General features: G+C 46.8%; 1 protein-coding gene across 3 annotated transcripts; it reads left to right on the top strand.

The window, feature by feature from the left end:
* The first annotated feature begins 29,602 nt into the window (after positions 1 to 29,602).
* fhip1b (FHF complex subunit HOOK interacting protein 1B) lies at positions 29,603 to 136,317 on the top strand. 3 transcript variants are annotated; one of them, XR_010975178.1, is made up of 13 exons: positions 29,767 to 29,987; positions 43,911 to 44,510; positions 52,345 to 52,503; positions 61,388 to 61,474; positions 63,476 to 63,643; positions 67,494 to 67,573; positions 70,853 to 71,022; positions 77,819 to 79,120; positions 81,666 to 81,844; positions 92,344 to 92,506; positions 123,908 to 124,669; positions 126,214 to 126,420; positions 136,141 to 136,317. XR_010975178.1 is itself a non-coding variant. In XM_068032984.1 (11 exons), the coding sequence occupies exons 1-11, from the start codon at positions 29,859 to 29,861 to the stop codon at positions 124,201 to 124,203; spliced, it is 3,333 nt and encodes a 1,110-aa protein (XP_067889085.1). In that variant the 5' UTR covers positions 29,603 to 29,858; the 3' UTR covers positions 124,204 to 125,285. The 3 variants fall into 3 exon arrangements, 2 of the variants coding, with proteins under 2 accessions (XP_067889085.1, XP_067889086.1); XM_068032984.1 differs by lacking the exons at positions 126,214 to 126,420; positions 136,141 to 136,317 and having other exon boundaries at positions 29,603 to 29,987; positions 123,908 to 125,285; XM_068032985.1 differs by lacking the exons at positions 81,666 to 81,844; positions 123,908 to 124,669; positions 126,214 to 126,420; positions 136,141 to 136,317 and having other exon boundaries at positions 92,344 to 92,466.
* The last annotated feature ends 6,582 nt before the right edge of the window (positions 136,318 to 142,899 follow it).

Genomic DNA, 142,899 nt, shown 5'->3' with positions numbered 1-142,899 from the left:
TGGGTGCAGGTCTTTCACTGTGTAACTGGGGTACAGTACTGGTGGGTACAGGTCTGTCACTGTGTAACTGGGGTACAGTACTGGTGGGTGCAGGTCTTTCACTGTGTAACTGGGGTACAGTACTGGTGGGTACAGGTCTGTCACTGTGTAACTGGGGTACAGTACTGGTGGGTGCAGGTCTGTCACTGTAACTGGGGTACATTACTGGTGGGTGCAGTTCTGTCACTGTGTAACTGGGGTACAGTACTGGTGGGTGCAGTTCTGTCACTGTGTAACTGGGGTACAGTACTGGTGGGTACAGGTCTGTCACTGTGTAACTGGGGTACAGTACTGGTGGGTGCAGGTCTTTCACTGTAACTGGGGTACAGTACTGGTGGGTGCAGGTCTTTCACTGTGTAACTGGGGTACAGTACTGGTGGGTACAGGTCTGTCACTGTGTAACTGGGGTACAGTACTGGTGGGTGCAGGTCTTTCACTGTGTAACTGGGGTACAGTACTGGTGGGTACAGGTCTGTCACTGTGTGACTGGGGTGCAGTACAGGTGGGTGCAGGTCTGTCACTGTGTGACTGGGGTACAGTACTGGTGGGTGCAGTTCTGTCACTGTGTAACTGGGGTACAGTACTGGTGGGTGCAGGTCTGTCACTGTGTAACTGGGGTACAGTACTGGTGGGTGCAGGTCTTTCACTGTGTAACTGGGGTACAGTACTGGTGGGTGCAGGTCTTTCACTGTGTAACTGGGGTACAGTACCTGTGGGTACAGGTCTGTCACTGTGTAACTGGGGTACAGTACTGGTGGGTGCAGCTCTTTCACTGTGTAACTGGGGTACAGTACTGGTGGGTACAGGTCTGTCACTGTGTAACTGGGGTACAGTACTGGTGGGTGCAGGTCTGTCACTGTAACTGGGGTACATTACTGGTGGGTGCAGTTCTGTCACTGTGTAACTGGGGTACAGTACTGGTGGGTGCAGTTCTGTCACTGTGTAACTGGGGTACAGTACTGGTGGGTACAGGTCTGTCACTGTGTAACTGGGGTACAGTACTGGTGGGTGCAGGTCTTTCACTGTAACTGGGGTACAGTACTGGTGGGTGCAGGTCTTTCACTGTGTAACTGGGGTGCAGTACTGGTGGATACAGGTCTGTCACTGTGTAACTGGGGTACAGTACTGGTGGGTACAGGTCTGTCACTGTGTGACTGGGGTGCAGTACAGGTGGGTGCAGGTCTGTCACTGTGTAACTGGGGTACAGTACTGGTGGGTGCAGGTCTGTCACTGTGTAACTGGGGTACAGTACTGGTGGGTACAGGTCTGTCACTGTGTAACTGGGGTACAGTACTGGTGGGTGCAGGTCTGTCACTGTGTAACTGGGGTACAGTACTGGTGGGTGCAGTTCTGTCACTGTGTAACTGGGGTACAGTACTGGTGGGTGCAGGTCTGTCACTGTGTAACTGGGGTACAGTACTGGTGGGTGCAGGTCTTTCACTGTGTAACTGGGGTACAGTACTGGTGGGTGCAGGTCTTTCACTGTGTAACTGGGGTACAGTACTGGTGGGTACAGGTCTGTCACTGTGTAACTGGGGTACAGTACTGGTGGGTGCAGGTCTTTCACTGTGTAACTGGGGTACAGTACTGGTGGGTACAGGTCTGTCACTGTGTAACTGGGGTACAGTACTGGTGGGTGCAGGTCTGTCACTGTAACTGGGGTACATTACTGGTGGGTGCAGTTCTGTCACTGTGTAACTGGGGTACAGTACTGGTGGGTGCAGTTCTGTCACTGTGTAACTGGGGTACAGTACTGGTGGGTACAGGTCTGTCACTGTGTAACTGGGGTACAGTACTGGTGGGTGCAGGTCTTTCACTGTAACTGGGGTACAGTACTGGTGGGTGCAGGTCTTTCACTGTGTAACTGGGGTACAGTACTGGTGGGTACAGGTCTTTGTGTAACTGGGGTACATTCCTGGTGGGTACAGGTCTTTCACTGTGTAACTGGGGTACAGTACTGGTGGGTGCAGGTCTTTCACTGTGTAACTGGGGTACAGTACTGGTGGGTGCAGGTCTGTCACTGTGTAACTGGGGTACAGTACTAGTGGGTGCAGGTCTGTCACTGTGTAACTGGGGTACAGTACTGGTGGGTGCAGGTCTGTCACTGTGTAACTGGGGTACAGTACTGGTGGGTGCAGGTCTGTCACTGTGTAACTGGGGTACAGTACTGGTGGGTGCAGGTCTGTCACTGTGTAACTGGGGTACATTACTGGTGGGTGCAGGTCTGTCACTGTGTAACTGGGGTACAGTACTGGTGGGTGCAGGTCTGTCACTGTGTAACTGGGGTACAGTACTGGTGGGTACAGGTCTGTCACTGTGTTACTGGGGTACAGTACTGGTGGGTGCAGGTCTGTCACTGTGTAACTGGGGTACAGTACTGGTGGGTGCAGGTCTGTCACTGTGTAACTGGGGTACAGTACTGGTGGGTACAGGTCTGTCACTGTGTAACTGGGGTACAGTACTGGTGGGTGCAGGACTTTCACTGTGTAACTGGGGTACAGTACTGGTGGGTACAGGTCTGTCACTGTGTAACTGGGGTACAGTACTGGTGGGTACAGGTCTGTCACTGTGTAACTGGGGTACAGTACTGGTGGGTGCAGGACTTTCACTGTGTAACTGGGGTACAGTACTGGTGGGTACAGGTCTGTCACTGTGTAACTGGGGTACAGTACTGGTGGGTACAGGTCTGTCACTGTGTAACTGGGGTACAGTACTGGTGGGTACAGGTCTGTCACTGTGTAACTGGGGTACAGTACTGGTGGGTACAGGTCTGTCACTGTGTAACTGGGGTACAGTACTGGTGGGTACAGGTCTGTCACCGGTTGGCGAGTATTTTGTGGGGATGAATTGCAGCATGTTTTTTTATTGAGTTGTGCAGCTTTGATCAGGGTGTCACATAGGAATGATTTCGCTCATGCGGTGTTGGGGATTGGTGTACCGTTTTATGAGTGTGCCTGCCGATGATTTGCTCACTTTGATAGCGGTGTTGTTAAACCGAGACCCCGTTTGCTCCCCTGAGTGGATTATTTTGAAGAGCAAGGGCGTTATCCCTGGTGTCTTGGTCAGTATTTATCACCCATCACTAAAAACAGATTATCTGGTTATGATGACATTGTGAGAGCTTGCTATGTGCCAACTGGCTGCTGTATTTCCTACATTACAGAACTTCAAAAGGATCTTTTGACCTCAGTGCGGAACTGACCCTTTCCCAGTTTGTCCTGTGCCTCTTGTTCTGCAGTCATGGTTTAATAGGAAATAGTGAGTAAGGGTTAACCCTTTCTATTTCACTCAGTACCTTATGGAGGCAAATAGGGTACCAAGTTGATTCGAAATAAGGCTGAAAGGATGTTCGGGTAGACGAAAGCAGTTTGTTTTCAGTTGAGGATCTAGAATGAGGAGCCTCGGATACCAGATTAAATGTAAGAGATTTTGAACAGAGAGCAGGAGAAACCTGTTCACACGTAGGGCTGTGAGGCTGTGGGAGTCACCTCCAAGGTTAGTGGTTGAGGCAGAAACTGCGTTAACATTCAAGTGTAATTATGATCAGGATGTTGTCTCATGGAGGTTAAAGGCCAACACAGACTGTTTGGGCCGAATTGCTGGTTTCTGTTTTGTAACCTCTGTGTTTTTCTGCATGCATCAGTTGCTGTTGCTTCTGGTACTGATCAGCTGAAGGATTTCAATTGAGAGGCTCTAATTCAGGCGTTGACTTTGCTAACAAAGACAGGCCTAGACTCCGAATGGAATAATGAAGAGGAATAGGAAGATTGTGAATCCTGTCGAGACAAGTTGGGCTGCTGGTCACATCTGGCATGCAGCAATGTGTTTAACTAAATCCATCAAGCCATCTCCCATTTGGTGTCAATTTGTAACCAGATGTTTGAAGTTTGCTAGGCGTTGGTTTGATAGGGTTCCAAGGAGAGGGAACCTGCTTTGACGAGCTTGTTTCAGGCGGATATTGAACATGCTTTTGAAAAAGAGAAAGAAATTCTCCCGGCACCTAAGGCAACAGTGGCGCAGTGGTTAGCACCGCAGCCTCACAGCTCCAGTGACCCAGGTTCTATTCTGCTTACTGCCTGTGCGGAGTTTGCAAGTTCTCCCTGTGACCGCGTGGGTTTCCGCCGGGTGCTCCGGTTTCCTCCCACAGCCAAAGACTTGCAGGTTGGTAGGTAAATTGGCCATAAATTTCCCCTAGTATAGGTGGGTGGTAAGGGAATTGAGGGAAGGTGGGGATGTGGTAGGAATATGGGATTAATGTAGGATTAGTATAAATGGGTGGTTGATGGTCGGCACGGACTCGGTGGGCCGAAGGGCCTGTTTCAGTGCCGTATCTCTAAATAACTAAATAAATAACATTCGACTCCTCCATACACAGATTGTCACTGCTGTTTGTGGAATCTTGCTGTGCACAAAATGGCTGCTGCATTTACCTTTGTAACTTTTTTTTATTTTTTTATGGGATGTGGGCATTGCTGGCAAGGCCAGCATTTGTTGCCCATCCCTAATTGCCCTTGAACTGAGTGGCTCGTTAAGCCATTTCAGAGGGCAGCTAAGAGTCAACCATATTGCTGTGGATCTGGAGTCACATGCAGGCCAGACCAGGTAAGGATGGCAGATTTCCTTCCCTAAAGCAAATTAGTGAACCAGATGGGTTTTTATGACAATCGATGATAGTTTCATTGGAACATAGGAGGAGGAGTAGGCCATTCAGCCCATCGAGCCTGCTCTACCATTCAGTATGATCATCTGCTTCAATGCCTTTTTCCCCCACTATCCTCATATCCCTTTTTGTAATTGGTATTTAGAAATATGTCAATCTCCGCTTTTAACATACTCAATGACTGAGCTCCCACAGCCCTCTGGGGTAGAGAATTCCAAAGATTCACAACCCTCTGAGTAAAGAAATTTCTCCTCATCTCTGTCCTTAGTGGCTTCCCCCTTATTTTGAAATTGTGACCCCTGGTTCCAGACTCCCCAACCAGGGGAAACATCTTAGCTGCATCTACCCTGTCTATCCCTTTAAGTATTTTGTAGGTTTTAATGAGATCACCTCTCATTCTTCGAAACTCTAGAGAATACAGGCCCAGTTTCCCCAATCTCTCTTCATGACACCATTACTGAGACTAGCTTTCAATTAATTGAATTTATTAATTAATTGTGTTTAAATTCCACCAGCTGCCACGGTGGGATTTTGAACCCATGTTCCAGGGCATTAGCCTAGGTCTCTGGATTACTAGGTCAGTGACGTTCACTACGCCACAGAGGTGGGGGAAGTGGGATGTCGATTGGTGACTCACAGTTTTAATGTGGGGGGTAGGATGGGGGGAGAGGGGTTGAATGGTGACCTGGGGTTTTAATTTGGAGCTGGGGCAGCCACTCTTCCTTATGGCCCCACAATATACTAAGTACAAACTTTTCAAACTTACAGCTTCCAGCAGCTCCTGTCCAAGAACACCGAACACAGCACAAACTGCCCATCCTGCGGGCAGTGCCAATGGCTGGTACATGAAACCAGCATTAGGGCCCCGTTCCTCACCATGGGACTAATATAGGTTTCAAGTGGGTGGCAAGTGACTCACTTCCATCATCTTAGTGGGTCCTGCAGTACCTGGTCACATCTCTCAAACATCTCAAACTACTTGATGTATAAAAAATTACAGTTCCAAGTACATACACCCCCTCCCCACCCCCACCGCCATCCCCGCCTCCCCACTTCTGGGGGAAAACAGAATTTGGGGCCATAAATATAACATAGTCACTAATAATCCCAATAGGGAATTCAGGAGAAACTTCTTTAGCTGGAGAGTGGTGAGAATGTGGAGCATTAGCATTGGTAAAGGCCATTTGGGATGAATGGCCTGTTTCATTGCTGTAAACTTGATAAAATCTGCCCTCATGATTTACCCCTTTGGTGAATCTTCACTTCACCCACTTCAAGGTCAGTATCTCCTCCCTGAGATGCGGTGCCCAGAACTGAACATAGTGCTGCAGTTGGGGTCTGCCCAAAGCTCAGTAGATCTGATTCATGGTGGACACTATCATAACCAGGCAGTTCCGATGCAGAACAGAGTGAAGCCTTTTCATTCAGACAAAGGTGTCTCCTGAGATTGAAGGCTTGAATTCCCTGTGATATTGTGATTGTATCTTACCAGAGGAAATGTCAATTGGTGACACGTGCCTCTGTGTTTAATTTCAGGTTTGTCAGTGGATGTTCCACTTATTGGAGTGCTCTGAATGACTCTGCAATGCGCTGAGTTTGGAGCTTGATTTACTGGTAATTCATTTACTACACACCTATCCTGCTGAGTGTGTGGGAGGATGGGTGCATCTTGCTCTTAAGTGTATTTCAGTGGGTACGTGTAATGGATTAGAATGCGTGTACAGACTGCTGATTATACAGAGGACATTGAGGAGAATTGGATGACTGCATTAAAGATCTAACCCCGTGCCCCCATCTATGGAATTCCAGATGAGCCCACAGAGCCTTGTTCTGACTTAACTTCAGTCTGCTGGGAACGTGCTGGGAGGCAGGAGGGGGGGGTGGTGGGGTGAGGGCGAGGATCGGGGGAGGGGGTTTGCCTGATATCTTCCGCATTCTGCTATATTGCCAGTAGTGGGAAAGGTGGCAACTCAGACGCCCGTCGGGAGTCCAATTGACCACTTAAGTGGCCAATTAAGGGCCACTTCCCACCTGCGCGGGTATTTTGCCCACATCGGGAGGGCCCATCACCATGTGGGAAGACTGCTGGGTTAAACTTGCGGGCTCCGGAGTGGAAGTGGACCCCGACTTAATGGGAGCTCCACGGTCCACGGAGGGACCCCCAGCTGCAGTGGCCGCCCACATGGCAAAGGCACCACTGGCATTCAATGACAAGGCAGGAAAGTGGAGTTAAGGCCACAATCAGATCACCATGATCTTACTTAACGGTAGAGCAGGCTTGAGGGGCCGAATGGCCTACTCCTATTTCTTATGTTCTTGTGACTACTACTTCCACCCCACCCACCGATCATTGGGGCCTACCTGGCCCCAGGGTCCCGCAACCCCACCAATGAGGTACCCTCTTCCTGCAGCTGCAGCCTCAGCACTGGGCACCTCTGATTAGGCAGCAGCTCTTGGGGGCTGCTGGCAAAATGCTGCTCCGGGTCTGCCTGCCTGCCAAAGAGGAGCTCCCTCCCACTTTCGTCCCCGGGACTTCAGCTGTCTTCATAAAATTCGGCCTCTAGATTCAGGTTAAAGTTTCCCGCTTGCCCTCCTTTGCTGAAGGAGCTGGGGTACGGGGCCCACACACTCCAGTTCCCCTCCTTTCCTGCTGGGGTACCGGCTACACACACTCCAGTTCCCCTCCTTTCCTGCTGGGGTACGGGGCCCACAAACTCCAGTTCCCCTCCTTTCCTGCTGGGGTACGGGGCCCACACACTCCATTTCCCCTCCTTTCCTGCTGGGGTACGGGGCCGACACACTCCATTTTCCCTCCTCTCCTTCTGGGGTATGGGGCCCACACATACCATTTCCCCTCCAGTATCAAGGGGCTACTACCACATGGTTCCACAAATTCAAGTTGGTTACACAGAAATTCAGGGCTATCTGTCACCTCAGGCTGTTTTTTATTCTCTGTCTCTCCACCCCACCCTCCCTCCAAAAACTTCTCGTGCTCTGATGGCTTTGATGCCCTTTGACACTCTAAGACTCCAGTTCCGACTGCAGGTTGAGAGCTGAGCCATCTCTCTCTCCCCGGGCAGCAAGAATCCCCTTAGGTGTTTCTCCTGAACTGTGGGAGAAGCCTGTACATCCAGCCTGGTGAAGGAATCTTCCTCGAATGGTGGCATTCTTTCACCCACTTTATTGTTGGATAGACAAAAACAACTTGCATTTATATAGCACATTCAACATAGTAAAACAACAACACGATTATGCACAGGAAAAGCTTCAAGGTGCTTCGGAGGAGGGTTAGCAGACAAAATTTGACACTGAGCCACATAAGGAGATATCAGGACAGGTGACCAAAGCTTGGTCAAAGAGGATGGTCTTAAGGAGCATCTTAAAGAAGGAGAGAGAGAGGCAGAGAAGTTGAGGGAGGGAATTCCAGAGCTGAGGGCCCAGGCAGCTGAAGACAAGGCCACCAATGGTAGAGCAATGAAAATCAGGGATGTGCAACAGACTAGCGTTGTAGGAGAGATCTTGGTGAGTTGTAGGGCTAGAGGAGTTTACAGTGATAGAGTTGAGGCCATGGAGGATATGAAAATTAGGTTGAGAATTTTTTAATTGAGGGGTTGCCAGACTGAGCGCTAATGTAGGTCAGAGAGCACTGGGGTGATGAGTAACCGGGACTTGTGAGCTGGGATATGAGCAGCACTGTTTTGGATGAGCTGCAGTTTATGGAGGGTGCAAGATGGGAATCTCGACAGGAGAGCATTGGTTTAGTCAAGTCTGGAGGTAACAGAAGCATGGATAAGGGTTTTGGCGGAGAGAGGATATGCTACAGAGATGGGTGTTGACAGTCTTGGTGATGGAACATATATGGAGTCATAAGATCATAAGAACTAGGAGCAGGAGTAGGCCGTCCGGCCCCTCGAGCCTGCTCCGCCATTCAATAAGATCATGGCTGATCTTTTCGTGGACTCAGATCCACTTACCCGCGTTCTCATCTCATCTCATGGTCAAATGTGACACCAAGGTTGTGAACAGTCTGGTTCAGCTTCAGACAGTGGCCAGGGAGGGGGCTGGAGTCAGTGGCTATGGAACAGAGTTTGTGGTAGGGACAGAAGACAATGGCTTCAGACTTCCCAATATTAAATGAGAGGAAATTTCTGCTCATCTGGAACTGTATGGTTGGACAAGCAGTGTGACAAATCAGGTACAGTGGAGGGGTTGAGATGGGTATGACAAGGTAGAGCTGCTGGGTGTCATCAGCGTACCTGTGGAACCTGACGTATTTTCAGATGATGTCGTCGGGGGGCAGCATGTGATGAAAAATAGGAGGGGGCCAAGGAGAGATCCTTGGGGGATACGAGAGGTAATGGTATAGGAGTGGGAAGAGAAGCCATTGCAGGTCATTTTCTGGCTACGATTGACAGTATAGGAATGGAACCAGGCAAAGGCAATTCCACTCAGCTGGACAACAGAGGAGAGGTGTTGGAGGAGGGTGCTGTGGTCAACTGTTTCAACAGCTGCAGAAAGGCTGAGAAGGACGATAAAGAATACCACAGCAGTCACGTAGGATGTTAGTTGCGATTTTGATGAGGACAGTTTCAGCTCCGTGGCAGGACTGGAGGGGTTTAAACATGAGTTGTGGGGAAAATGGGCACAGATTTTGGAGGTGACAACACATATAAAGAACCTCTAGATTTCCCATAGCAAAAGAAAGACCTGAAGCACTTGCATTTCTATAGCACCTTTCACGACCTCAGGATGTCCCAAAGTACTTTACAACCAATGAAATGCCAATGAAGTATAGTCACTTATAATGTAGCTCCTGCACATGTATTTGGAGAGGTAGCTGTGACAATGCAGATCAAGGCTATACAAATTCACAGCAAGGGAACTGGGTGGTACAGGGGGCAAAAGCTGTTTTATTACCTGTTGAACCTGAGTGTTTGATGGGGACAGTGTAGAGGGAGCTTTACTCTGTCAAAAAAAAGGGGTTAGATACAGAGTAAAGCTCCCTCTACACTGTCAAAAAAAAGGGGTTAGATACAGTGTAGTGGGAGCTTTACTCTGTATCTAACCCAGTGCTGTACCTGCCCTGGAAATCTCTAAATAAAAAAAATAAAAAATAAATGTTTAATGCTGACACTTGAGCCGTTAAGTGGAAAGTGTTCCCTCCCCTACCTCAGTGAGCAAAGTCTTGTGATCAGAGGGAGTGGACTTTTACACCAATCGGTGTGCTATCTGATGAAGGAAGTGCTATAAATTACTGACAATTTGCTAGGTAATTGCACAGGTCAGGCATGTATGAGCTTCCTAATTAACCACCACAATGCATAAAGAATTTGCTGAAGCACCATGTTGCTTATCACTAGTGCTGGGACTGTTTTCAAGGTCAGTCTGTTTCTGTTCCATATAGAGACTGCACTGTGTTACAGGAGGTACGCACAGAATTTAGTGAAATAGTTAGCAGGACCATAAACATTTGAAGACAGCCTGTTTCACTGAGCCGTGATATGTTCCCAGTATTCGTTAATATCTCTAGAGCTCCGTTTTTTGGGACTTCACAGCCAGAATCCAGATTGCAGCTCCCTGCTTGTGTTTTCGGTTTAATCTGTGTAACCAGAGCTGTGTGACATTCAGAATAAACCCAGTTGGGACATGGGGTTCTTCACTTTGACCCTGTGTTCTGCTGCTCTCACTGCCACCTTCAATTCCCTTAACACTTCCTCATCCTTGTAGCTTCCGTTATAGTCTGCAACTCACTCTGGCACTGTGTTCTGTCTCTGTGTCTTTATTTCCCTCGCTGTCCCCTCTCATTTTTCCCTCATCTATTTTTCCCTCCCTCTCTATCTTCTCCGTCTCTTGGACTACTTTATTTTTCTCTTTCTGTATCTTGCTATCCCTTCACCAACAACTCCAATTTAAAATTCTCATCCTGGTATACAAATCCCTCCGTGGCCTCGCCCTTCCCGATCTCTGTAATCTCCTCCACCCCTGGAACCCTCTGAGATCTCGGTGTTCCTCCAATTCTGGCCTCTTGCACATCTACGATTTTAATTGCTCCACCATTGGCGGCTGTGTCTTCAGCTGTCAAGTCCCTAAGCTCTGGAATTCCCTCCCTAAACCTTCTGCCTCTCTCTCCTACTTTAAGACACTCCTTAAAACCTACCTCTTTGACCAAGCTTTTGGTCACCTGTCCTATTTGCTGTCCATTTTTGTCCAATTGCACCTCTGTAAAGTGCCTTGGAACTATTTTTATACATTCAAGGTGCTACATGAATACAACTTCTTGTCGCTCTCAAAACAGGCTGTTTGCTGGAATATTCCAGAACCTGTCCGATGATTGCTGTTCTCTGAGCTGTACACTCTGTTTTGTGCTGTGCTACACTGGATCATACTACCTGCACTAGCTGTCTACCTGAACCAGTATTCTGTAGAGCGTTTGCACCATATACAGCCCTCAAAGCACTAGCCCATGCTGCAGGCTACAATGTCCTGTAGCGGGTTGAGAAGCTGCTGCTGGATTTCTTGGTGATTATCTTACATTGATGTCCTCTAGTATTGTTCTTTGCCACAACTGGAAACAATCTTTGTGTATTCAAGACCTCTACCTGGTCACGCCTCAGCTTTCTCTTTTCAAGAGAAAACAGATCCAGCCTGTTCAATCTTTTGTGATAAGTTATAAACTCTAAGTTTTGGTATCATCCTTGTGAGTCTTTTTTGCACCTTCTCCAGTGCCTCCCAATCCTTTTTATAATATGGAGAGCAGAACTGTACAGATTTCTCCAGCTGTGATCCATGCAAGTTGAACAATTTTCTGCTTTTCATAACATAAGCAATAGGAGCAGGAGTAGACCATCCGGCCCATCGAGTCTGCTCCGCCATTCAATACGATCATGGCTGATCTTTGGCCTCAACTCCACATTCCTGCCCACTCCCCATATCCCCTGATTCCATCAGAGACCAAAAATCTGTCTATCTCTGCCTTAAATATATTCAATGATGGAGCATCCACTACCCGCTGAGGTAGAGAATTCCAAAGATTCACAACCCTCTGAGTGAAGAAATTTCTCCTCATCTCTGTCCTAAATGATCGTTCCCTTATCCTGAGACTGTTCTAGATATCAATGGTTTGGTTGAGTGGGTGGAAATGTGGCAAATAGAATTCAATCCAGAGAAGTGTGAGGTAATACACTTGGAGAGGGCAAATAAAACCAGGGAATACATAATAGTGCCCTATTTACACTGCATGGTTGCAGTTCAGTTAGTACCATATATACACTGCATGGTGCCAATCTGATTAACATTTTTTCCTCCATCTCCTGACTGAGACAGCCAAATTGAGAAGCCTTTGGCACCAGGCCACAGGAGCGGTGGGAGGGATCCAAGACTGGTGCAGGAGGTTGAGATTATAGGCTTGCAGAATTGGAGGTGGGGGGAAGATGATGGATGATGGGGCGGTATGGGCTGGGAGGAGTGGTTGAAGGCCTTAGCTCGGGAGACATGGGACAGAGGCTGGGGGAATGGGTGATTGCAGGCCTTGGAGGGTCGGTCGAAGGCCTCGGGGGTAAGATCAGGGGAGATTGGAAGGGTCGGGAGGGGTTAATGAGGCAGCTGCGCTGGACTCAGCAGCTCTGGAAGGGCACATACAAGTATACAAATTAGGAGCAGACGTAGACCATTCGGCCCCTCGAATTTGCTCTGCCATTCAATAAGATCATGGCTGATCTTTCTGTGTCTCGAATTCCACACTCCCATCTACCCCTGATAATCTTTGATTCCCTTGTCTAACAAGAATCTTTCGACCTCCGCCTTAAAATTATACAATGACTCCACCTCCACCACCTTCTGAGGCAGAGAGTTCCAAAGTTGCACAACCCTCAGAGAAAAAATTTCTCCTCATCTCTGTCCTCAAAGCGTGACCCCTAATTTTAAAACAGTGTCTCCTAGTTCTAGACTCACCCACAAGAGGAAACATCCTTTCCACATCCACCTTGTCAAGACCATTCAGGATCTTCTAAACTTCAATCAAGTCTCCCCTCACTCTTCTTAACTCCAGTGAAAATAAGCCCAGTCTGTCCAACCTTTCCTCATAAGACAGCCTGCTCATTCCAGGTATCATTCCAGTAAATCTCTTCGTGGTAGGAGGCAGAGGGTGATGATCAAGGGTTGTTTTTGCGAGTGGAAGCCCGTGACCAGTGGTGTATGCAGGGATCGGTGCTGGGACCCTTGCTGTTTGTAGTGTACATTAATGGTTTAGATGTGAATATAGGAGGTATGATCAGTAAGTTCGCAGATGACATGAAAACTGGTGGTGTCGTAAATAGCAAGGAGGAAAGCCTTAGATTACGGGAAGAATTAGATGGGCTGGTAAGATGGGCAGAGCAGTGGCAAATGGAATTTAATCCTGAGAAGTGTGAGGTGATGCATTTTGGGAGAACTAACAAGGCAAGGGAATATACAATGGATGGTAGGACCCTAGGGAGTACAGAGGGTCAGAGGGACCTTGGTGTACTTGTCCATAGATCACTGAAGGCAGTAGCACAGGTAGATAATGTGATTAGGAAGGCATATGGGATACTTGCCTTTATTAGCTGAGGCACAGAATGTATGAGCAGGGAGGTTATGATGGAGCTGTATAAAACTCTAGTTAGGCTGGTGTACTGTGTACAGTTCTGGGCACCACTCTATAGGAAGGATGTGACTGCACTGGAGAGGGTGCAGAGGAGATTCACCAGGATGTTGCCTGGGCTGGAGCATTTCAGCTATGAAGAGAGACTGAAAGGGCTAGGGTTGTTTTCCTTGGAGCAGAGTAGGCTGAGGGGGGACCTGATTGAGGTATACAAAATTAGAAGGGGTATTGATAGGTTAGATAGGAAAAACTTTTTCCCTTAGTTGAGGGGGTCAATAACCAGAGGGCATAGATTCCGGGTAGGGGGCAGGATGTTTAGAGGGATTTGAGGAAAAAAAATTTCATTCGGAGGGTGGTTGGAATCTGGAACATACTGCCTGAAGAGATGGTAGAGGCAGGAACCCTCACCACATTTAAGAAATATTTAGATGAGCACTTGAAACGCCATAGCCTACAAGGCTACAGGCCAAATGCTGGAAAATGGGATTAGAATAGTTAGGTGCTTGATGGCTGGCACAGACACGATGGGCCAAAGGGCCTGTTTCTGTGCTGTATAACTCTATGACACCTCTGAACTGCCTCCAATGCATTTACATCCTTCCTTAAATAAGGAGACCAAAACTGCACACAGTATTCGAGATGCGGTCTCACCAAGGCCCTGTATAACTGAAGCATTTATTTTCAGTTCCTCTCGTAATAAAGGATGGCATTCCATTAGTCACCTTTATGACTTGCTGTACCTGTTTTCTAACTTTTGTGACTCATGCACTGGAACACCTAGATCCCTCTGCACCTTGGAATTCTGCAGTCGTTCTCTGTTTAAGTAATACCCTGCCTTTTTTTCATCCTGCCAATGTAAACAACTTCACAATTTCCCACTCAACCTATCTATATCGGTCTGCAAGTTCCATATGTCCTCTTCACAACATACTTTCCTACCTATCTACCAAAATTGTCATCTGCAAATTTAGCTGCCATGCCATCACTCCCCTCATCTAAGTCTTGATATTAATTGTAAAAAGTTGAGGCCCCAACACAGACCCCTGCGGGACTCCACTTCACATCCTGCCAATCTGAAAAGGACCCATTTATGCATACTGTCTGTTTAAAGGGATAGACAAGGTAGATGCAGCTAAGATGTTTCCCCTGGTTGGGGAGTCTAGAACGAGGGGTCACAATTTCAAAATAAGGGGGAAGCCACTTAGGATAGAGATGAGGCGAAATTTCTTTACTCAGAGGGTTGTGAATCTTTGGAATTCTCTACCCCAGAGGGCTGTGGAAGCTCAGTCATTGAGTATGTTTAAAGCAGAGATTGACAGATTTCTAAATACAAATGACATAAAGGGATATGAGGATAGTGTGGGGAAAAAGGCATTGAAGTGGATGATCAGCCATAATCATACTGAATGGCAGGGCAGGCTCGATGGGCTGAATGGCCCACTCCTGCTCCTATGTTCCTACATTCTCTGGCAGTCAGCCAATCTTCTATGCATGCTAATATGTTACCCCCTACACCATGAGCTCCTTACCAGCAGAATCCAGCAGTCCTTGCCTTCCATTAGCTGCTGGGTTTCCGGTCTGGGGTGGGGAGAGGGGGGGATGCCAGCCAGTCAGAGTTAAATTTGAAATAGATCAGTATGAGGCAAAGAGCCTCATTATATTTAAATTGCCAGCCTGCCTCCTGCAAGTGGGTTGGGTGTCTGACCCCCTCCTGCCTCTGTTAGAATATGAAATGAGCGGGTTGCAGTCGTGATTCAGATTTTTAACACTTTAACCTTCCACCTCGGGTCATAGGAAGTAGGAACAGGAGAAGGCCATTCGGCCCATCGAGTCAGCTCCACCATTCAAATACAAACCTGTTTGTTTTTGGAGTTAAAATTCCCACTGTGTGCTTTATCTAATGCAGTCTTAGAATCAGCATAGAAAGGAGCCCTTCAGCCAATCATTCCATCCTAGCTCTTTGAAAAAGCTATCCAATTAGAATCATAGAAACTTATAGCACAGAAGGAGGCCATTCGGTCCGTTGTGTCTGTGCTGGCTCTTTGAAACTGCAGTTGTACTTAGACCAACACCCCTGTTTGTTGTCTCTAACTTTTGTCGTCAAGTACCTGTCCAGCTGCCTTTTAAAATTATTGATGGAATCAGCAACCACCGCCTTTTAAATCTATGGCCTCTGGTTATTGACCCACTGGCCAGAGGCAATAGTTTTTCTCTGTTCTATTCAAACCTCTCATCGCGCCTCTAACCTCCTCTATTCCGAGTAGAACAGTCTTATCTTTACCAACCTTTCCTCATAACTGAAGTCTCTGATCCCTGGAAATATTCTCATATAAACCTCCTCTGGACCCTTTCGAAGGCCTTTCCATCTTAATGGAGTGTGGAGCCCAGAATTGTCCACAATATTGCAGCTCAGGCTGAACCAGTGATTTATACAGTTCCAGCCGGATCTCTTTGCTGTTCCAATCTGTGCCCAAGTAACCCATATATTTTTCTTTAACCATCTTACAAGGTTTATGTAAATGTACACCAAAGTTTCTCTATTCATCTACACATTTCAAAATTAATCCCACTCCCCTGTTCTTTCCCCATAGCCCTGCAATTATTTTCTTTACAAGTATGCATCCAATATCCTTTTGATAATTAGGTAGAATTATACAACACAGAAACAGGTCATTTGGCCTTACAGGTCTATGTATGCTCCACAAGGACCTCCTCCCACTCTACTTCATCTAACCCTTTCTACATATCTTAGGACCACCCTTGCAGGCATTGCAATCCAGATTGTAGCAAACTTGTGCAGTCACTGCTGTTCTGTACACAGCCATTTTGTGTACAGCAAGAGCCCAAAAGTCAGAATGAGACGAATGCCTTTTGAGGGAGGAGTGTTGGCCAGGGCACCAGGAGAACTTTTATGATATTTTACGGACATGCAGGATCTCAGTTGAACACCTCGTAGAATCATAGAGTTTTTTTAAAATTCATAGTCATAGAGAGATACCCAGATCTGGAAGTTTACCACCTCAAGGATAATTAGGGATGGGCAACAAGCATTGGACTAGTCACCGATGCTCCCATCCCATAAACGAATTTTTAAAAAAAGTCAACACCTCTGACACTGCAACACTCCCTCAGAAATGCCCTGGGAGAGATAGCCTGTATCATGAGCTTGAGTCCTGGAATCAGCAGTAATGAATCCTATGCAGCAACTTTTTTTTTATTATTCATTCATGGGATGTAGGAGTCGCTGGCTAGGTCAACATTTATTGCCCAACCCTAATTGCTCTTGAGAAGGTGGTGGTGAGCTGCCTTCTTGAACTGCTGCAGTCCATGTGAGATAGGTACACCCACAGTGCTGTTAGGAAGGGAGTTCCAGGATTTTGACCTAGCGACAGTAAAGGAACTGCGGTATAGTTCCTAGTCAGGATGGTGTGTGGCTTGGAGGGGAATTTGCAGATGGTGGTGGCCCCATGCATCTGCTGCCCTTGTCCTTCTAGTTGATAGGGGTCGCGGGTTTGGAAGGTGCAGTAGAAGATGCCTTGTTGAGTTGCTGCAGTGCATCTTGTAAATGGTACACACTGCTGCCACTGTGCGTCGGTGGTGAGGGAGTGAATGTTTAAGGTGGTGAATGGGATACTGATCAAGTGGGCTGCTTTGTCCTGGATGGTTTGGTGCTTCTTGAGTGTTGTTGGAGCTGCACCCATCCAGGCAAGTGGAGAGTATTCCATCACGCTCCTGATTTGTTCTTTGTAGATGGTAGACAGGCTTTGGGGAGTCAGGAGGTGAGCTACTCGCTGCAGATTTCCCAGCCTTTGACCTGCTGTTGTAGCCACAGTATTTATATGGCTACTCCAGTCTCAGTTTCTGGTCAATGGTAACCCCAGGATGTTGATAGTGGGGGATTCAGCGATGCTAATGTGATTAAATGTCATGGGGAGATGGTTAGATTCTCTGTGTTGGAGATTGTCACTGCCTGGCACTTGTGTGGCGCGAATGTCACTTGTCACTTATCAGCCCAAACCTGGATATTGTCCTGATCTTGCTGCATGTGGGTATAGACTGTTTCATTATCTGAGGAGTTGCGAATGGGACTGAACATTGTGCAATCAGCAGTGAACATCCCCACTTCTGACCTTATGTTGGAGGGTAGGTCATTTATGAAGTAGCTGAAGATGGTTGGGCCAAGGACACTATCCTGAGGAACTCCTGCAGTGATGTCCTGGGGTTGAGATGATTGACCTCCAACATCCACAACCATCTTCCTTTGTGTTAGGCATGACTCCAACCAGCGGAGACCTTTCCCCGATTCCCATTGACTCCAGTTTTGCTAGGGTTCCTTGATGCCACAGTTGGTCAAATTAGGGTTTGATCCCTGGTCTCTGCTGATGGTGTTCGGGAAGCTGGGACATCACAGTAAACCTGAGGGACCCTGAGAGAGAAACGTTTATCCTGGATTATTGTTCCTGAGCGCCAACCAATGGGGATATGTATGGATGTCAGAGTTGGGATGTTTTGTGACCTCTCTTCCATGGTTAAATATTCACAAATCACTAAAGATAGTGACAGAGGTTAATAAGGCTATTTTAAAAAAAAAACAAGCACTGTGGTTTATTTCCAGAGGCATAGAATTGAAAAGCAGTGAAGTTATGTTAAACTTCTATAGAACCTTGGTTAGACCACCTGGTGCACTGTGCACAGACCTGGTCTCTATAGCATAAAATGGATATAGAGACCCTGGAGGGAGTGTAAAAAAATTCACCAGGATGATATCAGAACTGAGGAATTACACTTATTAGTAAAGATTGAACAGGCTGGGTCTCTTTTCTCTTGAAAAGAAAGGCTGAGGGGAGGATCTGAGAGAGGCCTTTAAAATTATGAAAAGGTTCGCTTGGGTGGACATGGAGAAAAAGTTTTCAATGGCAGGGGAGATCAGATCTAGGGGCTGTAAATATAAGATAGTCACTAATAAATCCAATAGGGAGTTCAGGAGAAGCTTCTTCACCCAGAAAGTGGTAAGAATCCACAGGAGTAGTTGAGGTGAACAGTATAGATACATTTAAGAGGAAGCTTGATCAAGCGGGGGAGTGGAATTGACTGGATAGTTCAGTGGAGAGTCGGCATGGACTTGATGGGTTGAATACCCTTCTCCTGTGCTGGAAATGACACTATGACTCTATGACTCGCTCATAGGGTGAGATGAAGAGGGGGTGGGAGGAGGATCAAGTGGAGCATTAAACTGGCGCGGGCCAGTTGTGCCGAATGACCTGTTACTGTGCTGTAGATTTGATGTAATTCTATGTCAGTCACCCTTGGAACCCCAGCAAGATTCATAGAGTCAGAGTTTTACAGCACAGAAACAGGCCCTTCGGCCCAACGAGCCTATGCCAACCATCAAGCAGTTGTCCTAACTAATCCCATTTCCCCGCACTTGGCCCGTAGCCTTGTAAGTTATGGCATTTCAAGTGCTCATCTAAATATTTCTTGAATGTCGTAAGTGTTCCTGCCTCTACCACCTCTTCAGGCAGTGTGTTCCAGATTCCAACCACCCTCTGGGTGAAAAAATTCCTCCTCAACTCCCCTCTAAACCTCCTGCCCCTTTCCTTAAATCTATGCCCCCTAGTTATTGACCTCTCCGCTAAGGGGAAAAGTTTCTTCCAATCTATCCTATCAATGCCCCTCATAATTTTGTACACCTCAATCAAATCCCCCCTCAGCCTTCTCCGCTCCAAGGAAAACAACCCCAGTCTATCTAGTCGGTCTTCATAGCTGAAATGCTCCAGCCCAGGCAACATCCTGGTAAATATCCTCTGCACCCTCTCCATTGCAATTACATCCTTCCTATAGTGTGGTGCCCAGAACTGTACACAGTACTCCAACTGTGGCCTAACCAGCGTTTTATACAGCTCCATCATAACCTCCCTGCTCTTATATTCTATGCCTCGGTTAATAAAGGCAAGTATCCCATAAGCCTTCCTAACCACTTTATCTACCTGTGCTGCTGCCTTCAGTGATCTATGGACAAGCACCCCAAGGTCCCTCTGACCCTCTGTACTTCCTTAGGTCCTACCATCCATTGTATAATCCATTGCTTTGTTAGACCTTCCAAAGTGCATCACCTCACACTTCTCAGGATTAAATTCCATTTGTCACTGCTCCGCCCATCTATATCGTCCTGTAGTCTAAGGCTTTCCTCCTCACTATTTACGACACCACCAATTTTCGTGTCATCTGCGAACTTACTGATCATACCTCCTATATTCATGTCTAAATCATTAATGTACACTACAAACAGTAAGGGTCCCAGCACTGATCCCTGCGGTACACCACTGGTCACAGGCTCTCACTCGCAGAAACAACCCTCTACCATCACCCTCTGCCTCCTGCCACTAAGCCAATTTTGAATCCAATTTGCCAAATTACCCTGGATCCCATGGGCCTTTACTTTCTTAACCAGTCTCCCATGCGGGACCTTATCAAAAGCCTGACTGAAGTCCATGTAGACTTGTACATCAACTGCTTTACCCTCATCTACACCTCTAGTCACCTCCTCGCAAAATTCAATCAAATTTGTTAGACACGATCTCCCCCTGACAAAGCCATGCTGACTATCTCTGATTAATCCCTGCCTCTCCAAGTGGAGATTAATCCTGTCTCTCAGAATTTTTTCCAATAATTTCCCTACCACTGATGTTAGACTCATCGGCCTGTAATTACCTGTTTTTTCCCTGCTACCCTTCTTAAATAATGGTACCACATTCGCTGTCCTCCAATCCTCTGGTACCTCTCCTGTGGCCAGAGAGAATCTGAAAATTTGTGTCAGAGCCCCCAATATCTCCTCCCTTGCCTCACATAACCTGGGATACATCTCATCTGGGTCTGGGGATTTATCCCCCTTCAAGCCCATTAAAACAGCTAATACTTCCTCCTTTTCAATGCTAATTTGATCAAGTATATCACAATCCCTTTCCCTGATCTCTACACCTACATCGTTCCTCTCCATAGTGAACACAGATGAAAAGTAATCATTCTAAACCTCCCCTATGTCCTCCGGCTCCACACACACATTGCCTCTTTGATCCCTAATGGGCCCCACTTTTTCCCTGGTTATCCCCTTGCCCTTAACATACTTATAAAACGCCTTGAGATTTTCCTTTATCTTGTCTGCCAGTGATTTTTCATGCCCCCTCTTCGCTCTCCTAATTACTTTTGTAAGTACTCCCCTACACTTTCTATACTCCTCTCGGGCCTCTGCTGTTTTCAGCACTCTGAATCTGCCATACGCCACCTTTTTTTTTCCTTCTCCAATCCTCTGTATCCCTTGACATCCAGGATTCCCTAGACCTGTTGGTCCTGCTCTTCACCTTTACTGGAACATGCTGCACCTGAACCCTCACAATTTCCCTTCTAAATGACTCCCACTGATCTGATGTAGGCTTTCCTGTAAGAAGCTGCTCCCAGTTCACTTTGGCCAGATCCTGTTTTATCACTAAATTAAAAGTAAAATACTTCAGATGCTGGAAATCTGAAATAAAAACAAGAAATGCTGGAAATATTCAGGTCTGGCAGCATCTGTGGAGAGAGAAGCAGAGTTAACGTTTCAGGTCAATGACGGGTCACTGACCTGAAACATTAACTCTGCTTCTCTCTCCACAGTTGCTGCCAGACCTGCTGAGTATTTCCAGCATTTCTTGTTTTTATTCCTGTTTTATCATTATTGAAATCTGCCTTGCCCCAATTCAGTACTCTTATTTTCGGTCCCTCTTTGTCCTTTTCCATAACAATCTTAAATCTTACAGAGTTATGATCACTATCGCCGAAATGATCCCCCACTGCCATTTCTACCACTTGTCCGGCTTCATTCCCTAGGATTAAGTCCAGTAACGCCCCTCCTCTTGTAGGACTCTACGTACTGGCTCAAAAAGCTCTCCTGAATACACTTGAAGAATTCCACCCACTTTAATCTTTTTGCACTCATACTATCCCCTCTAATATAGGGGAAGTTGAAATCCCTTACTATTATTACCCAATTATTATTGCACCTCTCTGAGATTTGCCTACATATCTGCTTCTCTATCTCTCCCTGACTGTTTGGAGGTCTGTAGTACACTCCCAGCCAAGTGATTGCCCCCTTTTTGTTTTTAAGTTCTCCCCATATGGCCTCATTAGAGGAACCTTCTAGGATATCATCCCTCCTTACTGCAGTAATTGTCTCTTTAATCAACAGTGCAATGCCACCTCCTCTTGTACCCCCTCCCCTATCACGTCTGAAGATTCTATACCCTGGAATATTGAGCTGCCAGTCCTGCCCCTCCCTCAACCATGTCTCAGTGATAGCAATAATATCGTATTCCCATGTGTTAATCAACGCCCTCAATTCATCTGCCTTACTAGTAAGACTCCTTGCATTAAAATAGATACAATCCAGCCTTGCATTATCTGCCTGAGCCTTATCAGGTCTATATTTACTCTGTCCTTTGGACTGACTTAGCTTCACATTAATATTTGATTGTACATCACCCCCTACTGTGCATCCACTCTGTATCCCATCCCCTGCCAAATTAGTTTAAACCCCCCCCCCCAACAGCACTAGCAAACCTCCCAGCAAGGATGCTGGTCCCGTTCTGGTTCAGGTGCAATCTTATACAGGTCCCACCTTCGCCAGAAACAGACACAGTGATCCAAGAATCTAAAGCCCTCCCTCCTGCACCATCTCCCCAACCATGCATTCATCTGCTTTAACCTCCTATTCATATACTCAGTAGCCTGTGGCACCGGAAGAAACCCAGAGATTACAAATTTTGAGGTCCTACTTTTTAATCTGCTGCCTCGCTCCCTAAATTCTTTTTGCAGGACCTCATCCCTCTTTCTACCTATGTCATTGAACGTGGACCATGACCTCTGGCTGTGCACCCTCACCCTCCAGAATACTTTGTAGCCGCTCAGTGATATCCAAGACCCTTGCACCAGGGAGGCAACATACCATCCTGGAATCACATCTGTGACCACAGAAACCCCTAACTGTTCCTCTAACCATAGAATCCCCTACCACTATTGCCCTCTTGTCCCTTTTTTTCTAACCCAGCACAGCCGAGTCAGCCATGACATTCCAGTCATGATTCTCAGCGCAGTCTCCAGAGGAACTCTCTCTCCCATCGATAGTCAGAACTGAATACTAGTTAGAAAGTGGGATGTCCTCTGGGGACTCCTGCACTACCTGCCCTGACTTCTTTGTCCGTCCGGCAGCCACCCAGTCATTCCCTGACTGTGCTCACCAAGGCACTGGCTTGACTACCTCCTGAAACGTGCCATCCACGTAGTCCTCCACCTCGCGGATGCACCACAGTGACTCCAGCCACCGCTTGAGCTCCGAAACCCGAAGCTCAAACTTCTGCAACCGGAGACACTTTCTGCAGACATGTTCGCCAAGGTTACATGGCACATCCACGACTTCCCACATTGCACAGGAGGTACATTCTGCTTGGCCAAGCTGCCCTGTCATTACTAACTTAACTTACCAGCTATTTACAATCAACTTTTATCCCCTGTACCTTTGAGGCTGGGATAGAAAAAGACCAAAGAGCACCTTCCATTGCCCCCAGCCAACGAAAATACCCACACTTAACTTACAGCCTCGCTTCATGAAAACAGCTCTAGTATAGCCAGTAAATACCAAAAATTTACAAATAGCTATCCTAGGGCTTTAATTTAAAAGGAACCTTTTTTTTAACCCCAATCAATCACAGTTTTAACAGCTGCCGCCCACCGACCAATCAGTGTACAAAATCACAGTGATGTCACTGTTTGTTTCTTTTTACTAAATCCAAATAGAGCGCGCGCGCAGAAACAGTCAGAGAGCCTGCTGCCAACGTCCCCGACTTCAGGTTAGTGAAGGGCCTCGAGCCCCGCTCTTTCTTTTAAAGGTTTGACTTCACACCCCACTCCTTTCAGGTCCACCGCCGACATCCCTGACCACAGGTTAGTGAAGGGCCTCGAGCCCCGCTCTTTTATCGGTTTGACATCACACTCCACTCCTTTCAGGTCCACCGCCGACGTCCCTGACCACAGGTTAGTGAAGGGCCTCGAGCCCCGCTCTTTCTTCAGCAATACAAAACATGGGGAAATGCCTAGTGTCCCAAGTGGGGTGGCACTGTGCCCAGTGGGTGAGGTCAAAGCTTTACCCGAGAATGAGGCCATTCCTTCACACAATATGGCCCAGTGCCTGCCCTCCAACACCTTCAATCGTCATGGTGCTTACACTGTAGCCCCACAGTGGGCCCTTTGCCATTGTACCTCAACCTCTGTCCCGCTGCAGAGTCCCCACTTAGCCCACAAACCACAGGGCCCGATTGTGTCTCAGGGTTTCCGATGTGACATTGTTACAGTTCCTGACTTGCTCCGCCCTTTATTCCAGCCGAACTCTTACTGCTGTTGAGCTCAGAACGGTCTGCAAGATAGGCCAGCGATCCCAGTCACTTCCTTTCTATCTGCAGAAGCAGACAGATCCTGAACACTTGCACGGGTTCCCTGGGACAGACTTGCGTCATCACACAATATATACTACTGCTATATTTGCTGTTCAGCCTTTACCCTGTGAATTAAATAGTAATAGTTACACAGTGAGTGACCCTTACCCTGAATAAACGGCGATTCTGTACAGTTACACAGAGAGTAATACTCAACTTGTTGAAGCAATGCCCGTGGAACCCGTACCCCAGTGAGAGTCAGTGTGTGTGGGACCCGTACCCCAGTGAGAGTCAGTGTGTGTGGGACCCGTACCCCAGTGAGAGTCAGTGTGTGTGGGACCCCTACCCCAGTGAGAGTCAGTGTGTGTGGGACCCGTACCCCAATGAGAGTCAGTGTGTGTGGGACCCCTACCCCAGTGAGAGTCAGTGTGTGTGGGACCCATACCCCAGTGAGAGTCAGTGTGTGTGGGACCCGTACCCCAGTGAGAGTCAGTGTGTGTGGGACCCGTACCCCAGTGAGAGTCAGTGTGTGTGGGACCCGTACCCCAGTGAGAGTCAGTGTGTGTGGGACCCGTACCCCAGTGAGAGTCAGTGTGTGTGGGACCCGTACCCCAGTGAGAGTCAGTGTGTGTGGGACCCGTACCCCAGTGAGAGTCAGTGTGTGTGGGACCCGTACCCCAGTGAGAGTCAGTGTGTGTGGGACCCGTACCCCAGTGAGAGTCAGTGTGTGTGGGACCCGTACCCCAGTGAGAGTCAGTGTGTGTGGGACCCGTACCCCAGTGAGAGTCGGTGTGTGTGGGACCCATTCCCCAGTGAGAGTCAGTGTGTGTGGGACCAGTACCCCAGTGAGAGTCAGTGTGAGTGGACCCGTACCCCAGTGAGAGTCAGTGTGTGTGGGATCCGTACTCAGTGTGTGTGGAACCCGTACTCCAGTGAGAATCAGTGTTTGTGGGACCCGTACCCCAGTGAGAGTCAGTGTGTGAGGACCCGTACCCCAGTGAGAGTCAGTGTGTGTGGGATCCGTACCCCAGTGAGAGTCAGTGTGTGAGGACCCGTACCCCAGTGAGAGAGAGGAGGGAGCGGCGATTGGTAGCACTCTGGGACGTGATCTGCCTTTTCTTTGACCATTGAAGTGGTACTCAGTGTGTGGAGCCCATCATGTGGGGAGTCTAAAGCCAGCAGTTATGAATGCAAGATGGCCACTAATAAACCCAATAGTAAATACTGGAGAAACTTCATCACCCAGAGAGTGGTGAGAATATGGAACCTCCCACAGTAGTTGCGGCAAATAGTATAGATGTATTTAAGTGGAAGCTAAATAAGCATATGTGGGACAGAGCAATAGAAGGATATGATGATGGGGTCAGATGTGGGTGTGGAGCATAAACGCTGGCGATGACTGGTTGGGCCAAATGGCCTGTTTCTGTGCTGTAAATTTTATGTAATTCCATGTAAAATAAAAATCATTGCAGTAGAAAATGAGCTTCAAAGATCTGGCCCTCCATGCACTCTCTATTCAGGAATTCCTGACAAGAAACATATGATTTATTTTGCATGCCCTTCACCATAAGTGTGTCAGTGATTTGGAAGATTCGGGAGAGAAATAACCGTGTGTTACACATCAAGACACACCCTGAATGGAATGGAATTAAATCTTTCATTTGGGTATGACTCTTACAAACACCCTTAAAAATGTATACCTTGAGAAAAAGGTTATATTTAAGAAATGCTGTCGCACATTGGGAACTTATTTATTGAAGCCAGGTTCTGCTTTGCATTAGAAAGAGGTTATCTGCCAATTTTCTATAGTGTGCGGAATGCCTGGAACCGACTGTGATCCCAGGGTCGCTGATTGGCACCAGTAGTGAGAAGAAGAGGAAGGTGGGATAATTCCTGCTGTAATCTCTGGAGGAAATTATTGAGCTGTTTATGGAGAGAGAGAGCGCAGACTGGAGAGGGAGTGCAGTGAGTGTGCACTCTCAGTTCTGGCAAAGGAAAAAGAAGTGTGGTGATTAATACAGCCGCCTGCCTCACCATTCAGGATGTCTGGCAGTGATGGTGCTGTTCGCTGCTCCTGGTAATTCCCCTTGGCTGTCGTGCATTCCTGCTGTTGCTGATTGTGCTCTTCATTTTGCCGAGTGGTCTTACAGCAGCAAAGGGTGCATTGTGTAGAGTGGGCCATGAGATGCCGTGCTTCCTGTCAGGGTGACATTATGCTGCTGTGAATGGAATCTGATCTTTTTTGAAACAACTCTTCAGCAGTGCCTGGGGCCTGTATTCACACTGAGACGTGAGTGTTCGCAGCAAAGCTGCCAGGGTACAGGTGAGGGTGTGTCTGCTTGTGTGTGCGTGTGTTGGTTTGTGTGTCCATGCAAGTTGGTGTGTTTTTGCGTGCATGTGTGTCTGTCAGTATGTGTTTGCCTTTGTGTGTGTGTGTCTGTGCCTGTTGGGGCTCGGGTGGGTTGTGTTTGTGTCTGTATGTCTCTCTCTATCTCTCTGTGTCTATTGTGGGTAAATGCATTATCCGAGTGCTGTTACTGATACAAGGGCGAGGTTCCTGGGTAATAGCTGCTGGAACGGCAGCTAAGTATCAACTGTCAGCTTTCCCCCGTTAACCCTAATTTATAACCTAACCTCCAGGCAGTGGGGGCAAGCCAGGCAGGCTGGAGAAAGTGCAGTTCTTTATTTCAGAGTGTGTCATTATTTACAGGGAGACCCTGGAAGTGTGTCAGTATTTACAGGGGGTCCCACGGAGTGTGTCAGTATTTACAGGGGGTCCCTGGGAGTGTCAGTATTTACAGGGTGTCCCCAGAGTGTGTCATTTAAAAAAATTAATTCATGGGATGTGGGCGTCGCTGGCTAGGCCAGCATTTATTGCCCAACCCTAGTTGGCCTTGAAAAGGTGGTGGTGAGCTGCCTTCTTGAACCGCTGCAGTCCATTTGGGGGTAGGTACACCCACAGTGCTGTTAGGAAGGGAGTTCCAGATTTTGACCCAGCAACAGCGAAGGAACGGTGATATAGTTCCAAGTCAGGGTAGTGTGTGACTTGGAGAGGAACGTGCAGATGGTGGTGTTCCCATGTATTTGCTGCCCTTGTCCTAGTTGGTAGAGGTCGCGTGTTTGGAAGGTGCTGTTTAAGGAGCCTTGGTGCGTTGCTGCAGTGCATCTTGTAGATGGTACACACTGCTGCCACTGTGCGTTGGTGGTGGATTTAGTGAATGTTTGTGGATGGGGTGCTAATCAAGCGGGCTGCTTTGTCCTGAATGGTGTCGAGCTTCTTGAGTGGTGTTGGAGCTGCACCCATCCAGGCAAGTGGAGAGTATTCCATCACACTCCTGACTTGTGCCTTGTAGATGGTGGACAGGCATTGGGGACTCAGCAGATGAGTTACTTGTTGCAGGATTCCAACCCTCTGACCTGCTCTTGTAGCCACGGTATTTATATGGCTACTCCAGTTCAGTTTCTGGTCAATGGTAGCCCCTAGGATGTTGATAGTGGGGGATTCAGCGATGGTAATGCCATTGAATGTCAAGGGGGAGATGGTTAGATTCTCTCTCGTTAGAAATGGTCATTTCCCGCCACTGTGTGACGCGAATGTTACTTGCCACTTATCAGCCCAAGCCTGGATATTGTCCAGGTCTTGATGCATTTCTACACGGACTGCTTCAGTATCTGAGGAGTCATGAGTGGTGCTGAACTTTGCGCAGTCATCAGCGAACATCCCTACTTGTGACCTTGTGATTGAAGGAAGGTCATTGATGAAGTAGTTGAAGATGGTTGGGCCTAGGACACTATCCTGAGGAACTCCTGCAGTGATGTCCTGGAGCTCAGATGATTGACCTCCAACAACTGCAGACATCTTCCTTTGCGTTAGGTATGACTCCAACCAGTGGAGGGTTTCCCCCCTGATTCCCATTGACTTCAGTTTTGCTAGGGCTCCTTGATGCCATACTCGGTCAAATGCTGCCTTGATGTCAAGGGCAGTCACTCTCACCTCACCTCTGGAGTTCAGCTCTTTTGTCCATGTTTGTACCAAGGCTGTAATGAAGTCAGGAGCTGAGTGGCCCTGGCGTAACTCAAACTGAGCGTCACTGAGCAGGTTATTGCTAAGCAAGTGCTGCTTGATAGCACTGTTGATGACACCTTCCATCACTTTACTGATGATTGAGAGTAGACTGATGGGGCGGTAATTGGCCAGGTTGGACTTGTCCTGCTTTTTGTGTACAGGACATACCTGGGCAATTTTCCGCATTGCCGGGTAGATGCCAGTGTTGTAGCTGTACTGGAACAGCTTGGCTAGGGGTGCATGCTGCTTACACAGTTTGTCACGCAAGTAGCCCTGTGTTGTAGCTTCACCAGGTTGACACCTCATTTTGAGGTATGCCTGGTGCTGCTCCTGGCATGCCCTCCTGCACTCTTCATTGAACCAGGGTTGGTCTCCTGGCTTTATGGTAATGGCAGAGTGGGGCATATGCAGGGTCATGAGGTTACAAATTGTGGTTGAGTAAGTTCTGCTGCTGCTGATGGCCCACTGCGCCTTAGTGATTCCCAGTTTTGCATTGCTAGATCTGTTCGAAATCTATCCCATTTAGCACGGTGGTAGTGCCACACAACACGATGGAGGGTATCCTCAATGTGACGGCGGGACTTCGTCTCCAAAAGGACTGTGTGGTGGTCACTCCTACCAGTACTGTCATGGACAGATGCATCTGCGGCAGGCAGATTGGTGAGGACGAGGTCAAGTATGTTTTTCCCTCTTGGTTCCCTCACCACATGCCACCGACCCAGTCTAGCAGCCGTGTCCTTTAGAACTCGGCCAGCCCGGTCGGTAGTGGTGCTACCGAGCCAATCTTTGTGATGGACATTGCAGTCCTCCACCAAGAGTACATTCTGTGCCCTTGCCACCTTCAGTGCTTCCTCCAAGTGGTGTTCCACATGGAGGGGTACTGATTCATCAGCTGAAAGAGGGCGGTAAATTGTGATCAGCAGGAGGTTTTCTTGCCCATGTTTGACCTGATGCCATGAGACTTCATGGGGTCAGGAGTCGATGTTGAGGACTCCCAGGGCTGCTCCCTCCCGACTGTATACCACTGTGCCGCCACCTCTGCTGGGTCTGTCCTGCAGGTGGGTCAGAACATACCCAGGGATGGTGATGGCAGTATCTGGGACATAGCCGGTAAGGTATAATTCCGTGAGTATGACTATGTCGGGTTGTTGCTTGACTAGTCTGTGGGACAGCTCTCCCAACTTTGGCACATGCCCCCATATGTTAATAAGGAGGACATTGCAGGGTCGACAGGGCTGGGTTTGCCGTTGTCGATGCCGGGTTGTCCGTCCAGTTTCATTCCTTTTTATTGACTTCGTAGTGGTTCGATACAACTGAGTGGCTTGCTAGGCCATTTCAGAGGGCTTGTAAGAGTCTGCCACATTGCTGTGGGTCTGGAGTCACGTGAAGGCCAGACCAGGTAAGGACGGCAGATTTCCTTCCCTAAAGGACGTTAGCGAACCAGAACAGTCAACAATGATTTCATGGCCATCATTAGACTAGCTTTTAATTCCCGATTTATTAATTGAATTCAAATTCCACCTTCTGCTGTGGTGTGATTCGAACCCATGTACAAATAATCAATTGAAATCTCAGTGGGCTGATTCGATCTGACCTCCATATCTAGATTTACTGGGGTAATGCTAGTTGATGTTGGCATAACTATTTAAGAGAGGTAGTAGATGGACCGTACAGAGATGCTTGGGGAATTTGTCTGTTTACAGAATGTCTAACCTCCTCTGAAGTAAAGATTTCACTTCTGCTTTTTTTCAGTAAAGCACCGTGATTGAGACAGTATGGAGGAGAAGCACCTCCAGACAGGATGATAGTGGCTGCCAGGAAAATACTGACTGGATAGTGTTGACACGTACTGCCCCGGAAAGAGTTACACCCCACTGTCCATTGCTGTTGCCAACCCGTAATCCCCTCCCACCCCTCCCCCACCCACCCTACCCCACCCTTCATACCTGCTTCACACCCATCCTCTTCCTACCTCTCCTGCCCAGCACTCAACCTCCAAAGGCTGTGGAAAGGATGAGCTGGCTGAGTAAGCTGAATCCCAGAGGAGCTGGCAATAGGGCGAACCGGGCCACAAGCCCTCTGACCCCAGTTACAGCCGACCCTGAAACCTGTTTCATGGTATTTAAAAATCACTGGGCACAGGTAAGGACAAAACAACACCTGTGCAAGTATGTGAAAGGCTGCATGTTTCTGTTAGATTGGGTTGATACAGTATGTCCTGCGGAGATTGGGTTGGTGTAGTGTCTGCTTGGTTAATTGGGTTGGTATAGTGTGACTCATGGAGATTGTGTTGGTGTAGCATGACCCAGGGAGATTGTGTTGGTGTAGCATGACCCAGGGAGATTGTGTTTGTTTTAGTGTGACCCAGGGAGATTGTGTTTGTTTTAGATTAGATTAGAATTAGAATGATTAGAATATTACAGCGCAGTACAGGCCCTTCGGCCCTCGATGTTGCGCCGAGCTGTGAAACCATCTGACCTACACTATTCCATTTTCATCCATGTGTCTATCCAATGTCCACTTAAATGCCCTTAAAGTTGGCGAATCTACTACTGCTGCAGGCAGGGCATTCCACGCCCTTACTACTCTCTGAGTAAAGAAACTACCTCTCACATCTATCCTATATCTATCACCCCTCAACTTGAAGCTATGTCCCCTCGTGTTTGCCATCACCATCCGAGGAAAAAGACGCTCACTATCCACCCTATCTAACCCTCTGATTATCTTATATGTCTCTATTAAGTCACCTCTCCTCCTCCTTCTCTCCAACGAAAACAACCTCAAGTCCCTCAGCCTTTCCTCGTAAGACCTTCCCTCCAAACCAGGCAACATCCTAGTAAATCTCCTCTGCACCCTTTCCATAGCTTCCACATCCTTTCTATAATGCGGTGACCAGAACTGCACGCAATACTCCAGGTGCGGTCTCACCAGAGTTTTGTACAGCTGCAGCATGACCTCGTGGCTCCGAAACTCGACCCCCCGACTAATAAAAGCTAACACACCATATGCCTTCTTAACAGCCCTATTAACCTGGGTAGCAACTTTCAGGGATTTATGTACCTGGACACCAAGATCTCTCTGCTCATCTACACTACCAAGAATCTTCCCATTAGCCCAGTACTCTGCATTGCTGTTACTCCTTCCAAAGTGAATCACCTCACACTTCTCCGCATTAAACTCCATTTGCCATCTCACAGCCCAGCTCTGCAGCCTATCTATGTCCCTCTGTACCCTACAACATCCTTCGACACTATCCACAACTCCACCGACCTTCGTGTCATCCGCAAATTTACTAACCCACCCTTCTACACCCTCATCCAGGTCATTTATAAAAATGACAAACAGCAGTGGCCCCAAAACAGAACCTTGCGGTACACCACTAGTAACTAAACTCCAGGATGAACATTTGCCATCAACCACCACCCTCTGTCTTCTTTCAGCTAGCCAATTTCTGATCCAAAGCTCTAAATCACCTTCAACCCCATACTTCCGTATTTTCTGCAATAGCCTACCATGGGGAACCTTATCAAACGCCTTACTGAAATCCATATACACCACATCCACGGCTTTACCCTCATCCACCTGTTTGGTCACCTTCTCGAAAAACTCAATAAGGTTTGTGAGGCACGACCTACCTTTCACAAAACCGTGCTGACTATCGCAAATGAACTTATTCTTTTCACGATGATTATAAATCCTATCTCTTATAACCCTTTCCAACATTTTACCCACAACCGAAGTAAGGCTCACAGGTCTATAATTACCAGGGCTGTCTCTACTCCCCTTCTTGAACAAGGGGACAACATTTGCTATCCTCCAGTCCTCCGGCACTACTCCTGTCGACAATGACGACATAAAGATCAACAACAACGGCTCTGCAATCTCCTCCCTGGCTTCCCAGAGAATCCTAGGATAAATCCCATCTGGCCCAGGGGACTTATCTATTTTCACTCTTTCCAAAATTGCTAACACCTCCTCCTTGTGAATCTCAATCCCATCTCGCCTAGTAGGCTGTATCTCAGTAATCTCCTCGGCAACATTTTCTTTCTCTACTGTAAATACTGACGAAAAATATTCATTTAACGCTTCCCCTATCTCCTCTGATTCCGCACACAACTTCCCACTACTATCCTTGATTGGCCCTGTTCTAACTCTTATCATTCTTTTATTCCTGATATACCTATAGAAAGCCTTAGGGTTTTCTTTGATCCTATCCGCCAATGACTTCTCGTGTCCTCTCCTTGCTCTTCTTAGCCCTCCCTTTAGATCCTTCCTGGCTAGCTTGTAACTCTCAAGCGCCCTAACTGAGCCTTCACGTCTCATCCTAACATAAGCCGCCCTCTTCCTCTTGACAAGCGCTTCAACTTCTTGAGTAAACCACGGCTCCCTCGCTCGACAACTTCCTCCCTGCCTGACAGGTACATACTTATCAAGGACACGCATTAGCTGCTCCTTGAATAAGCTCCACATTTCGTTTGTGCCCATCCCCTGCAGTTTCCTTCCCCATCCTACACATCCTAAATCTTGCCTAATCGCGTCATAATTTCCTTTCCCCCAGCTATAATTCTTGCCCTGCGGTATATACCTGTCCCTGCCCATCGCTAAGGTAAACCTAACCGAATTGTGATCACTATCGCCAAAGTGCTCACCTACATCTAAATCGAACACCTGGCCGGGTTCATTACCCAGTACCAAATCCAATGTGGCATCGCCCCTGGTTGGCCTGTCCACATACTGTGTCAGAAAACCCTCCTGCACACACTGGACAAAAACAGACCCATCTAAAGTACTCGAACTATAGTATTTCCAGTCAATATTTGGAAAGTTAAAGTCCCCCATAACCACTACCCTGTTACTCTCGCTCCTGTCGAGAATCATCTTTGCTATCCTTTCCTCTACATCTCTGGAACTATTCGGAGGTCTATAGAAAACTCCCAACAGGGTGACCTCTCCTCTCCTGTTTCTAACCTCGGCCCATACTACCTCAGTAGACGAATCCTCAAACGTCCTTTCTGCCGCTGTAATACTTTCCTTGATTAACAGTGCCACACCCCCCCCTCTTTTACCCTCTTCTCTGTTCTTACTGAAACATCTAAATCCCGGAACCTGCAACATCCATTCCTGCCCCTGCTCTACCCATGTCTCTGAAATGGCCACAACATCAGGATCCCAGGTACCAACCCATGCTGCAAGCTCACCCACCTTATTCCGGATGCTCCTGCCGTTGAAGTAGACACACTTTAAACCAAGTTCTTGCTTGCCAGTGCCCTCTTGCGTCCCTGTAACCTTGTCCCCTACCTCACTACTCTCAACAGCCTGTACACTGGAACTACAATTTAGGTTCCCATTCCCCTGCTGACCCGGGGAGATCGTGTCGGTGTCGTGTGACCCGGGGAGATTGTGTTGGTGTCGTGTGACCCGGGGAGATTGTGTTGGTGTAGTGTGACCCGGGGAGATTGTGTTGGTGTAGTGTGACGCGGGGAGATTGTGTTGGTGTAGTGTGACCGGGGGAGATTGTGTTGGTGTAGTGTGACCCAGGGAGATTGTGTCAGTGTAGTGTGACCCGGGGAGATTGGGTTGGTGCAGTGTGAGCTGGGGAGATCGTGTCGGTGTAGTGTGACCCGGGGAGATCGTGTCGGTGTAGTGTGACCCGGGGAGATCGTGTCGGTGTAGTGTGACCCGGGGAGATCGTGTCGGTGTAGTGTGACCCGGGGAGATCGTGTCGGTGTAGTGTGACCCGGGGAGATCGTGTCGGTGTAGTGTGACCCGGGGAGATCGTGTCGGTGTAGTGTGACCCGGGGAGATCGTGTCGGTGTAGTGTGACCCGGGGAGATCGTGTCGGTGTAGTGTGACCCGGGGAGATCGTGTCGGTGTAGTGTGACCCGGGGAGATCGTGTCGGTGTAGTGTGACCCGGGGAGATCGTGTCGGTGTAGTGTGACCCGGGGAGATCGGGTCGGTGTAGTGTGACCCGGGGAGATCGGGTCGGTGTAGTGTGACCCGGGGAGATCGTGTCGGTGTAGTGTGACCCGGGGAGATCGTGTCGGTGTAGTGTGTCCCGGGGAGATCGTGTCGGTGTAGTGTGACCCGGGGAGATCGTGTCGGTGTAGTGTGACCCGGGGAGATCGTGTCGGTGTAGTGTGACCCGGGGAGATCGTGTCGGTGTAGTGTGACCCGGGGAGATCGTGTCGGTGTAGTGTGACCCGGGGAGATCGTGTCGGTGTAGTGTGACCCGGGGAGATCGTGTCGGTGTAGTGTGACCCGGGGAGATCGTGTCGGTGTAGTGTGACCCGGGGAGATCGTGTCGGTGTAGTGTGACCCGGGGAGATCGTGTCGGTGTAGTGTGACCCGGGGAGATCGTGTCGGTGTAGTGTGACCCGGGGAGATCGTGTCGGTGTAGTGTGACCCGGGGAGATCGGGTCGGTGTAGTGTGACCCGGGGAGATCGGGTCGGTGTAGTGTGACCCGGGGAGATCGGGTCGGTGTAGTGTGACCCGGGGAGATCGGGTCGGTGTAGTGTGACCCGGGGAGATCGGGTCGGTGTAGTGTGACCCGGGGAGATCGGGTCGGTGTAGTGTGACCCGGGGAGATCGGGTCGGTGTAGTGTGACCCGGGGAGATCGGGTCGGTGTAGTGTGACCCGGGGAGATCGGGTCGGTGTAGTGTGACCCGGGGAGATCGGGTCGGTGTAGTGTGACCCGGGGAGATTGGGTCGGTGTAGTGTGGCCCGGGGAGATCGTGTCGGTATAGTGTGACCCGGGGAGTTTGTGTCGGTGTAGTGTGACCCGGGGAGTTTGTGTCGGTGTAGTGTGACCCGGGGAGTTTGTGTCGGTGTAGTGTGACCCGGGGAGATTGTGTCGGTGTAGTGTGACCCGGGGAGATTGTGTCGGTGTAGTGTGACCCGGGGAGATTGTGTCAGTGCAGTGTGACCCGGGGAGATTGTGTCAGTGTAGTGTCCATGGTTAATTGGGTTTGTGTAGTGTGAAGCAATTAGAGTGGATTAGATTAGTGCAGTGTGTCACAGTTAGTGCATTGTGTCCCAGTTTGGAGTGTTTGAATTCTTTTACGCTCTTGACATCTCCGTTGTGGTTGCGATTTGCACCCCTCCAGGTTGTAAATCTGTTGATTCATGAATCTTTGCTCGTCAGTGATCCCCTTTACAGTTGATCTATTTTTTATTAGAAATGGTCTTGATCTTTTCTGGTCTGAAAATCGTTCAGAAGTCTCACCTGTGAAATGGGATTCTATAGCACATAGAGTTCCTGTGACTCAGCATTCATTGAGCAATCCCTAATAGCAGGGCCCAGCCACAGCTAGTTTGGATAATGGGAATAGCGTGTGTCTGATATCCGGATGAATGTATGCAGTCGGAGTAATGTGTGGTGTGGGAGTTTTGCATTCTCTCTAATCTCTACAGCTATCAGCGTCCGATAAGCAATGTCAGTTTACCACGTTTCATTCATACAATCCTGAGCCAGTGATTCCCACTGTTGCTTTCACTGGCCCTATTTTAAATAAACTCTTGGTGCTTCACTAAAGACTGCTGCCATTGTAACTGCTGCTGACACAGGAAACTCCTCGCTGCCATAGACTTTGGGACTGGGTGGGTGCGATGAGGTAGTTGTGTCTCATTGGTGGAACCTGGGTTCTCATCAAGCCCAGGGTATCTGGAGGAAAATCTCCTGACTGCAGGACTCTCCATGTGAAATGACTTTGGGGAGTCTCAACGCAGTAGGCCCGTGGCAGACACCAATTGGTGATTTCACTGGTAGAATAAGGGGTGCTGATCTAAGACCTATCAGTGGCGCAGTGTGGAGGGAGCCTTACTTTCTCTCCAACCCATGCTATCCTATCATGCACTCTACCCACTCAATTAATCTCCTTCTACAGTGCCTGTACACTCTCCCTTATCCTTTATCTCCCTTATCATGGACTCTACTCACGCGACATGAAATCGTGTGACATTGATCACAAGTCGTGGGAGTCAGTTGCCAGCATTCGCCAGAGCTGGCGGGCAGCCATAAAGACAGGGCTAAATTGTGGCGAGTCGAAGAGACTTAGTAGTTGGCAGGAAAAAAGACAGAGGCGCAAGGGGAGAGCCAACTGTGCAACAGCCCCAACAAACAAATTTCTCTGCAGCACCTGTGGAAGAGCCTGTCACTCCAGAATTGGCCTTTATAGCCACTCCAGGCGCTGCTTCACAAACCACTGACCACCTCCTGGCGCGTATCCATTGTCTCTCGAGATAAGGAGGCCCAAAAGAAGAAACTCACCTAGTCCTGAGGGAAGGTTTTTATCAACGACTTGCTCTCTCTGCTCTTTCCCAATATCTGCAGTCTTCTGCTGTTCAAGTATTTATCCAATTCCCTTTTGAAAGTTATTATTGAATCTTCTCCCACCGCCCTTTCAGGCAGCGCGTTGCAGATCACAACAACTCACTGCGTTAAAAAAAATTCATCTTACCTCTGGTTCTTTTGTCAGTTACATTAAATCTGTGTCCTCTGGCTTCTGACCCTCCTGCCAGTGAAAGCAATTTCTCCTCATTTACTCCTCATAATTTTGAATACTTCTATCAATCTCTAAGGAGAACAACTCCAGCTTCTCCTGTCTTTCCACATTAACTGAAGTCCCTCATTTATCTACTAGTGTGGTGCCACAAGGATCAGTGCTTGGCCCACAGCTGTTCACAATCAATATCAATGATTTGGATGTGGATACCAAATGTAATATTTCCAAATTTGCTGACACAAAACTAGGTGGGAATGTAAGTTGTGAGGGGGATGCAAGGAGGCTTCAGGAGGACTTGGACAGGCTAAGTGAATGGGCAAGAACATGGCAAATGGAATATGATTAGATTTTTAGATTTTAGATTAGAGATACAGCACTGAAACAGGCCCTTCGGCCCACCGAGTCTGTGCCGAACATCAACCACCCATTTATACTAATCCTACACTAATCCCATATTCCTACCAAACACCCCCACCTGTCCCTATATTTCCCTACCACCTACCTATACTAGTGACAATTTTTTTTATAATGGCCAATTTACCTATCAACCTGCAAGTCTTTTGGCTTGTGGGAGGAAACCGGAGCACCCGGAGAAAACCCACGCAGACACAGGGAGAACTTGCAAACTCCACACAGGCAGTACCCGGAATTGAACCCGGGTCCCTGGAGCTGTGAGGCTGCGGTGCTAACCACTGCGCCACTGTGCCGCCCTATAATGTGAATAAGTGTGAGGTGATCCACTTTCGTAGAAAAAACAGAAATGCAGAGTATTTCTTAAATGGTGAGAGGTTGGGAAGTGTTGATGTCCAAAGGGACTTGGGTGTCCTTGTTCATGAGTCACTAAAAGCTAGTATGTTGGTGCAGCAAACAATTTGGAAGGCAAATGGTGTGTTGACCTTCATTGCAAGGGGATTTGAGTACAGGAGTAATGATGTATTGCTGCAATTGTATAAAGCCTTGGTGAGAGTTTTGGTCTCCTTATCTAAGGAAGGATATACTTGCCATAGAGGGATTGCAGCAGAGGTTCACCAGACTAATCCCTGGGATAGGAGGATTGTCTTAGGAGAGATTGAGAAAACTGGCCTGAATTCTCTAGTTTCGAAGAATGAGAGGTGATCTATTTGCAACTCTCAAAATTCGTACAGGGCATGACAGGGTGGATGTGGATAGGATGTTTCCTCTGGCTGGTGAGTCTAGAACCAGGGGACACAGTCTCAGAATAAGGGGTAAGCTATTTAAGACTGAGATGAGGAGAAATTTGTTCACCCAGAGGGTGGTCAATCTTTGGAATTCTGTACCCTGGAGGGCATTGGAAGCTCAATCATTGAGCATGTTCAAGACAGAAATCGATAGATTTCTGGATACTAATGACATCAAGGGATATGGGGATGGTGAGAAAAAATGGCGTAGAGATAGATGATCAGCCATGGTCTGTTTGAGTGACAGAGCAGGCTCAATGGGCCGAATGGCCTATTCCTATTTCCTATGTTCCCATCCCTGGCACCATTCTAGTAAATCTGCTCTGCACCCTCTCAAAGGCATTGATATCCTTCCTAAAGTGTGGTGCCCAAAATTGGGCAGAATATTTTGTAAATGATGAAAAACTAGCAATTATGGAGTGGGAGAGAGATTTAGGGGTCCATGTACTGAAAACACTAAAAACTAATGGACAGGTGTAAAAACAAACGTATGGAACGTTAGCCTTTATAAGATCATAAGAAGTAGGAGTAGGCCGTCCGGCCCCTCGAGCCTGCTCCACCATTCAATAAGATCATGGCTGATCTTTTCGTGGACTCAGATCCACTTACCCCGCGCTCTCACCGTATCCCTTAATTCCTTTATTGTTCAAAAAGATATCTACCTTAGCTTTAAAAACGTTTACTGAAGAAGCGTCAACTACTTCACTGGGCAAGGAATTCCATAGATTAACAACCCTCTGGGTGAAGAAGTTCCTTCTTAATTCAGTCCTAAATCTGCTCCCTCTAATCTTGAGGCTATGCCCTCTTGTCCTAGCTTCACCTGCCAGTGGAAACATCCTCTCTACTTGTATCTTATCTATTCCCTTCATAATTTTATATGTTTCTATAAGATCCCCCCTCATTCTTCTGAATTCCAATGAATATAATCCCAATCTACTCAGTCTCTCCTCATAAGCCAACCCCCTCAACTCCGGAATCAACCTAGTGAACCTCCTCTGCACCCTCTCCAGTGCCAGTACATCCTTTCTCAAGTAAGGAGACCAAAACTGCACACAGTACTCCAGGTGCGGCCTCACCAGTACCTTATACAGCTGCAACATAACCTCTCTGCTTTTAAACTCAATCCCTTTAGCAATGAAGGACAAAATTCCATTTGCCTTCCTAATTACTTGCTGTACCTGCAGACCAACCTTCTGCGATTCATGCACAAGGACACCCAGGTCCCTCTGCATAGCAGCATGCTGCAACTTTTTACCATTCAAGTAATAATCCTTTTTACTTTTACTCCTACCGAAATGAATGACTTCACATTTATTAACATTGTATTCCATCTGCCAGACCTTTGCCCACTCACTCAATGTATCTATGTTACTCTGCAAAGTTTCACAGTCATCTGCACACTTTGCTCTGCCACTCATCTCAGTGTCATCTGCAAACTTTGACACCCTACACGTGGTCCCCAACTCCAAATCATCTATATAAATTGTAAATAATTGCGGTCCCAACACCGATCCCTGAGGCACACCACTAGTGACTGATTGCCAACCAGAATAGCACTCATTTATCCCCACTCTCTGCTTCCTGTTAGTCAACCAATCCTCTATCCATGCTAATACTTTACCCCTAACGCCATGCATCCTTATCTTATGCAGCAGCCTCTTGTGCGGCACCTTGTCGAAGGCCTTCTGGAAATCTAGGTACACCACATCCACTGGGTCCCCATTGTCCACCTTGCTCGTAATGTCATCATAGAATTCCAAAAGATTTGTCAAGCATGACCTGCCCTTCATGAACCCATGCTGCGTCTGCCCAACGGGACAATTTCTATCGAGATGCCCTGCTATTTCTTCCTTGATAATAGACTCAAGCATCTTCCCCACTACAGAGGTTAAGCTAACCAGTCTATAATTCCCCATCTTTTGTCTACCTCCCTTTTTAAACAGTGGCGTCACATCTGCTGTTTTCTAATCTGCTGGGACTACCCCAGAGTCCAGTGAATTTTGGAAAATTACCGCCAGTGCACCTGCTATTTCTCCCGCCATCTCTTTTAGTACCCTGGGATGCATTCCATCAGGGCCAGGAGACTTATCAATCCTTAGCTCCATTAGCTTGCCCAACACTACCTCTTCCGTAATAATGATTGTTTCCAGGTCCTCACCTACGTTCGTATCTTTGTCAATTACTGGCATGTTATTAATGTCCTCCACTGTGAAGACCGATACAAAATACCTGTTCAATGCCTCGGCCATTTCATCATATCTCATAACTAAATTCCCCTTCTCATCCTCTAAAGGACCAACGTTTACTTTAGCCACTCTTTTTCGTTTTATATATTTATAGAAACTTTTTCTATCTGTCTTTATATTCTGTGCTAGTTTTTTCTCATGTTCTATCTTACTTTTCTTTATAGCTCTTTTTGTGGCTTTCTGTTGACCTTTAAAGTTTTCCCAATCTTCTAGTTTCATACTGTTTTTGGCCACTTTGTATGCCTTCTCTTTCAATTTGATAGCCTCCCTTATTTCCTTAGACACCCATGGCAGATTACCCCTTTTCTTCCAGTCCTTCCTTTTCACTGGAATATACTTTTGCTGAGCACTTTGAAAAATTGCTTTGAAAGTCCTCCACTGCTCGTCAACTGTCCCACCATAAAATCTTTGTTTCCAGTCTACTTTAGCCAAGTCCTCCCTCATTCTATTGTAGTCTCCCTTGTTCAAGCGCAGGACCCTGGTATTGGATTTTATCTTCACACTCTCCATCTGTATTCTAAATTCAACCATACTGTGATCACTCCTTCCAAGAGGATCCCTAACTATGAGGTCATTAATTATTCCTGTCTCATTACACAGGACTAGATCTAGGATAGCTTGCTCCCTCGTCGGTTCCATTACATACTGTTCAAGAAAACTATCACGGATACACTCAACGAGCTCCTCCTCAAGGCTACCCTGACTGAGCTGGTTCGACCAATCTACATGTAGATTAAAATCCCCCATGATAATTGCCGTACCATTTTTACAGGCATTAGTTATTTCTTTGTTTATTGCCCGCCCCAATGTGATGTTATTATTTGGTGGCCTATAGACTACGCCTATCAATGACTTTTTCTTCTTAGAGTTGCTAATTTCCACCCAAATGGATTCAACCTCATTCTCCATAGAACCTATATCATCTCTCAGCACCGCCCTGATGTCATCCTTGAATATCAGAGCTACACCACCTCCCTTACCTTCCTGTCTGTCCTTCCGAATAGTCTGGTACCCCTGGATATTTAACTCCCAGTCGTGACCAACCTGGAACCATGTCTCCGTAATGGCTATCAAATCATATTTATTCGCGATGATTTGTGCCGTTAACTCATCAACCTTGTTACGAATGCTACGAGCATTCAGGTAAAGTGCCTTTATGCTAGCTTTCTTACCCTCATGATTTCCAACATCTCTAATAATAACTCCTGAGTTATCCTTCCTTTCTGCTTCTTTCATAGTCTGCCTTGAACTTAAACCCTCCTGCACACATGTTAACCTGCTGCTTATCTTTTTATTTACCATCATACTCCCTGTCGTTTTCCCTTTCCCTTCCCTCAAGGGTGCTAGGTACACAAGGGGTGGAAGTTAGGTGACAGTTGCATAAAGCTCTGGTTAGACCCCATCTGGAGTAAGTGCATTCAGTTCTGGGTGCTGCAACTCAGGAAGGATATATTGGTCTTGGAGGGGGCGGAGCACAAATTCACGAGAATGATACCGGAGCTAAAACGGTTAAATTATGAGGATGGATTGTGTAGACTAGGCTTTTATTCCCTTGAGTATAGAAGATTAAGAGTGATCTAATTCAGGTGTTTAAAATATTTGATCAGATAGATAGAAACTATTTCCACTGGTGGGAGGAGTCCAGAACAAGAGGGCAGAACCTTCAAATTCGAGCCAGGCCGTTCAGGGCTGATGTCAGGAAGCACTTCTTCACATAAATGGGAGTGGAAATCTGGAACTCTCTCCCCCAAAACCTGGGGAAACTGGGGGTCAATTTGAAAATTTCAAAACTGAGATTGATATTTATTTGTTGGATAAGGGTATTAAAGGTTACAGAACCAAGAAGGGTAGATGAAGCTATGATAGAGATCCGCCATGTTCTAATTACATAGAAACAGAAAATAGGAGCAGGAGTAGGCCATTCGGCCCTTCGAGCCTGCTCCGCCATTCATTATGATCATGGCTGATCATCCAACTCAGTAGCCTGTTCCCGCTTTCGCCCCATACCCTTTGATCCCTTTAGACCCAAGGGCTATATCTAATGCTTTCTTGAAAACATACAATGTTTTGGCCTCAACTGCTTTCCGTGCTAGTGAATTCCACAGGCTCACCACTCTCTGGGTGAAGAAATTTCTCCTCATCTCAGTCCCGAAAGGTTTGCCCGGTATCCTGAGACTATGACCCCTGGCTCTGGACTCCCCCACCATCGGGAACTACCTTCCTGCATCTAACCTGTCAAGTCCTGTTAGAATTTTATAGGTTTCTGTGGAAGCCCCCCTCACTCTTCTGAACTCCAGCGAATATAATCCTAACCGACTCAATCTCTCCTCATACGTCAGTCCTGCCATCCCAGGAATCAGTCTGGTAAACCTTTGCTGCATTCCCTCTATAGTAAGAACATCCTTCCTCAGATAAGGAGACCAAAACTGCACACAATATTCCAGGTATGGCCTCACCAAGGCCCTATATAATTGCAGCAAGTCATCCCTGCTCCTGTACTCAAATCCTCTCGCTGTGAAGGCCAAAGTACCATTTGCCTTTTTTACCGCCTGTTGCACCTGCATGCTTACCTTCAGCGACTGGTGTATGAGAACACCCAGGTCTCGCTGCATATTCCCCTCTCTCAGTTTATAACCGTTGAGATAATAATCTGCCTTCCTGTTTTTGTAACCAAAGTGGATAACCTCACATTTATCCACATTATACTGCATCTGCCATGCATTTGCCCACTCATTCAACTTGTCCAAATCACCCTGAAGCCTCTCTGCATCCCCCTCACAACTCACCCTCCCACCCAGTTTTGTGTCATCTGCAAATTTGGATATATTACATTTAGTTCCCTCATCTAAATCATTAATATATATTGTGAATAGATGGGGTCCTAGCACCGATCCCTGCAGTACCCCACTAGTCACTGCCTGCCATTCGGAAAAAGACCCATTTATCCCTACTCTTTGTTTCCTGTCTGCCAACCAATTTTCTATCTGTCGCAATACACTACTCCCAATCCCATTCGCTTTAATTTTACATGCTAATCTCTTATGTGGGACTTTGTCGAAAGCCTTCTGAAAGTCCAAATAAACCACATCCACTGGCTCCCCCTCATCGACTCTACTAGTTACATCCTTGAATAATTCTAGTAGATTTGTCGAGCATGATTTCCCTTTCGTAAATCCATGCTGACTCTGCCCGATTCTACCACTGTTCTCCAAGTGCTCTGCTATAAAATCTTTGATAATGGACTCTAGAATTTTCCCCACTACTGACGTCAGGCTGACTGGTCTATAATTCCCTGCTTTCTCTCTATCTCTCTTTTTAAATAGTGGGGTTACATTAGCTACCCTCCAATCTGTAGGAACTGTTCCAGAGTCTATAGAATCTTGGAAGATGACCACCAATGCATCCACTATTTATAGGGCCACTTCCTTAAGTACTCTAGGATGCATACCATCAGGCCCTGGGGATTTAACGGCCTTCAATCCCATCAATTTCCCCAACTCTATTTCTCTACTAATACTGATTTCCTTCGGTTTCCCTCTCACTAAGCCCTGTGTTCCCCAACATTGCTGGCATGATATTTGTGTCCTCCTTTGTGAAGACAGAACCAAAGTATGCATTTAGTTGGTCAGCCATTTCTTTATTCCCCATAATAAATTCCCCTGTTTCTGACTGCAAGGAACCTACATTTGTCTTCACCAATCATTTTCTCTTCACATACCTATAGAAACTTTTACAGTCAGTTTTTCTGTTCCCCACAAGCTTGCTCTCGTACTCTATTTTCCCCTTCTTCATCAATCCCTTGGTCCTCCTTTGCTGAATTCTCAACTGCTCCCAATCCTCAGGTGTGTTGTGTTTTTCTGGCAACTTTATGTGTCTCTTCCTTGGATCTAATGCTATCTCTAATTTCCCTTCTAAGCTGTGGTTTGGCTACCTTTCCTGTTTTACTTTTGCGCCAGACAGGGATAAACAATTGTTGCAGTTCATCCATGCGCTCTTTAAATGTTTGCCATTTACTATCCACCATCATCCCTTTAAGTAATGTTTCCCAATAATTGAATGACCTCCTCCTACCCTAGCTGAGGCTGAAGCAGTGATTTGTATTGTGTTGTGTTACAGGTGAGTCGGATTCTGGAGCGGCAGGACTCGTGCACAGTAGATGAAGCAAGCGCAGTGCGCAATTACTCCGATCAAATGATGTACCTGTTAGCGGAGGAGAGGCCGCAGGAGGACATGGGGATCGGTCCCATCCTGGAGCTGGTGATCCTGGATGGCATTCTGGATAGGCTGCTGAACTGGAACCTGCGCTGGCAATTCAACGATGACAAGAAAATCGAGCAGCTGAAGCTGTACGACCTGCTGGTCAGTCAGTCCCATCAGCCCCTGCTGCGTCACAAGCCAATCCTGAGGCCATTGATGAGGTTACTGAGCGCATGCGTTGAACCCCGTTCCCCAGTGGTGGAAAACAACCTGGTGCTTCTGCTGAACCAGATCTCTGTGTCACTGGCCAAGGAGCCCTCCATCCTGGAACTCTTCTTTCACACCCAGACCAACCAGGGCCCAGCGAACCACCTCATCTTCTCCATTCTCGTCCCCTTTATTCATCGCGAGGGTCTGATTGGACAGCAGGCGCGAGATGCACTTCTACTCATCATGGCCATATCCGCAGAGAACGACACTGTGGGGAGGTATATCGCGGAGAACTCCTACTTTTGCCCGGTGAGTGCACGCCTGTGGCAAAGGAAGCAGTTGGGGCCACGGTGGTCACTACTCTCTGGCTCAGATTCTGGACTGCTCCCCTCCCCCCCACAGGGGCTGCTGACTCTTCACTGTGCCCTGCTTATTCCATTTCTGCTGGCTTGCGCAATTGGCCCAACTGGTGAGCTCTTCATGTATGGGTAGGCTGTTGGGCCTTGCAGTCCAGCCCAGTCTGTCCTTGCTCATTGTACAAGCACATACTTTTCAACTGTTTACTGGCACCCTGGCTCATGCCCCTTCCCCCCCCCCGCCCCCCCACCCCGTCCAGCATCCTGAACCCAGGGTCATCGAGGCCCTGATTGAGATCAGTTAAAACAGAACAGATGTGGAATCCGACCTGGGACCTTTCCTGACCTCTCAAACCCCGATTGGTGCTTTATTGGGAGGGTGCATATTTATTTACTTGTTAAGCTAACAAGCCTGCTCCTCAGTACAGTCTTTACTGAATTGACCCCATTGTTGATGAGGGCAGATCTGAGCCCTGGTTGCCTTTAGCCCAATACTGACTAATGAAACAGCCTTGTGTCTGATCACAGGCACTGCTTAGCGCAGTGCTGACCAGAACACTGGCTTGAAGTGTTGGGAGTGGAGTGGGTTGGAATGTTTGGAATGTCCTGGGCGGTTACTGCAATAGGCTAACAGGGCGTGTTCCCTTAGCTCTCGGGAGATAGACACAACCACTTCCGATAGCAGAGCTTGTTCCTGCCCACATCGGAACTTGGTGGAGACTTTACTGAGTCTGCTTTTACATTGGATTTCACAGGGTGCCGGTGCCCCTCATTGCACAACACTCCAGAATCTCACCCATTCCCCTCTGCCCATGGCAGGGATTATCCCAAGTGCCCTAGCTGATATTTATCCCTCAACCAACATCACTCAAACAGATTTTTTATTATTATCACATTGCTGTTTGTGAGATCTTGTTGTGCACAAATTGGCGTTTCTCACGTTACAACAGTGACGACACTGCAGAAGTATTTCACGAACTGTAAAACACTTTTGCACGTTCTGAGGTTCTGACAGACACTGTAGAAATGCAAATCTTTTTCATAGTTGTCCCCTCTCCCCCTTTTTAAAGCAGGCAGTTTACTCTGAGCTGAACGTCAGCTCATTCCACAGATGTGTCTGAAGACATAATTCTTAATACAGACAATGTCCCAGACACTGCCATCACCATCCCCGGGTATGTCCTGTCCCACCGACAGGACAGACCCACCAGAGGTGGTGGGACAGTGGTATACAGTAGGGAGGGAGTTGCCCTGGGAGTCCTCAACATCGACTCCGGACCCCATGAAGTCTCATGGCATCAGGTCAAACATGGGCAAGGTAACCTCCTACTGATTACCACCTACCTACCGCCCTCCCTCAGCTGATGACTCAGTACTCCACCATGTTGAACACCACTTGGAGGAAGCACTGAGGGTGGCAAGGGCACAAAATGTACTCTGGGTGGGGGACTTCAATGTCCATCACCAAGAGTGGCTCGGTAGCACCACTACTGACCGAGCTGGCCGAGTCCTAAAGGACAAGGCTGCTAGACTGGGTCTGCAGCAGGTGCTGGGGGAACCAACACGAGGGAAAAACATACTTGACCTCGTCCTCACCAATCTGCCTGCCGCAGATGCTTCTGTCCATGACTGTATTGGTAGGAGTGACCACCGCACAGTCCTTGTGAAGACGAAGTCCCGCCTTCACATTGAGGATACCGTCCGTCGTGTTGTGTGGCACTATCACCGTGCTAAATGGGATAGATTTCGAACAGATCTAGCAGTGCAAAACTGGGCATCCATGAGGCGCTGTGGGCCATCAGCAGCAGCAGAATTGTACTCAACCACAATTTGTAACCTCATGGCCCGGCATATCCCCCGCTCTACAATTATCATCAAGCCAGGAGACCAACCCTGGTTCAATAAAGAGTGCAGGAGGGCATGCCAGGAGCAGCACCAGGCATACCTCAAGATGAGGTGTCAACCTGGTGAAGCTACAACACAGGGCTATCTGCGTGCCAAACTGCATAAGCAGCATGCAATAGACAGAGCTAAGCGATCCCATAACCAACGGATCAGATCGAAGCTCTGCAGTCCTGCCACATCTAGCCGTGAATGGTGGTGGACAATTAAACAACTAACTGGAGGAGGTGGCTCCACAAGTATCCCCATCCTCAATGATGGGGGAGCCCAGCACATCAGTGCGAAAGATAAGTCTGAAGCATTTGCAACAATCTTCAGCCAGAAGTGCCGAGTTGATGATCTATCTCGGCCTCCTCCGAAAGTCCCTAGCATCACAAATGCCAGACTTCAGCCAATTCGATTCACTCTGCGTGATATCAAGAAACGACTGAAGGCACTGGATACTGCAAAAGCTATGGGCCCTGACAATATTCCGGCAATAGTACTGAAGACCTGTGCTCCAGAACTTGCCACACCCCTAGCCAAGCTGTTCCAGTACAGCTACAATACTGGCATCTACCCTGCAATGTGGAAAATTGCCCAGGTCTGTCCTGTACACAAAAAGCAGGACAAGTCCAACCCGGCCAATTACCGCCGCATCAGCCTACTCTCAATCATCAGTAAAGTGATGGAAGGTGTCATCAAAAGTGCCATCAAGCGGCACTTGCTTAGCAATAACCTGCTCAGTGACGCTCAGTTTGGGTTCTGCCAGGGCCACTCAGCTCCTGACCTCATTACAGCCTTGCTTCAAACATGGACAGAAGAGCTGAACTGAAGAGGTGAGGTGAGAGTTGGCTGCCCTTGACATCAAGGCAGCATTTGACAGAGTATGGCATCAAGGAGCCCTAGCAAAACTGAGGTCAATGGGAATCAGGGGGAAAACCCTCCGCTGGCTGGAGTCATACCTAGCACAAAGGAAGATGGTTGTGGTTGTTGGAGGTCAATCATCTGAGCTCCAAGACATCACTGCAGGAGTTCCTCAGGGTAGCGTCCTGGGCCCAACCATCTTCAGCTGCTTCATCAATGACCTTCCTTCAATCATAAGGTCAGAATTGGGGATGTTCGCTGATGATTGCACAATGTTCAGCACCATTCGTGACTCCTCAGATACTGAAGCAGTCCGTGTAGAAATGCATCAAGACCTGGACAATATCCAGGCTTGGGCTGATAAGTGGCAAGTGACATTCGCGCCACACAAGTGCCAGGCAATGACCATCTCCAACAAGGGAGAATCTAACCATCTCCCCTTGACATTCAACAGCATTACCATTGCTGAATCCCCAACTATCAACATCCTAGGGGCTACCATTGACCAAAAACTGAACTAGAGTCGCCATATAAATACCGTGGCTACAAGAGCAGGTCAGAGGCGAGGAATCCTGAGGCGAGTAACTCACCTCCTGACTCCCCAAAGCCTGTCCACCATCTACAAGACACAAGTCAGGAGTGTGATGGAATACTCTCCACTTGCCTGGATGGGTGCAGCTCCAACAACACTCAAGAAGCTCGACACCATTCAGCACAAAGCAGCCCGCTTGATTGGCACCCCATCTACAAACATTCACTCCCTCCACCACTGACGCACAGTGGCAGCAGTGTGTACCATTTACAAGATGCACTGCAGCAATGCACCAAGGCTGCTTGGACAGCACCTTCCAAACCCGCGACCTCTACCAACTAGAAGGACGAGGGCAGCAAATACATGGGAACACCACCACCTGCAAGTTCCCCTCCAAGTCACACACTATCCTGACTTGGAACTATATTGCCGTTCCTTTACTGTCACTGGGTCAAAATCCTGGAACACCCTTCCGAACAGAACTGTGGGTATACCTACCCCAAATGGACTGCAGCGGTTCAAGAAGGCAGCTCACCACCACCTTCTCAAGGGCAATTAGGGATGGGCAATAAATGCTGGCCTGGCCAGCGATGCCCACATCCCATGAATGAATAAAAAAAAGCCTTTGCCGTGAAGGAGCAAAGAGATTTTCGTGTCCAGGTACACTGGAACATAGAACAGTTCAGCACAGTACAGGCCCTTCGGCCCACGATGTTGTCCCGAACCTTTAACCTACTCTAAGATCAAATTAACTACCTACCCCTTCATTCTATTATCATCCATGTACCTATCCAAGAGTCGACTAAATGCCCCTAATGTATCTGCTTCTACTACCACCGCTGGCAGCGCATTCCACGCACCCACCACTCTCTGTGTAAAGAACCTACCTCTGACATCTCCCCTAAACCTTCCTCCAATCACCTTAAAATTATGCCCCCTGGTGATAGCCCTTTCCACCCTGGGAAAAAGTCTCAGGCTATCCACTCTATCTATGCCTCTCATCATCTTGTACCCCTCTATCAAGTCACCTCTCATCCTTCTTTGCTCCAATGAGAAAAGCCCTAGCTCCCTCAACCTTTCTTCGTAAGACATGCCCTCCAGTCCAGGCAGCATCCTGGTAAATTTCCTCTGCACCCTCTCTAAAGCTTCCACTTCCTTCCTATAATGAGGCGACCAGAACTGAACACAATATTCCAAGTGTGGTCAAACCAGGGCCTTATAGAGCTGCAGCATAACCTCGCGGCTCTTAAACTCATCCCCCTGTTAATGAAAGCCAACACACCATACGCCTTCTTTTTCATGTCCCCTTCTAGCTCTCCTAAGTCCATTCTTCAATTCCTTCCTGGCTACCTTGTCACCCTCTAAAGCCCTGTCTGATCCTTGCTTCCTCAACCTTAAGTAAGCTTCCTTCTTCCTCTTGACTAGCTGTTCCACATCTCTTGTCATCCAAGGTTCCTTCACCCTACCATCCCTTCCCTGCCTCATCGGGACAAACCTATCCAGCAGTCGCAGCAAGTGCTCCCTAAACAACCCCCACATTTCTGTCGTGCATTTCCCTGAGAACATCTGTTCCCAATTTATGCTCCCCAGTTCCTGCCTAATAGCATTGTAATTCCCCCTCCCCCAATTAAATATTTTCCCATCCCGTCTGCTCCTGTCCCTCTCCATGACTATAGTAAAGGTCAGGGCGTTGTCATCAGTATCACCGAAATGCTCTCCCACCGAGAGATCTGCCACCTGGCCTGGTTCGTTGCCAAGCACCAAATCCAACATAGCCTCCCCTCTTGTCGGCCTATCTACATATTGAGTCAGGAAACCTTCCTGGACACACCTGACGAAAACTAATCATTAAGAGCTAGCGCACAACAACAACCTGTATTTATATGGCACCTTGAACATAGTACAATATCCGAGGGTGCACCACAGGCGGTGATTATCAAACAAAACATGACACTCAGCCACATAAGATATTAGGACAGATGACCAATATCTTGCTCAAAGAGTTACACTTTAAGGAGCATCTTGAAAAGGAGAAGAATGAGGTAGAGGGGTTTAGGGAGGAAATTCCTGAGCTTAGGGTCTAGGCAGCTGAAGGCACGGCCTCCGGTGGTGGAGCGATTAAAATCAGGGATGCTCAAGAGGTCAGAATTAGAGGAGTGCAGAGACCTCGGAGGGATGTGGGGCTGGAGATAGGGAGGGATGAGGTCATGGAGGGATTTGAAAACAAGATGAGAATTTTAAGCGCACAGGTACAAAAAGTAATCCAAGTGGGCTGAAACTTGTTTTTATCTGTAGTAAAATGTGTCAAGGCACTTCACTGGAGCATTATGAAACAAAATTAGATGCTGAATCACGTAGGAGATATTAGAACCAATGAAAGACGCAAGTTTTAAGGAGTGTCTTAAAGGAGGAAAGAGAAGAAGAAAGGGGGCCTAACCTCAAAATTAGGGCTATGCCATTCAGGGGTGATGTCAGGAAGTACTTTTTCACACAAAGGGTAGTGGAAATATGGAACTCTGTCCCACAAAAGGCTGTGAATGCTGGGTGTCAATTGGAACATTGAAGACTGAGATTGATGGATTTTTAGTTGGGTAAGAGTCACAAAGTCATTTAAGGCATAGAAGGAAGCTATTCGACCCATCAAGTACATGCCAGCTCTCCACGGAGCAATCCAGTCAATCCCATTCCCCCACTCGATCCCTGTAGCCCTGCAAGCTTATTCCTTTCAAGTGCCCATCCAATTTCCTTTTGAATCATTGATTGTCTCCACTTCCACCACCCTCGTGGGCAGTGAGTTCCAGGTCATTACCACCAGCTGTGTAACAAAGTTCTTTCTCACATTCCCCCTGCATCTCTTGCCCAAAACCTTTAATCTGTGTCCCCTAGTTCTTCTACCATCAGTTAATGGGAACAGTTTTTCCTTGTCTGACTTATCTAAGCCAGTCATAATCTTGCACATTTCTAGTAAAATCTCCCCTCAATCTCCTTTTCTCCAGGGAGAACACCCCAGCTTCTCTGTAACTAAAATTTCCCATCCCTGGAACCATTCTGGTAAATCTCTTTTTTTATTCTTTCATGGGATGTGGGTGTCACTGGCTAGGCCAGCATTTATTGCCCATCCCTAATTGCCCTTGAGAAGGTGGTGGTGAGCTGCCTTCTTGAACCGCTGCAGTCCACGTTGGGTAGCTACACCCACAGTGCGGTTCGGAAGGGAGTTCCAGGATTTTGACCCAGCAACAGTGAAGGAACGGCGGCGATATAGTTCCAAGTCAGGATGGTTTGTGGCTTGAAGGGGAACTTGCAGGTGGTGGTGTTCCCATGCATCTGCTGCACTTGTCCTTCTAGTTGGTAGAGGTCGTGGGTTTGGAAGGTGCTGTCAAAGGATCCTTGGTGCGTTGCTGCCGTGCATCTTGTAGATGGTACACACTGCTGCCACTGTGTGTTGGTGGTGGAGGGAGTGAATGTTTAAGATGGTGTTTGGGGTGCCAAACATGTGGACTGCTTTGTCCTGAATGGTGTTGAGCTTCTTGAGTGTTGTTGGAGCTGCACCCATCCAGGCAAGTGGAGAGTATTACATCACACTCCTGACTCGTGCCTTGTAGATGGTGGAGAGACTTTGGGGAGTCAGGAGGTGAGTTACTCGCCGCAGAGTTCCCAGCCTCTGACCTGCTCTTGTAGCCACAGTATATGGCTGGTCAGTGGTAACCCCCAGGATGTTGATAGTGGGGGATTCTCATTGTCTGGCACTTGTGTGGTGCCACTTATCAGCCCAAGCCTGAATGTTGTCCAGGTCCTGCTGCCTATGGACACAGGCTGCTTCAGTATCTGAGGAGTCGTGAATGGTGCTGAACATCATACAATCATCAGCGAACATCCCCAATTCTGGCCTTATGGAGGGAAGGTCATTGATGAAGCACCCTCTCAAGGACCCCACACATTCTTCCTGTAATGTGGTGACCAGAACTGAATGCAATACTCTAATTGCGGCCTAACCAGATTGTTATAAAGGTTCAGGATAGCTTTCCTGCTTTTGTACTCTGTCTCTATTTATGAAGCCCCTGATCCCATATGGTTTACTAACCACTCTGTCAATATGTCCTGCCAAGTTCAAAGATCTATACACATGCACCTCCCGGTCCGTCTGTTCCGATACACTCTTTAGAACTGTGCCATTAAGTCTATATTGTCTCACTCTATCCTTTCTGTCAAAATATATCACCTCACACTTGTCTGCCCATTCTGCTAACCTAGCTATGTTCTGCTGCCGCCAATATTAAGGGATATAGAGCAAAGGCAGGTAGATGTCCCGTCCGCTGTGACTGTGTCTGTAATATAACCCAGGTATAAGTGTACTTTCCCCCCAGACCTGTCCTGCATGACTGCATTCCCGCTCCTGCTGTACTGTTGGCGGTTTGAGCGGTGGGTGAATGGGAAGCTTATGGTTCTCTTCTATGTCTTGTTTGTTGTTGCTTGCTGCCCCTCTGACCTTTGATCTTTGTTCCTACAGGTGCTGGCCACGGGACTTAGTGCACTTTACTCCTCTTTACCTCGTAAGATCGAAGTGCGTGGGGATGATTGGCATGCACTGCGGCGCGAGGACTGGATGGGGGTCTCCTCACTCACCATGTTCATGAACTCCCTGGAATTCTGTAATGCTGTCATTCAGGTACAAACAGTCCACAACACCGCTTCCAAAGCCAGGCCATTAACAACATCAACATTCCAGCATCAGTTACAGACTACAGTCTGATTAAGGGGTTCAGGGTGGTTTATATATGGAATAATGGACACCCGAAAGTGAGTTGCAGGCTGGAATCTAATCAAGGGATTCAATGTTTGCGAGTGGGGGAGGGGCAGGCGGAGTGGGTAGGGGTCAGCTTTTATATTGCTCAAGGGCAGTTAGGGATGGGCAACAAATGCTGGCCTCGCCAGCGACACCCACATCCCATGAAATGAATTTTTTTAAAAAACAGGCTCTGAGTAGGGAAGGGGGCACAAGCTCTTCAGTCATCGAAGCGGCAATTAGAGGCTCTGCTGGCAGGAATTGTAGTTACCTATTGAGACTTGAATTAGATGGGTCGAATGGCCTTCCTGTTTTTTTTTGTTTAAAAATTATCTCGTCATTTATCCCAGTCACTGTTTCTGGGTCACACTCCACAGCAAGTGCACAAGACAGTCCTGATTGACCGTGAGCTACACAAGCTTGGTGTCGGTATTGCTGCTCTACAAGAAACCAGATTAGCTGACACAGGCTCTATTCGAGAGGCTAATTGCACCTTCTACTGGCATGGAAAGAGTGCTGAAGATCGCTGTGAGCGTGGTGTAGGCTTCACAGTGAGTAACCGGCTGACACGGTCAATTGAGCCACCAGTAGCAACCTCAGGGTGCCTCATCTCCCTGCAGTTATCATCCAATGGAGGCACAGTCAATATCACATGTGTCTATGTACCAACTCTCTATGCCAGCATCTCGATAAAGATATGATTCCCTCGGTGGCGTTCTGAGGAACATTCCAAATGATGAGAGGCTATTCAACCTGGCTGACTTCAACGCATGTATTGTGGCAGACAGTGATTCATGGCCTTGGTTGTCATGGGGTGGGTAAGATCTCCGATAATGGACAACAACTTCTTGAGCTTTTTGCCCTGAATGAGCTCTGCATCACCAACACCTTCTTCCAGGGCAGACATTGCCACAAGGTATCACGGTGTCACCCAAGGTCTGGTCATTGGCATCAACTAGACAATCTGTCCAGTGTTCTTCACACCCACACCTATCATAGCACAGATTGCGACACCGACCACACTCTTATCAGCAGCAGAGTAAAGGTACACCCCGAAAGTGCCACAGCTCCAAACACGACGGCCCGCCACACATCAACATCCCTTGTATAAGCAATGATGCCAAATACCTGCACTTCGCCCTGTCGCTGGAATGCTTGCTACCCTCCAAATCCTTAACAGGAAGCACCGATGCCGGCATCAATGAAGCTTGAAAGTCACTAAGCTCAATCATCTATGAAGCAGCAGACGCATCATTTGGTAAAGGCGGAACCTGCAAAAAGGGCTGGTTTCAGACCTACTCAGCTCAGATGTTATCTGTCATTGATGCAAAAAACAAAGCCGACATGATGCACAACATAAACCCAACAGCTAAGGCACTGCATGACTTGAAAGCAGCCAAGACAGCCATGCAAAGGAGATGGAGATACTGCGCAAACAAACACTGGATCAGCTCATGTCAAGAAGTTCTGAAGAAGGGTCACTGACCTGAAACGTTAACTCTGCTTCTCTCTCCACAGATGCTGCCAGACCTGCTGAGTATTTCCAGCATTTCTTGTTTTTATTTCAGATTTCCAGCATCTGCAGTATTTTGCTTTTAGTCAAGAAATCAAAACTGCATTCGACAAAGGAAATCCATGAACTATGTACAAAGGGATCAAGAGGGCACTTGGCCCTGCCATCAGCAAAGTTGTTCCACTGAAGTTGGCAGATGGTGAAGTACTCACCAACAGAAGTAAACAGATATCCCGCTGAACACGACTGTGAACCGGACATCTCTGCGCTCAATGCTTTCCCACAGCTTCCTGTCATGGATGAGTTAGATGGAGAACCTTCATCACTGGAGCTCAAGAAGGCCATAAGCTGCCGAGCAAACAGAAGGGCACCAGGCAAGGACGGAATCCCAGCCGAGCTGCTCAAGCACGGAAAGTCCCATCTATTGCTACACCTTTATGACCCTCTCCTTCTCTGCTGGAAAGTAGGCTGGGTTCCACAGGAGATGCGTGATGCCAAAATCATCACACTATACAAAAACAAAGACAACAGAGGAGACTGCAACAACAACAGGAGCATCTCACTCCTTAGTGTCACAGGGATGGCCTTTGCCATGGTCGTACTTAAAAGTTTCCATTTACTTGCAAACTGAGTGTACCCGTAAGCACAGTGCAGTTTCCGTACCGGCAGATCTACTGTGAATATGATGATCTTCATATGCCAGCTACGAGAGAAGTGTAGGAAACAGAGTATACCCCTTTACCTTACTTTTGTAAATCTCAATTAGACATTAGACACCGTCAGCAAAGCAAGGCTCTACAAGATTTTGGGGAAAATTGGCTGTCCGCTGAAGCTCCTCAGTCTCATCCACTCCTTCCATGACAACATGCACTGCACTGTACAGTTTGAGAGCTCCACTTCCGACAGTTTCAGAGTGAGGAATGGAGTGAAGCAGGGTTGTGTCCTGGAATGTAGAACAGTACAGCACAGTACAGGCCCTTCGGCCCATGATGTTGTGCCGACCCTTTAACCTACTCTAAGATCAAACTACCTACATACCCTTCATTCTACTATCATCCATGTACCTATGCAAGAGTCGCTTAAATGTCCCTAATGTATCTGCTTCTATTACCACCGCTGGCAGTGCATTCCACGCACCCATCACTCTCTGTGTAAAGAACCTACCTCTGACATCTCCCCTAAACCTTCCTCCAATCACCTTAAAATTATGCCCCCTGGTGATAGCCCTTTCCATCCTGGGAAAAAGTCTCTGGCTATCCACTCTATCTATGCCTCTCATCATCTTGCACCCCCCTATCAAGTCACCTCTCATCCTTCTTTGCTCCAATGAGAAAAGCCTGAGCTCCCTCAATCTTTCTTCGTAAGACATGCCCTCCAGTCCAGGCAGCATCCTGGTAAATCTCCTCTGCACCCTCTCTAAAGCTTCCACATCCTTCCTATAATGAGGCGACCAGAACTGAACACAATATTCCAAGTGTGGTCAAACCAGGGCCTTATAGAGCTGCAGCATAACCTCGCGGCTCTTAAACTCAATCCCCCTGTTAATGAAAGCCAACACACCATCCGTCTTAACAACCCTATCAACTTGGGTGGCAACTTTGAGGGATCTATGGACGTGGACCCCAAGATCCGTCTGCTCCTCCACACTGCCAAGAATCCTGTCTTTAAGCCTGTATTCTGCATTCAAATTCGACCTTTGAAAATGAATCACTTCACACTTTTCCAGGTTGAACTCCATCTGCCACTTCTCAGCCCAGCTCTGCATCCTGTCAATGGCCCGTTGCAACCTACAACAGCCTTCCACACTATCCACAACTCCAGCAACCTTTGTGTCTTCGGCAAACTTACTAACCCAGCCTTCCACTTCCTCATCCAAGTCATTTATAAAAATCACAAAGAGCAGAGGTCCCAGAACAGATCCCTGCGGAACACCACTGGTCACTGAGCCCCAGGCTGAATACTTTCCATCTACTACCTCTGTCTTCTATGTGCCAGCCAATTCTGTATCCAGACAGCCAACTTCCCCTGTATCCCATGCCTCCTCACTTTCTGAATGAGCCTACCATGGGGAACCTTATCAAACGCCTTGCTAAAATCCATATACACCACATCCACTGCTCTTCCTTCATCAATGTGTTTTGTCACATCCTCAAAGAATTCAATAAGGCTTGTGAGGCATGACCTGCCCCTCACAAAGCCATGCTGACTATCTCTAATCAAACTATGCTTTTCCAAATAATCATAAATCCTGTCTCTCAGAATCCTCTCCAATAATTTGCCCACCACCGACGTAAGACTGACTGGTCTGTAATTCCCAGGGTTATCCCTATTCCCTGTCTTGAACAAGGGAATAACATTTGCCACCCTCCAACCATCTGGTACTACTCCAGTGGACAGTGAGGACGCAAAGATCATCGCCAAAGGCGCGGAAATCTCTTACCTCGCTTCCCGTAATATCCTTGGGTATAAGGGCGGCACAGTGGCGCAGTGGTTAGCACCGCAGCCTCACAGCTCCAGGGGACCCGGGTTCGATTCCGGGTACTGCCTGTGTGGAGTTTGCAAGTTCTCCCTGTGTCTGCGTGGGTTTTCTCCGGGTGCTCCGGTTTCCTCCCACAAGCCAAAAGACTTGCAGGTTGATAGGTAAATTGGCCATTATAAATTGTCACTAGTATAGATAGGTGGTAAGGAAATATAGGGACAGGTGGGGATGTTTGGTAGGAATATGGGATTAGTGTAGGATTAGTATAAATGGGTGGTTGATGTTCGGCACAGACTCGGTGGGCCGAAGGGCCTGTTTCAGTGCTGTATCTCTAATCTAATCTAATCTAATCCCGTCTGGCCCCGGGGACTTATCTATCCTCATGTCTTTCAAAATTTCCAGCACATCCTCCTCCTTAACATCAACCTGTTCGAGCATATCAGCCTGTTTCACGCTGTCCTCACAAACGACAAGGTCCCTCTCACTAGTGAATACTGAAGCAAAGTATTCATTAAGGACCTACCCTACCTCCTCCGACTCCAGGCACAAGTTCCCTCCACTATCCCTGATCGGCCCTACCCTCACTCTGGCCATCCTCTTGTTCCTCACATAAGTGTAGAACGCCTTGGGATTTTCCTTCATCCTACCCGCCAAGACTTTTTCATGTCCCCTTCTAGCTCTCCTAGGTCCATTCTTCAGTTCCTTCCTGGCTACCTTGTAAACCCTCTAGAGACCTGTCTAATCCTTGCTTCCTCTACCTTAAGTAAGCTTCCTTCTTCCTCTTGACTAGCTGTTCCACATCTCTTGTCATCCAAGGTTCCTTCACCCTACCATCCCTTCCTTGCCTCATCGGGACAAACCTATCCAGCAGTTGCAGCAAGTGCTCCCTAAACAACCTCCACATTTCTGTCGTGCATTTCCCTGAGAACATCTGTTACCAATTTAAGCTCCCCAGTTCCTGCCTAATAGCATTGTAATTCCCCCTCCCCCAATTAAATATTTTCCCATCCCGTCTGCTCCTGTCCCTCTTCATGACTATAGTAAAGGTCAGGGAGTTGTGATCACTATCACCGAAATGCTCTCCCACCGAGAGATCTGCCACCTGGCCTGGTTCGTTGCCAAGCACCAAATCCAACATAGCCTCCCCTCTAGTCAGCCTATCAACATATTGAGTCAGGAAACCTTCCTGGACACACCTGACAAAATCTGCTCCATCCAAACTATTTGTACTAAGGAGGTTCCAATCAATATTAGGGAAGTTGAAGTCACCCATGACAACAACCCTGTTACTTCTGCACCTTTCCAAAATCTGCTTCCCAATCTGTTCCTCCATGTCTTTGTTGCTATTGGGGGGTCTATAGAAAACTCCCAATAAAGTGACTGCTCCTTTCCTGTTTCTGACTTCCACCCATACTGACTCAGTAGACAAACCCTCCTCGACGACCTCCCTTTTTGCAGCTGTGATACTATCCCTGATTAGCAATGCCACTCCCCCACCTCTTTTACCTCCCTCCCTATTCCTTTTGAAACATCTAAACCCCGGAACATCCAACATCCATTCCTGCCCCTGTGATATCCAAGTCTCCGTAATGGCCACAACATCGTAGCTCCAAGTACTGATCCATGCTCTAAGTTCATCACCCTTATTCCTGACACTTCTTGCGTTAAAATAGACACACTTCAACCCATCATACTGGCTGCAACTTTGCCCTGTCAACTGACTAACCTTCCTCACAGACTCTCTGCCCTCTGTATCTGCCTGTTCAACAGCTACCCCATCCACTGATCCGTAGCTCCGGTTCCCATCCCCCTGCCAAACTAGTTTAAACCCTCCCTAAGAGCTCTTGCAAACCTCCCGCCCAGGATATTGGTGCCCCTCCAGTTCAGATGCAACCCGTCCCTCTTGTACAGGTCCCACCTTACCCAGAAGGTATCCCAATGATCCACATATCTGAAGCCCTCCCTCCTACACCAGCTCTGTAGCCACATGTTCAGCTGCACTCGCTCTCTGTTTCTAGCCTCACTAGCACGTGGCACCGGTATCAATCTTGAGATTACTATTCTGCTCGTCCTGCCTTTTAGCTTACAACCTAACTCCCTATATTCGCTTTTCAGGACCTCATCCCTTTTCCGAGCTATGTCATTGGTACCGATGTGTACCACGACTTCTGGCTGCTCCCCCTAGCCCCTAGCCCCTGTGTCCTAGCCCCTCGACTCTGCTCACACGGAAACTCAACTCCAAAGACTCATGGACAGTCTCTCCTGTGCCAGTAACTTGTTCTCCTTGACAGTGAGCGTCAAGAAAGCCGTGGTCATGGGACTAGGTGTTGCATCTCCGCCCCTGATCAGACTAAATAATACCCCACTGGAAGTGGTTAGAAAATTCTGCTCCCTTGGGTCCACGGTGACAGATAATCTGACCCTTGATGCAGTGCTCAATATACACATAGGGAAAGCAGCTACCACCTTTGGCCAACGAGCAAAAACCTGCATGGGATAACACCAAGCTGACCCTTAAGACCAAGCTCATGGCTTATAAGGCCTGCGTTCTCAGCACCTTGCTGTATTGCTGTGAAACATGGACGACTTAAAGCTACCAGGATAAGAATCACAGAATCATTACGGTGCAGAAGGAGGCTGTTCGCCCCATCGTGTCCGCACCGGCTCTCTGAAAGAGCAATTCCCTCAGTTCTATTGCGCGCCTTCTTCCCGTAACACTGCACATTCTTCCTTTTCATGTAACAGTCTGATTCCCTTTTAAATGCTTCATTTGAACCTGCCTCCACCATGTTTTCAGGCAGTGCGTTCCAGACCTTAACCACTCGCTGTGAGAAAAAGTTTTTCCTCATGTCGCTTCTGCTTCTCTTACCAATTACTTTAAATCTGTGCCCTCTCGTTCTCAATCCTTTCACGAGTGGGAACAGTTTCTCTCTATCTACTCTGTCCAGACCCCTCATGATTTTGAATACCTCTATCAAATCACCTCTTGAGCCTTCGCTTCTCCAAGGAAAACAGTCCCAGCTTCTCCAGTCTATCTTCATAACTGAAGTTCCTCATCCCTGGAACCTTTCTCGTGAATCTTTTCTGTCCTCTCTCCAATGCCCTCACGTCTTTCCTCAAGTGCGGTGCTCAGAACTGGACACAATACTCCAGCTGAGGCCGAACTACTTTCTTATACAAGTGCAACATAACTTCCTTGCTCTTGTACTCTATCCCCCTATAAGCCCATGGTACTTTATGCTTTATTAACTGCACTCTCCACCTGTCCTGCCACCTTCAATGACTTATGCACATATACACCCAGGTCCCTCTGCTCCTGCACCCTCTTTACAATTATACCCTTTATTCTATATTATCTCTCCATGTTCTTCCTACCAAAATGAATCACTTCACATTTCTCTGCATTGAACTTCATCTGTCATCTGTCTGCCCATTCCACCAACTTGTCTATGTTCTTTTGAAGTTCTGCACAATCCTCATCACAGTTCAAAATGCTTCCAAGTTTCGTATCATCTGCAAACTTTGAAATTGTGCCCTGTACACCAAGGTCAAGGTCATTAATATATATCAGGAAAAGCAAGAGTCGCAGCACTGATCCCTGGGGCACTCCACTACAATTCTTCCTCCAGCCCGAAAAACATCCATTAACCACTACTCTTTGTTTCCTGTCACTCAGCCAATTTCGTATCCATGTTGCTACTGTCCCTTTTATTCCATGAGCTACAAGTTTGCTCACAAGTCTGTTGTGTTGCACTGTATCAAATGTCTTTTGAAAGTCCATGTACACCACATCAACAACATTGCCCTCATCAATCCTCTCTGTTATCTCCTCAAAAAACCCTTGCAAGTTAGTTAAACATGAAGCTCAATAATTTCCATCTTCGCAGCGCATTATGGGTATATCCTGGCAGGACAAAATTACAAATGCGGCAGTCCCAAGTGTGTTGGGACTAATCAAACAGCGGCGACTTCGGTGGATCAAACATGTCCGCAGGATGGAAGTCGGTCGCATACCCAAGGATCTTCTGTATGGTGAGGTAGCCAAGACCAGACAACCAGTGAGGCACCCAAAGCTTCGCTTCAAGGATGTGTGCAAGAGTAACATGAAGGCTCTAAATATTGATGAGCACACTTGGGAGTCACGAGCTTTCGAAAGAGGGAAATGGCGACACATCCTATGAACTGGTGTGCACGACCACAATGACCAGTTGCTACAGCAGCTTAGCAACAGGCGCCAATGTCACAAACAACAACTTACTGTGTCACTTGGCAGCTTCACGTGCAGCAATTGTGGCAGAACCTGTGTCTCAAGGATTGGCCTTCACAGCCATCAGCAAAGAGACGACACCGCACCTAAATGGATTGTTTGCTGTGTGCCCATCATCTTTTGTAGATGGAAGTTTGCCAACCAGTTTCTAGAATCTTGCTTTGCTCAATATTGGCAGCTGTGTCTCCAGCATCACTTCAAAATACTTTCTGATGAAAGGTAATCGACCTGAAGCGTTAGCTGTGGAGATAGAAACAGAATTGCCAGACCTGCTGAGTATTTGCGGCATTTTCTGTTCTTATTTCAGATTTCCAGCATCCAAAACATTTTGCTTTTATGTTCAGAAGCACTTTCTTGGCTATTTTAGGATGTGTTGAGTTTGTCAGAGGCATGGTTTAAATGTAATCCTTTAAGTGTCTTTGATTGAAGGGAAGAGCCTCGTGGATTATACCCAGACCCTACTCTGCAATTATCTTGTTTATTAAACATTTGTTTCTGCTTTTTGCAGGTAGCCCATCCTCTTGTCCAGAACCAGCTGGTGGATTATGTTCATAATGGGTTCTTGGTGCCAGTCATGGGGCCCGCACTGCACAAGGTTAGCCTGAGAACTGCCTCCTGACCGATGTCCAGTCCTGCTTGCCCAACAATCCTGCCCTTGCCCATCTGCACTGCCTCACTGTATCCAAGCGAACACTCCCAGTACCGGTACTGAGTGAGTTCTGCACTGTGGGAGGGTCAGTACTGAGGAAGCACTGCACTGTCGGGGGGTCAGTACTGAGGGAGTTCTGCACTGTCGGAAGGTCAGTACTGAGGGAGTTCTGCACTGTCGGAAGGTCAGTACTGAGGGAGTGCGGCACTGTTGGACACCGCCTTTCAGGGGAGACATTAAACCGAGGCCCCGTCTGCCCTCTAAGGTGGATGTAAAAGATCCCATGTCACTATTTGGAAGAAGAGCAGGGGAGTTCTCCTTGATGTTCAGGCCAATATTTATCGCTCAATCAACATCACAAAAACAAATTATCTGGTCATTATCACATTGCTGTTTTGGGATCTCGCTGTCTGCAAATTGGCTGCTGTGTTTCCTACATTGCATCTGTTACACATAGAGAATAGTTCATTGGCTGTAAAACACTCTGGGACGTCCTGAGGACGTGAAAGGCACTATAGAAATACAAGGCTTTCTTTCTTAAGAGAGACTGGTGGACTAATATTGCATGGCCACTGCATCTGAATCAATGTGACAAAACACATTGGTGAAGGAAGAGCAGTGGATGTGGTGTATATGGATTTTAGCAAGGCGTTTGATAAGGTTCCCCATGGTAGGCTCATTCAGAAAGTGAGGAGGCATGGGATACAGGGGAAGTTGGCTGTCTGGATACAGAATTGGCTGGCACATAGAAGACAGAGGGTGGTATTAGATGGAAAGTATTCAGCATGGAGCTCGGTGACCAGTGGTGTTCCGCAGGGATCTGTTCTGGGACCTCTGCTCTTTGTGATTTTTATAAATGACTTGGATGAGGAAGTGGAAGGCTAGGTTAGCAAGTTTGCCGATGACACAAAGGTTGCTGGAGTTGTGGATAGTGTGGGAGGCTGTTGTAGGTTGCAACGGGACATTGACAGGATGCAGAGCTGGGCTGAGAAGTGGCAGATGGAGTTCAACCTGGAAAAGTGTGAAGTGATTCATTTTCGAAGGTCGAATTTGAATGCAGAATACAGGCTTAAAGACAGGATTCTTGGTAGTGTGGAGGAACAGAGGGATCTTGGGGTCCATGTCCATAGATCGCTCAAAGTTGCCACCCAAGTTGATAGGGTTGTTAAGACGGATGGTGTGTTGGCTTTCATTAACAGGGGGATTGAGTTTAAGAGCCGCGAGGTTATGCTGCAGCTCTATAAGGCCCTGGTTTGACCACACTTGGAATATTGTGTTCAGTTCTGGTCGCCTCATTATAGGAAGGATGTGGAAGCTTTAGAGAGCGTGCAGAGGAGATTTACCAGGATGCTGCCTGGACTGGAGGGCATGTCTTACGAAGAAAGATTGAGGGAGCTCGGGCTTTTCTCATTGGAGCAAAGAAGGATGAGAGGTGACTTGATAGAGGGGTGCAAGATGATGAGAGGCATAGATAGAGTGGATAGTCAGAGACTTTTTCCCAGGGTGGAAAGGGCTATCACCAGGGGGCATAATTTTAAGGTGATTGGAGGAAGTTTTCGGGGAGATGTCAGAGGTAGGTTCTTTACACAGAGAGTGGTGGGTGCGTGGAATGCGCTGCCAGCGGTGGTAGTAGAAGCAGATACATTAGGGACATTTAAGCGACTCTTGGATAGGTACATGGATGATAGTAGAATGAAGGGTAGGTAGTTAGTTTGATCTTAGAGTAGGTTAAAGGTTCGGCACAACATCGTGGGCCGAAGGGCCTGTACTGTTCTTTGTTCTATGTTCTATTCGGGCACCATCCCACATCCAGGGCACTGAATCTGATGCATCCTATGTCACAGAGTCTGTTTCAATATATTTGTACCGGGTCGAGTAGGCATAGTAAGTTTTTAGTTGCCAAAAGTCTTTCTGGGCTGACTGTGTGTTCTCTCTGATCTCTGCAAGACTTCCATTGAGGAGATGATAGCCAGCACGGCATACCTGGACCTCTTCCTGCGCAGCATCACAGAGGTGGCACTTCTCAAAACCTTCCTGCGTTTCATCGTACTGCGTAGGCACGAAAACATCACGATCCTCGACACTTTGATCAGCCGAATCAGCAGCAACTCTAGGGTGAGTCTCCAGTTGGTCGCATTTGCGCAGTTTAGTATCTCCTCGCCTGCAAGGAGTGTGCATGTCGCCCCTCGCTGCCAACACCCATGACCAAGTCTGAGCAAAGAGATTGAGTGATTATGGTAAGGAAGGAGACCATTCGGCCCATCGAGTTCATGCCGGCTCTCTGCAGTGCAGTCCAGTCAGTCCCACTCCCCAGTTTTATCCCTGTAGCCCTGCATATTTATTTCCTTCATGTCCATCCAATTTCCTTTTGAAATCATTCATTGTCTCCACTTCCACCACCCTTGTAGGCAGCAGGTTCCAGGTCATTACCATTCACTGTGTTAAAAGTTCTTCCTCACATTCCCCCTGCATCTCTTGCCCAAAACCTTCAATCTGAATCATCTAGTCCTAGTAACATCAACTAATGGCAACAGCTTTTCTTTGTCTAACTTATCCAAACCTTTCATAATCTTGTACATCTCTATCAAATCCTCCCTCAATCTCCTTTGCTCCAGGGAAAACAATCCCAGCTTCTACAGCCTAACCTTGTAGCTAAAATCCCCCATCCCTGGAACCATTCTGGTAAATCTCCTCTGCACCTTCTCAAGGGCCGTCACATCCTTCCTAAAGTGTGTTGACCAGGACTGGGTGCAAGACTCTAATTGTGGCCGGACCAGAGCTTTATAAAGGTACAGCATAACTTTCCTGCTTTTATCTCAATGCCTCTATTTCTGAAGCCCAAATCCCATATTCTTTGCTAACTACTCTCTCAATATGTCCTGCCACCTTCAAGGATCTGTGCACACGAACCCCAGGTCCCACTATCTCTGTACACTCTTTAGAACTGTGCCATTAAGTATATATTGCCTCCCCTTCTGCCACAATGCAACATCTCACAATTGTTGATAAATTCCAACTGCCACTTGTCTGCCCTTTCTGTGAGCCTATCTATGGCCTGTTGCAGTTGATTGGTATCATCCTCACTGTTTGTCGGATCTGCGAGTATGAGCATCAGCGCTCTTGCCTGTTCAGTCAGGAGGCTGTGGGTTCAAGTCCCACTCCAGAGACTTGAACACAAAATCTGGCACTCCCAGTGCAGTACTGAGGGAGTGCTGCACTGTCGGAGGGTCAGTACTGAGGGAGTGCTGCACTGTCGGAGGGTCAGTACTGAGGGAGTGCTGCACTGTCGGAGGGTCAGTACTGAGGGAGTGCTGCACTGTCGGAGGGTCAGTACTGAGGGAGTGCTGCACTGTCGGAGGGTCAGTACTGAGGGAGTGCTGCACTGTCGGAGGGTCAATACTGAGGGAATGCTGCACTTTCATGGGTGCAATCTATCAGTTGAGACATGAAACCATGGCCCCATCTGTCCTCTCAGGTGGATGTGAAGGATCCCATGGGCACTATTGGAAGACAAGCAGGGGAGCTCTCTCCAGAATCCTGATTAATAACCAACGTCATTGAAACAGATTATCTGGTCATTATCACATTGTTGTTCTTGGGAGCTTACTGTGCACAGATTGGTTGCCATTTCCAAATATTGCATAGTGACTACACTTCAGAAATAATTCATTGGCTGTTAAGCTGTTTGGAGCATCTTGAGGTTGTGAAATTTGCTATAGCAAGTCTTTCTATTCACCTTGGGAAAATATTTTGGACAAGTTTGAATCTGTCCTCATCCTGTTTCCTGTGTCACATCTTTTTGATTAAATTGTAGTTTTGACAGGGACATCGTTTTTAAAAAAAATAGAAACAGTGTCTGCTGTTAGCAATAAGATTTCCTTTTCTTGTTTTAAAAGCCTGCTGTTGGAGTAAATATTCGAATCTCCCAGAGGTAGAGCATGTTAATGACACAGAAATTCCCACTGGTTTCTACCACATCTGCTGACATGTTCCAGCTTGCTAGATAATGAAGGTGGCCTACCAGACCTGGATTCCAATAGACTCCCAGGTCAACTCCTTCACACAGCTCTTTCTCTTTCCGTTCACCCAGTTGTTGGAGATAATTTGCTGCTTTTCATCAGACTGTTGAGAAAGAGTTTGGCGTTTTCTGTAAAGGCGCCTGCCTGTTGTGACAGGTCTGCCTTTTGGCGTCAAGCCCTCAGAAGATAATTAGCCTGTGTTACATCTGTGGTAGTCTCTCATTATGTCATTGGTTCACTTAGCTGAACTGTAGTTCTGTTTACAGAGGTAAGCTAGAACATCAAATTGACATTCGCAGCTCCCATCTTACAGTCAACTCACCCTGGGTGAAAGAACTCTTAACACTTTTAACGCTTATTATTTTGGTTATAGAAAGTGATTGCAAATGGCAGTGATAATTATTGCAATTCTTCTCATCTGCTGATAGTGTGCTTCTGTGCAAATCTGCACATTGCATTAAATGCCATTTACAACTGAGCCTATATTGGGAGGCTCGGTTGGATTTTGGATGTCGGGGTCCAAATGGATGTTGGGTGTTAGAGGTAGGGTTGAATTGGATGTAATTGCATCTGGGTTGGGTGTGAGAGGGACTGAGCTGGATGTTGGGTGTAAGTGGGTCTGAGTTGGGTGTTGAGAGGAGAGGGGTTACGTTTGTGATGGGATGGATGTGAGTAAAGTTGGCTTGGGTTGGTTGTGAGAGGATTTGGGTTACGGGGTGAGCGGAGTTGGATTGGGTTGTGGGAGGACAGGTGTTGGGTTAGGTGTGAGCAGGGTCGGGTCGAGTGTGAGTGGGCTTGGGTCGGATGTTAGAAGGAGTGAGATACAGCTCTTGGGTCTAAAGGGATCAAAGGATATGAGGCGAAAGCGGGAAAGGGCTACTGAGTTGGATGATCAGCCATGATCATAATAAATGGCGGAGCAGGCTCGAAGGGCCGAATAGCCTACTCCTGCTCCTATTTTCTGTGTTATCTCTATGTCTATGTTATGGGTTGGGTGAGGCGTGCGCGGGCTTAGGTTAGGTGTGAGCAAGAGGGGTTGGGTTGGGTGTGAGCGAGAGGGATTAGGTTGGGTTGGGTGAGCGAGAGGGATTAGGTTGGCTTGGGTGTGAGCGAGAGGGATTGCGTTGGCTTGGGTGTGAGCGAGAGGGATTGGGTTGGGTGTGAGCGAGAGGGGTTGGGTTGGGTGTGAGCGTGAGGGGTTGGGTTGGGTGTGAGCGAGAGGGATTGGGTTGGGTGTGAGCGAGAGGGATTGGGTTGGGTGTGAGCGAGAGGGGTTGGGTTGGGTGTGAGCGAGAGGGATTGGGATGGGTGTGAGCGAGAGGGATTGGGTTGAGTGTGAGCGAGAGGGATTGGGTTGAGTGTGAGCGAGAGGGATTGGGTTGAGTGTGAGCGAGAGGGATTGGGTTGAGTGTGAGCGAGAGGGATTGGGTTGAGTGTGAGCGAGAGGGATTGGGTTGGGTTGGGTGTGAGCGAGGGGTTGGGTTGGGCGTGAGCGAGGGGTTGGGTTGGGCGTGAGCGAGGGGTTGGGTTGGGCGTGAGCGAGAGGGGTTGGGTTGGGCGTGAGCGAGAGGGGTTGGGTTGGGTGTGAACGAGTGGTATTGGGTTGGGTGTGAGCGAGAGGGGTTGGGTTGGGTGTGAGCGAGAGGGGTTGGGTTGGGTGTGAGCGAGCGGGATTGGGTTGGGTTGGGTGTGAGCGAGAGGGGTTGGGTTGGGTGTGAGCGAGAGGGGTTGGGTTGGGTTGAGTGTGAGCGAGAGGGGTTGGGTTGGGTTGGGTGTGAGCGAGAGGGGTTGGGTTGGATGTGAGCGGGCTTGGGTCAGGTGTGAGCGAGAGGGGTCGGGTCGGGCATGAGCGGGCTCTGTGTGTGGGGGGGTTGTATTTTGAGGTTTCTGTTTCCTTCTTGCTGTTTTCTCTCATGTGTGTATCTGTGCCCTTGGTCTTTTCCCAGCTTTGTATGGTATCCCTCAGTCTTTTCAGGACCCTGCTGACCCTCAGCTGTGAGGACATCATGCTTCAACTCGTTCTCAGGTAACTGGCAGTATGCGATCACAGGGCACAGGAGGTGAGTAGGACACTGACCTCACCTCAGGGATACCTCCGGAAGGGTGGAGAGAGTTTAGTGCAGAATCACGAGAACGATACCGGGGCTTAAACTGTCGCTATATGAGGACAGGCTGAATAAACTATTCCCTTGAATATGGAAGGTTGAGGGGTGACCTTATTGGGTATTAAAAATGATAAATTGATTTGTAAGTTTAGATACAGAGAAACTATTTGCCCTGTTTATTTACTGCATTGTATCTGTCTCCCTTTTTGAAAATGAATCCTACATTGTTTGCTCTGCAGTTCTCTGACACACATCCAAATGCAACAAGTCTGAACTGTTATTTCTCAACATTGATGACCCATTTCTGTGCCATAAACCTTCTATGATTCTGTGATTTCCTGCCTCGCTTTGCTCAGGATTCTAGGGTATATCTCATTGGGCCCAGGCATTTTTCCATATTTCAGTTTTACTAACTCCTTTAAAAATGTTCCTTTTAGTCATCACAATATCGCTCATCTCACTCTGAACCACTTCAGGATTTAACATCCTCTCTCCAATATCCTCTTAAACACCAAAACAAAGTGAACACTTATTAAATATCTCCACCATTTATTGATCATCAACAGATTAACCATCCTCACCCCTCAGGTTCCACCTTAATTAACAATCCTTTGTTTAATGATATATTTGCAAAATACATTATCATTCAGTTTAATGCGTCATAGAGTAGAGTCATTAGGGCACAGAAGGAGGACATTCAGCCCATCGAGTCCATGCCAGCTCTCTGTAGAGCAATGCAATAAGTTCCATTCCCCCAGCTCTATCCCCGTAGCCCTGCAAGCTTATTTCCCTCAAGTGCCCATCTAATTTCCTTTTGAAATTACTCATCGTCATCTCTTCCACCCCCTTCATTGCCAGCGAGTTCCAGGTCATTACCCACTCACTGTGTGGAAAAAAAAAGTTGTTCTTCGCACCCCCCGCATCTCTTGCCCATAACCTTAAATCTAGCCCCTTGTTTTATGAATTTTTGTCCACCCACACACTCTCGGTTTCCATATCCTGCTCTTATATTCTTCTTGAGTTTTAACATTATTCTTCCTAAAGTTGTGCATAATCACTGGTTCTGACTTGGTGACCGAATTTCTGTACTGTAAATTCTAGTATTCTGACCTCTTTAGTTATCCGTGGTAACCTAAAGTTCCCAGTAGTTTCCTTCTGTTTTATTGCAATCTACTAATTCTCTACCATTGCAATCTCTTTAATACCGTCCCATTGTTGACCTACAGTCCAGTGCCAGTGTCTCTTTCAACCTCACCCCAGCCAATTCTGTCCTATTCTTTCTAAACTCTGCCATAATCCGATCTGCTCTTCTAATTTTTTTTACTTTTTTCCTTTCTAGTTAGTTCTTAATCCTTATATTGTGCTTACTCCTCCCAAGATGTTCACCCACATTAAGCTCATCCATGTGATTGATTCTCATATTCAGATCCAACAACACCTCTGCCCTTGTGGGCTTGAGGGAGAAATCCCCATACACATTGTAGAAATTTTATTTCCTTTACTCCCTCTCTGTCCCAATCAGTAAGTGAATAATTACAATCTCCTAGAGCACTAATTATGTTTATTCTATTCATCGCTCTAATCTGACTGCAGATTTCCTCTTCCATTTACTCCTCACAATTTAATAGAATGGTACCAGGGACAAGGGACTTCAGTTACATGGAGAGACAGGAGAAGCTGGGGTTGTCCTAGAAGCTTTTGGAAACAATAAATCGGGAGAAAATTAACGGCCACTTGGGCAAGCATGGGGTAATAATGGAGAGGCAGCACAGATTTGTTCGGGGAAATTGTGTTTGACTAACTGGATTGAGTTTTTGGATGAGCTAAGAGGGTGGATGAGGGCAGTGTGGTTGATGTGTATATGGACTTTCAAAAGGCGTTTGTTAAAATATCACATAATAGACACAGGAAAATTGAAGCTCACGGGATAAATGAGGCAGCAGCAGCCTGGATACAGAATTGGCTAAAGAATAGAAAACAGAGTTGTGGTGAATGACTGTTACTCGGACTGGAGGGAGGTACACGGTGGAGTTCCCCAATTATCAGCACTGCTGTTTTTGATATACATTAATGAACTTGGTACAGGGCATAATTTCAAAATTTGCAGATGAGACAAAACTCGGAAGAGTGGTAAACAGTGAGGAAAATAGTAACAGACTTCAAAAGAACAAAGAGAGGCTGGTGGAATGAGCAGACACATGGCAGATGATTTTCAACAGAGAAAAGTGTAAGATGATACATTTTAGTGGGAATAATGCTAACTGCTACAAGATGGGTGCAAGAATGGAGACCTGGAAGTGTTGTGTGAAAATTTTGAAGATGACAGCACAGGTTAACGAAGCAGTTAATAAATCATATGGGATACTGCACTTTATAAATAGAGGATGGAGGATCAAAACTAGGAAGTTACAGTGAATCTTTGTAAAACACTGGTTAAGCCCCAGTTGGAGTATTGTGTCCAATTCTGGGCACCGCACGTTTGGAAGGATGTTAAGGCTTTGGAGAGAGTGCAGAAGAGATTTACTAGAATGGTCACAGGGATGAGGAACTTCAGTTATGAGCATAGTTTGGAGAAGCTGGATTGTTTTCCTTGGAGCAGAGAAGGCTAAGAGGAAATTTGATAGAGGTGTTTAAAATTATGGGTTTTGATAGAGTAAATAAAGAGAAACTGTTTCCGCTGGCTGCAGGGTCAATAACCAGAGGGCGTAGATTTAAGGTGATTGGCAAAAGAATCTGAGGTGACGTTAGGAAAATCTTTACGCAGCAAGTGGTTAGGATTTAGAATGCACTGCCTGAGTGTGTGGTGGAGGCAGATTCAATAGTAACTTTTGGTAGAGAATTGGATGAACCAGAGGGGAAAAAAATTGCAGGTATATGGGAAAAGAGCAGAGGGGGTGGGACAAACTGGATAATTGGATAGCTCCATCACAGGAACAAGGGGCTGAATGGCCGCCATCAATGCTGTATAATTTTAATTCAGAGGACTAATACACGTGACTAATGTGACAAGCACTCTGTTGAGTTTTGCAAACTCAGTCGGGTGCTGGTCTCGCACACTGGGGCTGTGCCAGAGTTGTTGAGATGTGGGTGGTATTGGGATGATGTCAATGGCCGCACGACACTGTGATGGACTCTGTAGGACTGAGGACCCTTTTGTTAATCTGGCACCTACCCTCCCGCCCTCCCCACGACCCTCTCAGGTATCTGATTCCGTGCAATCACGTGATGCTGAGCCAGCGGCGCGCCGTCAAGGATCAGGATTTCTATGGAAAGACGGCAGACAAGTTCCTATCCCTGATCCCGGAATGCTGTAAGTCGGAGAACTTGGGTTGTGTGGAGCGAGAGGAGGAGCATGCCGTCTGGTCCAAAGGTGAGCTTCCATCCCGGTAGGTGAAACGGAGCATGGTGTTGAGGTGGTGGGATGGTGATTGGGTAAGACCTCCTTATGTACAAGCAAAGGAACCAAGGGGGTCGAGAGAGGGGGAGAAAGATTATGACTGTGACATGGAGCACAGAGAGAGGATAAGAAAGGGCGAAGGAGTCATTGATGGCACAGAAGGAAGCCATTCGGCCCATTGAATCCATGCCAGCTCCACATGGAGCTATGCAGTCAGTCCCACTCCTCGGCTCGAACCCCTTAGCCCGATAAGTCTGTTTCTCTCGGTGACTATCCAGCTTCCTCTTCAAGTCAGTGATCGTCTCCGCTTCCACCACCCTTGTGAGCAGCGAGTTCCAGGTCATTATCACCCACTGTGTAAAAAAAAAAAAAAAAGGGCCTCTGCATATTACCCCTGCATCTTTTTGCTAAAACGTTCAATCTGTGTCCCCTAGTCCTTGTACCATTTATTAATGGAAACAGTTTTTCATTGTCTAACTTATCTCAGTGTGTCGTAATCTTGTACACTTCTATTAAATCTCCCCTCAATCTCCTCTTTTCTAAGAAGAACCAACCCAGCTTTTCCAATAATAAGTTTCAAAAGAGAATTTGGATGAGTACTTGTACACCTTAACAGGATCTTGCAGGTAGATTTGCTAGTGCTATTGGGGAGGGTTTAAACTAGCTTGTCAGGGGGATGGGAACCTGAGGGGTAGCTCAAATTGGAAGGAAGTAAGACTGGTAAAAGGAGGTAGAAAAGTAGCAAGTGACATTGGAAGACAGGCGAAACAAAGGCGAGCATCAACTTGGCTTAGAATGCAAGGTTAAGGGCACGCTACCTGTATGCACGCAGCATTTGCAACAAGGTAGATTATTTAAAGGCCCAAATAGTGGTAAATGGGTGTGATCTTGCCTTCATCGGTCGGGGCATAGAGTATAAAAATTGGCAAGTCATGTTGCAGCTGTACAGAACCTTAGTTAGGCCACACTTAAAATATTGCGTGCAATTCTGGTCGCCACACTACCAGAAGAACGTGGAGGCTTTGGAGAGGGTACAGAGGAGGTTTACCAGGATGTTGTCTGGTCTGGAGGGCATTAGCTATGAGGAGAGGTTGGAAAAACTCGGATTGTTTTCACTGGAACGACGGAGGTGGAGGGGCGACATGATAGAGGTTTATAAAGTTATGAGCGGCATGGACAGAGTGGATAGTCAGAAGCTTTTTCCCAGGGAGGAAGAGTCAGTTACTAGGGGACATAGGTTTAAGGTGCGAGGGGCAAAGTTGAGAGGGGATGTGCGAGGCAAGTTTTTTTTACACAGAGGGTGGTGAGTGCCTGGAACTTGCTGCCAGGGGAGGTGGTGGAAGCAGATACGATAGCGACGTTTAAGAGACATCTTGACAAATATATGAATAGGAAGGGAATAGAGGGATATGGGCCCCGAAGTGCAGAAGGTGTTAGTTTCAGCAGGCATCAAGATCGGCGCAGGCTTGGAGGGCCGAATGGCCTGTTCCTGTGCTGTACTGTTCTTTGTTCTATCTAATTGCCAGAATGGAAACGTGGCTACAGGGTGACCAAGACTGGGAACTGAATATTCGAGGATATTCGACACTTAGGAAGGACAGGCAAAAAGAAAAGGAAGTGGTGCTCCGCTGATAATAAGGGATGGGATCAGTACATTAGTAAGGGCGGATCTCAGATCGGAAGAATAAAATGTGGAATCTGTTTGGGTGGAGCTAAGAAACAGCAAGGGGCAGCAAACATTGGTAGGATTTGTTTATAGGCCACCAAACAGTAGTGGTAGTGTGCGGCATGATATTAATCAGGAGATGAGAGAAGCATGTGGCTTGGGGTATACAGTAATCATGGGTGACTTCAATCTGCATATATACTGGGTAAACCTAATGAGCACTAATGCTGTGGAGGACGAGTTTCTGGAGTGTGTTAGGGATGGTTTTCTAGAGCAGTATGTTGAGGCACCGATGAGAGAACAGGCTATTTTAGATCTAATGAGAAAGGGCTAGCTAATAATCTTGTTGTGAAAGAACCTTTAGGGATGAGTGACCATAATATGATAGAATTTTATATTAATGTTTGAAAGTGAGGTTGTTCAATCTGAAGTCAAGGTGTTAAATTTGAACAAAGGAAATTATGAAGGTATGAGAGGCAAATTGGCTGAGATGGATTGGGAAAATACATTAAAAGGTATGACAGTACATAGGCAATGGATAGTCTTTAAAGAAATATTACATAGTTTACGGCAAGTATACATTCCATCAAGGTTGTCAACTGTGGATAACAAAGGAAATTGAGGATTGTATAAGGTTAAAAGAAAAGGCCTATAAAGTTGCCAGAAATAGTAATAAACCTGAGCATTGGGAGGATTTTAGAATACAGCAGAAGAGGACCAAGAAACTGATAAAGGGAGAGTAGGATATGAATGTAAACTAGCAAAAATATAAAAACGAACTGTAAAAGCTTCTACAGGTACGTAAAAAGGAAACGTTTGGCGTAGACAAATGTGGATCCATTACAGGCAGAGTCAGGAGAATTTATAATGGGGAATAGAGAAATGGCAGAGAAGCTAAATGATTACTTTGTGTCTGTCTTCACTGAGGAAAATACTAGAAATCTCCCAGAATTAGTGATCCAAGGGATTAGGGGGCATGAGGAATTGAAGGAAATTCGTATTAGTAAGAAGATTGTACTGGAGAAATTAATGGGGCAGACGGTTGATAAGTCCCCAGGACCTGATATTCTACATCCCAGAGTGTCGTAAGAGGTAGCTATGGAGATAGTGGATGCATTGGTGATCATCTTCCAAAATTCTATAGATTCTGGAGCGGTTCCTGCAGATTGGAAGGTCGCAAATGTCACCCAGAAGGGAGGGAGAAAAAAAAACAGGGAATTACAGATCTGTTAAGTCTTATATCAGTCTTTGGGAAAATGCTAGAATCTATTCTAAAAGATATGATAAATGGACACTTGGATAATAATGCTCTGATTAGGCATAGTCAACATGGATTTATGGATGGGAAATCATGCTTGACGAACCTGTTGGAGTTTTTTGAGGATGTTACTAACAGAATTGATAAAGAGGAGTCGGTGGACATGGTATACTTGAATTTTCAGAAGGCTTTTGATAAAGTCCCCCACAGGAGGTTGGTTAGCAAAATTAAAGCACATGGGATAGGAGGTAATATACTGGCATGGATTAAGGATTGGTTAACAGGCAGAAAGCAGAGAGGAGGAATAAATGGGTTGTTCTCGCGTTGTGGGGTACAGCAGTAATCGGTGCTTGGGTCCCAGCTGTTCACAATATATATCAATGACTTGGATGTGGGGACCAAATGTAGTATTTCCAAGTTCACGGATGACACAAAACTAGATGGGAATGTGTGATGTGAGGAAGATGCAAAGCAGCTTCAAGGGGATTTGGACAGAGTGGGCAAGAACGTGGCAGATGGAACATAATGTGGAAAAATGTGAGGTTATCCACTTTGGTAGGAGGAATAGATGTGCAGAGTATTTCTTAAATGGTAAGAGATTAGAAAGTGTAGATGTACAAAGGGACCTGGGTGTCCTTGTCAATAAGTCACTGAAAGCTAATATGCAGGTGCAGCAAGCAATTAAGAAGGCTAATGGTATGTTAGCCTTTATCGCAAGAGGATTTGAGTACAGGAGTCGTGAAGTCTTGCTTCAATTGTAAAGAACCTTCGTTAGATCACACTGGGAGTACTGTGTGCAGTTTTGGTCCCCTTACCTCAGGAAGGATATTATTGCCATAGAGGGAGTGCAACGAAGGTTCACCAGACTTGTTCCTGGGATGGCGGGACTGTTCTGTGAAGAGAGATTGGGGAAACTGGGTCTGTATTCTCTAGAGTTTCGAAGAATGAGAGGTGATCTCATTGAAACCTACAAAATACTTAAAGGGATAGACAGGGTAGATGCAGCTAAGATGGTTCCCCTGGTTGGGGAGTCCAGAACCAGGGGTCACAATTTCAAAATAAGGGGGAAGACAGAGATGAGGAGAAATTTCTTTATTCAGAGAGTTGTGAATCTTTGGAATTCTCTACCCTGAGGGCTGTGGAAGCTCAGTCATTGGATATGTTTAAAGCTGAGACTGACAGATTTCTAACTACAAATGACATAAGGGGATATGAGGATAGTGTGGGGGAAAAAGGCATTGAAGTGGATGATCAGTCATGATTGTATTGAATGGTGGGGCAGGCTCGATGGGCTGAACGGCCTACTCCTGCTCCTATATTCCGAAAGGAAAGGTTTGCAGGGCTATAGAGAAAGAACAGGGATGTGGGTCTAACTGGATAGTTCCTTCAAAGACCTAGCACAGGCACAATGGGCCGAATAGCCTCCTGCTATCTTGTGCAAGGTACATACTGTTGATGGATGCTCATCTAATCCATCTCATCATGTTCACCTCAGCTCCCCAACCACAACATCCAGCCATTCCTTAAATGATACCAATGTTTTTTCCCATGTACTGATTCATGCTCCAACTCGTGTTGATGGTCTGTGTGTCAAGAAACAGCTTCAGGTCTTGCCTGATGAGTTAGCCTTTTCCCAGTGCTGCTTCATTGCCCCTATCACGGATGTTAGCAGAGGTTCTGAGAGGTATTGAGCAAGGATGCCGGAAATGTTATAAGAAATTAAGGAAGAGTTGCATTTCTATAGTGCCTTTCACCACCTCAGGATGTCACAGCAAGATCCCACAAACATCAAAGTGATAGTGACCAGGTACTCTGTTTTTAATGATGTTGGTTGGGGTATAAATATTGGCTGGGACACCGGGGAGAACTCCCCTGCTATTCAAAGTAGGTGGCTGTAGGATCTTTTAAGTCCACCTGAGAGGGCAGATGTGGCCTTGGTTTTATGTCTCATCTGAAAGACGGTACCTCTGACAGTGCAGCACTCCCTCAGTACTGCCCTGACAACAGTGCAGCACTTCCTCAGTACTGCCCCTCTGACAGTGCAGCACTCCCTCAGTACTGACCCTTAGAACAGTACAGCACTCCCTCAGTAGTGCCCTTGCAACAGTGCAGCACTCCCTCAGTACTGCCCTCCGACAGTGCAGCGCTCTCTCAGTACTGCCCTCTGACAGTGCAGCACTCCCTCAGTACTGACCCTTAGAACAGTACAGCACTCCCTCAGTAGTGCCCTTGCAACAGTGCAGCACTCCGTCAGTGATCCTCCGACAATGCGGCACTCCCTCAGTACTGCACTGGAAGTGTCAGCTTTTGTTTTGTGCGCAGTCACTGGAGTGGTACATGATTTCACAGTCCTCTGACTGAAAAGGCGAGAGTGCTACCCAGTGAGCCACAGCTGACTCTGGTCATTTCCAGCAATTAGTTCAGTTTGTGTGATATGGGAAGAAAGTGTGTAGATGGGGTTGAGAGATGTGGGGAGAAGGTGGGTAGGTGGGGAGCAGGTGGGTAGGTGGGGTTGAGGGATATGGTGGGTAGGTTGGATTGAGGGCTATGGGGTGAAGTTGGGTAGGTGAGGTTGAAAGTGGTTGGGGGTTCTGGTGATTTGAGTGGAGCCTACATATCTTGCATTGGATGGTAGGCAGTCAGATGCAGGCATGCAGTTTGCAGATTTCACAATGAAGTTCTGAAGTGTGGGGTTTGATGCCTGAGGTATCTCTGAATCCCACATAATAAGAATTCAAATGATTCTGTGACTATCAGCTATGACCCCAGTGGGAGTGATCCTTCGCTTGGAGAAGTAATGTCCGTTCTCCATCTCATGGCCAACGTGTTAGTGCAGGAATTCAATAGAATGCTCAATTGCACTCCTTTGCTCTGTGCCCTTTTGTTGACCTTATTCTTCGTAGCTCTTTGTTTGGCTGATGCAGAAAGGTGGGTTTATGTTATTAGTTCCATTGCTGTGTGCAGTGGATGAAAAATGGGTGCTTTTTTTATATTTGATCTCAGGATGTGGGTGTCACTGGCTAGACCAGCATTTATTGCCCATCCCTTACTGCCCTTGAGAAGGTGGTGGTGAGCTGCTGCCTTGAACCGCTGCAGTCAATGCGATGCAGATACATCCACAGAACTGTTAGGAATGGAGTTCCAGGGTTCTAACCTACTGACAGCAAATGAATGGCCTATCAGGGTGGTGTGTGACTTGGAGGGGAAATTGCAGGTTGTGGTGTTCGCATGCATCTGCTGCCGTCCTTCTAGGTGGTAGAGGTCATGGGTTTGGAAGGTACTGTCTAAGGAGCCTTGGTGCGTTGCTGCAGTGCATCTTGTAGATGGTACACACTGCTGCCACTGTGTGTCGGTGGTGGAGGGAGTGAATGTTTGTAGATGGGGTGCCAATTAAGCGGGCTGCTTTGTCCTGGATGGTGTCGAGCTTCTTGAGCGTTGTTGGAGCTGCACCCATCCAGGTAAATGGAGAGTATTTCATCACACTCCTGACCTGTAGATGGTGGACAGGCTTTGGGGAGTCAGGAGGTGATAGTGGAGATTTAAGCTTGCTCAGCAGTCCATCCAGCAAATCTGCGGCTGCAGGTGGGACTCACCTTCCTGGTGAAACCCAGATCACAAGAAGGAATTTTTAAAAAAAGGTTGTAAAGTGCTTCTGGAGATCCTAAGGTTGTGAAAGGTGCTATTGAATTGTGAGTTGCTCTTTCTTTTCCCTCGACTGATTTTACATTTATTGTCATACTCTCCCTGTGTTGCCAGGTGTGGGAAGCGCTGGGAAAGCCGGATGTTTAGAAGGTGCTGTGTGTTTACTGACTTTGTGCGCTCACTATCTTCCTGTGTGTCTGCAGCTCACGGGAGTCCGAGTGTCGACACCTCGTCTGTTACAGCTGCAGTACCCAAGCCCTCGACCCCCGCCCGCATCGCACTATTTATGAGGCAGCAGAGCACGGGTTCCGAGGTGGGCAACCCACCTCGATCACCAGGAGCAGGGATGACAGATTCACCCGCCTGCAGCCCTGCCCACAGCAGGTGGGAGGATGTCTCTGAGCTGGACTCTAACTACCTGGACTACCTGCAAGACGCTCGCCGTCACATTGACCGCTGCGTCAGGGCCTGCGGGAAGTGGTCAGCACCATATGACGGGCAGGAGCCAGATCCTCGCAACGTCTCACCTGTTCCGTTTGATGTCAACACCATTAATCCGCACATGGATCATTTCAGTGCGGAGCAGCCGGGGGAGAGTCTCCACGGTCAAAGTCGAGCCCGGCTCAAACCAGACATCCCCGCCAAGAATGATGGGCTGGAAAACGGCGACTGGGACGTGAAATACAACAAACGCAACATCATTATCACTCCCCAGAGCAAGAAACGTGGCCTGCAGAGAGAGGCAAGGCCAGTTAACCCTGGACAGCAGCTCTCCACCTCCTCCTCTTCTAAGCACAACAACCGGGGTGGCAGTGAGCCTTGGACAGGCAAAGACCAGTCTGACGATAAGAAGTACAGCAGCTCATTGCTGAACGGGTCTCGCGAGAAGAACGCGGGTGGGAAGCTGCCCGGAGCTTTGGAACGCAGTGAGAACTGCCTGATGGTCAAAAAGGTGCGGAGGGACATGCACCAGGGAAACTGCCCGAGGATGGAGGAGCGAGTGACCGGGGACTGGAAAGGAACACCAACGCCAGGAGAGGCTCAGGGGACTTTGGGAAATGAGGCCTGCCGACTCCAGGTATCAGCTGCAGTGGAAGAAACGCAGGAACGCAGAGCAATGCCTGAGGGTAATCCTGATAGTGCCTCTGTCAGTCGTCAGCCCATGGCTGGCTCCAAGTCCATTGACACTCTGATAGACGAGCTGCTGGACCGGGCACCAGCAGAGGCCAATGGGAAGGGGCTCAACATGGAGAAGTTCACGGAGGAGCTGCAGGAGATGGAGGCTAGGATGGGAGGCTGGGGTCACACGGAGGAGAGGGCAGAAGGTGGAGGGGACCTGCGGTCTGAGGAGGATGAGGAGGAAGACGAGGAGAATGAGGGCCCCTCCTTGCATCACGACGACGACTGGCCAGCAGCCTGTGGGAGTCGGGTTTTAGCGAGACCTGAGCTTCAGATAATGGTCAGCCCTGAGCGACCCGGGCCAGCACAGTGTCAGCCTTTCACAGGTAGGAGCACAATGGCCAAAAGGCTAAATTAAACACTGCTTTGGCCTCAGCTGGAGTATTGTGTCCAATTCTGGGCCTGCATTTTAGGAAGGGTATTGAGGCCTTGGAGAGGGTGTGGAGCAGATTTACTAGAATGGTTGACTTCAGTTACATGGAGAGACCGCAGAAGCTGGGATTGTTTTCCTTCAAGCAGAGAAGGTTAATGGGAGATTTGTTCTTGAAGTGTTTTGAAAGAGCAAGGAGGCGAAACTGATTCCACTGGCAGGAGGGTCAGTAAGCAGAGAGCACAGATAGCAGATAATTGACAAAGAACCAATGCGGAGATGAGTAGAATTCTTTTTCATGCAGTGAGTTGTTGTGATCTGGAATTGCTGCCTTAAAGGGCGGTGGAAGCAGATTCAACAATAACTGGATACAGAGCTATGGAGAAAGATCAGGCCAGTGGGACTAGTTTCAAAGAGCCAGTACAGGCATGATGGGCAGAATGACCTCCTTTTGAGCTGTACGATTCTAGGAACTGTCCGGGCATTGCTGCAGTGGATCAGTGAGGAAGAGAGAGACGATTTCCAGACAATTAGAAATCTGTTGATCTCAGTCTCCAGCTATCCCTCAGTATCCACACCTTTTTGGAAGAGAGAGTTCCAGATTTCAACTCCCCTTTTTGTGAAGAAGTGCTTCCTGACATCACCCATGAACGGCCTGGCTCTAATTTTAAGATTATGCCTTTTGTTCTGGACTCGCCTCCCGAACGGAGGAAATTGTCCCTCTCTATCTACCTTATCGAACCCCTTCATTATTTTTAACCTCTCAAGCGGCTTTCTGCTCATCCCCGCACTGTCTAACTGTACCAACAGCCTAACATTCCTGCAGGAATTCCCCCTGAGCACTCTGAGTGTGAGAGTTCTGCTGCCACCCTGGTGTCCAGGCTCTGGCCCAGTCACTGTTCCCACTGACCCACTGCAGCAATGCCTGGACAGTACCTAGAATCTTGCAGCACAGAAGGAGGTCATTTGGCCCATTGTACCAGTGTCGGCTCTTTGAAAGAGTTATCCAATTAGTCCCACTCCCCTGCCCTATCCCCATAGCTCTGCAAATTTATCCCCTTCAAGTGTTTACCGATTTCCCCTTTTGAAAGTTATTATTGAATCTGCTTCCACAGCCCTTTCTGGCAGCACCTTCCAGATCACAACAACTCACTGTGTAAAGAACATTCTCTTCATCTCCCCCACTGGTTGTTTTGTCAATTATTTTAAATCTGTGCCCTCTGGTTACCGACCCTCTGGCCGGAAACAGGTATCTCCCTTATTGCTCCATCGAAACACTTTAAGAACATATCTTTCAAATCTCACCTTAACATTCTTTGCTTTAAGGACAACAATCCCAGCTCTCCAGTCTCCCCATACTGTGTATTTCCAGTATTTTCTGTTTTTATTTCCAATTTCCGGCATCCGCAGCATTTTGCTTTTGCATCGAGAGCTTTTTGTTGTCTCAGGGTATTGAGAGATTTGGAGCAAAGACAGAGTTAAGATGCAAATCAACCATGATCTAATAGAATGATAGAACAGGTTCGAGGGGCTGAATGGCATCCTCCTGTTCCTTTTCCAGTTTCTATGTTAAACTGCCCACAGCGCACAATTACCAAGGAGGTGATTGTTGTAGTAAACATGCACACTGCCAGGGGAAGTCTGGAAACCTTGGTTATATCTCGTTACAGAACTACATCATCATGATATTAACTTAAACTACGCCCCTGACAAGGTGTAGTTACCCCCCAGGTCTGTGCACATCAGTACATTCCCGCCAAATCGGTCAGTGCACCTTTTGATGTGAAAGATTCACTTGTGTGTGACCAGATCAAATAAAAGCACAAGGTCAGTTACTTATTCCAGTCCATGCACTCCTCTCACAGTCTAACTCTCTCTGTCTCTCACTTTCTATTTATCTGTCTGTCTGTCTTTCCCTGTTTAAGTCCTGATTTTGTGTGAGTTGATTCGTTACAGATGTCTCACTCATTCACTTACCTCACTTTCTCATTTTCTCTCTCGTCTCACTCTTTGTCTCTGTATGTCTCTTTCAGTCTCTGCTATGAGTTGTTTCAAGTATTTCTCACATGGGCCTCTGTCTCCCTTTGCACCCCCTGCTCCCGTTCCCCCTTCTGAGAGTTCCTTATATCAGGCTGTGATTTCTGAGGAGTTACATCTCATGTATTGATTGCATTGCCTTTCTGTCTGTACCGTATTCATCTGTCTCTCTCCCTCCCTCTGGCTCTTTCTCTGTTGTAGTTCTTTGTCTTTCTGTCTCTTTTTTTGTTTCTCTTATTCTGTCAGTCTCTCTCTCTGTTTTTGTCCCTCTCTGTGGCAAATGAATCTGTGCTTTCTGAGATGTTGATCACTGTCTCTCACTTTTCATCTCTGTTTCTCTCTAACTCTCTGTCTCCCTCTCTCTTGGACTCTCTGATTTTCTCTCTCTTTCTCTCTCTCTGACTCTGTGGTGAGTTAGTCTGTGCTCTCTCAGATGTTGACGACCCTCTGTCTCTCCCCTCCAGGTTCGTTTATCGCTGTTCTGTTTGCCAAGCTGGAAAATATGTTACAGAACTCGCTCTACGTCAATTTCTTACTAACTGGGATTATTGCGCAGCTAGCTTGTTACCCCCAACCCCTCCTCCGCTCCTTCCTGCTCAACACCAACATGGTATTCCAACCCAGTGTCAAGTCTCTCATCCAGGTACGATCCCACTACACTGAGCACTGATTTATAAAGCTACCACAAAACCTGCCAATTAACACACCTGTTAGCCGAGAGTATTGGATCCAAGGCGTGACATGGTGGATTTAAATGTAATTCAAATGTATATAAGGGTTTGATTAGATAATTGTCGAGAAGATGTTTCCAATTTTGAGGGAGACCAAAAACGAGGGGCTTTAAATATAAGATAGTCACAAATAAATCCAATAGGGAATTCAGGTGAAAGTTCTTTACCCAGAGAATGGTGAGAATGTGAAACTCATTACTACAGGGAGTAGTTGAGGTGAATAGTATCGATACATTTAAGGGGAAGCTGGATAAACACATGAGGGAGAAAAGAATAGGAGGATATGGTGATAGGATGAGATGAAGAGGAGTGGAAGGAAGCTCGAGAGGAGCATTAACTCCAGCATGGAGCAGTTGGGCCGAATGGCCTTTTTCTGTGCTGCATATTCCATGTAATACCACTTGAGATAAGACAGATGGTTTGAACGTTCTCCCTGTCTACTGACTCTGGGACCCGTTGTGTTATGAGTTTGTCAATCTCACTCCAGTTCATTTTAGGAAGACTCCTACAGCCTATGGATCCAGGGGTACACAGGATGAAACGTTGTGCAGATACCCCCAAACTAAATGTCAACATCGATCCCAGCCAACTCATCCCCTTGCCTTCCTCTCATTCTCTGTGTGTTGTGATCACTGTGATTATACCAGAGTCTCTGACCCTCACCCTGTGTTATTAAGCACCGTTGATAAAGCGTCATTCATAAATGTGACAGAATTGGAAGACAAAGATGTGCAAAGGGAGCAAGATAATGATGACACATCCCCTCTTCCAGCTAATCCCTCAAATTTTTTTTATTCTTTCATGGGATGTGGGCGTTACTGGCAAGGCCAGCATTTGTTGCCCATCCCTAATTGCCAATGACAACTGAGTGTCTTGCTGGGCCATTTCAGAGGGCAGTTAAGAGTCAACCACATTGTTGTGGATCTGGAGTCACATGTAGGCCAAACCAGGTAAGGACGGCAGATTTCCAGCCCTTAAGGACACCAGTGAACCAGATGGGTTTTTACAACAATCGATGATAGTTTCATGACAGCGTTACTGAGACTACATTCAATTCCAGATTTTTAACAAAATAATTCAATTATTAATTAAATTTTAAATTTCACCAGTTGCCGTGGTGGGATTTGAACCCATGTCCCCAGGGCACTAGCCTAGACCTTTGTTTTTTATTAGTTCATGGGATGTGGGCGTCACTGGCTAGGCCAGCATTTATTGCCCATCCCTAATTGCCCTTGAGAAGGTGGTGGTGAGCTGCCTTCTTGAACCGCTGTAGTCCATATGGGGTAGGTACACCTACAGTGCTGTTAGGAAGGGTGTTCCAGGATTTTGACCCAGTGACAGTAAAGGAACAGCGATATAGTTCCAAGTCAGGATGGTGTGTGACTTGGAGGGGACCTTGCAGGTGATGGTGTTCCCATGCATCTGCTACCCTAGTCCCTCTAGGTGGTAGAGGTCACGGGTTTGGAAGGTGCTGTCTAAGGAGCCTTGGTATGTTGCTGGAGTGCATCTTGTAGATGGTACACACTGCTGCCACTGTGTGTCGGTGGTGGAGGGAGTGAATGTTTGTGGATGGGGTGCCAATCAAGCGGGCTGCTTTGTTCTGGATGGTGTCGAGCGTCTTAAGTGTTGTTAGAGCTGTACCCATCCAGGCAAGTGGAGAGTATTCCATCACACTCCTGACTTGTGTCTTGTAGATGGTGGACAGGCTTTGGGGAGTCAGGAGGTGAGTTACTCGCCGCAGGATTCCTAGCCGCTGACCTGCTCTTGTAGCCACGGCATTTATATGGCTACTCAAGTTCAGTTCCTGGTCAATGGTAACTCCCGTGATGTTGATAGTGGGGGATTCAGCGATGGTAATGCCGTTGAATGTCAAGGGGAGATGGTTAGATTCTTTTTTGTTGGAGATGGTCATTGCCTGGCACTTATGTGGCGCGATTGTTACTTGCTACTTACCAGCCCAAGCCTGGATATTGTCCAGGTCGTGCTGCATTTCTACACTGACTGCTACAGTATCTGAGGAGTCGTGAATGGTGCTGAACATTGTGCAATCATCAGCGAACATCCCCATTTCTGACCTTATGATTAAAGGAAGGTCATTGATGATGCAGCTGAAGATGGTTGGGCCTCGGACATTACCCTAAGGAACTCCTGCAGTGATGTCCTGGAGCTGGAATGATTGACCTCCAATAAGCATCTTCCTTTGCACTAGGTAAGACTAACTCCACCCCTTGAGTTCAGCTCTTTTGTCCATGTTTGAACAAAGGCTGTAATGAGGTCAGGAGCTGAGTGGCCCTGGCAGAACCCAGACTGAGCGTGGATGAGCAGGTTATTGCTAAGCAAGTGCCGTTTGATGGCACTGTTGATGACACCTTCCATCACTTTACTGATGATTGAGAGTAGGCTGATGGGGCGGTAATTGGCAGGGTTGGGTTTGTCCTACATTTTGTGTACAAGACATACCTGGGCAATTTTCCACATTGCTGGGTAGATGCCAGTGTTGTAGCTGTACTGGAACAGCTTGGCGAGGGGTGCGGCACGTTCTGGAATACAAGTGTTCAGTACTATTGCCGGAATATTGTCAGGGTCCATAGTCTTTGCAGAATCCACTGCCTTCATCCGTTCTATGATATCCCATGGAGTGAATCGCATTGGCTGAAGTCTGCCATCTGTGATGCTGGGGACTTCAGGAGGAGGCCGAGTTGGATCGTCCAGTCGGCACTTCTGGATGAAGATGGGCGCAAATGCTTCAGCCTTATCTTTTGCACTGATGTGCTGGGCTCCCTCATCATTGTGGATTGGAATATTTGTGGAGCCGCCACCTTCTGTCAGTTATTTAATTGTCCATCACCATTCATGATTGGATGTACCAGGACTGCAGAGCTTAGATCTGATCCGTTGGTTATGGGATCGCTTAGCTCTGTCTATCGTATGTTGCTGACACTGTTTGGCATGCATGTCATCCTGGCTTGTAGCTTCACCAGGTTGACACCTCATTTTGAGATATGCCTGGTGCTGCTTCTGGCATGTCCTCCTGCATTCTTCATTCAACCAGGGTTGATCCCCTAGCCTTATGGTAATGGTAGAGTGGGGGGGATATGCCGGGCCATGAGGTTACAGATTGTGTTTGAATACAATTCTGCTGCTGCTGATGGCCCACAGTGCCTCATGGATGCCCAGTTTTGCATTGCTAGATCTGTTTGAAATCTATCCCATTTGGCACGGTGGTAGTGCCACACAACACGATGGATGGTATCCTCAATGTGAAGACGGGACTTTGTCTCCACAAGGACTGTGCAGTGGTCACTCTTACCAGTACTGTCATGGACAGTATCTACGACAGGTAGATTGATGAGGACGAGGTCAAGTATGTCTTTCTCTCTTGTTGGTTCCCTCACCACCAGCCGCAGACCCAGTCTAGCAGTTGTGTCCTTTAGAACTCAGCCAGCTCAAGTCAGTAGTGGTGTCCTGTTCCGCCCGCAGGACAGACTCAGTAGAGGTGGTGTCATAGCGGTATACAGTGGGGACTGAGTTGCCCTGGGAGTCCTCAACATCGACTCCAGACCCCATGAAGTCTCATGGCATCAGGTCAAACATGGGCAAAGAAACTTCCTGCTGATTACCACCTACCGCTCCCCGTCAGCTGATGAATCCGTACTCCTCCATGTTGAACAGTACTTGGAGGAAGGATGGTGATGGCGGTGTCTCGGACATTATCTGTAAGGACAAGTCCCCAGGTCCAGATGGGATCTATCCCAGGTTACTGTGGGAAGCGAGAGAGGAAATAGCTGGGGCCTTAACAGATATCTTTGCAGCATCCTTAAACACGGGTGAGGTCCCGGAGGACTGGAGAATTGCTAATGTTGTCCCCTTGTTTAAGAAGGGTAGCAGGGATAATCCAGGTAATTATAGACCGGTGAGCCTGACGTCAGTGGTAGGGAAGCTGCTGGAGAAGTTACTGAGGGATAGGATCTATTCCCATTTGGAAGAAAATGGGCTTATCAGTGATAGGCAACATGGTTTTGTGCAGGGAAGGTCATGTCTTACCAACTTAATAGAATTCTTTGAGGAAGTGACAAAGTTGATTGATGAGGGAAGGGCTGTAGATGTCATATACATGGACTTCAGTAAGGCGTTTGATAAGGTTCCCCATGGTAGGCTGATGGAGAAAGTGAAGGCGCATGGGGTCCAAGGTGTACTAGCTAGATGGATAAAGAACTGGCTGGGCAACAGGAGACAGAGAGTAGCAGTGGAAGGGAGTTTCTCAAAATGGAGACGTGCGACCAGTGGTGTTCCACAGGGATCCGTGCTGGGACCACTGTTGTTTGTGATATACATAAATGATTTGGAGGAAAGTATAGGTGGTCTGATTAGCAAGTTTGCAGACGACACTAAGGTTGGTGGAGTAGCAGATAGTGAAGGGGACTGTCAGAGAATACAGCAGAATATAGATAGACTGGAGAGTTGGGCAGAGAAATGGCAGATGGAGTTCAATCAGGGCAAATGCGAGGTGATGCATTTTGGAAGATCCAATTCAAGAGTGAACTATACAGTAAATGGAAAAGTCCTGGGGAAAATTGATGTACAGAGAGATTTGGGTGTTCAGGTCCATTGTTCCCTGAAGGTGGCAACGCAGGTCAATAGAGTGGTCAAGAAGGCATACGGCATGCTTTCCTTCATCGGATGGGGTATTGAGTACAAGAGTTGGCAGGTCATGTTACAGTTGTATAGGACTTTGGTTCGGCCACATTTGGAATACTGCGTGCAGTTCTGGTCGCCACATTACCAAAAGGATGTGGATGCTTTGGAGAGGGTGCAGAGGAGGTTCACCAGGATGTTGCCTGGTATGGAGGGCGCTAGCTATGAAGAGAGGTTGAGTAGATTAGGATTATTTTCATTAGAAAGACGGAGGTTGAGGGGGGACCTGATTGAGGTGTACAAAATCATGAGAGGTATAGACAGGTTGGATAGCAAGAAGCTTTTTCCCAGAGTGGGGGATTCAATTACTGGGGGACACGAGTTCAAAGTGAAAGGGGAAAAGTTTAGGGGGGATATGCATGGAAAGTTCTTTCCGCAGAGGGTGGTGGGTGCCTGGAACGCGTTGCCAGCGGAGGTGGTAGACGCGGGCACGATAGCGTCTTTTAAGATGTATCTAGACAGATACATGAATGGGCAGGGAGCAAAGAGATACAGACCCTTAGAAAATAGGCGTCATGTTTAGATAGAGGATCTGGATCAGCGCAGGCTTGGAGGGCCGAAGGGCCTGTTCCTGTGCTGTAATTTTCTTTGTTCTTTGTATGATTCTATGAGTATGTCTATGTGAGGCTGTTGTTTGACTAGTCTATGGAACAGCTCTCCCAACTTTGACACAGCCCCCAGATGTTAGTAAGGAGGACTTTGCAGTGTCGACAGGGCTGGATTTGGCATTGTCGTTTCCAGCACATAGATCGATGCCGAGTGGTCCATCCAGTTTCATTCCTTAATGACTTCGTAGTGGTCTGATACAATTGAAGTGTCTTGCTAGGCCATTTCAGAGGGCAGTTAAGAGTCAACCACTTTGCTGTGGGTCTGGAGTCACATGTAGGCCAGACTGGGTAAGGACGGCAGATTTCCTTCCCTAAAGGACATTAGTGAATCAGATGGGTTTTTTATGACAATCGACAATGATTTCATGGTCATCGTCCGACTGGCTTTTTAGTTCCAGATTTTTAAAAATTGAATTTAAATTCCACCAGTTGCTGTGGTGGGATTCGAAGCAGGACATTAGCCTGGGCCTCTGCATTATTAGGTCAGTAACATTAACATTCTGCCACCAACTCCACTTGATTCAACTGAAGCTCTTAAACCAGCACAAGAAACCACAGTTAAACCATGCACCATCAGGAAGAGGCAGGGAAGCAGATTCTCACCTCACACGGTGCAGTGTGATGCACTAGATTGAGTTCCACTCCTAATGGTAAAACATTAGGTCGGGTGTGGGGGAGGGGACCGGAGGAGTAGTGAAGGATTCCATTTAATGTGGAGTTTGGGTATATATAATGCCAAGTTTTAAGAACAGATTGAATACTTTGTGTCCTTTTGCTCCATTCAATTTGCCAATCAGCCACTCCATCTAAGGGTGAAAGGTCAGAGAATGGACCCACACAGTGTCCGAAGACAGATTGCCAAAATTACATGTGTAACTAGTGTCACTGCAGGGAACACAGAAAGCGGAGCGGGAGGTGAGGGTAATTATATTTACTCAGCCCCTCACTCTATCTCATGTTCCGAAGTTTCACATACAACAAGTTATGTGGAGGAGCACTGATTTGTAGCAACTACTTTCGACACAGCGAGATCCCATCAAGAGCAAGAAGTTCAATAAGCAGTTAGGTTTTTTTTTTTAAAGTGCATTTGGTTAAAGATAGTATTTCCTAACCTCAGAACATTCAAAGTACTTTACAGCCAATGAAGTACCTTCACAGAACATTGACCAAGACAGCAGCCAAACTTTCTACTGCTTGTTGAGTAATGCCACAGAGTCCTTTACAGACAAGGCCCCAGTTTAACATCTCATCCAAATCATGGCACCTCCGACAGTGCAACACTCCCTCAGTACTGACCCTCCGACAATACAGCGCTCGCTCAGTACTGCCCTTCCGACAGTGTAGCGCTCCCTCCCTCGGTACTGCACTGGGTGTGTCGGTCTCCATTACGTTCACTAATCTCTGGAGTGTGATTTTTTTTAAATTTCTTAGTGGGATGTGGGCATCACTGGCGAGGCCAGCATTTATTGCCCATCTCTAATTTCCCTTGAGAAGGTGGTGGTGTGCTGCCTTCTTGAACTGCTTCACTTCATGTGGTGTAGGTGCACCCACAGCGTTGGTCGGCAGGGAGAACCAGGATCTTGACCCAGTGAAGGATATAGTTCCAAGTCAGGATGGTGTGTTACTTGGGAGGGGAACTTGCAGGTGGTGGTGTTCCCATGCATTTGCTGCCCTTGTCCTTCTAGATGGTAGAGGTCGCAGGTTTGGAAAAAGCTGTCTAAGGAGCCTTGGTGAGTTGCTACAGTGCATCTTGTAGATGGTACACACTGCTGCCACTGCGTCGGTGGTGGAGGGAGTGAATGTTTGTAGATGGGGTGCCAATCAAGCGGGCTGCTTTGTCCTGGATGGTTTCGAGCTTCTTGAGTGTTGTTGGAGTAGCACCCATCCAGGCAAGTGGAGAGTATTCCATCACACTCCAGACTTGTGCCTTGTAGATGGTGGGCAGAGTTTGGGGAGTCAGGAGGTGAGTTACTCACTGCAGGATTCCTAGCCTCTGACCTGCTCTTGTAGCCACGGTATTTATATGGCTACTCCAGTGCAGTTTCTGGTCAATGGTAACCCCCATGATGTTGATAGTGGGGGATTCAGCGATGTTAATGCCATTGAATGTCATGGGGAGATGGTTAGATTCTCTCTTGTTGGAGATGGTCATTGCCTGGCACTTATGTGGTGTGAATGTTACTTGTCACTTATCAGCCCAAGCCTGGATATTGTCCAGGTCTTGCTGCATTTCTACATGGACTGCTTCCGTATCTGAGGAGTCGCGAATGGTGCTGAACATTGTGCAATCATCAGCGAACACCCCTACTTCTGACCTTATGATTGAAGGAAGGTCATTGATGAAGCAGCTGAAGATGGTTGGGCCTAGGACACTACCCTGAGGAACTCCTGCAGTGAGCTCCTGGGGCTGAGATGATTGACCTCCAACAACTACAACCATCTTCCTTTGTGCTAGGTATGACTCCAACCAGTGGAGAGTTTTTCCCCGATTCCCATCGACTCCAGTTTTGCTAGGGCTCTTTGATACCATCTTCGGTCAAATGCTGCCTTGATGTCAAGGGCAGTCACTGTCACCTCACCCCTTGAGTTCAGCTCTTTTGTCCATGTTTGAACCAAGGCTGTAATGAGGTCAGGAGCTGAGCGGCCCTGACGGAACCCAAACTGAGCGTCACTGAGCAGGTTATTGCTGAGCAAGTGCTGCTTGATAGCACTGTCAATGACTCCTTCCATCACTTTACTGATGATTGAGAGTAGACTGATGGGGTGGTAATTGGCCGGGTTGGACTTGTCCTACATTTTGTGTACAGGTTGGCTAGGGCCAGGGCTAGTTCTGGAACACAAGTGTTCAGTACTATTGCTGGAATATTGTCAGGGCCCATAGCCTTTGCAGTATCCAGTGCCTTCAGCCGTTGCTTCATATCATGTGGAGTGAATCAAATTGGCTGAAGACTGGCATCTGTGATGCTGGGGACTTCAGGAGGAGGCCGAGATGGATCATCAACTCGGCACTTCTGGCTGGCGATTGTTGCAAATGCTTCAGCCTTATCTTTTGCACTGATGTGCTGGGCTCCCCCATCATTGAGGATAGGGATACTTGTGGAGCCACCTCCTCCTGTCAGTTGTTTTATTGTCCACCACCATTCACGATTGGATGTGGCAGGATGCAGAGCTTAGATCTGACCCTTTGATTGTGGGATCACTTAGCTCTGTCTATCGCTTGCTGCTTCCACTGTTTGGCACGCAAGTAGTCCTGGGTTGTAGCTTCACCAGGTTGACATCTCATTTTGAGATTTGCCTGGTACTGCTCCTGGCATGCCGTCCTGCACTCTTCATTGAACCAGATTGGTTCCCCGCCTTGATGGTAATATTAGGGTGGGGATATGCCAGGCCATGAGGTTACAGATTGTGGTTGAATATAATTCTGCTGCTGATGGCCCACAGCGCCTCATGGATGCCCAGTTTTGAATTGCTCGATCTGTTTAAAACCTATCCCATTTAGCACAGTGGTAGTGCCACATAACACGATGGTGGGTATCCTGAATGTGAAGATGGAACTTTTATTTATTTATTTAGAGATACAGCACTGAAACAGGCCCTTCGGCCCACCGAGTCTGTGCCGACCAACAACCACCCATTTATACTAACCCTACAGTAATCCCATATTCCCTACCACCTACCTACACTAGGGGCAATTTACAATGGCCAATTTACCTATCACCTGCAAGTCTTTGGCTGTGGGAGAAAACCGGAGCACCCGGCGAAAACCCAAGCGGTCACAGGGAGAACTTGCAAACTCCACACAGGCAGTACCCAGAATTGAACCCGGGTCCCTGGAGCTATGAGGCTGCGGTGCTAACCACTTTGTCTCCACAAGGACTGAGCAGTTGTCAGTCCTACCAGTACTGTCATCGATAAATGCATCTGCGACAGGACAAGGTCAAGTAAGTTTTTCTTTCTTGTTGGTTCCCTCACCACCTGTTGCAGCTTTGTCCTTCAGGACTCGGTCAGTAGTGGTGCTACCGATGGACATTGAAGTCCCCCACCCAGAGTACGTTTTGTGCCCTTGCTATCTTCAGTACTACTTCAAATTGGTGTTCAACATGGAGAAGCACTGATTCATCAACGAGAGGGGTTGGTAGGTGGTAATCAGCAAGAGGTTTCCTTGCTTGACCTGATGCCATGGCACTTCATGGGGTCCGGAGTCTATGTTGAGGACTTCCCACGGCCATTTCCTCCTACTGTGCCACCACCTCTGCTGGTTATGTCCTGTCCCGCTGGCAGGGATGATGATGGTGGTGTCTGGGACATTGTGAGGTATGATTCAGTGCGCATGACAATGTCAGGCTGTTGCTTGACTTGTCTGTGGGACAGCTGTCCCAATTTTGGTACAAATTCCCAGATGTTAGTAAGGAGAACTGGGTAGGGTCATTTGCAGTGCTTAGGCCAATGCCGGTTGGTCCGTCCGGTTTCGTTCCTTTTATTAGACTTTATAGGTAGGCCATTTCCGTGGGCATTTACGAGTCAACCACATTGCAGTGAGTCTGTAGTCACATGTCGGCCAGACCCAGGTCAGGACAGCAGATTTCCTCTCCTAAAGGACGTCAGTGAACATTGGGTTTTTACAACAGTCGACAATGGTCACCATTAGACTAGCTTTTTTTATTCCAGACATATGAATTGAATTCACATTTCACCATCTGCCATGGTGGGATTTGAACTCCTGTCCCAGAGTATTAGCCTGGATCTCTGGATTACTAGTCCAGTGACATTACCATTATGCCATCGCCTCCCCATAATTCAAACCCACAACATTCTGACTCTGAGGTAAGAGTGTTACTCACTGAATCAAAGCCGACACAAAGTTGGTATCGTAGGATAATTATCAAGATTGCTAAACCTGGCCGTTATTATACCCCTTGTCTATCCCACGGGCTCTGAGGCCAGTAGTAGCCCTGTCCCAATTGCTGACGGAGCGCAGACTGGGGGTCAGTACTGGGATCCCTGCAGTTTCCCACGCTGGGCATCACTCGACTTGCCATACCCACAAACTGCTGTTTGATTGTTTGAAGTCTTTGCTGTGATGCGACCTTTGCCCCTTCACCCCTCAGGTCCTTGGGTCAGTGAAGAGCAAGATTGAAATGTTTGCTGCCACTCAGGAAGAATTTCCAATGATGCTCTACAAAGCCAGGAAATATTTAATCGCCAGAGGGAAACTTGATTGGTTGGAATCTCCCAACTCAGTGCCTCCGCTGCGACGCTCCGAGAATTTAGGTAAACCTCTCTCCTTACTCTTCACCTTGCTTCCTTTCCAGTTCCTCGAGTCATAGGGCCATCCATGGCAGGATCAGGAAGGGCAGGATTACATGCCATTGGTTAGCACTCTTCAAAACACTTAAATGACTGCATCATTCATTCCTGTTCAGAGTGCATGTATTTCCCTTCAGTGTAACCCAATCCTAAACAACCTTCTTCATGTATCCCTATCCCAGACCTTCTTGTTCATTGTATCCCTATCCCAGATCTTGCTGTTCACGGACACCTATCCCAGATTTTCCGATTCACCGAATCTGAATTTTAGTCTGTCTTGTTCAGCATATCTTCATCCTGGACGTTGATGTTCTGTAATTCACTATCTCGGATCTCAGTTTTAAGTATATCCCATTCCTGGATCCGAGTGTGTTTAATCGGTGCGTGTGTTTAATCGGTGAGTGTGCAGGTGTGTTTAATTGGTGAGTGTGTTTAATTGGTGAGTGTGCAGGTGTGTTTAATTGGTGAGTGTGCAGGTGTGTTTAATTGGTGAGTGTGCAGGTGTGTTTAATTGGTGAGTGTGTTTAATTGGTGAGTGTGTTTAATTGGTGAGTGTGTTTAATTGGTGAGTGTGTTTAATTGGTGAGTGTGTTTAATCGGTGAGTGTGCAGGTGTGTTTAATCGGTGAGTTTGTTGAATCGGTGAGTGTGCTTAATCGTGCAGGTGTATTTAATCAGTGAGTGTGCAGGTGTGTTTAATCGGTGAGTGTGTTTAATCAGTGAGTGTGCAGGTGTGTTTAATCGGTGACTGTGTTTAATCAGTGAGTGTGCAGGTGTGTTTAATCGGTGACTGTGTTTAATCAGTGAGTGTGCAGGTGTGTTTAATCGGTGAGTGTGCAGGTGTGTTTAATCGGTGAGTGTGTTTAATCAGTGAGTGGGCAGGTGTGTTTGATCGGTGACTGTGTTTAATCAGTGAGTGTGCAGGTGTGTTTAATCGGTGAGTGTGTTTAATCAGTGAGTGTGCAGGTGTGTTTAATCGGTGAGTGTGTTTAATCAGTGAGTGGGCAGGTGTGTTTGATCGATGACCGTGTTTAATCGGTATCCGTGTTTAATCGGTGAGTGTGTTTAATCAGTGTGTGTTTAATCGGTGAGTGTGCAGTTGGGTTTAATCGGTGAGTGTGTTTAATCAGTGAGTGTGCAGGTGTGTTGAATCGGTGACTGTGTTTAATCAGTGAGTGTGCAGGTGTGTTTAATCGGTGACTGTGTGTAATCAGTGAGTGTGCAGGTGTGTTTAATCGGTGAGTGTGTTTAATCAGTGAGTGTGCAGGTGTGTTTAATCGGTGACTGTGTTTAATCAGTGAGTGTGCAGGTGTGTTTAATCGGTGACTGTGTTTAATCAGTGAGTGTGCAGGTGTGTTTAATCGGTGAGTGTGTTTAATCAGTGAGTGGGCAGGTGTGTTTGATCGATGACCGTGTTTAATCGGTATCCGTGTTTAATCGGTGAGTGTGTTTAATCAGTGTGTGTTTAATCGGTGAGTGTGCAGTTGGGTTTAATCGGTGAGTGTGTTTAATCAGTGCGTGTGCAGGTGTGTTGAATCGGTGACTGTGTTTAATCAGTGAGTGTGCAGGTGTGTTTAATCGGTGAGTGTGTTTAATCAGTGAGTGTGCAGGTGTGTTTAATCGGTGAGTGTGTTTAATCGGTGAGTGTTTAATCGGTGTATGTGCAGGTGTGTTTAGGTGAGTGTGTTTAATCGGTGTGTGTACAGGTGTGTTTAATCGGTGAGTGTGTTTGATCGGTGAGTGTGCAGGTGTGTTTAATCGGTGAGTGTGTTTAATCAGTGAGTGTGCGAGTGTGTTTAATTGGTGAGAGTGCAGGCGTGTTTAATCAGTGTGTGTTGAATCGGTGAGTGTGCTGGTGTGTTGAATCGGTGAGTGTGTTGAATCGGTGAGTGTGTTGAATCGGTGAGTGTGTTGAATCGGTGAGTGTGTTGAATCGGTGAGTGTGTTGAATCGGTGAGTGTGTTGAATCGGTGAGTGTGTTGAATCGGTGAGTGTGTTGAATCGGTGAGTGTGTTGAATCGGTGAGTGTGTTGAATCGGTGAGTGTGTTGAATCGGTGAGTGTGTTTAATCAGTGAGTGTGCAGGTGTGTTTAATTGGTGAGTGTTTAATCGGTGTGTGTGCCGGTGTGTTTAATTAGTGAGTGTGCAGGTGTGTTTAATTAGTGAGTGTGCAGGTGTGTTTAATCGGTGAGTGTGTTTAATTAGTGAGTGTGCAGGTGTTTTTAATTGGTGAGTGTGTTTAATTTGTGAGTGTGCAGGTGAGTTTAATCGGTGAGAGTGTTTAATCAGTGAGTGTGCAAGTGTGTTTAATCGGTGAGTGTGCAGGTGGGTTTAATCAGTGAGTGTGCTTAATCACAGTGTGCAGGTGTGTTTAATGGATGAGTGTGTTTAATTGGTGACGGTGCAGGTGTGTTTAATTGGTGAGTGTGCAATTATGTTTAATCAGTGAGTGTGCTGGTGTGTTTAATCGGTGAGTGTCTTTAATCAGTGAGTGTGCAGGTGTGTTTAATCGGTGAGTGTGTTTAATTAGTGAGTGTGCAGGAATTTTTAATTGGTGAGAGTGTTTAATCGGTGAATGTGCAGGTGTGTTTAATCGGTGAGTGTGCAAGTGCGTTTAATCGGTGAGTGTGCAGGTGTGTTTAATCAGTGAGTGTGTTTAATCGGTCGCTGTGTTTAATCGGTGAGTGTGTTTAATCAGTGAGTGTGTTTAATCAGTGAGTGTGTTTAATCAGTGAGTGTGCAGGTGTGGTTAATCGGTGAGTGTGTTTAATGGGTGAGTGTGCAGGTGTGTTTCATCAGTGAGTGTGTTTAATCAGTGAGTGGGCAGGTGTGTTTAATCGGTGACCGTGTTTAATCGGTGACCGTGTTTAATCGGTGACCGTGTTTAATCGGTGAGTGTGCAGGTGTGTTTAATCGGTGAGTGTGTTTAATTGGTGACGGTGCAGGTGTGTTTAATTGGTGAGTGTGCAGGTGTGTTTAATTGGTGAGTGTGCAGGTGTGTTTAATCGTTGAGTGTGCTGGTGTGTTTTATCGCTGAATGTGTTTAATTGGTGAGTGTGCAATTGTGTTTAATCAGTGAGTGTGCTGGTGTGTTTAATCGGTGAGTGTCTTTAATCAGTGAGTGTGCAGGTGTGTTTAATCGGTGAGTGTCTTTAATCAGTGAGTGTGCAGGTGTGTTTAATCGGTGAGTGTGTTTAATCGGTGAGTGTGCAGGTGTGTTTAATCGGTGAGTGTGTTTAATCAGTGAGTGTGCAGGTGTGTTTAATCAGTGAGTGTGCAGGTGTGTTTAATCAGTGAGTGTGCAGGTGTGTTTAATCAGTGAGTGTGCAGGTGTGTTTAATCGGTGAGTGTGTTTAATCAGTGAGTGGGCAGGTGTGTTTAATCAGTGAGTGTGCAGGTGTGTTTAATCGGTGAGTGTGCAGGTGTGTTTAATCGGTGAGTGTGTTTAATCAGTGAGTGGGCAGGTGTGTTTAATCGGTGAGTGTGCAGGTGTGTTTAATCAGTGAGTGTGCAGGTGTGTTTATTCGGTGAGTGTGCAGGTGTGTTTAATCAGTGAGTGTGCAGGTGTGTTTAATCGGTGAGTGTGTTTAATCAGTGAGTGGGCAGGTGTGTTTAATCAGTGAGTGTGCAGGTGTGTTTAATCGGTGAGTGTGCAGGTGTGTTTAATCGGTGAGTGTGTTTAATCAGTGAGTGGGCAGGTGTGTTTAATCGGTGAGTGTGCAGGTGTGTTTAATCAGTGAGTGGGCAGGTGTGTTTAATCAGTGAGTGTGCAGGTGTGTTTAATCAGTGAGTGGGCAGGTGTGTTTAATCGGTGACCGTCCTTAGTCGGTGTGTGTTTAATTGGTGAGTGTGCAGGTGTGTTTAATCGGTGAGTGTGTTTAATTGGTGAGTGTGCAGGTGTGTTTAATTGGTGAGTGTGCAGGTGTGTTTAATGGTTGAGTGTGCTGGTGTGTTTTATCGGTGAATGTGTTTAATTGGTGAGTGTGCAATTGTGTTTAATCAGTGAGTGTGCTGGTGTGTTTAATCGGTGAGTGTCTTTAATCGGTGAGTGTGCAGGTGTGTTTAATCGGTGAGTGTGCAGGTGTGTTTAATCGGTGAGTGTGCAGGTGTGTTTAATCGGTGAGTGTTTTTAATCGGTGAATGTGCAGGTGTGTTTGATCAGTCAGTGTGTTTAATCGCTGTGTGTGCAGGTGTGTTTAGTTAGTGAGTGTGCAGGTGTGTTTAATCGGTGAGTGTGCTGGTGTGTTTAATCGGACAGTGTGTTTAATCGGTGAGTGTGCAAGTGTGTTGAATCGGTGAGTGTGCAGGTGTGTTTAATCGATGAGTGTGCAGGTGTGTTTAATCGGTGAGTGTGCAGGTGTGTTTAATCGGTGAGTGTGCAGGTGTGTTTAATCGGTGAGTGTGCAGTTGTGTTTCATCAGTAAGTGTGCAAGTGAGTTTCATTGGTCACTGTGTTTAATCGGTGAGTGTGCAGGTGTGTTTAATCGATGAGTGTGCAGGTGTGTTTAATCGGTGAGTGTGCAGGTGTGTTTAATCGGTGAGTGTGCTGGTGTGTTTAATCGGTGAGTGTGTTTAATTGGTGAGTGTGCAGTTGTGTTTCATCAGTAAGTGTGCAAGTGAGTTTCATTGGTCACTGTGTTTAATCGGTGAGTGTGCAGGTGTGTTTAAGCGGTGAGTGTGCAGGTTTGTTTAATCGGTGAGTGTGTTTAATCGGTGAGTGTGCAGGATTTGTTCACTCGGTGAGTGTGCAGGTGTGTTTTATCGGTGAGTGTGCAGGTGTGTTTTATCGGTGAGTGTGCAGGTGTGTTTAATCGGTGAGTGTGCCGGTGTGTTTAATCGGTGAGTGTGCAGGTGTGTTCAATCGGTGAGTGTGCAGGTGTGTTTAACAGGTGAGTGTGCAGGTGTGTTTAATCGGTGAGTGTGTTTAATCGGTGAGTGTGCAGGTGTGTTTTATCGGTGAGTGTGTTTTATCCGTGAGTGTGCCGGTGTGTTTAATCGGTGAGTGTATTTAAGCGGTGAGTGTGCAGGTGTGTTTAATCAGTGAGTGTGCTTAATTAGTGAGTGTGCAGGTGTGTTTAATTAGTGAGTGTGCAGGTGTGTTTAATTAGTGAGTGTGCAGGTGTGTTTAATTAGTGTGTGCAGGTGTGTTTAATCAGTGAGTGTACAGGTGTGTTTAATCGGTGAGTGTGTTTAATTAGTGAGTGTGCAGGTGTTTTTAATTGGTGAAAGTGTTTAATCGGTGAATGTGCAGGTGTGTTTAATCGGTCAGTGTGTTTAATCGGTGAGTGTGCAAGTGCGTTTAATCGGTGAGTGTGCAAGTGCGTTTAATCGGTGAGTGTGTTTAATCGGTGAGTGTGCAGGTGTGGTGAATTGGTGAGTGTGTTTAATGGGTGAGTGTGCAGGTGTGTTTAATCGGTGAGTGTGTTTAATCAGTGAGTGTGCAGGTGTGTTTAATCGGTGAGTGTGTTTAATCGGTGAGTGTGCAGGTGTGTTTAATCGGTGAGTGTGTTTAATCGGTGAGTGTGCAGGTGTGTTTAATCGGTGAGTGTGTTTAATCAGTGAGTGTGCAGGTGTGTTTAATCGGTGAGTGTGTTTAATCAGTGAGTGGGCAGGTGTGTTTAATCGATGACCGTGTTTAATCGGTATCCGTGTTTAATCGGTGAGTGTGTTTAATCAGTGTGTGTTTAATCGGTGAGTGTGCAGTTGGGTTTAATCGGTGAGTGTGTTTAATCAGTGAGTGTGCAGGTGTGTTAAATCAGTGAGTGTGTTTAATCGGTGAGTGTGTTTAATCAGTGAGTGTGCAGGTGTGTTAAATCAGTGAGTGTGTTTAATCGGTGAGTGTGTTGAATCAGTGAGTGTGCAGGTGTGTTTAATCGGTGAGTGTGCAGGTGTGTTTAATCGGTGAGTGTGCAGGTGTGTTTAATCGGTGAGTGTGTTTAATCTGTGTTTTTAATCGGTGAGTGTGTTTAATCGGTGAGTGTGCAGGTGTGTTTAATCGGTGAGTGTGTTTAATCAGTGAGTGTGCAGGTGTGTTTAATCGGTGAGTGTGTTTAATCAGTGAGTGGGCAGGTGTGTTTAATCGATGACCGTGTTTAATCGGTATCCGTGTTTAATCGGTGAGTGTGTTTAATCAGTGTGTGTTTAATCGGTGAGTGTGCAGTTGGGTTTAATCGGTGAGTGTGTTTAATCAGTGAGTGTGCAGGTGTGTTATATCAGTGAGTGTGTTTAATCGGTGAGTGTGTTTAATCAGTGAGTGTGCAGGTGTGTTAAATCAGTGAGTGTGTTTAATCAGTGAGTGTGCAGGTGTGTTTAATCGGTGAGTGTGCAGGTGTGTTTAATCGGTGAGTGTACAGGTGTGTTTAATCGGTGAGTGTGCAGGTGTGTTTAATCGGTGAGTGTGTTTAATCAGTGAGTGTGCAGGTGTGTTTAATCGGTGAGTGTGCAGGTGTGTTTAATCGGTGAGTGTACAGGTGTGTTTAATCGGTGAGTGTGCAGGTGTGTTTAATCAGTGAGTGTGTTGAATCGGTGAGTGTGTTGAATCAGTGAGTGTGCAGGTGTGTTTAATCAGTGTGTGTTTAATCGGTGAGTGTGCAGGTGTGTTTAATCGGTGAGTGTACAGTTGTGTTTAATCGGTGAGTGTGTTTAAAAGGTGAGTGTGCCGGTGTGTTTAATCGGTGAGTGTGCCGGTGTGTTTAATCGGTGAGTGTGCCGGTGTGTTTAATCGGTGAGTGTGCAGGTGTGTTTAATCGGTGAGTGTGTTTAATTGGTGAGTGTGCAGGTGTGTTTAATCGGTGAGTGTGTTTAATTGGTGACGGTGTAGGTGTGTTTAATTGGTGAGTGTGCAGGTGTGTTTAATCGTTGAGTGTGCTGGTGTGTTTTATCGGTGAATGTGTTTGATTGGTGAGTGTGCTGGTGTGTTTAATCGGTGAGTGTGTTTAATTAGTGAGTGTGCAGGTGTTTTTAATTGGTGAGTGTGTTTAATCGGTGAGTGTGCAGTTGGGTTTAATCGGTGAGTGTGTTTAATTAGTGAGTGTGCAGGTGTTTTTAATTGGTGAGTGTGTTTAATCGGTGAGTGTGCAGTTGGGTTTAATCGGTGAGTGTGTTTAATTGGTGACTGTGTTTAATCAGTGAGTGTGCAGGTGTGTTTAATCGGTGAGTGTGTTGAATCAGTGAGTGTGCAGGTGTGTTTAATCGGTGAGTGTGCAGGTGGGTTTAATCGGTGAGTGTGGAAGTGTGTTTAATCGGTGAGTGTGTTTAATCAGGGAGTGTGCAGGTGTGTTTAATCGGTGAGTTTGAAGGTGTGTTTAATTGGTGTGTGTTTAATGAGTGAGTGTGCTGGTGTGTTTAATCGGTGAGTGTGTGGAAGCGGTGAGTGTGCAGGTGTGTTTAATCGGTGAGTGGGCAGGTGTGTTTAATCGATGAGTGTGCAGGTGTGTTTAATCGGTGAGTGTGCAGGTGGGTTTAATCGGTGAGTGTGGAAGTGTGTTTAATCGGTGAGTGTGTTTAATCAGGGAGTGTGCAGGTGTGTTTAATCGGTGAGTTTGAAGGTGTGTTTAATTGGTGTGTGTTTAATGAGTGAGTGTGCTGGTGTGTTTAATCGGTGAGTGTGTGGAAGCGGTGAGTGTGCAGGTGTGTTTAATCGGTGAGTGGGCAGGTGTGTTTAATCGATGAGTGTGCAGGTGTGTTTAATCGGTGAGTGTGTTGAATCAGTGAGTGTGCAGGTGTGTTTAATCGGTGAGTGTGCAGGTGGGTTTAATCGGTGAGTGTGGAAGTGTGTTTAATCAGGGAGTGTGCAGGTGTGTTTAATCGGTGAGTTTGAAGGTGTGTTTAATTGGTGTGTGTTTAATGAGTGAGTGTGCTGGTGTGTTTAATCGGTGAGTGTGTGGAAGCGGTGAGTGTGCAGGTGTGTTTAATCGGTGAGTGGGCAGGTGTGTTTAATCAGTGAGTGTGCAGGTGTGTTTAATCGATGAGTGTGCAGGTGTGTTTAATCAGTGAGTGTGCAGGTGTGTTTAATCAGTGAGTGTGCAGGTGTGTTTAATTGGTGAGTGTGCAGGTGTGTTTAATCGTTGAGTGTGCTGGTGTGTTTTATCGGTGAATGTGCAGGTGTGTTTAATCAGTGAGTGTGCAATTGTGTTTAATCGGTGAGTGTCTTTAATCAGTGAGTGTGCAGGTGTGTTTAATCGGTGAGTGTGTTTAATCGGTGAATGTGCAGGTGTGTTTGATCAGTCTGTGTTTAATCGCTGTGTGTGCAGGTGTGTTTAGTTAGTGAGTGTGCAGGTGTGTTTAATCGGTGAGTGTGCAGGTGTGTTTAATCGGACAGTGTGTTTAATCGGTGAGTGTACAGGTGTGTTTAATCGGTGAGTGTTTTTAATCGGTGAATGTGCAGGTGTGTTTGATCAGTCTGTGTTTAATCGCTGTGTGTGCAGGTGTGTTTAGTTAGTGAGTGTGCAGGTGTGTTTAATCAGTGAGTGTACAGGTGTGTTTAATCGGTGAGTGTTTTTAATCGGTGAATGTGCAGGTGTGTTTGATCAGTCTGTGTTTAATCGCTGTGTGTGCAGGTGTGTTTAGTTAGTGAGTGTGCAGGTGTGTTTAATCAGTGAGTGTACAGGTGTGTTTAATCGGTGAGTGTTTTTAATCGGTGAATGTGCAGGTGTGTTTGATCAGTCTGTGTTTAATCGCTGTGTGTGCAGGTGTGTTTAGTTAGTGAGTGTGCAGGTGTGTTTAATCGGTGAGTGTGCAGGTGTGTTTAATCGGACAGTGTGTTTAATCGGTGAGTGTGCAGGTGTGTTTAATCGATGAGTGTGCAGGTGTGTTTAATCGGTGAGTGTGCAGGTGTGTTTAATCGGTGAGTGTGCAGGTGTGTTTAATCGGTGAGTGTGCAGGTGTGTTTAATCGGTGAGTGTGCTGGTGTGTTTAATCGGTGAGTGTGTTTAATTGGTGAGTGTGCAGTTGTGTTTCATCAGTAAGTGTGCAAGTGAGTTTCATTGGTCACTGTGTTTAATCGGTGAGTGTGCAGGTGTGTTTAATCGATGAGTGTGCAGGTGTGTTTAATCGGTGAGTGTGCAGGTGTGTTTAATCGGTGAGTGTGCTGGTGTGTTTAATCGGTGAGTGTGTTTAATTGGTGAGTGTGCAGTTGTGTTTCATCAGTAAGTGTGCAAGTGAGTTTCATTGGTCACTGTGTTTAATCGGTGAGTGTGCAGGTGTGTTTAAGCGGTGAGTGTGCAGGTGTGTTTAAGCGGTGAGTGTGCAGGTGTGTTTAAGCGGTGAGTGTGCAGGTTTGTTTAATCGGTGAGTGTGTTTAATCGGTGAGTGTGCAGGATTTGTTCACTCGGTGAGTGTGCAGGTGTGTTTTATCGGTGAGTGTGCAGGTGTGTTTTATCGGTGAGTGTGCAGGTGTGTTTTATCGGTGAGTGTGCAGGTGTGTTTAATCGGTGAGTGTGCCGGTGTGTTTAATCGGTGAGTGTGCAGGTGTGTTCAATCGGTGAGTGTGCAGGTGTGTTCAATCGGTGAGTGTGCAGGTGTGTTTAACAGGTGAGTGTGCAGGTGTGTTTAACAGGTGAGTGTGCAGGTGTGTTTAATCGGTGAGTGTGTTTAATCGGTGAGTGTGCAGGTGTGTTTAATCGGTGAGTGTGCAGGTGTGTTTAATCGGTGAGTGTGCAGGTGTGTTTTATCGGTGAGTGTGTTTTATCCGTGAGTGTGCCGGTGTGTTTAATCGGTGAGTGTATTTAAGCGGTGAGTGTGCAGGTGTGTTTAATCAGTGAGTGTGTTTAATTAGTGAGTGTACAGGTGTGTTTATTCAGTGAGTGTACAGGTGTGTTTAATCGGTGAGTGTGTTTAATTAGTGAGTGTGCAGGTGTGTTTAATTAGTGAGTGTACAGGTGTGTTTAATCAGTGAGTGTACAGGTGTGTTTAATCGGTGAGTGTGTTTAATTAGTGAGTGTGCAGGTGTTTTTAATTGGTGAAAGTGTTTAATCGGAGAGTGTGCAAGTGCGTTTAATCGGTGAGTGTGCAGGTGTGGTGAATTGGTGAGTGTGTTTAATGGGTGAGTGTGCAGGTGTGTTTAATCGGTGAGTGTGTTTAATCGGTGAGTGTGCAGGTGTGTTTAATCGGTGAGTGTGTTTAATCGGTGAGTGTGCAGGTGTGTTTAATCGGTGAGTGTGTTTAATCGGTGAGTGTGCAGGTGTGTTTAATCGGTGAGTGTGTTTAATCAGTGAGTGGGCAGGTGTGTTTGATCGATGACCGTGTTTAATCGGTATCCGTGTTTAATCGGTGAGTGTGTTTAATCAGTGAGTGTGCAGGTGTGTTAAATCAGTGAGTGTGTTTAATCGGTGAGTGTGTTGAATCAGTGAGTGTGCAGGTGTGTTTAATCAGTGTGTGTTTAATCGGTGAGTGTGCAGGTGTGTTTAATCAGTGTGTGTTTAATCGGTGAGTGTGCAGGTGTGTTTAATCGGTGAGTGTGTTTAAAAGGTGAGTGTGCCGGTGTGTTTAATCGGTGAGTGTGCAGGTGTGTTTAATCGGTGAGTGTGCAGGTGTGTTTAATCGGTGAGTGTGCAGGTGTGTTTAATCGGTGAGTGTGTTTAATTGGTGACGGTGCAGGTGTGTTTAATCGTTGAGTGTGCTGGTGTGTTTTATCGGTGAGTGTGTTTAATTAGTGAGTGTGCAGGTGTTTTTAATTGGTGAGTGTGTTTAATCGGTGAGTGTGCAGTTGGGTTTAATCGGTGAGTGTGTTTAATCGGTGACTGTGTTTAATCAGTGAGTGTGCAGGTGTGTTTAATCGGTGAGTGTGTTTAATCGGTGACTGTGTTTAATCAGTGAGTGTTTAATCGGTGAGTGTGCAGGTGGGTTTAATCGGTGAGTGTGGAAGTGTGTTTAATCGGTGAGTGTGTTTAATCAGGGAGTGTGCAGGTGTGTTTAATCAGTGAGTTTGAAGGTGTGTTTAATTGGTGTGTGTTTAATGAGTGAGTGTGCTGGTGTGTTTAATCGGTGAGTGTGTGGAAGCGGTGAGTGTGCAGGTGTGTTTAATCGGTGAGTGTGTTTAATCAGTGAGTGTGCAGGTGTGTTTAATCGGTCAGTCTGTGTAAGCGGTGAGTGTGCAGGTGTGTTTAATCGGTGAGTGTACAGGTGTGTTTAATCGGTGAGTGTGTGTAAGCAGTGAGTGCAGGTGTGTTTAATCGGTGAGTGTACAGGTGTGTTTAATCGGTGAGTGTACAGGTGTGTTTAATCGGTGAGTGTGTGTAAGCAGTGAGTGCAGGTGTGTTTAATCAGTGAGTATGTGTAAGCGGTGAGTGTGCAGGTGTGTTTAATCGGTGAGTGTACAGGTGTGTTTAATCGGTGAGTGTACAGGTGTGTTTAATCGGTGAGTGTGTGTAAGCAGTGAGTGCAGGTGTGTTTAATCGGTCAGTCTGTGTAAGCGGTGAGTGTGCAGGTGTGTTTAATCGGTGAGTGTACAGGTGTGTTTAATCGGTGAGTGTGTGTAAGCAGTGAGTGCAGGTGTGTTTAATCGGTGAGTGCAGGTGTGTTCAATCGGTGAGTGTGCAGGTGTATTCAATCAGTGAGTGTGCAGGTGTGTTTAATCGGTGAGTGTACAGGTGTGTTTAATCGGTGAGTGTGTTTAATAGGGTGAGTGTGCCGGTGTGTTTAATCGGTGAGTGTGCCGGTGTGTTTAATCGGTGAGTGTGCCGGTGTGTTTAATCGGTGAGTGTGCCGGTGTGTTAATCGGAGAATGTGCAGGTGTGTTCAATCGGTGAGTGTGCAGGTGTGTTTAATAGGTGAGTGTGTTTAATTGGTGAGTGTGCAGTTGTGTTTAATCGGTGAGTGTGTTTAATTGGTGAGTGTGCAATTGTGTTTAATCAGTGAGTGTGCTGGTGTGTTTAATCGGTGAGTGTCTTTAATCAGTGAGTGTGCAGGTGTGTTTAATCGGTGAGTGTGTTTAATTAGTGAGTGTGCAGGTGTTTTTAATTGGTGAGTGTGTTTAATCGGTGAGTGTGCTGGTGTGTTTAATCGGTGAGTGTGCTGGTGTGTTTAATCGGTGAGTGTGCTGATGTGTTTAATCGGTGAGTGTGCAGGTGTGTTATATCAGTGAGTGTGTTTAATCGGTGAGTGTGTTTAATCAGTGAGTGTGCAGGTGTGTTAAATCAGTGAGTGTGTTTAATCGGTGAGTGTGTTGAATCAGTGAGTGTGCAGGTGTGTTTAATCGGTGAGTGTGCAGGTGTGTTTAATCGGTGAGTGTGCAGGTGTGTTTAATCGGTGAGTGTGCAGGTGTGTTTAATCGGTGAGTGTGCAGGTGTGTTTAATCGGTGAGTGTGTTTAATCAGTGAGTGTGCAGGTGTGTTTAATCAGTGAGTGTGTTGAATCGGTGAGTGTGTTGAATCAGTGAGTGTGCAGGTGTGTTTAATCAGTGTGTGTTTAATCGGTGAGTGTGCAGGTGTGTTTAATCGGTGAGTGTACAGTTGTGTTTAATCGGTGAGTGTGTTTAAAAGGTGAGTGTGCCGGTGTGTTTAATCGGTGAGTGTGCCGGTGTGTTTAATCGGTGAGTGTGCCGGTGTGTTTAATCGGTGAGTGTGCAGGTGTGTTTAATCGGTGAGTGTGTTTAATTGGTGAGTGTGCAGGTGTGTTTAATCGGTGAGTGTGTTTAATTGGTGACGGTGTAGGTGTGTTTAATTGGTGAGTGTGCAGGTGTGTTTAATCGTTGAGTGTGCTGGTGTGTTTTATCGGTGAATGTGTTTAATTGGTGAGTGTGCTGGTGTGTTTAATCGGTGAGTGTGTTTAATTAGTGAGTGTGCAGGTGTTTTTAATTGGCGAGTGTGTTTAATCGGTGAGTGTGCAGTTGGGTTTAATCGGTGAGTGTGTTTAATTAGTGAGTGTGCAGGTGTTTTTAATTGGTGAGTGTGTTTAATCGGTGAGTGTGCAGTTGGGTTTAATCGGTGAGTGTGTTTAATTGGTGACTGTGTTTAATCAGTGAGTGTGCAGGTGTGTTTAATCGGTGAGTGTGTTTAATTGGTGAGTGTGTTTAATCGGTGAGTGTGCAGTTGGGTTTAATCGGTGAGTGTGTTTAATCAGTGAGTGTGCAGGTGTGTTATATCAGTGAGTGTGTTTAATCGGTGAGTGTGTTTAATCAGTGAGTGTGCAGGTGTGTTAAATCAGTGAGTGTGTTGAATCAGTGAGTGTGCAGGTGTGTTTAATCGGTGAGTGTGCAGGTGTGTTTAATCGGTGAGTGTACAGGTGTGTTTAATCGGTGAGTGTGCAGGTGTGTTTAATCGGTGAGTGTATTTAATCAGTGAGTGTGCAGGTGTGTTTAATCAGTGAGTGTGTTGAATCGGTGAGTGTGTTGAATCAGTGAGTGTGCAGGTGTGTTTAATCAGTGTGTGTTTAATCGGTGAGTGTGCAGGTGTGTTTAATCGGTGAGTGTACAGTTGTGTTTAATCGGTGAGTGTGCCGGTGTGTTTAATCGGTGAGTGTGCCGGTGTGTTTAATCGGTGAGTGTGCCGGTGTGTTTAATCGGTGAGTGTGCCGGTGTGTTTAATCGGTGAGTGTGCAGGTGTGTTTAATCGGTGAGTGTGTTTAATTGGTGAGTGTGCAGGTGTGTTTAATCGGTGAGTGTGTTTAATTGGTGACGGTGTAGGTGTGTTTAATTGGTGAGTGTGCAGGTGTGTTTAATCGTTGAGTGTGCTGGTGTGTTTTATCGGTGAATGTGTTTAATTGGTGAGTGTGCTGGTGTGTTTAATCGGTGAGTGTGTTTAATTAGTGAGTGTGCAGGTGTTTTTAATTGGTGAGTGTGTTTAATCGGTGAGTGTACAGGTGTGTTTAATCGGTGAGTGTGTGTAAGCAGTGAGTGCAGGTGTGTTTAATCAGTGAGTATGTGTAAGCGGTGAGTGTGCAGGTGTGTTTAATCGGTGAGTGCAGGTGTGTTCAATCGGTGAGTGTGCAGGTGTATTCAATCAGTGAGTGTGCAGGTGTGTTTAATCGGTGAGTGTACAGGTGTGTTTAATCGGTGAGTGTGTTTAATAGGGTGAGTGTGCCGGTGTGTTTAATCGGTGAGTGTGCCGGTGTGTTTAATCGGTGAGTGTGCCGGTGTGTTAATCGGAGAATGTGCAGGTGTGTTCAATCGGTGAGTGTGCAGGTGTGTTTAATAGGTGAGTGTGTTTAATTGGTGAGTGTGCAGTTGTGTTTAATCGGTGAGTGTGTTTAATTGGTGAGTGTGCAATTGTGTTTAATCAGTGAGTGTGCTGGTGTGTTTAATCGGTGAGTGTCTTTAATCAGTGAGTGTGCAGGTGTGTTTAATGGGTGAGTGTGTTTAATTAGTGAGTGTGCAGGTGTTTTTAATTGGTGAGTGTGTTTAATCGGTGAGTGTACAGGTGTGTTTAATCGGTGAGTGTGCTGGTGTGTTTAATCGGTGAGTGTGCTGATGTGTTTAATCGGTGAGTGTGCAGGTGTGTTTAATCGGTGAGTGTGCAGGTGTGTTTAATCGGTGAGTGTGCAGGTGTGTTTAATCGGTGAGTGTGCAGGTGTGTTTAATCGGTGAGTGTGCTGGTGTGTTTAATCGGTGAGTGTGTTTAATTGGTGAGTGTGCAGTTGTGTTTCATCAGTAAGTGTGCAAGTGAGTTTCATTGGTCACTGTGTTTAATCGGTGAGTGTGCAGGTGTGTTTAATCGAGTGTGCAGGTGTGTTTAATCGGTGAGTGTGCAGGTGTGTTTAATCGGTGAGTGCGCAGGTGTGTTTAATCGGTGAGTGTGCTGGTGTGTTTAATCGGTGAGTGTGTTTAATTGGTGAGTGTGCAGTTGTGTTTCATCGGTAAGTGTGCAAGTGAGTTTCATTGGTCACTGTGTTTAATCGGTGAGTGTGCAGGTGTGTTTAATCGATGAGTGTGCAGGTGTGTTTAATCGGTGAGTGTGCAGGTGTGTTTAATCGGTGAGTGTGCTGGTGTGTTTAATCGGTGAGTGCAGGTGTGTTCAATCGGTGAGTGTGCAGGTGTATTCAATCGGTGAGTGTGCAGGTGTATTCAATCGGTGAGTGTGCAGGTGTGTTTAATCGGTGAGTGTACAGGTGTGTTTAATCGGTGAGTGTGTTTAATAGGGTGAGTGTGCCGGTGTGTTTAATCGGAGAATGTGCAGGTGTGTTCAATCGGTGAGTGTGCAGGTGTGTTTAATAGGTGAGTGTGCAGTTGTGTTTAATCGGTGAGTGTGTTTAATTGGTGAGTGTGCAATTGTGTTTAATCAGTGAGTGTGCTGGTGTGTTTAATCGGTGAGTGTCTTTAATCAGTGAGTGTGCAGGTGTGTTTAATCGGTGAGTGTGTTTAATTAGTGAGTGTGCAGGTGTTTTTAATTGGTGAGTGTGTTTAATCGGTGAGTGTACAGGTGTGTTTAATCGGTGAGTGTGCAGGTGTGTTTAATCGGTGAGTGTGCAGGTGTGTTTAATCGGTGAGTGTGCTGGTGTGTTTAATCGGTGAGTGTGTTTAATTGGTGAGTGTGCAGTTGTGTTTCATCAGTAAGTGTGCAAGTGAGTTTCATTGGTCACTGTGTTTAATCGGTGAGTGTGCAGGTGTGTTTAATCGATGAGTGTGCAGGTGTGTTTAATCGGTGAGTGTGCAGGTGTGTTTAATCGGTGAGTGTGCTGGTGTGTTTAATCGGTGAGTGTGTTTAATTGGTGAGTGTGCAGTTGTGTTTCATCAGTAAGTGTGCAAGTGAGTTTCATTGGTCACTGTGTTTAATCGGTGAGTGTGCAGGTGTGTTTAATCGATGAGTGTGCAGGTGTGTTTAATCGGTGAGTGTGCAGGTGTGTTTAATCGGTGAGTGTGCTGGTGTGTTTAATCGGTGAGTGTGTTTAATTGGTGAGTGTGCAGTTGTGTTTCATCAGTAAGTGTGCAAGTGAGTTTCATTGGTCACTGTGTTTAATCGGTGAGTGTGCAGGTGTGTTTAAGCGGTGAGTGTGCAGGTGTGTTTAAGCGGTGAGTGTGCAGGTGTGTTTAAGCGGTGAGTGTGCAGGTTTGTTTAATCGGTGAGTGTGTTTAATCGGTGAGTGTGCAGGATTTGTTCACTCGGTGAGTGTGCAGGTGTGTTTTATCGGTGAGTGTGCAGGTGTGTTTTATCGGTGAGGGTGCAGGTGTGTTTAATCGGTGAGTGTGCCGGTGTGTTTAATCGGTGAGTGTGCAGGTGTGTTCAATCGGTGAGTGTGCAGGTGTGTTCAATCGGTGAGTGTGCAGGTGTGTTTAACAGGTGAGTGTGCAGGTGTGTTTAACAGGTGAGTGTGCAGGTGTGTTTAATCGGTGAGTGTGTTTAATCGGTGAGTGTGCAGGTGTGTTTAATCGGTGAGTGTGCAGGTGTGTTTAATCGGTGAGTGTGCAGGTGTGTTTTATCGGTGAGTGTGCAGGTGTGTTCAATCGGTGAGTGTGCAGGTGTGTTCAATCGGTGAGTGTGCAGGTGTGTTTAACAGGTGAGTGTGCAGGTGTGTTTAACAGGTGAGTGTGCAGGTGTGTTTAATCGGTGAGTGTGTTTAATCGGTGAGTGTGCAGGTGTGTTTAATCGGTGAGTGTGCAGGTGTGTTCAATCGGTGAGTGTGCAGGTGTGTTCAATCGGTGAGTGTGCAGGTGTGTTTAACAGGTGAGTGTGCAGGTGTGTTTAACAGGTGAGTGTGCAGGTGTGTTTAATCGGTGAGTGTGTTTAATCGGTGAGTGTGCAGGTGTGTTTAATCGGTGAGTGTGCAGGTGGGTTTAATCGGTGAGTGTGGAAGTGTGTTTAATCAGGGAGTGTGCAGGTGTGTTTAATCGGTGAGTTTGAAGGTGTGTTTAATTGGTGTGTGTTTAATGAGTGAGTGTGCTGGTGTGTTTAATCGGTGAGTGTGTGGAAGCGGTGAGTGTGCAGGTGTGTTTAATCGGTGAGTGGGCAGGTGTGTTTAATCAGTGAGTGTGCAGGTGTGTTTAATCGATGAGTGTGCAGGTGTGTTTAATCAGTGAGTGTGCAGGTGTGTTTAATCAGTGAGTGTGCAGGTGTGTTTAATTGGTGAGTGTGCAGGTGTGTTTAATCGTTGAGTGTGCTGGTGTGTTTTATCGGTGAATGTGCAGGTGTGTTTAATCAGTGAGTGTGCAATTGTGTTTAATCGGTGAGTGTCTTTAATCAGTGAGTGTGCAGGTGTGTTTAATCGGTGAGTGTGTTTAATCGGTGAATGTGCAGGTGTGTTTGATCAGTCTGTGTTTAATCGCTGTGTGTGCAGGTGTGTTTAGTTAGTGAGTGTGCAGGTGTGTTTAATCGGTGAGTGTGCAGGTGTGTTTAATCGGACAGTGTGTTTAATCGGTGAGTGTACAGGTGTGTTTAATCGGTGAGTGTTTTTAATCGGTGAATGTGCAGGTGTGTTTGATCAGTCTGTGTTTAATCGCTGTGTGTGCAGGTGTGTTTAGTTAGTGAGTGTGCAGGTGTGTTTAATCAGTGAGTGTACAGGTGTGTTTAATCGGTGAGTGTTTTTAATCGGTGAATGTGCAGGTGTGTTTGATCAGTCTGTGTTTAATCGCTGTGTGTGCAGGTGTGTTTAGTTAGTGAGTGTGCAGGTGTGTTTAATCAGTGAGTGTACAGGTGTGTTTAATCGGTGAGTGTTTTTAATCGGTGAATGTGCAGGTGTGTTTGATCAGTCTGTGTTTAATCGCTGTGTGTGCAGGTGTGTTTAGTTAGTGAGTGTGCAGGTGTGTTTAATCGGTGAGTGTGCAGGTGTGTTTAATCGGACAGTGTGTTTAATCGGTGAGTGTGCAGGTGTGTTTAATCGATGAGTGTGCAGGTGTGTTTAATCGGTGAGTGTGCAGGTGTGTTTAATCGGTGAGTGTGCAGGTGTGTTTAATCGGTGAGTGTGCAGGTGTGTTTAATCGGTGAGTGTGCTGGTGTGTTTAATCGGTGAGTGTGTTTAATTGGTGAGTGTGCAGTTGTGTTTCATCAGTAAGTGTGCAAGTGAGTTTCATTGGTCACTGTGTTTAATCGGTGAGTGTGCAGGTGTGTTTAATCGATGAGTGTGCAGGTGTGTTTAATCGGTGAGTGTGCAGGTGTGTTTAATCGGTGAGTGTGCTGGTGTGTTTAATCGGTGAGTGTGTTTAATTGGTGAGTGTGCAGTTGTGTTTCATCAGTAAGTGTGCAAGTGAGTTTCATTGGTCACTGTGTTTAATCGGTGAGTGTGCAGGTGTGTTTAAGCGGTGAGTGTGCAGGTGTGTTTAAGCGGTGAGTGTGCAGGTGTGTTTAAGCGGTGAGTGTGCAGGTTTGTTTAATCGGTGAGTGTGTTTAATCGGTGAGTGTGCAGGATTTGTTCACTCGGTGAGTGTGCAGGTGTGTTTTATCGGTGAGTGTGCAGGTGTGTTTTATCGGTGAGTGTGCAGGTGTGTTTTATCGGTGAGTGTGCAGGTGTGTTTAATCGGTGAGTGTGCCGGTGTGTTTAATCGGTGAGTGTGCAGGTGTGTTCAATCGGTGAGTGTGCAGGTGTGTTCAATCGGTGAGTGTGCAGGTGTGTTTAACAGGTGAGTGTGCAGGTGTGTTTAACAGGTGAGTGTGCAGGTGTGTTTAATCGGTGAGTGTGTTTAATCGGTGAGTGTGCAGGTGTGTTTAATCGGTGAGTGTGCAGGTGTGTTTAATCGGTGAGTGTGCAGGTGTGTTTTATCGGTGAGTGTGTTTTATCCGTGAGTGTGCCGGTGTGTTTAATCGGTGAGTGTATTTAAGCGGTGAGTGTGCAGGTGTGTTTAATCAGTGAGTGTGTTTAATTAGTGAGTGTACAGGTGTGTTTATTCAGTGAGTGTACAGGTGTGTTTAATCGGTGAGTGTGTTTAATTAGTGAGTGTGCAGGTGTGTTTAATTAGTGAGTGTACAGGTGTGTTTAATCAGTGAGTGTACAGGTGTGTTTAATCGGTGAGTGTGTTTAATTAGTGAGTGTGCAGGTGTTTTTAATTGGTGAAAGTGTTTAATCGGAGAGTGTGCAAGTGCGTTTAATCGGTGAGTGTGCAGGTGTGGTGAATTGGTGAGTGTGTTTAATGGGTGAGTGTGCAGGTGTGTTTAATCGGTGAGTGTGTTTAATCGGTGAGTGTGCAGGTGTGTTTAATCGGTGAGTGTGTTTAATCGGTGAGTGTGCAGGTGTGTTTAATCGGTGAGTGTGTTTAATCGGTGAGTGTGCAGGTGTGTTTAATCGGTGAGTGTGTTTAATCAGTGAGTGGGCAGGTGTGTTTGATCGATGACCGTGTTTAATCGGTATCCGTGTTTAATCGGTGAGTGTGTTTAATCAGTGAGTGTGCAGGTGTGTTAAATCAGTGAGTGTGTTTAATCGGTGAGTGTGTTGAATCAGTGAGTGTGCAGGTGTGTTTAATCAGTGTGTGTTTAATCGGTGAGTGTGCAGGTGTGTTTAATCAGTGTGTGTTTAATCGGTGAGTGTGCAGGTGTGTTTAATCGGTGAGTGTGTTTAAAAGGTGAGTGTGCCGGTGTGTTTAATCGGTGAGTGTGCAGGTGTGTTTAATCGGTGAGTGTGCAGGTGTGTTTAATCGGTGAGTGTGCAGGTGTGTTTAATCGGTGAGTGTGTTTAATTGGTGACGGTGCAGGTGTGTTTAATCGTTGAGTGTGCTGGTGTGTTTTATCGGTGAGTGTGTTTAATTAGTGAGTGTGCAGGTGTTTTTAATTGGTGAGTGTGTTTAATCGGTGAGTGTGCAGTTGGGTTTAATCGGTGAGTGTGTTTAATCGGTGACTGTGTTTAATCAGTGAGTGTGCAGGTGTGTTTAATCGGTGAGTGTGTTTAATCGGTGACTGTGTTTAATCAGTGAGTGTTTAATCGGTGAGTGTGCAGGTGGGTTTAATCGGTGAGTGTGGAAGTGTGTTTAATCGGTGAGTGTGTTTAATCAGGGAGTGTGCAGGTGTGTTTAATCAGTGAGTTTGAAGGTGTGTTTAATTGGTGTGTGTTTAATGAGTGAGTGTGCTGGTGTGTTTAATCGGTGAGTGTGTGGAAGCGGTGAGTGTGCAGGTGTGTTTAATCGGTGAGTGTGTTTAATCAGTGAGTGTGCAGGTGTGTTTAATCGGTCAGTCTGTGTAAGCGGTGAGTGTGCAGGTGTGTTTAATCGGTGAGTGTACAGGTGTGTTTAATCGGTGAGTGTGTGTAAGCAGTGAGTGCAGGTGTGTTTAATCGGTGAGTGTACAGGTGTGTTTAATCGGTGAGTGTACAGGTGTGTTTAATCGGTGAGTGTGTGTAAGCAGTGAGTGCAGGTGTGTTTAATCAGTGAGTATGTGTAAGCGGTGAGTGTGCAGGTGTGTTTAATCGGTGAGTGTACAGGTGTGTTTAATCGGTGAGTGTACAGGTGTGTTTAATCGGTGAGTGTGTGTAAGCAGTGAGTGCAGGTGTGTTTAATCGGTCAGTCTGTGTAAGCGGTGAGTGTGCAGGTGTGTTTAATCGGTGAGTGTACAGGTGTGTTTAATCGGTGAGTGTGTGTAAGCAGTGAGTGCAGGTGTGTTTAATCGGTGAGTGCAGGTGTGTTCAATCGGTGAGTGTGCAGGTGTATTCAATCAGTGAGTGTGCAGGTGTGTTTAATCGGTGAGTGTACAGGTGTGTTTAATCGGTGAGTGTGTTTAATAGGGTGAGTGTGCCGGTGTGTTTAATCGGTGAGTGTGCCGGTGTGTTTAATCGGTGAGTGTGCCGGTGTGTTTAATCGGTGAGTGTGCCGGTGTGTTAATCGGAGAATGTGCAGGTGTGTTCAATCGGTGAGTGTGCAGGTGTGTTTAATAGGTGAGTGTGTTTAATTGGTGAGTGTGCAGTTGTGTTTAATCGGTGAGTGTGTTTAATTGGTGAGTGTGCAATTGTGTTTAATCAGTGAGTGTGCTGGTGTGTTTAATCGGTGAGTGTCTTTAATCAGTGAGTGTGCAGGTGTGTTTAATCGGTGAGTGTGTTTAATTAGTGAGTGTGCAGGTGTTTTTAATTGGTGAGTGTGTTTAATCGGTGAGTGTGCTGGTGTGTTTAATCGGTGAGTGTGCTGGTGTGTTTAATCGGTGAGTGTGCTGATGTGTTTAATCGGTGAGTGTGCAGGTGTGTTATATCAGTGAGTGTGTTTAATCGGTGAGTGTGTTTAATCAGTGAGTGTGCAGGTGTGTTAAATCAGTGAGTGTGTTTAATCGGTGAGTGTGTTGAATCAGTGAGTGTGCAGGTGTGTTTAATCGGTGAGTGTGCAGGTGTGTTTAATCGGTGAGTGTACAGGTGTGTTTAATCGGTGAGTGTGCAGGTGTGTTTAATCGGTGAGTGTGTTTAATCAGTGAGTGTGCAGGTGTGTTTAATCAGTGAGTGTGTTGAATCGGTGAGTGTGTTGAATCAGTGAGTGTGCAGGTGTGTTTAATCAGTGTGTGTTTAATCGGTGAGTGTGCAGGTGTGTTTAATCGGTGAGTGTACAGTTGTGTTTAATCGGTGAGTGTGTTTAAAAGGTGAGTGTGCCGGTGTGTTTAATCGGTGAGTGTGCCGGTGTGTTTAATCGGTGAGTGTGCCGGTGTGTTTAATCGGTGAGTGTGCAGGTGTGTTTAATCGGTGAGTGTGTTTAATTGGTGAGTGTGCAGGTGTGTTTAATCGGTGAGTGTGTTTAATTGGTGACGGTGTAGGTGTGTTTAATTGGTGAGTGTGCAGGTGTGTTTAATCGTTGAGTGTGCTGGTGTGTTTTATCGGTGAATGTGTTTAATTGGTGAGTGTGCTGGTGTGTTTAATCGGTGAGTGTGTTTAATTAGTGAGTGTGCAGGTGTTTTTAATTGGCGAGTGTGTTTAATCGGTGAGTGTGCAGTTGGGTTTAATCGGTGAGTGTGTTTAATTAGTGAGTGTGCAGGTGTTTTTAATTGGTGAGTGTGTTTAATCGGTGAGTGTGCAGTTGGGTTTAATCGGTGAGTGTGTTTAATTGGTGACTGTGTTTAATCAGTGAGTGTGCAGGTGTGTTTAATCGGTGAGTGTGTTTAATTGGTGAGTGTGTTTAATCGGTGAGTGTGCAGTTGGGTTTAATCGGTGAGTGTGTTTAATCAGTGAGTGTGCAGGTGTGTTATATCAGTGAGTGTGTTTAATCGGTGAGTGTGTTTAATCAGTGAGTGTGCAGGTGTGTTAAATCAGTGAGTGTGTTGAATCAGTGAGTGTGCAGGTGTGTTTAATCGGTGAGTGTGCAGGTGTGTTTAATCGGTGAGTGTACAGGTGTGTTTAATCGGTGAGTGTGCAGGTGTGTTTAATCGGTGAGTGTGTTTAATCAGTGAGTGTGCAGGTGTGTTTAATCAGTGAGTGTGTTGAATCGGTGAGTGTGTTGAATCAGTGAGTGTGCAGGTGTGTTTAATCAGTGTGTGTTTAATCGGTGAGTGTGCAGGTGTGTTTAATCGGTGAGTGTACAGTTGTGTTTAATCGGTGAGTGTGCCGGTGTGTTTAATCGGTGAGTGTGCCGGTGTGTTTAATCGGTGAGTGTGCCGGTGTGTTTAATCGGTGAGTGTGCCGGTGTGTTTAATCGGTGAGTGTGCAGGTGTGTTTAATCGGTGAGTGTGTTTAATTGGTGAGTGTGCAGGTGTGTTTAATCGGTGAGTGTGTTTAATTGGTGACGGTGTAGGTGTGTTTAATTGGTGAGTGTGCAGGTGTGTTTAATCGTTGAGTGTGCTGGTGTGTTTTATCGGTGAATGTGTTTAATTGGTGAGTGTGCTGGTGTGTTTAATCGGTGAGTGTGTTTAATTAGTGAGTGTGCAGGTGTTTTTAATTGGTGAGTGTGTTTAATCGGTGAGTGTACAGGTGTGTTTAATCGGTGAGTGTGTGTAAGCAGTGAGTGCAGGTGTGTTTAATCAGTGAGTATGTGTAAGCGGTGAGTGTGCAGGTGTGTTTAATCGGTGAGTGCAGGTGTGTTCAATCGGTGAGTGTGCAGGTGTATTCAATCAGTGAGTGTGCAGGTGTGTTTAATCGGTGAGTGTACAGGTGTGTTTAATCGGTGAGTGTGTTTAATAGGGTGAGTGTGCCGGTGTGTTTAATCGGTGAGTGTGCCGGTGTGTTTAATCGGTGAGTGTGCCGGTGTGTTAATCGGAGAATGTGCAGGTGTGTTCAATCGGTGAGTGTGCAGGTGTGTTTAATAGGTGAGTGTGTTTAATTGGTGAGTGTGCAGTTGTGTTTAATCGGTGAGTGTGTTTAATTGGTGAGTGTGCAATTGTGTTTAATCAGTGAGTGTGCTGGTGTGTTTAATCGGTGAGTGTCTTTAATCAGTGAGTGTGCAGGTGTGTTTAATGGGTGAGTGTGTTTAATTAGTGAGTGTGCAGGTGTTTTTAATTGGTGAGTGTGTTTAATCGGTGAGTGTACAGGTGTGTTTAATCGGTGAGTGTGCTGGTGTGTTTAATCGGTGAGTGTGCTGATGTGTTTAATCGGTGAGTGTGCAGGTGTGTTTAATCGGTGAGTGTGCAGGTGTGTTTAATCGGTGAGTGTGCAGGTGTGTTTAATCGGTGAGTGTGCAGGTGTGTTTAATCGGTGAGTGTGCTGGTGTGTTTAATCGGTGAGTGTGTTTAATTGGTGAGTGTGCAGTTGTGTTTCATCAGTAAGTGTGCAAGTGAGTTTCATTGGTCACTGTGTTTAATCGGTGAGTGTGCAGGTGTGTTTAATCGAGTGTGCAGGTGTGTTTAATCGGTGAGTGTGCAGGTGTGTTTAATCGGTGAGTGCGCAGGTGTGTTTAATCGGTGAGTGTGCTGGTGTGTTTAATCGGTGAGTGTGTTTAATTGGTGAGTGTGCAGTTGTGTTTCATCGGTAAGTGTGCAAGTGAGTTTCATTGGTCACTGTGTTTAATCGGTGAGTGTGCAGGTGTGTTTAATCGATGAGTGTGCAGGTGTGTTTAATCGGTGAGTGTGCAGGTGTGTTTAATCGGTGAGTGTGCTGGTGTGTTTAATCGGTGAGTGCAGGTGTGTTCAATCGGTGAGTGTGCAGGTGTATTCAATCGGTGAGTGTGCAGGTGTATTCAATCGGTGAGTGTGCAGGTGTGTTTAATCGGTGAGTGTACAGGTGTGTTTAATCGGTGAGTGTGTTTAATAGGGTGAGTGTGCCGGTGTGTTTAATCGGAGAATGTGCAGGTGTGTTCAATCGGTGAGTGTGCAGGTGTGTTTAATAGGTGAGTGTGCAGTTGTGTTTAATCGGTGAGTGTGTTTAATTGGTGAGTGTGCAATTGTGTTTAATCAGTGAGTGTGCTGGTGTGTTTAATCGGTGAGTGTCTTTAATCAGTGAGTGTGCAGGTGTGTTTAATCGGTGAGTGTGTTTAATTAGTGAGTGTGCAGGTGTTTTTAATTGGTGAGTGTGTTTAATCGGTGAGTGTACAGGTGTGTTTAATCGGTGAGTGTGCAGGTGTGTTTAATCGGTGAGTGTGCAGGTGTGTTTAATCGGTGAGTGTGCTGGTGTGTTTAATCGGTGAGTGTGTTTAATTGGTGAGTGTGCAGTTGTGTTTCATCAGTAAGTGTGCAAGTGAGTTTCATTGGTCACTGTGTTTAATCGGTGAGTGTGCAGGTGTGTTTAATCGATGAGTGTGCAGGTGTGTTTAATCGGTGAGTGTGCAGGTGTGTTTAATCGGTGAGTGTGCTGGTGTGTTTAATCGGTGAGTGTGTTTAATTGGTGAGTGTGCAGTTGTGTTTCATCAGTAAGTGTGCAAGTGAGTTTCATTGGTCACTGTGTTTAATCGGTGAGTGTGCAGGTGTGTTTAATCGATGAGTGTGCAGGTGTGTTTAATCGGTGAGTGTGCAGGTGTGTTTAATCGGTGAGTGTGCTGGTGTGTTTAATCGGTGAGTGTGTTTAATTGGTGAGTGTGCAGTTGTGTTTCATCAGTAAGTGTGCAAGTGAGTTTCATTGGTCACTGTGTTTAATCGGTGAGTGTGCAGGTGTGTTTAAGCGGTGAGTGTGCAGGTGTGTTTAAGCGGTGAGTGTGCAGGTGTGTTTAAGCGGTGAGTGTGCAGGTTTGTTTAATCGGTGAGTGTGTTTAATCGGTGAGTGTGCAGGATTTGTTCACTCGGTGAGTGTGCAGGTGTGTTTTATCGGTGAGTGTGCAGGTGTGTTTTATCGGTGAGGGTGCAGGTGTGTTTAATCGGTGAGTGTGCCGGTGTGTTTAATCGGTGAGTGTGCAGGTGTGTTCAATCGGTGAGTGTGCAGGTGTGTTCAATCGGTGAGTGTGCAGGTGTGTTTAACAGGTGAGTGTGCAGGTGTGTTTAACAGGTGAGTGTGCAGGTGTGTTTAATCGGTGAGTGTGTTTAATCGGTGAGTGTGCAGGTGTGTTTAATCGGTGAGTGTGCAGGTGTGTTTAATCGGTGAGTGTGCAGGTGTGTTTTATCGGTGAGTGTGTTTTATCCGTGAGTGTGCCGGTGTGTTTAATCAGTGAGTGTATTTAAGCGGTGAGTGTGCAGGTGTGTTTAATCAGTGAGTGTGTTTAATTAGTGAGTGTGCAGGTGTGTTTAATTAGTGAGTGTACAGGTGTGTTTAATCAGTGAGTGTACAGGTGTGTTTAATCGGTGAGTGTGTTTAATTAGTGAGTGTGCAGGTGTGTTTAATTAGTGAGTGTACAGGTGTGTTTAATCAGTGAGTGTACAGGTGTGTTTAATCGGTGAGTGTGTTTAATTAGTGAGTGTGCAGGTGTTTTTAATTGGTGAAAGTGTTTAATCGGAGAGTGTGCAAGTGCGTTTAATCGGTGAGTGTGTTTAATCGGTGAGTGTGCAGGTGTGGTGAATTGGTGAGTGTGTTTAATGGGTGAGTGTGCAGGTGTGTTTAATCGGTGAGTGTGTTTAATCGGTGAGTGTGCAGGTGTGTTTAATCGGTGAGTGTGTTTAATCAGTGAGTGTGCAGGTGTGTTTAATCGGTGAGTGTGTTTAATCGGTGAGTGTGCAGGTGTGTTTAATCGGTGAGTGTGTTTAATCAGTGAGTGGGCAGGTGTGTTTGATCGATGACCGTGTTTAATCGGTATCCGTGTTTAATCGGTGAGTGTGTTTAATCAGTGAGTGTGCAGGTGTGTTAAATCAGTGAGTGTGTTAAATCAGTGAGTGTGTTTAATCGGTGAGTGTGTTTAATCAGTGAGTGTGCAGGTGTGTTTAATCAGTGTGTGTTTAATCGGTGAGTGTGCAGGTGTGTTTAATCGGTGACTGTGTTTAATCAGTGAGTGTGCAGGTGTGTTGAATCGGTGACTGTCTTTAATCAGTGAGTGTGCAGGTGTGTTAAATCAGTGAGTGTGTTTAATCGGTGAGTGTGTTGAATCAGTGAGTGTGCAGGTGTGTTTAATCAGTGTGTGTTTAATCGGTGAGTGTGCAGGTGTGTTTAATCGGTGAGTGTACAGGTGTGTTTAATCGGTGAGTGTACAGGTGTGTTTAATCGGTGAGTGTGCAGGTGTGTCTAATCGGTGAGTGTGTTTAAAAGGTGAGTGTGCCGGTGTGTTTAATCGGTGAGTGTGCAAGTGTGTTTAATCTGTGTTTTTAATCGGTGAGTGTGTTTAATCAGTGAGTGTGCAGGTGTGTTGAATCGGTAACTGTGTTTAATCAGTGAGTGTGCAGGTGTGTTTAATCAGTGAGTGTGTTGAATCAGTGAGTGTGCAGGTGTGTTTAATCAGTGTGTGTTTAATCGGTGAGTGTGCAGGTGTGTTTAATCGGTGAGTGTGTTTAAAAGGTGAGTGTGCCGGTGTGTTTAATCGGTGAGTGTGCAGGTGTGTTTAATCGGTGAGTGTGCAGGTGTGTTTAATCGGTGAGTGTGCAGGTGTGTTTAATCGGTGAGTGTTTAATTGGTGAGTGTGCAGGTGTGTTTAATCGGTGAGTGTGTTTAATTGGTGACGGTGCAGGTGTGTTTAATTGGTGAGTGTGCTGGTGTGTTTTATCGGTGAGTGTGTTTAATTAGTGAGTGTGCAGGTGTTTTTAATTGGTGAGTGTGTTTAATCGGTGAGTGTGCAGTTGGGTTTAATCAGTGAGTGTGTTTAATCGGTGAGTGTGTTGAATCAGTGAGTGTGCAGGTGTGTTTAATCAGTGTGTGTTTAATCGGTGAGTGTGCAGGTGTGTTTAATCGGTGAGTGTACAGGTGTGTTTAATCGGTGAGTGTGCAGGTGTGTCTAATCGGTGAGTGTGTTTAAAAGGTGAGTGTGCCGGTGTGTTTAATCGGTGAGTGTGTTTAATCTGTGTTTTTAATCGGTGAGTGTGTTTAATCAGTGAGTGTGCAGGTGTGTTGAATCGGTGACTGTGTTTAATCAGTGAGTGTGCAGGTGTGTTTAATCAGTGAGTGTGTTGAATCGGTGAGTGTGTTGAATCAGTGAGTGTGCAGGTGTGTTTAATCAGTGTGTGTTTAATCGGTGAGTGTGCAGGTGTGTTTAATCGGTGAGTGTGTTTAAAAGGTGAGTGTGCCGGTGTGTTTAATCGGTGAGTGTGCAGGTGTGTTTAATCGGTGAGTGTGCAGGTGTGTTTAATCGGTGAGTGTGCAGGTGTGTTTAATCGGTGAGTGTGTTTAATTGGTGAGTGTGCAGGTGTGTTTAATCGGTGAGTGTGTTTAATTGGTGACGGTGCAGGTGTGTTTAATTGGTGAGTGTGCAGGTGTGTTTAATCATTGAGTGTGCTGGTGTGTTTTATCGGTGAGTGTGTTTAATTAGTGAGTGTGCAGGTGTTTTTAATTGGTGAGTGTGTTTAATCGGTGAGTGTGCAGGTGTGTTTAATCGGTGAGTGTGTTTAATCGGTGACTTTGTTTAATCAGTGAGTGTGCAGGTGTGTTTAATCAGTGTGTGTTTAATCGGTGAGTGTGCAGGTGTGTTTAATCGGTGAGTGTGTTTAATCGGTGACTGTGTTTAATCAGTGAGTGTTTAATCGGTGAGTGTGCAGGTGGGTTTAATCGGTGAGTGTGGAAGTGTGTTTAATCGGTGAGTGTGTTTAATCAGGGAGTGTGCAGGTGTGTTTAATCGGTGAGTTTGAAGGTGTGTTTAATTGGTGTGTGTTTAATGAGTGAGTGTGCTGGTGTGTTTAATCGGTGAGTGTGTGGAAGCGGTGAGTGTGCAGGTGTGTTTAATCGGTGAGTGTGTTTAATCAGTGAGTGTGCAGGTGTGTTTAATCAGTGAGTGTGTGGAAGCGGTGAGTGTGCAGGTGTGTTTAATCGGTGAGTGTACAGGTGTGTTTAATCGGTGAGTGTGTGTAAGCGGTGAGTGCAGGTGTGTTTAATCAGTGAGTATGTGTAAGCGGTGAGTGTGCAGGTGTGTTTAATTAGTGAGTGTGCAGGTATTTTTAATTGGTGAGTGTGTTTAATCGGTGAGTGTGCAGGTGTGTTTAATCGGTGAGTGTGTTTAATCGGTGACTGTTTAATCAGTGAGTGTGCAGGTGTGTTTAATCAGTGTGTGTTTAATCGGTGAGTGTGCAGGTGGGTTTAATCGGTGAGTGTGGAAGTGTGTTTAATCGGTGAGTGTGTTTAATCAGGGAGTGTGCAGGTGTGTTTAATCGGTGAGTTTGAAGGTGTGTTTAATTGGTGTGTGTTTAATGAGTGAGTGTGCTGGTGTGTTTAATCGGTGAGTGTGTGGAAGCGGTGAGTGTGCAGGTGTGTTTAATCGGTGAGTGTGTTTAATGAGTGAGTGTGCAGGTGTGTTTAATCAGTGAGTGTGCAGGTGTGTTTAATCGGTGAGTGTACAGGTGTGTTTAATCGGTGAGTGTACAGGTGTGTTTAATCGGTGAGTGTGTGTAAGCGGTGAGTGCAGGTGTGTTTAATCAGTGAGTATGTGTAAGCGGTGAGTGTGCAGGTGTGTTTAATTGGTGAGTGCAGGTGTGTTCAATCGCTGAGTGTGCAGGTGTATTCAATCAGTGAGTGTGCAGGTGTGTTTAATAGGGTGAGTGTGCCGGTGTGTTTAATCGGTGAGTGTGCCGGTGTGTTTAATCGGTGAGTGTGCCGGTGTGTTAATCGGAGAATGTGCAGGTGTGTTCAATCGGTGAGTGTGCAGGTGTGTTTAATAGGTGAGTGTGTTTAATTGGTGAGTGTGCAGTTGTGTTTAATCGGTGAGTGTGTTTAATTGGTGAGTGTGCAATTGTGTTTAATCAGTGAGTGTGCTGGTGTGTTTAATCGGTGAGTGTCTTTAATCAGTGAGTGTGCAGGTGTGTTTAATCGGTGAGTGTGTTTAATTAGTGAGTGTGCAGGTGTTTTTAATTGGTGAGTGTGTTTAATCGGTGAGTGTACAGGTGTGTTTAATCGGTGAGTGTGTTTAATTAGTGAGCGTGCAGGTGTGTTTAATCAGTGAATGTACAGGTGTGTTTAATTGGTGAGTGTGTTTAATCGGTGAATGTGCAGGTGTGTTTGATCGGTCAGTGTGTTTAATCGCTGTGTGTGCAGGTGTGTTTAGTTAGTGAGTGTGCAGATGTGTTTAATCGGTGAGTGTGCAGGTGTGTTTAATCGGTCAGTGTGCAAGTGTGTTGAATCGGTGAGTGTGTTTAATCAGTGAGTGTGCAGGTGTGCTTAATCGGTAGGTGTGTTTAATCGGTGAGTGCAGGTGTGTTTATTCGGTGAGTGTGTTTAATCAGTGAGTGTGCAGGTGTGTTTAATCGGTGAGTGTGCAGGTGTGTTTAATCGGTGAGTGTGCAGGTGTGTTTAATCGGTGAGTATGTTTAATCGGTGAGTGTGCAGGTGTGTTAATCGGTGAGTATGTTTAATCGGTGAGTGTGCAGGTGTGTTTAATCAGTGAGTGTGCAGGTGTGTTTAATCGGTGAGAGTGTTTAATCAGTGAGTGTGCAGGTGTGTTAAGTCAGTGAGTGTGAAGTTGTGTTTAATCGGTGAATGTGTTTAATCAGTGAGTGTGCAGGTGTGTTAAGTCAGTGAGTGTGAAGTTGTGTTTAATCGGTGAATGTGTTTAATCAGTGAGTGTGCAGGTGTGTTTAATCGGTGAGTGGGTGAGTGTGTTTAATTGCTGATTGTTTGGTTGTTGAGTGTGCCGGTGTCTTTCATCGTTGTGTGTGTTTAATCGGTGAGTGTCGTTAATCGGTGCATGCGCGGGTGTGTTTAGTCGGTGCGTGCGCGGGTGTGTTTAGTCGGTGCATGTGCGGGTGTGTTTAGTCGGTGCATGCGCGGGTGTGTTTAGTCGGTGCGTGCGCGGGTGTGTTTAGTCGGTGCATGCGCGGGTGTATTTAGTCGGTGCATGCGCGGGTGTGTTTAGTCGGTGAGTGCGCGGGTGTGTTTAGTCGGTGCGTGCGCGGGTGTGTTTAGTCGGTGCGTGCGCGGGTGTGTTTAGTCGGTGAGTGCGCGGGTGTGTTTAGTCGGTGCGTGCGCGGGTGTGTTTAGTCGGTGCATGCGCGGGTGTATTTAGTCGGTGCGTGCGCGGGTGTGTTTAGTCGGTGCGTGCGCGGGTGTGTTTAGTCGGTGCATGTGCGGGTGTGTTTAGTCGGTGCATGCGCGGGTGTGTTTAGTCGGTGCATGCGCGGGTGTATTTAGTCGGTGCATGCGCGGGTGTATTTAGTCGGTGCATGCGCGGGTGTGTTTAGTCGGTGCATGCGCGGGTGTGTTTAGTCGGTGCATGCGCGGGTGTGTTTAGTCGGTGCATGCGCGGGTGTGTTTAGTCGGTGCATGCGCGGGTGTGTTTAGTCGGTGCATGCGCGGGTGTAGTCGGTGCATGCGCGGGTGTGTTTAGTCGGTGCGTGCGCGGGTGTGTTTAGTCGGTGCGTGCGCGGGTGTGTTTAGTCGGTGCGTGCGCGGGTGTGTTTAGTCGGTGCGTGCGCGGGTGTATTTAGTCGGTGCGTGCGCGGGTGTATTTAGTCGGTGCATGCGCGGGTGTATTTAGTCGGTGCATGCGCGGGTGTATTTAGTCGGTGCATGCGCGGGTGTGTTTAGTCGGTGCATGCGCGGGTGTGTTTAGTCGGTGCATGCGCGGGTGTGTTTAGTCGGTGCATGCGCAGGTGTGTTTAGTCGGTGCATGCGCAGGTGTGTTTGATCGGTGAGTGCGCGGGTGTGTTTAGTCGGTGCGTGCGCGGGTGTGTTTAGTCGGTGCATGCGCAGGTGTGTTTAGTCGGTGCATGCGCAGGTGTGTTTAGTCGGTGCATGCGCAGGTGTGTTTGATCGGTGAGTGCGTGGGTGTGTTTAGTCGGTGCATGCGCGGGTGTGTTTAGTCGGTGCATGCGCAGGTGTGTTTGATCGGTGAGTGCGCGGGTGTGTTTAGTCGGTGAGTGCGCGAGTGTGTTTAGTCGGTGCATGCGCGGGTGTATTTAGTCGGTGCATGCGCGGGTGTATTTAGTCGGTGCATGCGCGGGTGTATTTAGTCGGTGCATGCGCGGGTGTGTTTAGTCGGTGCATGCGCGGGTGTGTTTAGTCGGTGCATGCGCGGGTGTGTTTAGTCGGTGCATGCGCAGGTGTGTTTGATCGGTGAGTGCGTGGGTGTGTTTAATAACTCTGCTGTAAAGATTGGGTTTTGACTGGATCTCTTTGTTGAATTTCCCAGTGAAGAGTCGGAAACCCTCCCTCGGTGAGCTGATTCTGCGCCACACCAACAGTCCCACAAGGGCTCGGCAAGCTGCCCAGCTTGCTCTGCAGCACGTGCGAGAGGGGCAGGTCCTGCACGCACTTACTGGCAGCTCCATCTTCAAGAGTTCGGCAGAGAAGCAGAATGAGGCCCTGCGGGTAAAGAACGCCGTTTACTGCGCACTTATCTTCTCAGAGTTCCTGAAGGAGCTGGCGGCCATCGCTCAGGAGCACACTGTCACATCTCCCTTCTTACTGGACGACAAGGAAGAGTGACCACTGGAAAATGTGGAGAGCCGGTGCGGCTCAGCAGCACACGTACTCGCACTGACCCTGAGTGTGGCGGGGCTTCCTTTTATGGTCACCACGCATTCCGGAATCTGTAAATAACTCATCCAACATGTGGAGTTCCAGAAGTTCCGAACTTCAGTCCAAAGAGTATTTCATTGGCGTTTGGAAGCAGAATGTATTCCTCAATATTCCCATCGGTTCTCCAGTCTGTGCTGCTGATGGCGGTTTGCTGCGATGCTTTCTCACCGGTTGCTGAGACGCATCACACACTGGGCATTGTGCAAAAAAACATATCAACATCCTCTCTCTGAACTAAGCTGCATGTCGGGAGGAATGAGAGAGAGAGAGAGATCAATCCTCGGGATTCTTGAATTAGGCTGCAGGTCCAACAAGAGAGACACAAATTTACACACCCATTTTATGGATGATGTAGAGCAGAGATTTCTGCAGTGTAAATGTTGCAATATTTTTTTAAAAAACAAACAGCTTCTCAAAGTTTGTTTAATTTCTCTTTTTAACATTGGTGCATGATGATTTGACTGGGTATAATTCTCCCTGGTTATCATTCTAGCTATAACTTCCTCCGACCTAATGTGATTAGTAACCCCCCTCCACAGTGACGGGGTCCTTCAAGTTGGCAGAACTAATATCTCCCTCCCGGCTCCTTAATCTTACATAATTTAAACAAGCACTTTTATTGAAATTTTGCTGATTGGAGATTACTTAGGCCTCTGAATGACGTCTCCTCTATCTGGTGACTTTTCCTGGCCTTTGCTTTTGCCCGTTTTCTCTCTCTTCCTCTTTTGACCAGTCTGGCTCGTCCTCCGTTCCAATTCCATGTCCCCCGCCACCTCTATCCCTCACCTGCTCCTTACCCTCAAAGTCTGGGTCTCAGCAAGGTTTTCAACCTTGTCGTCCCCCAATTATAGAAGTTTAAGGGATGATCTAATTTAAGTGTTTAAGATGATTAAAGGATTTGATAAGGTACATATAGAGAAACTATTTCCTCGGACGGGGTGAATCCAGACACGGAGCATAACCTTAAAATTGGAGCCGGACCGTTCAGGGTGATATCGGGAAGCACTTCTTCACACAAAGGGAAGTGGAAATCTGGAACACTCTCCCCACAAAAAGCTGCTGAGGCTGGGGGTCAGTTGGACCTTGCATAACAAGCAATCTCATTTGAAAGAGCAGTAAGAGATCCGAGGATCAGGAGCCAAGGCAGGTAAATGGAGTTATGATACAAATCAGCCATGATCGAATTGATTAGCAGAACAGGGTCAAGGAGCTGAATGACCTTCTGTTACTCTGTGTGGGGCATCACAGCCAGATCTCAATCCTGCCCATGTGCCCAGTCTGCATATGCCTACTTTTCAGTAGGGTTAATGAGTGGGAACCCTAATGCTTTTCCCTCCTTAACTAAATATTGCTGTGGCTGCCACCATGGTTCTGATTTCTTGTTGTGACTGTACCTCCTGGATTTATATCGTGCCGCTGGGTTGACGTAACCAAGTGCACAATATTCTCGCTCATAGATATTCCGAGATCAGTGTTCTCATTTCCTAAATTCACTCCTGCTCTTGTGTTGCATTGGAAGCATTTTGGATGGGATTCGCAATATAGAAATTGCTGGACGTGATTCACCTACCACCCGAGCAGTTACATAATACAGTGGAGTTGCTGAATAATCACAGACATCCATCTGAATTAATGAGTTTACAACATGCCCAGACATGAGGTGAGGAAAACCCCCAGTGCTGGAGAGCTTTGGGAATCATAGGCCCAATGTCACCTGTTCCTCCTAAGCTGACTCCACTCACTATATGTCACATCTCAAATTACTCATAGACTGGGGCCCAAAATGTTATTGACTGAAAGTAATCTATCTAATTTGTATTTGAATGAATCAACATTAACTGATCCCACTATCTCCCTTGGGAGTCTGTTGCACAAATTGACTTCTCACTCCTTAACTATTCCCATTATCTCCATCAGGACTGGGTTCCTATACAATGACCACTTGCTCACTAACTGAGTTGTGGCTCAGTGAAGAGCACTCTGCCTCTGAGTCAGAAGATTTTGGGTTCAAAACCCACTCTACAGACTTGAACACAACAATCAAGACTGACATTACAGTACAGTACTGAGGGAGCGCTGCACTGTTGGAGGGTCAACATTGAGAGAGTGCTGCACTGTTGGAAGGTCAGTACTGAATGAGCGCTGCACTGTCGGAGGGTCAGTACTGAGGGAGTGCTGCACTGAAAGGAGTGCTACGCTGTCACAGGGTCAGTACTGAGGGAGCACTGCACTGTTGGAGGGTCAGTACTGAGGGAGTGCTGCACTGTTGGAGGGTCAGTACTGAGGGAGTGCTGCACTGTTGGAGGGTCAGTACTGAGGGAGTGCTGCACTGTTGGAGGGTCAACATTGAGAGAGTGCTGCACTGTCAGAGGGTCAGTACTGAGGGAGTGCTGCACTGTCAGAGGGTCAGTACTGAGGGAGCGCAGCACTGTCGGAGGGTCATCTTTCAGATGAGTTGTTAAACTGGGTAAACAAACCCGCGGCCACTATTGAAACAAGAGCAGGGGAGTTCTTCCTGGTATTCGGCCAATGTTAATCCCATAATAAACATCACTTAAAGCAAAAGTTATCTGTCCATAATCACATTAATGTTTGTTGGATATTGTTGTGCTCTAATTATCTTTTTTATTGGTTCATGGGATGTGGGTGTTGCTGGCAAGGCCTTCATTTATTGCCCATCCCCTGTTGCCCTTGAGAGGGTGGTGGTGAGCCACCTTCTTGAACCACTGCAGTCCTTGGGGTGTAGGTACACCCACAGTGCTGTTAGGGAGGGGGTTCCAAGATTTTGACCCAGTGACAGTGAAGGAATGGCAATATAGTTCCAAGTCAGGATGGTTTGTGGCTTGGAGGGGAACTTGCAGGTGGTGGCGTTTCCATGTATCTGCTGTCCTCCTATTTATTTTTATTTTATTTAGAGATACAGCACTGAAACAGGCCCTTCTGCCCACCGAGTCTGTGCCGACCAACAACCACCCATTTATACTAACCCCGCAGTAATCCCATATTCCCTACCACCTACCTACACTAGGGACAATTTACAATGGCCAATTTACCTATCACCTGCAAGTCTGGCTGTGGGAGGAAACCGGAGCACCCGGCGAAAACCCATGCGGTCACAGGGAGAACTTGCAAACTCCACACAGACAGTACCCAGAATCGAACCCGGGTCCCTGGAGCTGTGAGGCTGCGGTGCTAACCACTGCGCCACTGTGCTGCCCTAGGTGGCAGAGTTCACGGGTTTGGAAGATGCTGTTGAGGGAACCTTGGTGAGTTGCTGCAGTGCATCTTGTAGATGGTACACACTGCTGTCACTGCATCCTGGTGAAGGGAGTGAATGTTTAAGGTGGTGGATGGGGTGCTGTTGGAGCTGCACCCAACCAGGCAAGTGGCGAGTATTCCATCACACTCCTGACTTGTGCCTTGTAGGTGGTAGACAGGCATTGAGGAGACAGGATGTGAGTTACACGCTGCAAAATTCCCAGCCTCTGACCTGCTCTTGTTGCCACAGTATTTACGTGGCTGGCCAAGTTCAGTTTCTGGCCAACCTTCAGGATGTTGATAGTGGGGGATTCAGCGATGGTAATGTCATTGAAAACAAGGGGAGGTGATTTGATTCTCCCTTGTTTGAGGTGGTCATTGCCTGGCACCTGTGTGGTGCACGAATGTTACTTGCCACTTACCAGCCCAAGCCTGGATATTGTTTGGGTCTTGCTGCATTTCTACACGGGCTACTTCAGTATCTGAGGAGTCACGAATGGTGCTGAACATTGTGCAATCATCAATGAACATCCCCACTTCTGACCTCTGGAAAGTCAATGATGAAGCAGCTGAAGATGGTTGGGCCTAGGAAACTACCCTGAGGAACTCCTGCAGTGATCTCCTGGCACTGAGATGATTGACCTCCAAAAACCACAACCATCTTCCTTTGCGCTGGGTACAACTCCAACCAGCGCAGAGCTTTCCCCCTGATTCCCATCGACTCCAGTTTTACTAAGGCTCCTTGATGCCATACTCAGTCAAATGCTGCCTTGATGTCAAGGGCAGTCACTCTCACCTCACCTCTGGAGTTCAGCTCTTTTGTCCATGTTTGAACAAAGGTCAGGAGCTGAGTGGCCCTGGTGGAACCCAAACTGAGTGTCACTGAGCAGGTTGTTGCTGAGCAAGGGCTGCTTGATAGCACTGTCAACGACCCCTTCCATCACTTTATTGATGGTCAAGAGTAGACTGATGGTGCGGTAATTGGCCATGTTGGATTTGTCCTACTTTTTCTGCACAGGGTCGATGCCAGTGTTGTCACTGTACTGGAACAGCTTGGCTAGGGGCACGGCTAATTCTGGAGCACAAGTCTTCAGCACCATTGCCGGTATGTTGTCAGGGCCCATAGCCTTTGCTGTATCCAGTGCCTTCAGTCGTTTCTTGTTATCACATGGAGTGAATCAAATTGGATGAAGACTGACATCTGTGATGCTGGGGACCTCAGGAGGAAGCCGAGATGGTTCATCCACTCAGCACTTCTGGCTGAATGTAGATTCAAATGCTTCAGCCTTGTCCTTTGTACTGATGTGCTGGGCTCATCCATCATTGAGGATGGGGATATTTGTGGAGCCTCCTCCTCCTCCTCCTGTTAGTTGTTTAATTGTCCACCACCATTCACGACTGAACTGCAGAGCTTAGATCCAATCCGTTGGTTGTGGGATCATTTAGCCCTGTCAATTGCTTGTTGCTTCCACTGTTTGTTGCTTCCACTGAATTGCGTACAATTCTGGTCGCCACACTACCAGAAAGATGTGGCGGCTTTGGAGAGGGTACAGAAGAGGTTTACCAGGATGTTGCCTGGTCTGGAGGGTATTAGCTATGAGGAGAGGTTGGATAAACTCAGATTGTTTTCACTGGAACGACGGAGGTGGAGGGGCGACATGATAGAGGTTTACAAAGTTATGAGCGGCATGGACAGAGTGGATAGTCAGACACTTTTTCCCAGGGTGGAAGAGTCAGTTACTAGGGGACATAGGTTTAAGGGGCAAAGTTTAGAGGGGATGTGCGAGGCAAGTTCTTTACACAGAGGGTGGTGAGTGCCTGGAACTTGCTGCTGGGGGAGGTGGTGGAAGCAGGTACGATAGCGACGTTTAAGAGGCATCTTGAAAAATACATGAACAGGATGGGAATAGAGGGATACGGACCCCGGAAGTGCAGAAGGTTTTAGTTTAGACAGGCATCCTGCTCGGCGCAGGCTTGGAGGGCCGAATGGCCTGTTCCTGTGCTGTACTGTTCTTTGTTCTTTGTTTGGCACACAAGTAGTCTTGTGTCGTAGCTTCACCAGACTGACACCTCAATTTTAGGTATGCTGATGCTGCTCCTCGCATGCTCGCCTACACTCTTCATTGAACCAGGGTTCGTCCTCCGGCTTGATGGTAATGGTAGAGTGGGGGATATGCCAGGCCATGAGGTTACAGATTGTGATTGAATACAATTCTGCGCCTCATGGATGCCCAGTCTTGAGTTGCAAGATTTGTTCAAAAGCTATCTCATTTCGCACGGTGGTAGTGCCACACAACACGATGATGGTATCCTCAATGTGAAGACGGGACTCTGTCTCTACAAGGACTGTGCGGTGGTCACTCATAACAATACTGTCATGGACAGATGCATCTGCGACAGGCAGATTGGTGAGGACAAGGTCAAGTAGGTTTTTCCCTCTTGGTTCCCTCAACACCTGCCACAGACCCAGTCTAGCAGCTATGTCCTTTAGGACTCAGCCAGTTCAATCAGTAGTGGTGCTACCAAGCCACTTTTGGTGATGGCCATTGAAGTCCCCCACCCAGAGTACATTCTGTGCCCTCGCCACCCTCAGTGCTTCTTCCAATTGCTGTTCAACATGGAGAAGTACTGATTCATCAGACAAGAAGGGGTGGTAATCAGCAGGAGGTTTTCTTGCCCATGCTTGACTTGATGCCATGAGATTTCATGAGGTCCGGAGTTGATGTTGAGGACTCCCAGGGCATCTCCCTCCCTACTGTATACCACTGTGCCACCACCTCTGGTGTGTCTATCCTGCCAGTGGAAAGGGCATACCCAGGGATAGTGATTGCAGTGTCTGGGACATTGTCTGCAAGGTATGATTCCGTGAGTATGACTCTGTCAGGCTGTTGCTTGACTAGTCTGTGGGACAGCTCTCACAATATTGGCACAAGCCCCCAGATGTTAGTAAGGAAGATTTTTCAGGGTCGTCAGGGCTGGGTTTACCGTTGTCGTTTGCGGTGCCTAGTTTGATGCCGGGTAGTCCGTCCAGTTTCATTTCTTTCCTTCGGCTTTGCAGCAGAATGGCTTGCTAGGTTTTTCCGAGAGCATTTGAGAGTAAGCCACATTCTTGTAGGTCTGGAGTCACACTGAGGCCCAGACCAGATAAAGATGGCAGATTTCTTCCCGAAAGGACATTAGTGAATCAGATGGTTTTTACAACAACCGAAAATGGTTTCATGGTCACCATTAGACTAGCTTTTAATTCCAGATTTATTAATTGAATTCAAATTTCACCTTCTGTCGTTGTGGGATTTGAACCAATATTCCTAGAGCATTAGTCTGGGCATCTGGCTTACTAGTCCAGTGTACGAAAAGTCCTGATCAGGGAACTCCTCTTTGCTGATGATGCTGCATTAACATCTCACACTGAAGAGTGCAGAGACTCATCGGCAGGTTTGCGGCTGCCTGCAATGAATTTGGCCTAACCATCAGCCTCAAGAAAACGAACATCATGGGACAGGAGGTCAGAAATGCCCCATCTAACAATATCAGCGATCACACTCTGGAAGTGGTTCAAGAGTTCACCTACCTAGGCTCAACTATCACCAGTAACCTGTCTCTCGATGCAGAATTAAACAAGCGCATGGGAAAGGCTTCCTCTGCTATGTCCAGACTGGCCAAGAGAGTGTGGGAAAATGGCGCACTGACACAGAACACAAAAGTCCAAGTGTATCAAGCCTGTGTCCTCAGTACCATGTTCTACGAGCGAGGCCTGGACAACATATGTCAGCCAAGAGCGACGTCTCAATTCATTCCATCTTCGCTGCCTCCGGAGAATCCTTGGCATCAGGTGGCAGGACCGTATCTCCAACACAGAAGTCCTCGAGGCAGCCAACATCCCCAGCTTATACACACTACTGAGTCAGCAGTGCTTGAGATGGCTTGGCCATGTGAGCCGCATGGAAGATGGCAGGATCCCCAAGGACACATTATACAGCGAGCTCGTCACTGGTACCAGACCCACCGACCGTCCATGGCTCCACTTTAAAGACGTCTGCAAACACGACATGAAGTCCTGTGACATTGATCACAAGTCGTGGGAGCCAGTTGCCAGCGATCGACAGAGCTGGCGGGCAACCATAAAGGCGGTGCTAAAGTGTGGCGAGTCGAAGAGACTTAGCAGTTGGCAGGAAAAAAGACAGAAGCGCAAGGAGAGAGCCAATTGTGTAACAGCCCCGACAACCAATTTTATCTGCAGCACCTGTGGAAGAGTCTGTCACTCTAGAATTGACCTTTATCGCCACTCCAGACGCTGCTTCACAAACCACTGACCACCTCCAGGTACTTACCCATTGTCTCTCGAGACAAGGAGGTCAAAGAAGAAGTCCAGTGACATTACCACTATTTTTTATTTCTATGTCCTTCATGGAATGTGGGTGTCGCTGGCAAGGCCAGCATTTGTTGCCCATCCCTAATTGCCCTTGCCAACTGACTGACTTGCTAGGCCATTTCAGAGCAGTTAAGGGTCAACCACTTTCCTGTGCGTCTGGATTCACATGTAGACCAGACTAAGTAAGGAAGGCAGATTTCCAGATGGGTTTTTACAACAATCAATGCTGAGACTAGCTTCTAATTCCAGAATTTTACTAAATAATTGAATATAAATTCCACCAGTTGCCACGGTGGAATTTGAAGCCATGTCCCCTGAGTCTTTGGATTACTAGTTCAGTGACAATACCACTACACCACCACTTCCCCATATAGCTGCTGTGTTTCCCACATTGCTAAGTGACGACACTTCATTGGCTGTAAAGTACTTTGGGGCATCCTGAGATTGTTAAAGGCACTTTCAAAGTCTCGTTTTCTTTTTTCTGCTGTCTGCCTAAGGATCCTGTGCGAGGAAGAGGCATATACATTTTCCAGGAAAAACAACAGACCTGAGGATTGGGAACAGTTTAGAATTCAGCAAAGGAGGACCAAGGGATTGATTAAGAAGGGGAAAATAGAGTACGAGAGTAAGCTTGCGGGGAACAAAAAAACTGACTGTAAAAGTTTCTATAAGTATGTGAAGAGAAAAAGATTGGTGAAGACAAATGTAGGTCCCTTACAGTCAGAAACAGGGGAATTTATTATGAGGAATGAAGAAACAGCTGACCAACTAAATGCATACTTTGGTTCTGTCTTCACAAAGGAAGACACAAATATCATACCAGAAATGTTGGGGAACACAGGGCTTAGTGAAAGAGAGGAACTGAAGGAAATCAGTATTAGTAGAGAAATGGTGTTGGGGAAATTGATGGGATTAAAGGCCGATAAATCCCCAGGGCCTAATGGTATGCATCCCAGAGTACTTAGGAAAGTGGCCATATAAATAGTGAATGCATTGGTGGTCATCTTCCAAGATTCTATAGACTCTGGAACAGTTCCTACAGATTGGACAGTAGCTAATGTAACCCCACTATTTAAAAAGGGAGGTAGAGAGAAAGCAGGGAATTGTAGACCAGTCAGCCTGACGTCGGTAGTGGGGAAAATTCTAGAGTCCATTATCAAAGATTTTATAGCAGAGCACTTAGAGAACAGTGGTAGAATCGGGCAGAGTCAGCATGGATTTATGAAAGGGAAATCATGCTTGACAAATCTACTTGAATTCTTCGAGGATGTAACTAGTAGAGTTGATGAGGGGAACCAGTGGATGTGGTTTATTTGGACTTTCAGAAGGCTTTCAACAAAGTCCCACATAAGAGATTAGCATGTAAAATTAAAGCGAATGGGATTGGGAGTAGTGTACTGCGATGGATAGAAAATTGGTTGGCAGACAGGAAACAAAGAGTAGGGATAAATGGGTCTTTATCCGAATGGCAGGCAGTGACTAGTGGGGTACCGCAGGGATCGGTGCTAGGACCCCAGCTATTCACAATATATATTAATGATTTAGATGAGGGAACTAAATGCAACATCTCCAAATTTGCAGATGACACAAAACTGGGTGAGTTGTGAGGAGGATGCAGAGAGGCTTCAGAGTGATTTGGACAAGTTGAGTGAGTGGGCTAATGCATGGCAGATGCAGTATAATGTGGATAAATGTGAGATTATCCACTTTGGTAGCAAAAACAGGAAGGCAGATTATTATCTGAACGGCTATAAACTGAGAGAGGGGAATAGGCAGCGAGATCTGGGTGTTCTCGTACACCAGTCGCTGAAGGTAAGCATGCAGGTGCAACAGGCGGTAAAAAAAATGGTATGATTCAAGTACAGGAGCAGGGATGTCTTGCTGCAATTATACAGGGCCTTGGTGAGGCCACACCTGGAATATTGTGTGTAGTTTTGGTCTCCTTATCTGAGGAAGGATGTTCTTGCTATAGAGGGAGTGCAGCAAAGGTTTACAAGACTGATTCCTGGGAAGGCGGGACTGATGTATGAGGAGAGATTGAGTCAGTTAGGATTATATTCGCTGGAGTTCAGAAGAGTGAGGGGAGATCTCATAGAAACCTATAAAATTCTAACAGGACTTGACAGGGTAGATGCAGGAAGGATGTTCCCAATGGTGGGGGAGTCCAGAACCAGGGGTCATAGTCTTCAAGAAAGTGTTAGATTTTGCTCTTGGGTTTAAAGGGATCAAAGGATATGGGGGGAAAGCGGGAACAAGTTACTGAGTTGGATGATCAGCCATGATCATAATGAATGGCGGAGCAGGCTCGAAGGGCCGAATGGCCTACTCCTGCTCCTATTTTCTATGTTTCTATTAGATTGAGCTCTCACTCTCTGAATATTGAGGGTGAAATTGATGTTTGATGGTAACGTGAAATGAATGATGGTGACTTAGCCACCTGTTGCACACCCACATCCTTTCCATTAATTTCTATGTAAAAAAAAAAGGGGCATGTCTGAAACCGGCATCTAATCCACATGGTTCACACGACTGTCAAAACCGATTTCGCTCTCATTGTTTCAGCAGATTAGCTTTGAATTTATCTTTCTTAAATGCAGGCCGTATCTTCTGACTCAATTGTTCTGGACAAGATGAAAAATCTTGTTTTGGCCTACATTATCTAATCCATTTTAGGTTATGAAAACCACAATCATATCACCTCTTAACTTCCTCCTCATTCTCTGAGGAGCTTTGGCATCCACTGGAGAGGAGACCCTCACCCTCTGTCTACGCTGGCTTTGCACAGAGTCCGATCCACTGCAGCAGCAGTCCCTAAAAACACAGGCAACACCTTTATAAGAATCATAGAATCACATAGCATAGAAGGAGGCCATTCACCCCATTGTGCCTGTGCTGGCTCTTTTGGTAGAGTTATCCCATTATTCTCACACTCCTGCATGCCCACAGCCTTGTAAATATTTTCCCTTCAAGTATTTATCCAATTTTGTTTGAAAATTACTATTGAATCCGCTTCCACTGCCCTTTCAGGTGCATTCCAGATCATAACAATTTGCTATGTAAAAAAATGTTTTTATGTGGTCTTTGATTTCTTCGCTAATTACCTTAAATTGGTGTCCTCTGGTTACTGATCCGCTGCCACTGGAAACAATTTCTCCTTATTTATTCTGTCAAAACTGTACACCTCGATCAAATCTCCCCTTAACTTTCTCTGCTCTAAGGAGAACAAGCCCAGCTTCTCCAGCCTGCACATAACTGAAGTCCCTCATCCTGGAACCATTCTAGTAAATTTCTGCATCATTGCCAAGGCTTTGACATCCTCCCTAAAGTGTGGTGTCCAGTATTGGTGCACAGTACTCCAGCTGGGGCCTAACAAATGTTTTTAAAGGTTTCGCATAATTTCCTTGGCTTTTGTACTCTGTGACTCTATTTATAAAGCCAAGGATCTCGCCTGCTTTTTTTAACAACATTCTCAACTTACCATCTTCAAATATGTCCTTCTGAAATCTGCTACTATTTGCATTTACTACATTTTTGAGTTTTGTGTCATCTGCACACTTTGAATTTTTGTCCTGCATACCTACATCTTTGATTGGCTTCCTTTCATCTAAGAAAGATGATGGACACGCAGCAAACAGTCCATTTGGGTGGGGTGTCTTCTCTTGCTGCACCTTTGTTGATGGCTGTGAAGGCCAATCCTTCAGAGGCAGGTTCTGCCACAAGTGCTGCACGTGAAGCTGCCAAGTGACGCTGAATTGTTGTTTTTGACGTTGGCACCTGTTGCTAAGCTGCTGTAGCAACTGGTCATCGTGGTCGTGCACACCAGTTCATAGGATGTGTCGCCATTTCCCTCTTTCTAGAGGACACAGATTGAAGGTTTTGGGTAGGCGATAAAAGGGAATATGACAAAAAACCTTTGTTACACAGTGGGTGGTAATGACCTGGAACTCGCTACCCACAAGGGTGGTGGAAGCGGAGACAATGAGTTCAGGAGGAAATTGGATAGCCACTTCATGGAAATAAACTTGCAGGACTACAGGGTAAGGGGAGGAAAGAGACTGACTAGATAGCTCCATGGAGCGCTGGCATGGAGTCAATGGGCTGAATGACCTCCTTCTGTTCTGTTTTGCATTGTTTTTTCCAGACTGTATTAGGATAATTGAGGCCACCTTTATCACTCCTCTATTGTTTTTATATCTTTCTGACATTTGTTGCAGGTTTGCTCCTCCATCACCTTCCCACTTTGTACTTAAAGTGGATAAGGCACCAGGACCAGATGAGAGGCATCCAAGGATACTGAGGGAAGTGAGAGTGGAAATCGCAGAGACACTGGCCATAATTTTTCAGTCTTCCTTAAACTCAGGGGTGGTGCCAGAGGACTGGAGAATTGCAAACATTACACCCTTGTTCAAAAAAGGGTGTAAAGGTAAGCTCAGAAACTACAGGCCAGTCAGTTTAACTTCGGTGGTGGGAAAACTTAGAATCACAGAAAGTTTAAGGCACAGAAAGAGGCCACTTGGCCCATCGTCTCTGTGCCGGCCAAAAAACGATCCACCTATTTTAATCCCATCTTCCAGCATTTGGTCCGTCGCCCTGCAGTTTACAGCACTTGAGGTTCATATCCAAACTCCTTTTGAATGAGTTGAGGGTCTCTGCCACAACTACCTTTTCAGGCAGTGATTTCCAGACCCCCACCACCCTCTGAGTGAAAATGTTTTTCCTCAGCTCCCCTCTATTTATTTTACCAATCACTTTAAATCTATGCCCCCTCGTCACTGACCTCTCTACTAAGGTGAATAGACCCTTCAACTCCACTCTATCCAGGCCCCTCAAAATCTCCCCTCAGCCTTCTCTGTTACTAGAACAACCCCAGCCTATCCAATCTTTCCTCATAGCTGCATTTTCCAGTCCTGGCAACATCCTCGTAAATCTCCTCTGTACCCTCTCTAGTGCAATTACATCCTTTCTGTAAAGAGGTGACCAACCAAAATTGGCTTAGTGGCAGGAGGCAGAGGGTGATGGTCAAGGATTGTTTCTGCGAGTGAGAGCCTGTGACCAGTGGTGTACCTCAGGGATCGGTACTGGGACCCTTGCTGTTTGTAGTGTACATTAATGATTTAGAGTGAATATAGGAGGTATGATCAGTAGGTTCGTAGATGACACAAAAACTGGTGGTGTCGTAAATAGTGAGGAGGAAAGCCTTAGATTACAGGACGATATAGATGGGCTGGTAAGATGGGCGGAGCAGTGGCAAATGGAATTTATTCCTGAGAAGTGTGAGGTGATGGATTTTGGGAGGACTAACAAGGCAAGGGAATATACAATGGATGGTAGGACCCTAGGAAGTACAGAGGGTCAGAGGGACCTTGGTGTACTTGTCCATAGATCACTGAAGGCAGCGGCACAGGTAGAGAAGGTGGTTAGGAAGGCATATGGGATACTTGCCTTTATTAGCCGAGGCATAGAATATAAGAGCAGGGAGGTTATGATGGAGCTGTATAAAACGCTAGTTAGGCCACAGCTGGAGTACTGTGTACAGTTCTGGGCACCACACTATAGGAAGGATGTGATTGCACTGGAGAGGGTGCAGAGGAGATTCACCAGGATGTTGCCTGGGCTGGAGCATTTCAGCTATGAAGAGAGACTGGATAGGCTGGGGGTTGTTTTCCTTAGAGTAGAGAAGGCCGAGGGGGGGACATGATTGAGGTATACAAAATTATGAGGGACATTGATAGGAAGAAACTTTTTCCTTTAGCGGAGGGGCCAATAACCAAGGGGCATAGATTTAAGGTAAGGGACAGGAGGTTTAGAGGGGATTTGAGGAAAAGAATTTTCACCCAGAGGGTGGCTGGAATCTGGAACGCACTGCCTGAAGAGATGGTAGAGGCAGGAACCCTCACAACATTTAAGAAGTATTTAGATGAGCACTTGAAACGCCATAGCATACAAGGCTACAGGCCAAGTGCTGGAAAATGGGATTAGAATAGATAGGTGCTTGATGGCCGGCACAGACACGATGGGCTGAAGGGCCTCTTTCTGTGCTGTATAACTCTATGACCAGAACTGCAAACAGTACTCAAGTTGTGGCCTAACCAATGAGTTCTGCAGTTCCAGCATAACCTCCCTGCTCTTATATTCTATACCATGGCTAATAAAGGAAAGAATTCCATATGCCTTCTTAACCACCTTATTGACCTGTCCTGCTACCTTCAGAGATCTGTGGACATTCACTCCAAGGTGCCTCAACTCCTCTCCAGCTCTCAGTATTTTCCCATTAATCGTGTATTCCTTTGCCTTGTTTGACCTCCCCAAATGCATCACCTCACACTTCTCCGGGTTGAATTCCATTTACCACTTTTCTGCCCATCTGACCAGACCATCAGTATCTTCCTGCTATCTACAGCTATCCCTCTCATGATCTTTGTATCATCTGCAAACTTCTTGATCATGCCCCCTACATTTTTGTCCAAATCGTTAATGTATTATTCATTCATGGGATTTGGGTGTCGCTGACTAGGCTAGCATTTATTACCCATCCCTAATTGTCCTTGATTCTCAGTCATTTAAGAGTCAACCACATTGCTATGGATCTGGAGTTGCATGTAGACCAGACCAGGTAAGGACCGCAGATTTCCTTCCCTAAAGGACATAAGTGAACCGGATGGGTTTTTGCAACAATCAGCAATGGTTTCGTGGTCACCATTAGACTAGCTTTTTAATTCCAAATTTATTAATTGGGCGGCACAGTGGCGCAGTGGTTAGCACTGCAGCCTCACAGCTCCAGGGACCCGGGTTCGATTCTGGGTACTGCCTGTGTGGAGTTTGCAAGTTCTCCCTGTGTCTGCGTGGGTTTTCTCCGGGTGCTCCGGTTTCCTCCCACAAGCCAAAAGACTTGCAGGTTGATAGGTAAATTGGCCATTATAAATTGTCACTAGTATAGGTAGGTGGTAGGGAAATATAGGGACAGGTGGCGATGTTTGGTAGTAATATGGGACTAGTGTAGGATTAGTATAAATGGGTGGTTGATGGTCGGCACAGACTCGGTGGGCCGAAGGGCCTGTTTCAGTGCTGTATCTCTAATCTAATCTAATTAAAATTTCACCATCTGCCGTGGTGGGATTCGAACCCATGTCCCCAGAGCATTAGCCTGGGCCTCTGGGCTACTAGTCCAGTGACATTACCGCTACGCCACCACCTCCCCAAATATACACCACAAAAAGCAGGGGACCCAGTACTGGGCCCTGCGGAACAGCACTAGAAGCAGCCTCCCAGTCACTAAAACAACCGTCAACAATTACCCTTTGTTTCCTACCACTGAGCCAATTTTGTATCCAACTTGCTGCATTTTCCTGGATCCCATGGGATTTTATTTTTTTAACCAGTCTGCCATGTGGGACCTTGTCAAAAGCCTTGTGAAAATCCATGTAGACCACATCAACTGCACTACCTTCATCTATCTTCCTCGTTACTTCTACAAAAAATTCGATCAAAATGGTCAAACGAGATCTTCCCTTAACAAATCCATGCCGACTATCCTTGATTAACCTGTGCATTTCTAAGTGACAGTTTATCCTGTCTCTCAGAATAGATTCCAATAATTTGCCCACTACTGAGGTTAGACTGACTGGCCTGTAATTATTCGGTCTATCCTTCACTCCCTTTTTAAACAGAGGTACAACGTTAGCAGTTCTCCAATCCTCTGGCACCACACCTGTATCCAATGATGACTGGAAAATGATGGTCAGACCCTCTGCTATTTCCTCTCTTGCCTCTTTTAACAGCCTGGGGTACATTTCATCTGGCCTTGGTAATATATCCACTTTCAAGGATGCTAATCCCATTAATACTTCCTTTCTCCCTATGTTTATCACATCCAATACGTCACACTCCTCCTCCTTAACTACAATATCTGCATCGTCCCCCTCTTTTGTGAAGACAGACGGAAAGTATTCATTAAGAACCATACCAACATCTTCCGCTCCTACACATAGGTTACCTTATTGGTCTTTTATGGGCCCTACTCTCTCCTTAGTTATCCTCTTACTCTTAATGTATTGATAAAACATCTTTGGATTCACCTTGATTTTGCTTACCAACATTCTTTCATGCCCTCTCTTTGCTTTCCTAATTTCCTTTTTGAATTCATCCCTCCACTTTCTATACTCCTCTCGGCTTTCTGTAGTATTGAGTTCTCGGTGTCGGATGTAAGCTTTCCTTTACTGCCTTATCTAACCCTGTAGACGCTTTGACTTCCATGGGGATCTAGATTTGGCCGTCTCACCCTTTTTCTTTGTGGGAACATGTTTACTTTGAACCCCTTGAATCTCCCCTTTGAATGCCTCCCACTGTTCTGACACTGATTTACCTTCAAGTAGCTGTTTCCAGTCCACTTTCACTAAATCACTCCTCAGTTTAGTAAAATTGGCCTTTCCCCAATTGAGAATTCTAACTCCTGTTCTATCTCTGTCCTTTTCGATAATTATGTTAAAACTGACTGAATTATGATCACTAACCCACCAAAATGCTCTCCCACTGCCACTCCTTCCACCTGCCCATCTTCATTTCCTAAAACTAAGTCTAAAACTGCTCCCTCTCTTGTTGGACTTGCTACATATTGAGCAAAAAACTTCTCCTGAATGCACCTCAAGAATTCTGCTCCCTCAATTCCTTTCATACTAAAACTATCCCAGTTAATATTGGGATAGTTAAAATCCCCTGCTATTACTGCCCTATTGTTCTTGCACTTCTCAGAGATTTGCCTACATATCTGCTCTTCTATCTCCCTCTGACTGTTTGGGGGGTCTATAGTACACTCCCAGCAGTGTGATTGTCCCTTTTTGTTCCTTAGCTCGATCCATATGGCCTCATTTGATGAACCTTCCAACATATCATCCCTCCTCACAGCTGTAATAGTTTCCTTGACCAGAATTGTCATTCCCCCTCCTTTCTTATCCCCCTCCCTATCGCATCTGAAAACCCTGTAACCAGGAACATTGAGCTGCCATTCCTGTCCCTCCTTAAGCCATGTTTCTGTAATAACTATGATATCATACTGCCACGTGTTTATCTGTGCCCTCAGCTCATCTGCTTTATTTGCTATACCCCTTGCATTGAAATAGATGCTCTTGAGCACTGCCAAACTTTTTTTATTTTCTAACCCTCGTTTCCTCTGTCTTCCAGACTCATCCATTAATTTTCTGCCTTCCATTTTCATTTCTGATTTTGTCCCAACTGAGTCTACCCTCAGGACCCCATCCCACTGCCAAACTAGTTTAAACCCTCCCCAACAGCACTAGCAAAACGTCCCGCAAAGAACTCAGTCCCGGCTCTGTTCAGGTGCAACCTGTCCGGCCTGTACAGGTCCCATCACCCCCAGAGCCGGTCACAATGTCCCAGGAATCTGAAGCTCTCCCTCCTGCCCCATCTTTCCAGCCACGCATTCATCTGTCTTATCCTTCTATTTTTATACTCGCGCGTGGCACTGGGAGTAATCCGGAGATTACTATTTTTGAGGTCCTGCTTGTTAATTTCTTACCTAGCTCCCTAAATTCTGACTGCAGGACTAGATCCTTCTTTCTACCTATGTCGTTGGTTCCGATGTGAACCACGACTGCTGGTTGTTCACCCTCCCCCTTCAGGATGCTCTGCAGGTGCTCAGAGACATTCTTGACCCTGGCACCAGGGAGGCAACACATCATCCTGGATACACGTCTGCAGCCACGGAAATGCCTGTCTATCCCCCTGACTATTGAATCATCTATCACTATGGCTCTTCCAGTCTTCCCTGTACCCCTCTGTGCAGCTGAGCCACCCGTGGTGCCATGAAATTGGCTCTGGCTGCACTCCCCAGATGAAGCATCACTTTCCTCAGTATCCTGAACTGAATACCTGTTGGAGAGTGAGGTGCACTCAGGGGTCTCCTGCACTACCTGCCTGATTCTTTTTGACTGCCTGTTGGTCACCCATTCCCTCTCTCCCTGCATACTCTTCAGTTGTGGGGTGACCACATCTATAAATGTGCTATCCAGGTAGCTCTCATCCTCCTGAATGCACCGCAGTGTCGCCAGCTACCGCTCAATTTTCAAAACCCGGAGTTTAAGCTGCCTCAATTGACGACACTTCCTGCACAAATGGTTCTCCAGAATACGGGAAGCATCCTAGAGCTCCCACATAGCACAGGAGGTGCACTCTTGAGGTTGAAGCACCCCTTCCATTCCTTTATTTATTAATTGACCCTTTGCTACTGCTAAAAAAAAAACCTTACCAATACTACAATAGCTTAGAATTATTAATAAAATCTTACTAGTACTGATAAATCCTACTAAAAATCAATACAGTTCACTAGGTAAAATAAACCTTATTCAACAAAATATACTCACCAGCTACTAACTTGGTCTAAGGTTATTGTTAATAGGGGCATTGAGTACAAGAGCAAGGAAGTTATGTTGAACTTGTATAAGACACTAGTTCAGCCTCAGCTGGAGTATTGTGTCCAATTCTGGATGCTGCAGTTGAGAAAGGAGGCGAGGGTATTGGAGAGAGTACAGAAAAGATTCTTGAGAATGGTTCTAGGGTGAGGAATTTCAGCTTTGAAGAAGTTAGGACTGTTTTCCTTGGAGAAGAGAAGGCTGACAGGTGATTTGATAGAGGTATTCAAAATCATGGGTCTGAACAGAGTAGATAGAGAGAAACTGTTCCCACTCGTGAATGTATTGAGAACGAGAGGGCACAGGTCTAAAGTATTTGGTAAGAGAAGCAAAAGAGATATGAGGATAAACTTTTTCACGCAGCGAGTGGTTAAGATCTGGAATGCGCTGCCTGTGAACGTGGTGGAGGCAGGTTCAATTGAAACATTCAAAAGGGAGTTAGATAGTTACATGAAAAGGAAGAATGTGCAGGGTTGTTGGGGAAAAGACAGGGGAATGGAACTGAGGGGGAATTGCTCTTTCAGAGAGACGGTGGAGACACGATGGGCC

Source organism: Heterodontus francisci, chromosome 6, assembly GCF_036365525.1.
Source record: "Heterodontus francisci isolate sHetFra1 chromosome 6, sHetFra1.hap1, whole genome shotgun sequence".
Classification (NCBI taxonomy): Eukaryota; Metazoa; Chordata; class Chondrichthyes; order Heterodontiformes; family Heterodontidae; genus Heterodontus; species Heterodontus francisci.
Note: the sequence above shows the minus strand (reverse complement) of the source record. Positions and strands in the feature narration are given on the sequence as shown.

Bases quoted from the DNA above. Each gene is read 5' to 3' on its own strand.
- fhip1b (XM_068032984.1), top strand. From the start codon at position 29,859: ATGAGCTGGCTGAGTAAGCTGAATCCCAGAGGAGCTGGCAATAGGGCG. The intron at 29,988-43,910 runs GTAAGGACAAAA...GTTGTGTTACAG, and splicing joins TTAAAAATCACTGGGCACAG to GTGAGTCGGATTCTGGAGCG. The intron at 67,574-70,852 runs GTAACTGGCAGT...CGACCCTCTCAG, and splicing joins ATGCTTCAACTCGTTCTCAG to GTATCTGATTCCGTGCAATC.